Source organism: Spea bombifrons, chromosome 5 (assembly GCF_027358695.1).
Source record: "Spea bombifrons isolate aSpeBom1 chromosome 5, aSpeBom1.2.pri, whole genome shotgun sequence".
Classification (NCBI taxonomy): Eukaryota; Metazoa; Chordata; class Amphibia; order Anura; family Pelobatidae; genus Spea; species Spea bombifrons.
This window is the reverse complement of record NC_071091.1, coordinates 75,625,176-75,758,233: the sequence shown is the minus strand read 5'-3', so window position 1 is coordinate 75,758,233 and position 133,058 is coordinate 75,625,176. Positions and strand designations below refer to the sequence as shown.

The following is a 133,058-nucleotide window of genomic DNA, read 5'->3' as shown; positions in this document are numbered from 1 at the left end:
TTTTTTTTAAACTTTATTTAACATCATTGATGTTAAATAAAGTTTAAAAAAAAAAAACGATGCTTTAATCTAAGTCCCGGTCAGGGGCGCCGAGCGGTTGCTCGTGAAGTTCAAGGCAACCGCTCAGCGCCCCTTACTCTCCGTGACTCCGTCGCGGTGCCAGCATCTCATGTTGAGCGCCGGACTATACCGGCGCTCAACATGAAATGCCGGCAGAGCGAGAAGACGGATGCCTCCCGCTCTTACCGCAGGACTCCGGCAACAAGGTAAGTGGGGGGGGGGGGTAGTTTGAAGGGGCAGAGGGGGGGGTAGTTTGAAGGGGCAGAGGGGAGGGGTAGTTTGAGGGGGGGTAGTTTAAAGGGGCAGAGAGGGCGGGTAGTTTGAAGGGGCAGAGAGGGGGGGTAGTGAGGGGGGGCGCCAGAGGAGTAGTCCGCACAGGGCGCCACAACGCCTAAGGCCGGCTCTGGATGGGTTATATTTCTTCAGCCCATGCATACTGCAGTTCAGTTCTTTAAGCAAATATGCATTTCCATGCTATAAACCCAGTCATGTTAGAGATGACTGCTACTCTGCTTGACATAAATAAAAATAGTACATGCATCCAGATATGGTGCATTATACCCTGGGTAATATAGAAGTAACAAGATGTAATCACCTGCATGACCCAAGAAGATCAGATTTTAAAAAATGCTTGCAGAAGAGAGAAAATGAATATCAAGAGATCCCCCAAGCACCGAATGAGTAGATTTATTAAATGATAAAAAATTTGCTAGAATTTTGGGAAGGTCCAAGTTCACTATGAGGTCTGTTCACTTAAGGGGAAGTTGAGGTTTCTTTTTTTTTTCTTTTTTTTTTTCTTTATTGATTATATAAAGATAACAATACCGACATTTACATAGTACATAAAACCTTTCATTCTTACATCATACAAATAATATTGCTAAGATAACTTTATAGCATTCAAATACGGGACGGTAACATGACCAAGTTACTACATAGGCCATCGAGGGAGGAGAAAAGAGAGAGATAATGATAATATTTATAAACATATTGGAATAGTAATATAATATAGTAATTGCCAGGATTGTATAAAAATTTTGATATGTTTAGCCATTTGCAGAGAACCATCTATGCCATGGAGACCATATTGCATCGTAATATTTTATATTATTATGAATTCGATAAAAATGTTTCTCCATTGTGTATTGATAATTTATCTGGGATATAATCTGGGACCAGGATGGAGTTTGGTCCATTTTCCAATATCGTGCTATGCAAATTATGGTTGCTGCCAAAATATTAATTGCCAAATACAATTTTGTTTTGTTTTGGGAAGTTGAGGTTTCAACGTCCTTAACTCACTATGCACATTTCTCTGCAAGAAGGGCTGTGCTGGCCCTGTATAACATGTAATTGAATTAGTAAGGTGACCTACCACTGATTTAAATATGTTTATATAGTGCTGTCCAGGCTATATTTGTAGCTCAAGCTTTCTGGTGTTGGTACCTCATAAAGTTAAGCACAGTCTCAACAGCGATTAAACGCCATTATGTCAAGGTTGCAGTGGCTATTTATGCCATGGTGACCAAAATATGTCTAAAAAGACTGCAATAATTTATTGTTTAGACAATGGCTCCATTCCATCTCTCAATTTATCATTTCTGTAAACTACATTAATTATATTTGCAAAAGACCCTTTTGTAAGATGCAGTTGTGTCATGTTGAAATAAAAATGGGTGGTTAATATTGGTGCTTCTGGACATTTGCTATCTTGGAGGCAGTCACTGACTGCTATCTCCTCACTTCAAATAAATACCCACTTCTGAACATCTTACTTTATACTATATTTAAACCAGCCTCTTCCTGGCCAAAAGATCAAATAATTAGCACCAATATGCTCTCCATCTCTTGTCCAGAACTGCACCAGTAACTTGCTAGTAAAGAGGCAGCAAGTTTGAGGAATCAAATCATGCGCAATGTCCTCCTCTTATAGCCTGATTACAACATTCCTCTACTCCATCTGTTTTACTTTAAAAGAAAAGTGTATGGTTAAAATGCTGTGACGTATTGAGCTAATGACTTTAAGACAGAATGCGATTATCAAGTTCACTGGATTTGCAGTACGTCCGGAAATACAGATTCTAGGAACAGGCTGGCAATCCATGCTTCATTTAGAGCTAGTGGGTGTATAGGCACTAGTTAAATAATCTAGCAACATAGTCTCAGAAGAAGAACGTCGATATAATCACACACCATAGACACCACATTTTGGTATGAAAAAGAAATCTTTTGCCCATGCTTAAATCAAGGGGTTAACTCTTACACGTGGTAAACAGATGAAGACCCAATGGAAGGCTTAAGCAAGGGGGTTTCATCCATTAAAGCCAGATGTTGGTGGGAGAGTTGAACATTTCAGTGGGTGATATGCCTCAATCAATATTCCTGCATTTATTATATATTCTATAGGGACATATTGGCTGGTTCATAATACAGAAAAATGATGAAGAACTGAAAAGTTCTACTTACCAGCAAGCTCCTGCATTAGTGAATACACCCAAAACAGGTAAGAACATTGCAACACGTTTGAAGTCATCCACAAGTTATCTAAGAGAAAGGCTTTTGGGGTGTTTTTACCCAATCTACTAGACAAACAGCCTGATTCCTTATCATACTGTCTGTATTACCCCATAGACTAAAACGTTTCTATGGAGGAGCTCAGCCCGTCTCTGAGTTTGCCCTTCAAACTAAGTGTGGTGGAAAAAACCCAGAATAGGTAAGTATCCATTTGCCAACTATCGATGTTTGAATAGAAGCAACAGCGCTGGGTTATCCAGACTTTAACGTCTGTGGTTTTCTGCCAGACAGAGCTGCTGAATGTATCTTTCACCTTATCGAGCGCCACAGATTGCAGATGCTTCTGGAGCACAAATCACCGTGACACTTTCATGAAATATTGCTTTGTTTTTTAAAGATTTTATGCGTCTTAGGCAGAAAACAAGGTTTTATTTTAGGTTGGGAATGGGTGATGTATTTGCAAAATAGAACAAAACTATTAATTCAATCATGATTTTCAATACCTAAATGTTACACGTTCAGCTACATTCTGTTCCTATGCTGTCTAAATTGAGCATTTTGCTCTATTTATGCAGATACACAACGTGATTCAGCGGCTGATGTAAGAACACTGAATACACTTGAAATAGTGCTTTGTGTTCTGCAACATTTCTGTAAGTACTTATTACAAAATAACTCATTACCCTAAAAAATTATTGTTATAAATCTTCAATTAAAAAAGCATGGGGGAGAAAAAATTACAGCAAACAGAAACAGCAGAAGGTAAATACACATTGTCTCACCACAAATCACTGCCTTAATAATAATTTTCTTAAAGAATCTTTAATGACCATCAAATTGTTTTCAGACGATGTAAAGTGAGGAAGTTTTGGTTTACTGAGTGAGTAGTAGATAAACAGAACAGTCTCCCATCAGAAGTGGTATAGCTAGGTTTAGTATTTACAAATGGAGACTTGATTTCAGATGTTTGAGCTCCAGTGATCATCAATCAGTGTCGTTCAACGTAAGAACAGCGGTTGCATTGAACCACACTAAGGTTTTTGATTTTAGAACGGTAGATTTTTCTAAAATGGAAAGATTTTTAGGTGCGGCTTTGATGGTGTGGACCAGGTTGGAAGGGACCTTTCTAAACTATTTTGAACTGGCACAGGGAAACAGGAATGTCTTGGGGTCACGTTATGCCGCATGCCCCTGCAGTGAAACTGAGGCTGCAGGAGCAGTGAGGGGTAAGTGGGGGTGGGCAGATGGGTATGTATGTATGTATATATATATATATATATATATATATATATTTGTATTTATGTATGAATGTGAGCATGAAGATGGATGTATAATTGTGTGTGTGGGCATGGATTTGTAAGTGGGGTGAGATGGAGTGTGTGTTAGTGAGTAATTGTGGGTAATTTGTGTATGTGTGTTTACATATGTGTGCCAGAGTGTAGGTTGGGTGGGGGGCAAGGGGCAAAGATGGCACAGATAAGTTGGTTGGGGCACTGACAAGTTGGGTACAAAGATGGCACAAACAGGCTACTTGGGGCAAAGGCACTCACAAGCTGTTTGGGACAAAGATGGCACTCACAAGCTTTTTAGGGCAAATATGGTACTGTGGGACATGTTCCTTGGTGAAGTTGGGGGGTCCTGTGGTAATTAGAAACCACAGCACCCTGGTGTGGACATCTTTAGTCCAAATTGAACTATTTAAGAGACTATAAACATAATCAAAATGAGGAAGATGGGATAAAAGGCTAAGCTTAGGGAAGGAAAACACATTATTAGATGCGATAAAACAAACATAAAGGAGAAAAATACCAGGTTAACAAAAAAGGGGTGAAAAAATCTTTCTGAGATGTAAAAGTGAGAGAAGAAAACATAAACCAGGAATAATTAAACTAAAGACAAATCAAGGGAATGATACAAATGAGGATAAAGATCTAGCCGACTGCTTAAATAAATACTTCTGTTCTGTTTCTACAGCGGTAGCAGGAAAGACTCAGCCAACTACAGACAGTAAGTCTTACGTCAGTAGCTGGCAAATTAATGGAAAACAAATAGGATTGTTAAATATGTGGAAGTAAATGGTTTGCATGATCCGAAACAGCACAGGTTTTCTACAGGAAGATACTGTAACTAACATAATACATTTTTTGACCGTGTAGCTAAAATAATAGAGCAGGGGCGTCCAACATGCGGCCAGCGGGCCAAATGCGGCTAGGGCAACCGATCTTACGTGGGCCGCACCTCGAGCCCTGTACAACAAGAGCCCTGCTACTTACCTGTGGGAGGGTCTTTTGTACTGCACAGAGGAAGCGGAACCCAACAGAGTTCACGTGACATCACATCCTGCTTCCCCCAGTGGCACTCTGGAGTCTGGCAGCATCTGCGGACCGGCCGGCCTGTGTAAGCTCGCTGCCTGTGGAGGAAAAAGCCTTATGTCTCTACTCCTGCCTGCATACATAGGAGCTGTTTAAATGTTTGCATTTGCACTATTTGGTGATGTTGTCAGATGTATTTACCGTTCCCTTTAATTTATTAGTTTTTGGTTAATATATATAGTGTTATTTATAATAAATAATATTTATAATATTTTATTCTTTGAATAGTTCCTCCGCATATGTATCGTATCTCTTATATCACTTCCTGTGATGTCACACATATATAATTAATTATGCAACTTAGCATGGCCGGTATTTTTTTGCAAGAAAGGTGCAACCCGAGAGATAGAGCAGACAGAGAGAGACACAAACAAGGTCAGGCAAGCTGAAGTCAGGATTACAGGTTAAAAGGAAACACACAGGGTGGGAAAAAACAAAGAGTCAGTCTAGCAGAGATCAAGATAGCGGGTTATCAGGAGCAGCACAAGCTTGACACAGGCCAAGGACAATAACCAGAGATCAGGTACAGGATGGGGACAGCAGGGCACTAGAACCACAGGACACAGGAACACAGTAGCTGACATGTACAGGAAGTAAAGAACACTACAAGAGCACCCAAAATACCTTAATGATCAGGGAGTAGAGGAAGAGGGCAGGATCATATATGCTGATAATTGGCTAAACCCGGATTCATTTTTCATCATAGTGGGGCCTGGGCCAAGCCTCCTCAGACGCCCCCAAGCCCATCATACCTGCCCCAAAGCTGATTTCAGCAGTGTGCTTGGCCTAGACCACAAGGAATCACTAGTGGAGAGGCCTTTGTGAGCGACTTCAATCCATAGGACCTGGTCGGTCCAAGGGGTATCTGTAATTGGCCCTTAAGGTAAGCCCAGGCCTGGGGCAGCTTCCAGTTTTTCCCTAAACTAAAGATGTTCCTGACTGGATGATGGAACAATGTGGTTCCAGGTGTGCAGGCTAAGCAATGATCATGTGGCCTAATAACCCAAAGTTGTAGGAACCTGTATTGTGGCTGATGTCCACACCAAGACAGAATAAAAGCTAGAATCATAGGTGAATGTAAAATTGTATTCTGTATATGTCTTTTTTATGTAATTTTTAAACATACAAAAAATACAGCGAGTTTAGGGGGGGGAGTAATGGTACGTTTATACTAGGGCTGCAACAACTAATCGATAAAATCGATAATAATCGATAATGAAATTCGTTGCCAACGAATTTCATTATCGATTAGTTGAATCGATTATTATCGATTATAAAATGAGGGTTTTTTCAGAGCACACGCTCTGAAAATCCCCCTCATTATATAATAGTTTAGTCTGACTCACAGCAGCAGCTCCTACTTACTCCCCCTCCCTGTAATCACTGTGACAACTGGCCCCGCCCCCTTCCTTCTCCCAGAAGGCCAGAACCACATGGCTGTGACACTCATCTAACTGTAAGTATAAAATGAATATTTGGGCTACTGAAAGTTAGGGGAGGTGGGGGTTAATTTAGGGGCAGCTATGGTTAATGGGGTGTTTAGGGTTAATTTAGGAGTGTTTGGGGTTAATTTGAGGCAGTTGTGGTTAATGGTGTGTTTAGGGTTAATTTAGGGGCTGTTGTGGTTGACAGGGTCTTTAGGGTTAATTTAGGGGATGCTGTGGTTAATGGGGTGTTTAGGGTTAATTTAGGGGCAGTTATGGTTAATGGGGTGTTTAGGGTTAATTTAGGGTAGTTGTTTTGATGGGGTATTTAGAGTTAATTTAGGGGTAGTTATGGTTAATGGGGTGTTTAGGGTTAATTTAATGATGAGGACTGAGGTTTAATTTAATAAAGTTAACTTAAGGTGCAGTTAGAGATAAAGGGGGGCAGACTAAAGGGAATCTAAATCCTGGAGGCCGTGAAGATTAACCCAGTACTTATTTATAAAAGTATGGTGTCAGTGTGCTGTGAACGGGTCTGTGACTCTATGAGGGGACTATGAGATATCTGGGGGGGGTATAAGGCATATCTGGGGAGGACGGAGTGACATATCTGGGGGTATAAGGCATATACATTATATAAGGCATATGTGGGGAGGGCAGTGTGGCATGTCTGGGGAGGACGGAGTGGTGTATCAGGGTGTATAAGGCATATCTGGGGCCACAGTGGCATATCTGGGGTAGGGTGGAGTGGCATATGTGGGGAGGGCAGCGTGGCATGTCTGGGGAGGATGGAGTGGTGTATCAGGGGGTATAAGGCGTACCAGGCACAGTGGCATATGTGGGGGTGGAGTGGCATATGTGGGAGGCAGCGTGGAATGGTATATGTGGGAGGCAGCGTGGAGTGGCATATGTGGGAGGCAGCGTGGAGTGGTATATGTGGGAGGCAGCGTGGAATGGTATATGTGGCGTGGTATATGTGGGAGGCAGCGTGGAGTGGTAAATGTGGGAGGCAGCGTGGAGTGGTAAATGTGGGAGGCAGCGTGGAGTGGCATATGTGGGAGGCAGTGTGGAGTGGTATATGTGGGAGGCAGCGTGGCATGTCTGGGAGGCAGCGTGGCAAGCCTGGGCTCAAATGTGCATAAATTGGGGGGGCTGGTTGGGAAATAAAGACAAGAAATGCATTTTATCAAAGTTTTTTTTTATTCTGCTGTTTGTATTTAACATCATTTGTTTATTAAATTATTTTAAATAAATGAAAAATTTACATTCATTTTTTTTTATCCGATTAATCGATTAATCGACAAAATAATCGGCCAACTAATCGATTATGAAAATAATCGTTAGTTGCAGCCCTAGTTTATACATTATCACTGTTGTGCCTTGAATTACCTATCCATCTGGAAGGTTTCGTTACAAATGCATAACCTACTTTATAGATGATTGGTCATGCGAGGAACACCTACTGTTCTTCGCAGCTAAGGTGGTAGAACATCTGTATATTTTCTATTACTCATCATTACACCTACATTACTGAATCCTCATATGATCTGTGCACCTGAATTCATAATCTTGCTATAACAAGACACAATTATTACATTAATCATGTAACTGGGTGATTTTATGAAGAATTCAGCAAAAAAATGTTTAAGTGACAAACGATAATCGTGTTTGGCGATTTCATGAATTTTAATACTTTATACAAATATGGTTGTGGCTTTAATTGAAATTTAATGATGACTGAAAATCCGCTTTTCGCATTTATTGTATCATCTCTGTGATTTCTAGCGTACACATTCATTTTAAGTTGAGCTTAAGTTAAAATATATATATATATATCTTGTATAAATGAACATTTGTATGTATTAGCAAAAATATATGAAAATGTTTCAAAACCTAACTTGAGTTATTTGAAATTCTGTATGCTTATTTAGAACAATCATGACTTGCATGAAACTCTTGTTCCTTCTTTTTAATTTTAACTAATTTATAAATGGGATTCCAATCAATCAAGAGTTTATATAGGGAAATTTACTTATACATAGTAATTGTTAACACTGGAGATACCATATGAATAGGGAGCTACAGTGAAGGAAAGATTATTTGATCCCCTGCTGATTTTGTACGTTTGCCCACTGACAAAGACATGATCAGTCTATAATTTTACAGAATAACAACAAGAAAATCCAGTATAATGCATCTTTTACATAAATTATTAATTTATTTGCATTTACTGAAATAAGTATTTGATCCCCTATCAATCAGCAAGATGTCTGGCTCCCAGGTGTCTTTTATACAGGTAACAAGCTGAGATTAGGAGCACTCTCTTAAAGGGAGTGCTCTTAATCACAGCTTGTTACCTGTATAAAAGACACCTGTCTACAGAAGCAATCAATCAATCAGATTCCAAACTCTCCACCATGGCCAAGACCAAAGAGTTGTCCAAGGATGTCAGGGACAAGATTGTAGACCTACGCAAATGGAAGAAACACTAAATAACTGTCTCCCTCTCGGTCTGGGGCTCCATGCAAGATCTCACCTCGTGGAGCTTCAGTGATTATGAGAACGGTGTGGAATCAGCCCAGAACTACACGGGAGGATTTTGTAAATGATCTCAACACAGCTGGGACCTCACCAAGAAAACAATTGGTAACACACTATGCCGTGATGGACTGAAATCCTGCAGCACCCGCAATGTGCTCTTCTCAAGAAAGCACATGTACAGCCCGTCTGAAGTTTGCCAATGAACATCTGAATGATTCAGAGGAGAACTGGGTGAAAGTGTTGTGGTCAGATGAGACCAAAATTGAGCTATTTGGCATCAACTCAACTCGCCGTGTTTGGGGGAGGAGGAACGCTGCCTATGAGCCCAAGAACACCATCCCCTCCAAACATGGAGGTGGAAACATTATGCTTTGGGGTGTTTTTCTGCTAAGGGGACAGGACAACTTCACCACATCAAAGGGACTATGGATGGGGCCTTGTACCGTCAAATCTTGGGTGAGAACCTCCTTCCCTCAGCCAGAGCATTGAAAATGGGTCGTGGATGGGTATTCCAGCATGACAATGACCCAAAACACACGGCCAAGGCAACAAAGGAGTGGCTCTAGAAGAAGCACATTAAGGTCCTGGAGTCTCCAGACCTTAATCCCGTAGAAAATCTGTGGAGGGAGTTGAAGGTTCGAGTTGCCAAACATCAGCCTCAAAACCTTAATGACTTGGAGAGGATCTGCAAAGAGGAGTGGGACAAAATCCCTCCTGAGATGTATGCAAACCTGGTGGCCAACTACAAGAAACTTCTAACCTCTGTGATTGCCAGAAAGGGTTTTGCCACCAAGAACTAAGTCATGTTTTGCAAAGGGGTCAAATACTTATTTCACTGAGTAAAATGCAAATCAATGTATAACATATTTGAAATTCAATAATCTGGATTTTTTGTTGTTATTCTGTCTCTCACTATTCCTACCATTTAAATTATAAACTGGTCATGTCTTTGTCAGTGGGCAAATGTACAAAATTACCAAGGGATCAAATAATTTTTTTCCTTCACTGTAAATTGTAAACTTTTCCAGATTGATAATGTAGTACACTAGCAGAGTATTTGGATCAGTTTGGCAGTATTGGACACTTATTTTTAGGAGATTAATAAAAAAATATATTTTAATCACTTAAATTCTTTCTTGCCTTGGTATTTCATTACATGTACTCTCCTTAATGAGATAATGAGATTTTTTTCAAAAATAAATAAATAATATTCATCGTAAGGGAGTTAACATTGTATTATCCTGTAATACTAAAGTAGTTGGATGGTAGATGTACTGAAATAAGGAATCAAATTTTGGCTTGAAAATTTGTGCCTGAATTGACAAAATAATAATTCCAAAAGATTACAGGCCAATTGGTAATGGGAGAAAGGAAAGCATTTTGGTCAGGAAACAACCTTGATGAACACATATTGTAACAGGAACTGTTACAATATACCGTATTCTAGAGTCTGGGGAAACAGAGCCAATATGAGGAGAGGACAGAAACAGATAGAAAAGACACAAGTAAAGAAGACAAACATGATCTGAGGTGTGCCGAGATCATGGTAGTCGGTACACCAAAAAAAGAGCATACCCTAGTGTCTCTGTGACACTGCTCCCTCCTGATTCACTTCCTACCTCTCTGATCATGCCATCAGAATTTCTGTCTCCAGTAACAGTTCCCCTCCCCCTCTCAGTCGGTGCACCTTAAGTCTCAGTTGGCAAACTAATCTCACCCTTTTGCTTTCAATACCACCTGTATTCTGATGACAACCAGATCTATCTATTCTCTCCCGATTTCTTTACCTCTTAGATCGTGTAACTAACTGCCTCGTCTCTGGATGTCTGCACGTTTCCTAAAACTCAATCTCTCCTAAACCAAAGTTCTCATCTTCCTTCCCCTCGACGCTAACATTCCCTCATCAGTTTCCTATAATGTTAATTGTACAGTCATCTCCCAGTCTCCTCATGCCTGCTGCCTTGGTGTCACCCTTGACTCTGACCTCTAGTTCACCCCCCACATTCAGTCTGTCTCTAAAAACAGCCGTCTCCATCTTAAAAACTTTGCCCACATTTGTCTCCCCTCTTTCAGTCTCTTCACCTTCCCTAGTCCCTCTTCTGCAATACTTATACTAGTGTGGCCGCTCCATCCCTAACAACGGCACTTTTACCTTTTACCTATTGTGTAATACACCCCTCTAGATTGTAAGCTTTTTTGAGCAGGGCCCTCCTCACCTGTTGTCTCTGTAAGTCAAATTGTTATATGATATACTACTTATGTCCTGTCTACCCATAGTACAGGGCTATGAAATATGATGGCGCTATATAAAATAATAAATGATAAAAATAAATGTATCTGAGAAAATTATGTAAAAACATAAAGGAAATTTATCAGTAGCTTTATCACATATAAGTAGTTTTAACATGCGGGGGGGGGGGTTGTTATTTGATTTATATAACACGCTCATATTCTGCTAGGCTGAACAATGGACCACCCATGTTATTCCAGGCATCTGAACAAACCTGTCCATTACATTTTACATATCCAGACCTGTAGGAAACGTTGATATGTACTGTAGGGAGACAATTTTATGAACTTTATTAAACTATAGAAGGAATGGGAGATCTTTGTACTTTATGGAATGCAATAGTGCGGTTACAGTATTCAAGACAAAGAAGAACACAATCCCAGCCAGTTTAAAAACCTCATTACTGTGTCAGCTTGCAGAAGTGACCTCATTTATCTGTTTTGTGGCCATGCGCCAGGACGACTTGAAATAAAGGCAGAGCCTGCTCAGAAAAGCTTGCAAACTTGACCCAGGGGTTTCCAACAGCTGTTGTATTGTCAATCTCGGTTATTCGCCTGTGGCTGCCAAGAAGTGGATTACTCACAGGGCAAAATTGGTAGAACAAATGTTATCACCCAGCATAATGCAATTTCAACTTTGCTACAATCCCCACAAGGCCTGTTGCAGTTATGAGACATCAATAAATATTTCAATTTATATTTTTATAAAAATATATTATTTGTTACAATCAGGAAAGCATGAATGCAAGTTTCTTATGCTATTTTCTACTGGCAAGTGTCTGCTATTGCCACAAGAGGGTAAGAGAATACATTTACATTTTATTTAATATTTCCTCCAGAAATGAAAACATGAAATACGAAAAAAAAGATAAGCTAACCATTAGACATTGCTAGAGACTAAGTAAAGTTTTATTCTTATTGTAGTAAGAATAAAATGGTCTAGAGGTGTTTTATCTGCACTTAAATTATAGATAACAAAATCCTATGTTTCTATACATAGCTTTTTACACACTTGGAAAATGAACATTCAATGGTCAATTTATTGTGGTTGGGGACCGCTTGGAGCTCAAAGGTCAATTTCCTACCTCAAAACAATCTGTGATTAATAGTCCCAACAGTGCCAACAACCAGAATTCTGTCCTAGCAATTTACAAAAATCGCATTAATTAAGAATACTGGTAATTGTTTGTAGTTCTGGGGCCCGGGTCGGAACAAAGTGCAGTGTAATATGATGCCACTCTTCACATGAAATTTGTAGGATATGACACAACATCTCCTGGGCCCTGAGGTTTTAGTGTTGGGAAGTATAAAAATAATTATAGCTTCATTGTAATACAGGGCATTCAGACACTGCTCATTCTATCATAAGCATACATACATATACACACAAATATGTTTTTCAAGATACATGGCTTGTCTTCACCTAGTATCATACTGAAGGCCACCGTGCAGTGTCCTGAGGACCACTGGTGCTCCACAGACCACAGTTCATGCATCATCACTATTGACAATAGGGAATATAATAATCAGTCTGCTCATTTATGGTCTTGCAAGCATTGTCTTTAGAAGGCACACAGGTACTCGGGCATAGGGGTGCGAGTTAGGAGGTTGGTGGCTGTGTGATGCTCTCGTTTAGCAATTTAAAACACAACTACACACAGTAGAAGGTAGATTTTCTAGTTTTGTTTTTGGTTCCTTTACTGCTCGCTGTTACAAGGCAGGTCAAACCGAGATGGAGTTCCATGACTACTCTGATGCCAAGATTATGAAATGAACGATTGCAGTGACTCATAAGCTCCAAACTATTATACTGATTTATCCTTCCAGGTCTCTTATGATAAAAGTTCACACCCAGTCTTTAGAGTCAAACTTACAAAAATATGATATGCAAGGAAAAATGTGGAAAATCTTTTTGTTCTACCTATGCATACTTTGTAAGGAGCGAGGCACGAAATAAAACAATGGCTGAAAAAATAAAGGGAATTCTGTCAGACCAAAGAAAAATTAAAAAAAATAATGTGGCAGTAAACCTGAAAACATTTACAATGTGGATAACTTTCATTGTAAAGGTGGGCTTCTTTATTTATAAATTGAGATTTATTTATATGTGCTTCATATTGTACATGTACTATAGGGGATGTAGAAGTGTACTTTCTGACAATGATTATTATCATATTTGTTTTTAAAATAGCCACAGCCATTATATATATATATAGTAACAACACTGGATATATCACACAAAACAAAAAAGTACTTAGGTAGCATCCATTCCAATACTTAGCAAAAGAAACTGTATTATTCATATTTTTAAATTATACAGAAACAATAAACAATTTTTTAGAGCTATATTTACTATTCCATTACTATGCATTACAGATAAATATAGACAACCATGTTAGTAATATTATGGAGAAGGCTTTCTCAGATGTAACATAAGAACCCAGCCAAGTGGAAGGTCATTAGATGTGAATGACCTTTTTTGCTGCCCCAGTAGACATGAGATTTAAGGTGTTCTTCTACACAAATCTTAATTGCACTCAAGTATGTTAAACACATAAAGCTGCATTTTTATTCTTTTCTCTGAAGGGTCCATCTCATAAAAACACATCACAGAAATGTTTAAGAAGTTTTTCAGTTTCTACGACAACAACCAGTATCTGCTTTTGTGTCATAAGTCTTCCCGGTAGAAAAAAAAATGAATGAGGCAATATTTTACACGATTACTTATGTCTAAAGTTTGAGCATTCAGCAGTGCTTTTAATTCTGCACTTAGTTAAAAAAAAGTGTTATATTCAGCAGAGTAGGTGGAACAGTCTCTTTAATCTGAATACAAGCTTAGAACACAGATATACTATAGAAACAAAAGCATGTGGACGTCCTACCTACTTATCGAGTATAGGTGTTTCAGTCACACCCATTTCTAACAGGTGTATAAAATCAAGCGCATAGGCAGCCATCTCCATAGATAAACATTGGCAGGAGAATGGCTCGTACTAAAGAGTTCAGTGACTTCAAACATGGCACTGTCATAGGATGCTATTATTGTGAAGTGGAAGCGTCTAGAAACAGCTGAGTGCTGAAGCGCATAGCGCTGTCCTCTATAGCGCTCTCCTCCATAGCATCACTCACTACAGAGTTCCAAACTGCCTCTGGAAGTAACATCAGCACAAGCTCTGTGCGTCAGGAGCTTCATGCCAAGCATCAGCTGGAGTGGTGTAGAGCACACTGCCACTGGACTCTGGAGCAGTGGAAACATGTTATCTGGAGTGATCAATAAAGCATCTGGAAGTCTGCAAACACCGGGAGAACTCTACCTACAAGAATGAATAGTGACTTCTGTAGTATTTGGTAGACAAGGATGTGTGGACCCGGTTGGGTACTCAGAATAGAAGTCCAGGGAAGGAGTGGCTGAGCAGGGTAAAGGTAAGACCCGTCAAGTAGTGGCAAGAAAAGTCCACATACAGTCCAAGGGTCAACAGGCAGGCCACGGTCAAATGATAACAATCCAGAGGTTGAGGCCGGCAGTGGACAAAAAGCATAAATAGGTAACAATCCATGGGTCATGGCAGGTAGTGGTTTAATAGGTAACTATGGTGAAAAGTACAGCGGTAGGGCCACACTGTATCAGGGAGGCAGCACAAGAACATCTGACCATAGTTAACAGGGACACTTGGGGCTTTATAGGACATGTGGGTGTATAATTCCATTTGACACTAGCACCTCCCCTTAACCACTCCCCAAACAGAGGACACATAAGTGGCTGTGTTGAAGCTTTAAGACTTGACTCCGCCCCCTAGTTTTGGCACAGGGCAAGCCCTCTGGCTTGCCTACCAACATGGGAAGCAATGGATCAGATGAGGAGGGTCCCACTGGCTGCCACGTAGAGACACGGCAACCCGCCGGGGCTCTGTGTTGCCCACCGCAAGGTCCCCCTATTAACCAAGAGACGTAACACCCTTTTCAGTCTAGTTAATATTAAACGCAGCGGACAGAGGAGTAATTTTTTAAGGCTATTTTTTCAGGGATTGTGATAGGCCTATTAGAGCCAGTGAAGGGTAATGAACACATAGAAAGACATTTTAGAGAGTTGCATGCTTCCAACTTTTTGGCATCAGTTTAGCGAAGGTCCTTTTCCGTTGCAGTAGGGCACTGCCTCAAAGCACAAAGCAAGGTTCACAAAGATATGGTTTGACCAGTCTGGTGTGGAGGAACTCCTGTGGTCTGCACAGAGAACTGATCCTAACCCAACTGAATTAATGGAAGCACTGTTTGTAAGCCAGGCCCTATCATCAACATCAGTGCCTCACTTTTACAAATGATCTTTTGGCACAAGAGGAGGGGGCAATTCCTTATTAATGCCCATGGTTTTGGAATGGGATGTCCAACAAGCTCATATAGCTGTGATGGTCAGGTGTATTTGTGCTGTATCAGAAATACCACTGTAAATTTCCTCATCCATCTTATTGAAATAAAAAAGGATCATGTTTAGTGTCTAATCAAGGGCCCCTGGGGGCATGTGTTTACCTTCCAACATAGGCTACAAATTGCCTCTGAGGTATCGGAGTAATCCCTTACCAGTGTTTGTTCCACGGGGAAAATGGTAGGAGTCACCTACAAAAACACACTATAGACTATTTTCTAGTCTACTATATTAATTGTAGTATCTTCGCTGTTAGAATGTGCTTGTGAGGAAGGTAAACATTTATTTAGATGTATTCACAAATACTGAACATTTTTATTTTATTTTAGAATTTTAGATCATTTAAATGCTTGATCTCATAAAACCAATACAGAAAGGTCTATCTACTAAACAAAGAGTGGCGTAAAATACATTTGCAGCACTACAGCTTGTAAATTTACTGTTCCCAACTTGCAAATGCGCTTGGAAAAAATCTTGACTAGCATACACTCAACTGTGGAGAAAGCAAGCAACTTGCACGTTCATTAACCCACAAGTAGCTGGTTGCAAATGAGAGTTGGAATTTAGTACTAAAATAATTAATAAATATCAATAATAGGGGCAACAAAAAAAGTAAAAGGGGTGACCCTCTGGACCCTTTATCTTGTAACAGCTGTCATGAAGCTATGTCATCCTGCAGTTTTATAAACTGGGTACAGGGTGAAATCATTCAGGGAGTTTAGATTTGAAAAGTGACCTAATGAATGAGTTCATTTTCTTGTCCGCACCCATATTCTGATGTTTCGTTTGTATAATATTCTGGACATTTAAACATTCTGATTAACAGCTGAGTATCTTCAACGTAAGTTTTCTCAAAGAAGGATTGACCTACAAAAGGGGTGTCATACATTTGGCCCACAAGTTGGATCATGCCTCTAACCCCATTTTTAACGGTTCCCTAAGAAATGGGCTTACAGAATGAGGTTTAAAACTTTGGAACCTTTATCAGACATTGATTGGCTAGTGTGAGTAGAAGGCAATTGCTTTTATGTATCATAGACTGACCGTGGGATCCATCTGCACACAACTTAAGGTTTATGCCTCAACGGATGATAAAAGGACTCTTGGTACGTTATGTTAGGATGAACCTGCTCATTGAAGGGAGGAAAGGAGAAGGAGTGTAAGGGACCAGGAGCTCCTTTAAGTAGACAGGACCCAGATAGAGCAGGGCATGGAATAAAGGATTGGAGAAAACTGAAAAAAAAACATGCGAGCATCACATTAGGACAACGGACTCTTGATGGACACGTGAAGAAGGGGTTCTGAAAGGATTAAATGATCCATTTTAGTAATGGTTTTCAGATACAAGACTAACTGCAGTTGATAAGTGCAAGTGGCTTCAACAGACAACACATGAGCAGCCAAAGTAGTCTGGACCCTAATTTGGTTCATATGTTTTCCAAACATAATTCAAAATATAAAAGGCCTTAACCTGTCAGTCTGTAGGTATCTGCAACTAACAGATACAAATACCCTGTGGTGGAAGGGGTACGGAAAAGAATGGAAACCAGGCATAGGCAACATGTCCATGGCAAGGACTGTGAAGGTCCATGAAACATCATTAAATTGTCCACCATAGACCCCAGTAATTGTCCACCATGAGCAATGTTGGTACCTACCTTATCATCTGGAGAAAGAGATATATTAAGTTAAATCCAGAGGTAAAATGCTCTTAGAGATGTCAGGATGGGGTACAGGTGGCAGAATATTATCTCAGGGCTCCTGACTTAAAAGGTGTAGTAACTATCCCCACCCAAGAACAGAAGAATAGCACACTGGGTCCTCACATGAAAGCCTGGTTCTGATAGAATCTAGATTTTTTGGCGTTACAAGTCCAATTGTTATGAAATCATTGAAACTCTGATGTTTCCATAGCAATGTCATGCTACTGGGGATTCTATCTCCATCTATTCACCAAATACCTCTAGTTATTACTGAAACTGGAATTTGCAATGTTTTTGTGAAGCTGCACTATGGTTAGAATATAGAATGATTCGTATTGTACTGCTGTTTATGCAGCACATCAGCCATTGATTTGTTTCTATCCAACGTGAATATTTATTTTCTGGAGATGTTCCAAAACTGTCAGATCTCATTCATTCACTCACATCATTGTTATTATTATTAATGGTGCCATTAAAGAAAACAGAGCAGAGCCCTGGCCTCAACCCCATCAAGCACCTTTGGAATGAACTGGAACAGAGAATGCAAGTCAGTTCTTCTCATTCAACATCAGTGCCTGACCTCACAAATGCTCCCACAGAAACAATCCAAAATTTTGTGGAAATCCTTCCCAGAAGAGTGGAAGCTGTTTTAGCTGCAAGGGGGGTCAACTCAACTACATATTACTGTCTATGTATTTAGAATGCAATGTCATAAAAGTCCCTGTAGGTGTAATGGTCAGGTGTCCCAATACTTATATAATATATATATACACTGAATAAAAACACTATTATTGATATATTTATGAGTGGGCGTGTCTGCAGATCTCGTATAAATTAGTTTGTGTGCTGATGTTGTACACACTGCGTGGAGCGGCAATCCAGTGTTTATATTGTGTGATGACTAATATGTGCAGCGCATGTGTGCGCATCGCCGAACACACGGGGAGTGCTGGCCGGCGGTGTACGCACAGGGGCGCATGTGCAGCGAGCGGGGGGAGAGACAGCAGCGTTTGCAGATTTACAAGAGGAGGAAGAAAGGGCAGACGGGGAGAGAAGCCGGTGCTGGAGGATGGATGCCGGCCGTGTCGGCGGATCTGTGTACGTGATGAATAAGTAGGAAGATTCTGCTCCCGGGAAACAAGCGATCGCCTTGGACTGCAACAGCCGGCTAGGAAGCGACCGGGACTGGAGCGATCCGGGGCTCCGTTGCCTGTAATTACAATGAGTGGAAGCGGCAGGGAGCTGCACAAGAAGTGATGAGAAGGTGCGCCGGGATACTGCTTGGATGCTGTAGTGTTGTAGTAGTGACACAGCCCGGATAGCCGGCGGGCTGGGGTAGGGTCCGGTCCCTGCTGCAGCATCAGATGGAGACTTTAAATACCGAGCCCCGGCTGCAGAGCCTTGCCCAGGCTGAGAAGAAGAGGCTGAACCGAGCGCCTTCTCCTGCCAGACCCTTCTTGAGGGACAGTCACACCAGAGGACCTCCTGCTAAGCCCTCGGTTCTGCCCCCCAAGTCCCCCAGCAGTGGTGTCAGGCATCCGTCGGCCGGGGTCGGGAGCCCCCACAGCCGCTTGTCCAGGCGCAGTGCCCCCGGAGCCAAAGAGAAACCCAGCCCGGCAAAACCCAGCACTGCCAAAGCCTCCCTAACTAATAAGAGGGCGTCCAGGCCACCCCATGGACCCGGAGAGACCGGCTGGAAAGGGGGCAACAGCCGGAGGGAGCACCCCCTGCTTCATGCGCCCTCCTCCCCCCAGCCGGCAGCAGCAGGTGCCAGCCGCAGAAGGGTGCAGCGCTCCAACACCCCGGTTCAGGGTCTTTGCAGCAGCCTGGTGCGGGTCAGCCACACCGATAGCAGCTCCGACCTCTCCGATTGCCCCTCCGAGCCGCTGTCCGATGAGCACCGGCCGCTGCCGGCTCACAGCAGCGACAATGAGTCAGGGTCCAGCGAGCAGGTGGCGGCTGCAGTGCCGGTGATAGTGCTGAACGCGGGGCTCGAGAGGCAACACGGAGCGCCCCCCAGCGGTGGATCAAGGGAGGCTGGGAGCGCGTCCGGCAGGGGCCCCGCGGCAGACGGTGCGGGGCAAGATGAGGAGCTGCTCAGGGAGGTGGAGGAGCTGCGCTCGGAGAATGACTATCTCAAGGTGGGTGTAGAGCGAGGAGCCACAGCAAGGAGTTATCATTGTTATAATTATCAATATTAATATTATTATTAAGGAAGAGATGACTTTCCATATCCCAATGATAACAGCAGAGAACCGCACTACCTTCCCTATACACTCCAGCTGCCAAATATTATCTTTTATTTATACGTCATCATACATACAAATTATCTTTTACAATACATACATCAAAATAATCTATTATTATCTTTTATTTATATAGCACCAGCAGTTTATGCATCACTTTTTACAGTACACTCAGTCTATTACTAATTATTATTTATCACCTTTTATTTATGTGGTTATTTACACACTGCTTCTTACAATACATACATTCAAAGGTGATGATAAAACTAGAATTGACAGACTAAGACAAACCGATACATTAGCTAAAGACTCCATTTTTATAAACCCTAAATCCTGAAAGTATGATAAATTGTGTCTTTACTATGCTTCCTACTACAGAATCAGATTGCCACGATGACCATGTTGCTACTAATCCTTTAAAATCAGCAAATCACGCATTTTAAACACAAATGGTTATGGCAAGTCACTTTGACAGACCTACCTGATTCCGTGTAATTCTAATGGTATCTGAGTCATGTCTGCAGGTGGTATTGTGTGTTAACAATCACTTTACAACTCACTGCAGAGTCCATGTACAGCCGTGTTTTGCCCATGGGCCCCTAGGCATGGCATCTTTACCAGGGCTGCTCACCTCCTGCATTAGTTTTTTTTTCTAGTTTTTGTTAAAAACTGAACTTTGATTTATAGCTTTTGGGGATGTACTATAAGGAATGGCCATAAACCGTTTGCAAGTTCTTCCTGGGCATTCCTACTGCTGGCTCAGGGTCTCTCTCAGCCACCTAGAATGCCACCAGATACATCTAGGCCAGCATAATAGTGACAGCATGACAGATTATCCAGAGAAGTAAATGACGTGCATTGGAGATGGTACAAATAACGATTGTATTGAACCCCCACACAGTTAACAGGTGCCTATTGCTTAGAGTAATGACACTGAAACAGAAACATATAGAACAGAAATGATCAAATACAAAGTTGAGAATATAAGTAGATCGCACCCAGCAAACAATGACAAATGTGCTACGGTAAAAAATGGCAAATTTTGCAATCTAGACAATGAAGTATTTTTCAGAAAATAGATGGAGCCAAGTTTGCAAAGAAAGCAACATAGTTCAATCCTTCGGGCCAATAGAACTGGGTCCAGATAGTGTCCTACTTACACTGAATAAAGAGAATCTCTTCTTTATCATTTCTTAAGGTTGCTGTCAGAAGGTTAAGTTGCCAGCATTGGGAACAACTGCCGGGTCGCAGTGGAGACCCAAGTTTCAGACCGGTTTTTAACAGGCTTCATTATTTGGGTATATTCTTAAAATATTCTATAGACCAGAGTTTGGCAACAATGCTAATTGTTTGAACTACAAACTTAAAAAAAAAATGATTTGTGCACCGTTAGTGCAAAATGGATAGAGATCTCTGGTGACATTACTGGCATAAGATGTACAATGACAACACGAAGCTCACTATACTCTTACTTATATTTCCCATTGTGAGAAGAGGTAGAAAGGTTGTTTCTCAATCTCTTCTCTCTCGATCACCCCTGCACTGTGATTAGCTTCTGCTGACGAGGAGGTCAGGACATACATGTACCTCCGGGCAAAGCGCTGCTTTTCCGGGTCACTCCTCGCCCCCTTCTTCTCCTAGCACGTTACATTACATCAGCAGACCGCCCACTGACGTCGGTAGACCCGCTCACCTGCTACCTGCGAAGGTGGGCATCTTGACACATCTTTTGTGGACCTACCTGTATGTCTATAGGGTAGTTTTAAAGGGAATAGTCTAGTGATGCCAAGAGGACTTCCATCAAGAGAGCAAACCGTCTTCCCCTAAGAATGTCCTGTAGTCTTCATAAGCATTGTAATGGTCTTAAATAAGAAGATTAAATACTAATTATATAAGACAGAAGTAAATCTAGTTAATAAAAGTTTACTCAATAAACAACGTGAAAATACATTGCTTCGTATCACCAATCACTTTAATGTATATAATGAGTCTTTAACTGTAGATTAGAAATAAACAGTTATTCTAGTTATTTTATATATTTACAGTGTAGTAAAACACAGTGACATCCAATTACAGTTTATGGCCACAAAAGAAAAAGAACACCTTTGCATCTATCAGTTATTTTGCTAATTAGAGGATGCATTATCTGTAAAACTTAATTGTTTCAGGAAATCAAGATCTGACAGCACTTCAAAAATCTATAATAAATAAAATTATGTTGGTGATGCAACATCCATCTGTTGCCATAGCAGCAGCAACTAGTGAATTTTTAACCTTAACAGGTCTTTAGGTATAGAGAGAAATCAGAACCCCAGGGAACCTTTGATGTATTAATGTATTATTCCCTATGATGATGATGGAAGATGGAGGAGCAAAGGATCAGCTATGTCATTACTATGACAGATATCAATAGAACGTGGGTTTTTTCAAGTAGAAAACTGTGATTTCAGAAAAATCATTCAAGGTATCCACTGGAAACGATACCCGATATTTATTCTCCAACCTCATGCCATCAAGTGACACCTTTTTTTCTTATTTTTAGAAACATTTTCAACCCAGGGCTTGTTGAGTAGCCATTTTGTTTCACATAACGTTAGATGATATATGCTTTTTTTATATTGTATAAATAATGCTATATTTTATATAAATGGTCCAATCAGCAGGAAGCATCACCATGGATGCTATGGCGATAAGACCATTTCTAAGAGTTTAGGCTACCTCACCTGCGTTCTAGAAGAAAGATGGCAGCTCATAGCAACCCCGTTTTGTTGATTACTTCAGACATGCTACAGCTGTGCTCAGACCTGTAGCAGAAGAGGACTACATGGTGTCCAAAGGGAAACATACCTGTAATGAGTGCTTGATGTATTATTTCCCTTTAACCCATGGCTTTTGTCAGCATCTTTTGAAATGATCATTTTGAATACTGCTGTGTAAGTAATATGCCCGTGTTACTAGACTCCCTGAAATCTATTTGTGTTATATCCTTCACGACACTAGCAGAGACAATGAGCAGTGAGTCGCTATTACCCTGCCCCCGTCACACAGAACCACTTCCCCGTGAAATGAACAATGCCGTGGCTTATTGGTACCCAGTTAAAAAGCAGAGACCTTCACATGCTTTCCAGTTAAATCAATGATACTGAGCTGTATACCGGCACGCTCAGTCACTCCCAAGGACACCGTATGTAGTGTGTGTGTGTATACATATACTGTACGTGTGTGTATGACACCTACTGCCAATAAACATGCTTAATACAGGCTCAGGTTGGCTCTTGGGTATTTGTCCTTGGCTCATGAAAATAGAGTGTGTGTTAATACGTCAAGGGTTATTGATGTATGAGAATAAAACTGAAAACGCCAGAACCCAAAGATGTAAATAAGATGGGGATCGGGGGCTGGGATCCTCCATCCATATTTTTCTATATCCCAGAGTCCTCAGTTCAGATTCCTTATCGCCTCATTGTGCTGCTTGATTCACTTTAATTAAGACCCAAAATATCTTATTGATTCACATTACGCTGCTTGACTGATTCTTAGTCCTTGTACCTCCTAGAATTGGCGATTCAGCACTGGATTACCTCTCCTGGAGGACAGATAGATAGCAAATGGCTAGCTGGAAGTAGGAGTTCCATATACCGTAAATCTTGGGCTGTTCTTGTTGGATTCAAACATATTATGGCAAAAGATTTAATAACCTCATGCTAGTGAATGTTTGCAATATTATCCTCTTGACTTCGGTCCTTGACAGACATACAGCTGTACTCAACAACTTCACTGCACTGTTAAATTGATTTAAGAATAATTAACATTATATAAACTGTTTTCATTGTCTTCCTTACACGACAACTGCATGGAATGACACTGTCCTATATGAGTTACACGTCTACCGCTTTAGAAGTAAGTATAATGATCTAGAGACAGCCCTTAACAGCCCTTCATGTATCTGTATTTCAGTAAAGGCTATTTTAAAAGTAATGTGTATTTGCTCCGCGAATAGCTAAACATAGACTAGCAGTCATGCCTGTCACTTATACCAATAAACTGTTTTCTCTGTGACTCCACTGCAAAAACTCAGGGCTCAACTGCAACCAAATAGCTGCCTATACAGCCTGAAAATAATTATCTTGACCCTTAAAGGATCAGTCTAGCTCCATTTTCATGTTAAATGCATATTGGAGTCCTCATTGCATGGACTCCAGTGAGTTTCATTGCATGGAAATTGGAAAATGCTTTTTTGGTCATATTTGACTCCTCCCCCCGCTGCCTCTTCTGCACGCAGGGAGCATTCATCAGTACACTTTTTGCATACGCTCAGTAGAGTTCCCATTCTAGTTATTGGACGGTGAGCTTTCGTCAAAATCAAAGCACGGCCTGCCAAGCCATTGTTGTCCAACTGGTAGCTTCTAGGGTCAGTGCAGCTCCACAGGAGCTAAACCTACAGGATCCATAGCATTATGTAATGAAACAGGATAGTCATACCCATTTTCCCAAAGCATTTCACAGGCATCAGCACTCACATGCGTAGGGGTCTGGCATGATTCACGTGCGCTTCTCCTCCTCTGACAGCTGGGTTTATGATTGAATACAGAGCGATTGACAAGATAGCTTGCCAGACAGACTAATGTCCTGGATCAATAAAAGGGCATTAAAGACGATGCATGTATTTCCCATAAAAACACTCTGCAGGGAGATTGGGGGAAGGGAACATATTTTTTATCATTTCAAACTGTAATATAACCTAAGCCTCCAACTTTGTGTGTTGCTACTAGTATTCCCTTAATTCCGTTTCTCATTCAGCACTGTAGGATTGAGTGCTTGACCCTTACATTACATTAGTCTACTGCATCTCCATGCCGGTTTGATAGTGTTCTACTGTATAGGCAAGTGTGACAAATGAAAAGCGATTGCCATTCAAACTAGATTCAATTTAGAATTCAGCCCCAAATTCCAACGCTGCTTTATAGTACAGCAACCAGCCCGTCTTATTATAAATCCAAGAGTTTTATGTAACAATGCAGTATTCTTGTTCATTTTGCATGAAGTTGTTCGGTTCAGCTGTCCAGCAGCGTAGCTCTTCATATAAAAGATTGCGTATCCATTATTGAGCTGTAAGCGAGAAAACCGTCCCCACCGAAGTGATCTTTCCTTTCATGTTGTGCAGGCTTGCGTTTGGGTTGGACGGGCTTCGCTTCTCCATTAGCTCTAGCAGCCTTCTAGGATAATGAGCAGCGTGTCAGAGATAAATTGACTAACAGTGGGATAAATCCCCATAGTACCGGACCTTTCATTGAGCGTATTCATTTCTCATCAAGTGCGGGAGCAGCGGAGGGGGAGGTGTACTTATACTGTTTAGTAGGTCATACTGGATTTTCTGTGAACATGCAAATTAACCCTTTGTATGGAGGGGGAATCCAAGTATCCTATATACGCTTGGTTTAGAGGAGGTACATTTCTAGCTGTAACATAATTGCAAAACGGATTTCTAATGGTCTGTACGCCTGTGAAGATATTCCATTAAAAAAATTGTTTGCGGCTACAATAGTCATTTAGAACATTAATGTCTACACCATGTTTCTCATCCATTTCAGTTGCTTTTCTTTTGAAAAATAAGGGCATTTCTAAGTGGCCCCAAACTTTTGAATGGTAATGTACCTTCTAATTCATTATACCCAATACAGCAACTCGTGATCTGGTGGACTGTAAAAAGAGGCCGGAAAAACATCAATTTCCCTGTGTTATCTCATTTTGTGTCCTTTTGACTGCTAGAAGACTTACTGCCGTATCAGTTACCCAAAGTAACTGCCAGAAAGTTTTAATATCTTTAGGCAAGCACCACTTGTCACTCCATGGTACAGGATTAGTGCTTGATTTTCGACCTATGTGTTTGTAATTTGCACAGCTCTTTATATACAGCATATAATTATATAGGATGGAGTACGGCATGCTTAAATTGGCCAATGCATGAAGAAGGCCCTTCTTGCATCCCATTCTACAGCACAGAATATGATGGGCCTTTATAAATCAATAAATAATAACTAGAGAGAATGTCCTGTTCACACACGTTTATTGACTTCCTGCAGGCCCTATCATCTTATTGTGCCTCATACATTTCATCTCATTGTGCCTCCATTATCTCATACATTTCACTTTGCTAATCCAGACCGCTTCCTGTTTTCACACATGTTTAAAGGCCAATATTGTACATTACGTTTTAATAGAGGCTCGTGGAGGCAGTGAAATCTCATGTTGATGATGTCTTACCATCTGTTAAGGAAATAAAATACTTTTAAAATAAAATAAAGCAGAGTACAAATAAATGTAGCATGTTATCGTCCCGGTAGAACACTATTGCTTTTTTAAACACCGATGTTAGCCGTTTCTTAAGGGGTGTGTTTTTTCCAACTACAGTATTGGTGATTCGTTCTCTGCTGTTTTATCAAATGATATGCTGGCAGGTGATTGGCCTTATAGCGATGTTGCCACCTAAGCACAGATTACTAAGAATTGCATTTATAATATATTTCATTGGTACACATGATTTAGTCAAAAATATTTATATTTATCTATATAAAACGTGGAGAATATAATGATAGTTGTTTCATTTTCTTTTATGCTGAGATACAATATTTATAGGAGATACAGCACCTTTAGTGACATTATGGACCCGGCAGAATGGGTTATTTTTTAGTTCTACAGTATACATACTCCACTTCTAGGTAAAGTACTTGATTATTACCTTTTTTTCTTCTTATCCTATAATTGATCCTTGTCTCTGTGTAACCTATAGTCAGATGACTGGGACTGTGATGTGAATGAGAAGTTTGGGGGGGTATTCTAGGTATCAGGATGTTAAGCAGAGATTTCCTGCCAAATGCGTACAGGGAAAAATGCTACCAGTTACTCGTTACCCGGTCATCATATTGAAGTAGCGTTTGGGGCTTCCCTTCTTTGAGCTTTGCCCCAGATGTTTTAGTGGAGATCCAGCAGGAGCTGACTCATTCATGGTCTACATTGATCTGATGACATCTAAGAGTCCTAATTATTATCCCTGTTATCCCTGGTTGAATGCAATGTACCTTTAAATAATGACAAGTCAAGGTTTCCATGAGGGCTGGTGGTAGAGCCATTTGGGTAACACATCTGATCAGTCGCTACATAGAAACTGTAAAGGGGTAATATTTAAATAATCTCAGGATCAGCTCATTTAGAAAGTTTCTAGGTATGCTTATTAGGCAGATGCCAAGCTGTGATAATTGTGAGTCCTTTCTGGGCCATGAAAAAAATCTTCACCCACTGCATGCAAACCAAATGATCAAACCCTTGATACAAAGATGAGTTATTACAGCGATGCGCGCAGACAACCTCCACTGCTACCCGGGAATTCCGCCGGGGCTTCTATGAATGAGCACCGGAAGGTCATGTGACGCCAGCCGCTCAGTCATAATAGCCCCAGAGGAAGTGCCGGCAGCAGCGGAGGTTGTCTGCGCACATCGTTCAGACGTCCACCAGCTGCCAGAGAGGAGGATCCAGGTCCCCTGCAGTGTTGTGGGAGATCTGGATCTTAGTCTTGTAGTCTTGATTATAAGACTACCTCAAATATAAGATGATTTGCTCTGAAAAAACCTTGTCATATAATCGAGCAAAAACAGAACATAGGCATTAATATGTAGTTGGTCTCCCTCTTTAGAGCTATAACAGCTTTTACTCCCTTGGAAAGGCTTTCTGCTGGGATTTTTGCCCATCCATCCAGTAGAGCTTTTGTGAGGTCAGGCACTGATGTTGAACAAGAAGGCCTGGCTCACAATCTCTGTTCCAGTTCATCCCAAAGGTGTTCAATGGGCTTGAGGTCAGGGCTCTGTATGGGTCGGTCAAGTTCTTCCACACCAAACTCGTCCAGTTTTGCTGGAGTGGAAAAGGGTCTTCCCCAAACTGTTCCTACAAAGTTGGAAGGATAGCATTGTCCAAAATGTCTCGGTGTCCCCTTCATGGTATGTAACACTTAATACTGTCCATGACAGTCTTGTAAGCAGGAGGATAGGTCAGCAATGCAAGGGATACTATTGGACAAACTAGCTGCATATCAGACATGTTGTGAAATAATTACAAATCAATGTTTATTGTGGCATTGTTTTTTTAATATCTTACGTACAATTCAGATACTGTCCATTCTATATGTACAAGATTATTTGTATTATTTGGGTTTATTGAGAAAAAAAAGATAATAGTAAACATACACCTGCCAGGGGAGGCAAATATTTAACACCCAACTAATGGGTTTACTGTTGTCATAACTTGCAAATGTATCAGACTGGCTCTAGCATTGTAGGTATTTTATATATTGTAGCTGATACATAGCTCCATATGCATGCAATATTAATTGGTTGAATTACCATGGAAACACATGCATTTCCCAGCACAGCTGGTGACACAGTGTCTTTAGTAATGGTGTGAAACTAGACAGTCATCCATCCGTAACCTCAGTTTTTTTTTCTTTTTTTTTACACCTAATCTACATGCGCGACACCCTTATTGTATTTTACAGGCTTGCTAATAAAATCAAGTAGGACTGGGGGATATGTAAGCATTGGATCAGCTGTCAGATTAAAATGTCAACTTGCTTATCAGTGGCAAGTGGCTTTTGTGCCCTGCTGGTCACAGCTGGGTCTTTTGTATATATAGAATTGGCCTCTTGTAGAATACATCAACTTTATGCTTGCCACATGACCTCAGTTTCTTTATTATGCTATTTAATTGGCTTCCTATCCTATTTGATATGATACATTACAGAATCTTCTGTATCATCTGATAGAAAGTTTTTTTTTTTTCTTTCAGAAGACATCAATAAGTAGCAATGGTAAGCAATTCACGGTGTTACTTTCTGCGATCTGCGCACTATTCTTTTATTAAAGCTAACAAAGGCACAGAAGGGTCATCAACTGAGTTAAAGGGTCAATTTTCACGGTTATGGTAAAGGTTTGGCAGGGGGTATCAGTCATTGTCTTTGAGGGCAATAGTTGTGCTATAATTCTAGAAGAGCCTTATTATGTCTCTAAATAAGATATAATTAATTGATCACCATAGTATAAGGATGAGTAATATTCTAGGCTTTAACCTAAAACTCAGTTTGTGACCCCAGGGAAAAGACTGGGGTGACAAAAAATCCTGCTTTGCCTATGTTAAAGATACCACAGGACTTTTCATTAGTATATCTTCAGTTGATCACGGAAGTGAAGAAATGTTTGTGACAAAACCCTAAATGCCTCCATATGGTCCCAATCATTATTTTTTTCTAATTTGCCTCTGTGGCATATTAATTTGAATAAAGGATGCACAGTTTTGTTGGTTTAACGTATTATTGTTTTTTTAACAGATGTTTCATCATACCCAGTGTTTGTTTTCTTATTATTCTTCTTGTTATCCAGTAAAAATATAGTTAATTTCAACAAGTGAAATGTCACATTGTAGTGAAGATGCTGGTCCAGCGTGTGTTTCCAAGGCAACGCAAACACGTGAAGAGAGTCATTTGGGAACAACACGCATAAACCTATAAGAATGATAGCATCATTTTAAAATGTTGATCGTGTCCCAGTCATTCTTCCCTTGTCCTCGTGATAAAGGGGTCCTGACTCAAACAGACTAAAGGAACGGTATGACAAGGGGGGCATCCTCGTTTGTATTACATGCAGAAGCAAGTTGCGACTGTCTATCAAGTTGGCAATTAACTCCTCACATATCTGCCAATTTATTCATTCTTCTGAGGATTAATTGCATAAAATTAACACTAAACCTTTTATGAAGCTTTATCAGTTTCTGTGGCATCAACATATCAGCCCTTGCTTTTGTGACACCCAACGCGCATTACTTGCAAACTTTTGAGCAAAGCAAAATTGACCTGGTAAATAATTATTTCTGCAAAGGGTTTGGACATTCAACATTACCAACGATGAAAGAAAAAATGGTGTTTCTAATGCTGCTTTTAGTTAGCTTTAAATTCCGCAGAGCAGATGGAACAGCACCTTTTAATTATAGCGTCATCATATTCCAAAATAAAGAATGTTATTGGAACGCTCATCAATCCACTTGTACCTAATAAATCTGCCATCAGACCGAATGTTATCTGCTTTGGTGACTCTCTGTATTACGTGCTTCAGATCGGGAATAGTGAGGGTTTAAAATCAGGAGCATACATAATGTCACCACCCATGAAATAATTATCATGGCAGCCGTTCTTGAATTGATTTACATAGGCATACATAGCATGAGATAACTAGCTCAGTATACCAAAGATGTGCCCTGGTATACTGTCCACGTAGATACAGTACATCAGGGGCATTAAACGGCCCTCCCCGGGTATTTCACTGGGCTGTGTAGTGTTCAGTGTGAAAGGACATATATTGCATTGTGCTGGGTAGATTGCAAATGCATTGGAGGTAGTAGACTGTGCTCAGGGCTTATGATGTGCAGAAGGTGTTAAACTTTGCAGGGAGGCCGCACATCAGAGCTGCTACATTGGCCGTTTCCACATCCAGCTGGCGAGTCTTTTAGGTTTATTTTAGGGAGAGTTAACGGAAGAGTTTCTAAGAGAGGTTTTTGTCCCAACTCTTTGGCTTCGCTATACATGAGGAAAGGTCAAACCCAACAAGCTTGAATGGCCCTGCGGTAAGCATAGTTAAATCACACCTACTTGAGAGAGTACAAGTTTATATACTGGAATATGCGTTCTGCTGCATGGGACACCAGATTTTCCCTTTAAACTAAAATGTAATGTAGATAAAACTAACGAGTCTGATTCCAAAGGTGAAGGATCATTAGTGATTTAATGTCTGTCATTATCCCCCCATCATTTTTGTTTTTCATGACTTGATTCTCTTTAGGGATCATGCATTAACCTTTTACTAGCCACAAAACAAATCATAGATTTGTGATGCTTTCTGTACCCATTGTGCTTGAATGGCCACGTCTGTCACTTCTCCTTTATGCAGAGAATAAATCAATTCCAAAACCTCCCGTCTGAAGCAGCTCATTTAAGCTGTTAGCATTAAAACCGAAAGTGTCTGCCCCCTTACCTCTTTTTACTGGGATTCTTAAAGGTCCACGGCCCATCTGTGATCGACCATCTGTCCTCCACCTGCACCTGATTTATAATCTCCTGGCACATTTCCTCTCATTTGTTTACTTTTTGCTTACTTTAGACCAATTACTCCGCCTCTCAATACAGATTTTAATGAACGCTCCACATTTTTGGACTATGGCTTTTACTTTCCTAAATAAAATCCAAAGAGACACCATTTAATCTTCCATTCTTTCTTTATCGTTGTAATATAATTCTAACTAAAAAAAACAACACAGCTCTTTGGAATCAACTCTTTTAATCGCCGTAGGCTCTGAAGTTGGATTATTTGTTTAACGTATAAGCAATGTGGTTTGCAATTTAGTGTTTAGTCCAAGGAATGTATGTTTTCAACATTTCAAATGGCCAAAGAAGGACACACTTGTTTTGTTAATGTGCCTAGAGGGCTTTATCAAGTCTCTTTATGTGACTTTGTGACCTATTGATAGTTGTTTATAAATAATATGTTTTACTTACATAGTTTAACACATGTGTACAAATTGTGATAAGCTTATATCCAACAAACATGAGCATCATCAGCATACCTGGGAACTTTATGGCCCTTTGCGGGATGCGGCAGGAAGTCCCGCTGATGTTGATGTGCGATCCTGCTTCGGCCACGTGAAATGGGCAACAAGTCGGGAGAATCTGACTGCCTCTTCCGCGACCCAGAGCTATCTGGTGGCAACCCGGAGATCCAGACTCCCAAAGTCTCTGGGCAGAACGCAAAAGAGTTCCCAGGAAAGGGAAGATGGACAGATCCCACCGTGAGCAGTCAGACTGCGTTGTGCACAGCTCTTAGTGGGCTAGTTCCAAATTACTTATTGCAGTTCCAAAAAACTGTATGTTTTTATAAACCCACCAAGTCGAGTAAAATTTTCTGAGCTTCTTCCACATGTATTTATTGTTCCCCTTTTGTTAAGTTTCTGCACCTCTTTGGTAGAGAGAGTTGAACATAAAGTTAATTAATTTGCAAGTTCTGCCACCTTCCTACCATATCCACTGAAATGTTGCTACTGATCTGAAAATTACATAGGTTCTTCTGTTTTACCATAACGCAGTATGGTGTTAAAGTAATGTTACCCGCCAGGCTTAGGTCATTCTAAAACCTATTTTAAAGTTTGATTGAAAAAAGGTGCTCCTAGAGTGGCAGTGATACCAAGTTGTCCAGATCATGAAATAATATCCAGAATAAGGGATTACTTGACAGATGTTAAAATAAAATACTCATATATAGAACAGTTTACAGCCAAGTACTGACTTGATGGATAATTGAAATACAGTATGAAAGTCCTTGTTCAATTAAATATAGGTTCATGACATTTTTGAAGGCTGAGGCAATGTCTGCAGTTAACCCATATAAATTATGAGGTCATCAAATCAATGGGTTTCCTTTACGGTGTGGATGTCTTTGGAAAATCATTTTAAATTGTTAATTCATGGGGTTTTTTTTGTTTGACCTTAGAGTTTCTCAATAACTGGCACAAAATAATGTAATCTTTGGCAGGATTTGTAGAACCAGAGGACGTTCCAGCTGAGTAAAGGGGGGCAAGTAGATCCAAATAATTGGTAATCAATCGCATTTAATGGCAGACAATACCTATTATCCTGAGAGACCAGGAGATGTTTGATGTTGGCAAGAACTCGCCAAACCCAGCCTTATTTCCTCTGTGGGGTAATATTTGAACTGTGAGTAATATTAAAGAGAGGGGCTATAACAGACTGTACACGTGAAAGAATACTTCATTTACCATTATTCTACCAGACATATTGTCATAGATGGGAGCACTCCAGTTTTTAATTGTGGCCCTGGGTTTGATTACGGATTGCCTTTTGCACTCTTTCTTAGAGAGGGTGTGATGGTTCATCGCTCTGCCAAGTCATTCCACCAGTTTGCTATTCCCAAACCCGTTATGCGATTTAGGTTTATGTCTAATGTGGTGGGCACATTGAAAGGGGAGGGAGACTAGCCAAAGGGTGTGGAGATCTGTAATCCCGTTGTCATTTGCTCCTTGCATTGTTGCATAGTTCATAGAGGACACAATTCTCCTTATAGCAATAGTAGTGATCCCATAAAAAAGATCTGCTCCCAATAAGTACGATTCTTCTTGGTTATATTAGTTGGGCGGAAAGACCAGAAGGTATTTTTTATTTTTAGGCTAGGCTTATGGGAACATCTCCTTTTAAATAAATTACTCTTTTTTTGTGGCATTTCCACTCATTTATTCTATCCCTACTCGAGCTGCCGCCAAGCCCAAAAGTCAGCCAATTGGTAGGTATGGTAAACATGAATGTATGTAGGATCAACCAGAAGGGCACAGTGAGCCCCATGGCATGGGCTATACATCACCACATTTTGTTTAAAGACAGGACGTTCACTGACATTTAAATTAAATAACATTGCCAATGATGTAACACTGCCAAAATTAAAACAATGATAATAAATATGTTTTTATAACCAAGTGATTAATATTAGAAAAGAGCATGGGTTAACATGGCGTGTGCACTGTGTATAATTGTTGTTTTTTTGTTTGGTTTGGTTAATAGGATACTGTGTCTATATTAATAGTTGGAAGGCTGGCTGGCTGCCTTGGAAAGTATTCCTTCTCTGCATCTTTGCCCTGGCATACAGCACCTCCTTCCTGCCTTAAATTCAGTGCAAACCTAATAATAGCGTCTCCTATCCCAAGGCGGCAGGCTGCTAATGGAAGAAGTGCATCTCTGAATCGGAGTATTCTGCTCTAGACTAATCTGTAAAATATCGGTTTCCGGTTTATTCTTCCTGTACATCAGCGTAGCTTGCCGTAAATGCAATGTATATTTGCTATTAGTAATATGCCCTGGGGTAATAACAAACAGCAAGATGACCATGGATGTATTTAGAATTCACGTTAACACTTTGAGGATTTATATATAACTGTATAGATACATATAGATATATGTGTGTATGTCATATGACATGTTTGTATACAGTCACACTGCAGATTATTCCTCATGCTATTTGTTATACATATATACAACCTAGTAATCATTTTTTAATTGTATTATACAAATTACCCCTGATGTTCTGTATCTGGGAGCGGCCATCATGCAGGCATGTGTGGCCTTGCCCTTATGATGTTTGTTATAATAGCATTACAATGGAAACATATTAGAATTAGCTCTACCATGTTAAGGAACAAAGGCAGCTTGGTAGGGTGCCAACCTTGTGCAGGGTGCCATTACCCGATCCTCACCTATGTTAGCAAGTGAGCGCAGGGGTTATTTATGTGGCAGAACCCTAGCGCAAGCCCTGGTTTTAAGTGGTTTTCAGTGCTGGATTTAATGCGATTTTATTTTACCGGAGACATTATCTTTTTCCCCTTTGGCCTTCTTTTATGCAAGCACCATCAGGGAACCCAACACAAAATCCAAAAAGGAGGAAAGAAAATATATTATTTAGATAGATCACACATTTATACGCTTATCACGTAACTGATAACTGGATCCCTTAAAATGTCTCATTGTAGAACTGTAGTTGTGTCCATGCTCTTACATCGTATGTAAATGTGAGTGCGGGTGTACCGGATTCTTCTTTAATCCTGTCTTTTGTACGTTCTTTTGTATTAGGACGAGCTTGACGAATTGCGAGCTGAGATGGAGGAAATGCGTGACAGCTATCTGGAAGAAGATGTTTACCAGTTACAGGAGCTCCGCCGGGAGCTGGACCGAGCCAATAAGAACTGCCGTATTTTGCAGTATCGCCTCAGGAAAGCAGAGCAAAAAAGCCTAAAAGTTGCACAGACGGGCCAGGTAGATGGAGAACTCATCAGAACTCTGGAACAAGACTTAAAGGTACGTCCATTAAGAGACTTCATGCTCCCGTTTTTGTTGTTCCTTCTCTTTAATATTTATACCTACAATTATATTTTATGGATTACAATAATATACCATGATATTAAATATGTGAAAGTGGTTGTGTCACCAAAATAAACATGCCATTTATCCTTATCGTCTACTGCGAAGATGCTGTATCCCAACATGCAATTCCGTGCCACTCCAGAGTTGGACCAATCCAACATGATAAATCCATGTTAAAAACTGTGACCCAGAGTCACTTTTTATACATATCCCATTGCTATTATGTTTTAGAACTGGTGTAGAAAACAGTAGAGATATTAGGTCAGTGCCCCAAATTATTGTATCTTAGCTCATTTCAGGATATAAAAGTCTACTGGCACCTTTTTATGTTATTTTCACATTAGAATCAATAGAAATATTGTAAGGAGAGGTTTCATCACTGGATCCATGGTTGGATCTGTGGTTGCAACCTATTCTAGTTTTCTCTGTTGGCAAACAATGCAGCTTGGGGATTCTTAGTATATAATACAGCTGCCAAGAATATATCCGTGATATAATAACCTTTATTTATCAGCAAAGTATTTCTTTTCAGACATTGCTGATGGGGCGCAAGAAAAAGCTTACTTTCTACTTAATGAAAATGTTTTTGTAATGGGTGAATAATAACATGTGACGGATCTAAGGGGCCGTCAGGGAATCTTTATTTTTCATTTTCACCATTTATCCTTCAATGAATTAATAACTTTTACATGTAACTCCCACAGATACACAAAGGCCCTTTTTCTGCTCAATGGGCGGATACTATTTTTTTTAGTAAGACTTGAATATATCATTCATTTTATTCATATATAATATAATTTTGAATATATCATTAATTTTGTAAGACTCAGATAATGCGTGTTAGCTCAAAAATACTACCTACATTAAAAGCAAGGCCAAATCCTGATTAATTAAAGCTTCTTGAACTTTGACCATAGTATCGCTGACTTAGGAAGAGATTTTCAAAGGAATGCTAACGTTTATACACAGTTCATGCCTTTATAGGCAGAAGCTTTTAGAGCTTGTTTGTGACCCTTTTTCTAGCTTAATCGGCTACGTGTGCTATATTTGTGTCATTCAGGTAGCCAAAGATGTTTCTGTCCGACTGCACCACGAGCTGGAAAATGTGGAAGAGAAGCGAATCAAAGCAGAAGATGAAAATGAGCTCCTGCGACAGCAAATCATTGAGATGGAGGTGTCCAAGCAGGCGTTGCACAACGAGCTGGACAGGACTAAGGAGGTGAGGACCCCTATGCAATGATCTAGGAAAAGCCAATTTGTGGGTCCACAATAAGGAACCAAATATATATCGTGTGTATCTGTGTATATATATATATATATATATACAAATACCTGTAATGTTTGCTAGAACCCCAGCTTAACAGTGTCTTCTAGGCGGATGGCCAGATTTTAGGCGTCCTACTTGGGGGACCTGTATACAGAAAGCAGCTGCCATGCTCGCACAGCCTAAAAGGGATGTAATCGTACCAAGCACAGGCTGCTGTGCTCACGGTGGGGGAGGATTCATCACATTCTGATATTCCTGTGTGACTGTGGTGTATGTGAAGGCGTTCTGGTCTTAAAAAGAAATGAGGTTCTCCCACAAGACAGTCTCCTTGAATATAGAACATTGGTGTTCTACATTTTCTATTCCTGTGCTGCTCTGGCACTCACTACACCAAGAACTTTAATTTAATTAGGTTGGGTCATTACATCCGTCGACAAAAAAATGCATATTCTTAACCCCTTACCTACCATTTCCTATAGGTGTAAGATATAAAACAATGTTAGAGAGTGTGTTCTCATCAGCCATCTGTGGTTAAAGGAGAAAATGTTTTTCCTGTAGGGACGTTGGTAGGACACAAAACTGCATTCAAATTATTGCTGTCCTGGATCTTGCTTCCTGGGAACAACCTTAATATGCGATAAACTGAAAATTAAACGTTTATTTATATTTCTACACAAAAAAAGAAACATTAAGCCTCTTTGTAAATGCAAATCCAAAACCACTATTCAGCTGGCTGAGCGCAGTTTTGTTTTTTGTAGATATGGTAGCTGTCTCAAATCTGAGTCTGCAAAAGTCACTTTGGAATCACTTTCCTTGGAAAATAGGTTATTTAGTCCAAGATACCGTGACGTTTATAAAAAATGTAAAAAAACTAGGTATGAAAACAGTAATTACATAGTAAACCTCTTTTTCAGACTTGGAGCTGGGAGAATCATTTTGTGTGATCGGCAGCTGCTAAAAGATGTATTGTGTTTCATATGTATGTATGGGACCTGTGCTTTTGAAACTGCCAAGAAAACGTCCAGACGGTTGCTTGGCCTGGCTTCAGATAGCATCGGGGTAACCCAGCTGAATCGCACAAAGCGCAGGGAGGATTAAGTGCAGGACAGCAGCTGCAGCGGACTTTGTTGTGAATGGTTCAAATGATTTTGCTGAAAGAATGAATGGAGCCGGCCTGCTAGCGAGAGAAAAGGAGAGGGGGTTGTTTTGTATCAAGCTGTTGGATTCAACAGCTGACAACCCCTTCATTATTAATAATGAAAACAGACAATCCAATTAATTTAAGTATTAACGTTACGATACGCTGCTTTCACGTTCTCATACATTCCTTTTAGATTCCTCAACTTTGCTTGCCTATAGATTACGGGCTCACCAAACAAAGTTAAATGCTTCTCTTATATTTTTTGCTATTCTGGGAAAATTCGATATTAATGTTCCAACTGACATATGAGTTATTGTTGATTCAATTGCTAATAAGTGTTGATAATCCTCACATATCTGTTCAGAAGACATTTGCCCACACGATTGTATTATTCTTAAAGAGGAATTTTTTTTAATTAAAAAGCATTAAGTTATGTGTAATACATAATATTAATGTGTTTTCTAAAACCCCCATCATTAGCAATTTATCACTTACCTTTATGATTCATGAAAGTACTCATCTACCGATCCTCAGGTACTGTGAAGCTAGTCCTCCGACCAGGAAGCATCACTACACTGGTTACATCACACACAACATAGCTTGCAATGTAATCACATCAATGTGGATGCCATCAATGGTGCCCAATGATGTTTAGTGGGCAGAGGTGGCGCAGGCTGCCTGTTTAGTGGGCAGAGATGAAACACTTTTTTATGTATATACATGGGGAAAATTTTTTTTTATATAAATTCAGGGTTTGTAACAAAGAAATTGTTCTAGACAGGTGCTTCCCAGAGAATATCCTTGCATGTTTATATGCATACGATTAGCACAGGGGCTTAAGACGATAGCCTGATTTATCCTGGGAATTAAGATGGTCAAGAGTTTCTTGATGTGATAAAAAGGTCAGATTGCTCATCCGTCTCTTAAAATATGCCCGATATAGCACACATACAGATGGGAAGGGTTATTCCTGGATGTGTTTCAGCTGCGTTTTATACCTGAGAAAAGGCTGACGATAGAAACCTGTCGCGTGCATGGAAACTATGATCAGTATTTGTGCTGTTAAATCCATAAACAATATGAAATATGTTTTTTTCTATATCATCTTGTTAATGCTATACATGATTTTTTTCAGTAGCTGATTTGTCATTTGTGCGTCGGGTAATGCATTCATCAGTACTGAAATCGTGTTAGAAAAGGCAGCCTTCTCTAAATACGTATAATAATCCTTCTTGTGAACTGCATGTGTGCCGCAACACCACATGTATATCTAATATACAAAACTGGGAATGTCTGTTACTTATGGAACCACAAAGAGCTTGCAATCTTTAAGGATATCAGGGTGAAGTACATACATCGATCAAGACCGAAAAAAATACATGGGGTGCAGGTGAGGAAAGATACATGAGACTCCTTGGAGGAGATTGCTGTGTACCTGGGAATTAACCAGTAAATCATAGGGGCTCTGATACCTCCCAAGTCATTGTGTGTGTGTGTGTGTGTTAGTATGTGTGTGTGTGTTAGTATGTGTGTATGTGTAAGTATGTTACTGAGTATGTGTAGGAGGAGCTTTGGAGGCTTTGTTAGATAAGTGGAACGGGGTTTTTATACCTAGAAAATGACAATGTATGATATTAATGCATTCATTGCTTTTAACATTTTTGTCCGCTACAATGAAACCATTAGAAAATATTTTTTTACTAATATATTAGTTAAACAAAGCCCTTGTTTCAAGAACACGTTTGTGAGCCAAAAAATAATTTACAAACTGAGATTTCAAGCAAATGTATAGACCAAGGGAAATAGTAAATAGGTCTATACTTTATAAGATTTTTTTCCATTCAGTGTCTATTTTATTTTGATTCTTATAGTGCAGGGAATTAACGTTTTTCTATATTCTTCTCAGATAACATTGCACAGTGCCGGGCATACATAAATTATTCAATGCTGTGTAAAAGGGAACTTCCACCAACCCTTTTATATCCTTTTCTTATTGTCCTATGGATGTGAGGAACGTGCATGTAGTATTTTTTTCAAAGTTCTCATGCTTTGCCAAGGCTCTTGGAGATGAGAACACAGTGCTAATTGTGATGCAAACTGCAGCATAATCATGTAAATATTTATGCCACGAATTGTCTCCAACGTCCTTACCCAAGACACATATTGTTAGAAAGATAGCAGAATGCATCTGGACCATACAATGGTTTAACATTTGGTGTCCATCTAGGAGAGATGGCACACGACTGTAGTGAACACTGGATTTTAGTGCCTGTCAATCGCATCAGGAACACCCAGCAATACTTTATGTGAGTTCTCTTCTGCTCTGACACCTACAGAAAACCCAAAAATGGTGAGAGTATACCTCTCATCATACCAGAATTTGGTGACATTGGAAAAAGGTGAGGAAGGCCCATCTCCAAGAAGCCTATAATCTAAATAATTACGCAGAGACGCGCCTAGTAGGAGACATGAAGTGGAAGGCGTATAAATCATGTCTTTATAAATTAAAGAACAAGCAGACATGGTTTGGGGTACAACATATACAAGCCAACCAAGAAATTGTCGCAGACCACTTTTTCCGGACACCATACAAAATGTGTCCTATCCAACACGTGTTCACTGAAAGGAACCACGTAGAAAACACATACAAAGAACACAGACAGGACCCAGCCGCCTGAACTTATCTGGAATTGGTAAACATACAAACTGGTTTCGGGGTGGTATCCCATAATCTTCAAATCGGAGCGGCCCAAGAGGTAACTGGACCTCTCTCTCTTTCCAGCCTGCTCTCCCCGATGCCAGCTGTGACTGGCAATTTTCTTTCATAGACTGGATACATTTTATCTTGTTAAGAGTGCCCTTAGGACTGACATCCTCTGCATGGGATGTATGTATTACTGATCATATCTCCAAATTACAGTACGATATAAAATGTTTAGATAAAGAAACATGGTGATAACATTGTCACTGGTAACAGAACGTATCCTCTCAGCTGCAACTGAAGTATTAGTTGAGCTTGGTATAGAACCTCGTTGTTACCCTTTGCTTTTATCCATTTTAAAGGAAATGATATATTAGGTAAATAAAAATAAAAAAAAATTTTTTTACAGTTTTTATTTTGAATTTGTGTAACTCCTTGTCTTTTTGTTCATCCACCTTTTTATCCCTTGTCTTGTATTCTTGGCAGTTTGTTGAAATAAAAGGCGTATTGGGTAACTGTTGTCAATTAGCATGATGTGAGTGCATTATTTTATTTTTGTCTGGGGTGTTTAATTGCCTTGGGTTCTCTGGGACCTGTTCGTATGGAGTCAGACGGATATGCCGCACGTCACGTCAGTGCTTTTAAACTTACCGGAAAACTTGGGGGAGATTCTTTGACAGCAGTTGGGTGGGAGATCAGGTCTACTGATGCTTATGTGGCAAAGTTAATAGATTTACTCCAAGCCATTGACATCAGATAAGATCCTGATGCTTATGCCTGCCGGCATCACATAAAAGGCTTGAATAATACCTTTATTAAATGTTAACCAAGTGCCGCCTTACATATATTTGATTTTAAACTTGAGTGTTTTATTAAATAAAATATAATTCAAACTTTCCAAGACACTGCCCTATGCTGTAGCTTCAGCACAGAGGGTTGCATTTATCCCCCCAATTTAATGTACCTATTCAGTCTGGTACAAACACAACTGATGACGGTTTGCAAAGCCTGTCTTGCCTCTGTTGCCATAGCAGCACCTGAAATATGTTACTTTTTATCCAAGATGCAAGTCATTTTGGTTTAAGATTTATTTTTGTATAGCAAATATATAGTGTGTGTATGTATATATATATATATATATATATTGCACCTAGAAAGGAGAGAGGGAATACTATACATAAATGTAGTGTTTTTGTCAATAATAGTAACTGAAATGAAAGCGTAATATGATTTGGTTAAGTGTGCAATGAGTACGTTTACTCGGACTATTAGATTATAGAAATAAGAAAGCATGCTGCGTGATGCACTGGGGTTTGTTCCACCAGTCTGTAGCGTAAAAGCCTCAATGAAAGATTTATCGATACTCGGTCACTCAGTACCGGAAGGGGTAATTACCGGTCTGCGATTAATAATTCACTACATGTCTTCTCTTCCAGCTCAGTTTGAGCTAAATGGGGACTTTATTGCACAGGGTAGTTTTAGTTCATAGATATAATCATTAAAAAAAAGAGGTTGCCTTTAATGAACTCATGTTCAATAGCCATATATAAAGGAAGCGGGATTGCTGACCCTGGCAGAGATCCCATACAGCATAGCGTGTGTTTGTTTGATTCATCTAAGCCTGCGGGTCTTAACACATGTAAAATCTTGTTTGCCGCTTGCTTTCACATGGGTATATTTAAATAGCCTACATGTATGGCTGTCAATTTCCACACCGCATTATACATTAAAGGGTTAACACTATGAGTTAGTTTAAATATACAGTGTGTATATGTATATATATATATATATCACATACATACAGCGTATGTATGTGTGTGTGTATATATATATATGTATATATATGTGTATATATGTATATACATATATATATATATACATATGTATATATATGTATATATATATATATATACATATATATACATATATGTATATATATACATATACATATATATGTATATATATGTATATATATATATATATATATATATATATATATATATATATATAGCTAGGTATATAAACATAGTCGGACTGGTTATCTGGCAAACCAAGCAATTGCCTTCATACCTTTGGTGCCGTCTGTGAGTGTAAGAGTGTCTGTCATTTATTGGCAACTGGCCTTAAAGGGCCAGGGCTGTTTTTCATCATCAGTCTGGGGAAAAGCATTCACAAGACTTTTAAATTACAGCTACATGCTGGTAGCTATAGATATATCCATATTGGTCCAAGGTGTAGTCTTTAGATAAAGATGGGCAAACATAGGGGGAAAAAAAAAGACTTGGCCACATAAGCTCTTGGGACGCCTTTACTGAGTGATTTTCATTTGATTGAGAGACCTCTGAGATCCTGAAAGGTTTTGAGATTTTACTTCTTTTCCTTCTTTTACTTCTTTTTTTCATTGCAAAAAAACAGAAGATGTTTTTTTGCAATGGTTGGAACACAATGTGGCATGGTAGTTTTAATCTTGAAAGGCTTCTGGTTTGCCTGTCTTATCTTAATGGTGCCCTCCAGGATATACAATCACGGGTTTTAATACGGTTTGGAGTTTTATGTACCATAAGCAGCCGCAGATATGTTTTTACTGCACAGATTTATATGTCGTCGGTTGTAGTTACAAGCAAGTCTGCGATAGCTAATGCAGTCGCTTGCTCACAATTACTTGTTGCGGTAAATTTGGAGCAGGGAAACTGTTTAAGGAGTTCTCTGTGTGCCCGTTACACTTCATGCTCCTATTCTCTGATTTGCAGCTAAGTAAGATCATACCACATTCACTCGGGTAATTCAGGGTTTTTAACCCAAAACAAAATCTCGCTGATAATCCCTGAAAAATGTGTAGCATATAAACACTGTTTTACCTTTATTACTATACAGCGCCATGGAATTTGTCAGTGCTATAAATTAATAGTTACAATAATATCAGTCAGTTCTATAGGAGAAATGTCCATTAAAGTATTAATTTACTAAAGTAAAAAAAAAATAAACACAAAGCTCTTACCTGCCGCAGCAGAGCCTTCCCTGCTACAAAAGCTGCCCTTCTCCTCCATGGCTATGAACTTCCACAACTTAACACCCAGTTTGGCCTTGTCTTATATTCAGGATCGCCGTATGCCTATCCCATGAATGTTTATATTCCTTTAATATATCAGCATTTCCCACTTCTGCTGGAAGGCTGTTCCACTTATCAACCTCCTTCTCAGGGAAGTAATTATTTTTACATGACATCTAAGCCTCAGACTCTCTCGTTTTTAGACTATGACCTCTTGTCCTGATAATTCTCCTTTTTAACAATATATTTCCCTGTTTACCGTCCGTTCTGTATTTTAATTGTTTCCATCCTATCCACACCAAGCCATACAAGTTGAGATATATATCAGCTGATTCTCTCAAAACTAGAGCATTTATACCAGATGGACAGTCCATCATATTATGACAATGCTGGTGACAGGGCATATCATGTGTATTTACATATAGGCTTTGTACCATGCTAAAGCCTCAGAATACAAATGTCTAAATTATGGTTATTTTCCCCTTATTAGTGACATAACGGAGGACTGCACAAATTAAAAGGACTCATAAGGCATTTTAATAATGTTTTTCCTTAACCTTTTCCATTATTCATTCACTGGTTTAAGGATATGAATTACAAATGGCTAGAATCGACATCCAAGGCAGGAATCAGAGATCATTTTTTTAGACATAAAGATCCGCTATAATCCTGTAGAGGGTACCTGCATAATCTGTTTTAAAGAACGGGAGCAACAATATAGATGGAAAGCGAAAAATACATATAAAACGTGTAATTAAGAAACGCTGTTCTTACAGTACAGTCCAGCCGGTGGATGGGGGCCACTAGGCTAAACTTGCCACCTGGGCCACAAGGGTACAGGACATTCAGGCCCTTGGAACTTAGGGCCACGTTACAGTTTCACTGCAGCAAACCTTGTCAAAATCCAACGACCAGAGAACCCTGCCTTCTGCTTACTTCTTTCAAAAATGTTAGTGCTAGATTTACTTAGAATTTTAAATCTTTGGTTGGACGGCTCATTGTAAAACAGGTGAAGCTATTCTTTATGCCTGACCCATGCAAAGCGAGCGTTCATTTGGCTGTTACAATGATTAAGGCAGCGTACTTAATCTTCAGGAGGTCCTTTTAAGAAAAGATGTATACAGACCGTCTAAGCAGAGTCAGGCTGTCTGACAAAAGAGAAAGAGACTTCTGACGTCTCGAGTTGTGAAGTTGTCCATAAATGGAAACGGCTTAAAGTTATTCTTCATTTAAAAGAAACGCCTGAAGAAATCTGTAAAAAGGATTCACTGTGAGCTTGGCTGGAGACAGCATGCATTTGTTTACCCCCCGAGAGTGCTATATTGGAGGCAATTACCGTATTGCTTCGAGGACTTGACGTTAACATCATTTTTATTCTTTTGAATTCTTGAGAGCCAGTAGCCCATATGGCATTGAGAACGTTAAATTTGACCATTATCATTATATTAAATTATTCCACAACAAACGTACAACAAAAAAGAAGAGGAGTCAACTGCTTTTTGGCAGCAAATCTGGCTTTTATTTTTGTATAAAAACAGTTCAGTTGCAATGAAGCATCGCTGTTCAAATATCCTTAAATGGTAACGTAAAAACACCAAACTTTTTTTTCTTTTTTTAATTGCATTCTAGCCTTCCAACTAGTATAATTCCAAATCCCCTAATATATTGTCCAAATGGAGAACTTTTACTTTCTGAACGTTATTAAAGCTATTAAAACTTCTATTCTTCATTTTTGTTGCAAACAGAAGTAAAAGGAGGAGTTTGTATTATCTTGTATTTTTTTGTTAATAATGTTATTTTTTTTTTAAGTAAAGTATCCCTACAGGACTTTTCCTGCTGCCTAGAAAAGATGTAGTCTTGGCGCTGGTGCTTGCCCCTTCCAAGCGTACCGTTCACCATATTGTATGTGTCCATGAAGAACTTGGATAGAGTCGCCCCTTCACTCTTTAATGTTATGATGCCATGGTTTAAAATCCGGGTCACCGGCATTAAAAGATCTCCCGTTAATGTCAATGTCCACAAACCCATCTCATAACGGTTTAAAATAAAATTCCTGCTGGATATACAAAGACCTGAACCTGAGAACAGTGGGAGTACAAGCATTTTTTGTTAACTTAACAGAAGACAGACTGTGGATCCTTCTACCTGTGAAGCAAAATAACAGTTTGCGTTTTGCATGTGTGAATCGCACTCCTATTGCATGTGGCAAATCCAAGCAAAGGTGCAAATGAGTTGAACGGTGCATGTGGAACTGTAAAGGGGGCAGCTGGGTTTGCTCTTGTGGAACTCAGACTTTGTAGCTGAAAAGGCTTCCTGAATCGAGAACCCAGGGTTAGTAAGATATGATGGAAGCTTGTCTAAACACCTCGGGTTTGGTGCTGTCTTCAGGATGAAAGATGTGTCTGCTTCATTAAAGCCTCTGCAGGAGACCAACATCCATTGGTTAAATTAAACATTACAAGGGGAGCTCCCTCCATATTTTACCCTGTACTCGTGCCACTTGTGCCAGGCTTTCAAGGCTGACAGGGCTTCTTGAATCGAGAACCCGGGCTTAGCAAGATGGAAGAGCAGATATTCAATACCTTCTCTAAGACGTCAGGTTTGGTACTGTCTGGAGGTTGAAAGATTCATTTCTTTAAGCCTTAAGGGCCTTGTAATCCATCCAATAAAGGTATCTTTACCAAATTTCCATTTTTTTTTTATTTCAGAGGCTTTTCAAAGCAATTATATTTACACCAAATAGGTTTTGACAACTACATATTTGTTTTTTGATGTGCTTTAGCCATATTATTTTAAAGTATATACAAACACACTTAGCCATGACCACACTGCCTTTTAGTAAACAATAGAATATACTGAAAGTGTTCTGTATATCCAGGGTTAATTACCTTTTTGATTCAGTATATGATATATATATAAATATATAGTAAGTATTTTATACATTATTTGAAAATTCTGATTACAGGGGTTTGGAACGCATGAGTATGTGGCTTCCGACACTCCAGCTGGTGTGGAATACATTTCCTTTCAATGCAATGCATTATGGGAGCTGTAGTCTGCCGCAGCTGGAGTACCAAGGATTGTCTGTCTCTGGTAGTCTGACTTCTGATGGCATAGAGACAGAAAGAAATGTGCACTTACTGGCATAAAATCCAAGCAGAGGCATGAATGCCCCTTTAGCTACGTATTTATTGATTCTGTCTGCTGGTATGGTTGCGAGGTTTTCAGCTTGTGGACCAGTTGAATTTTGAGATGCCTGCAAATGCTTTAAGCACATGATACTGATAGCTTTCAGACTCCACGTCCATTAATAGCTTAGCGAAGTGGTCTGCAAATGCTGCTCTTTCGCATACGCCAGGGGATATTCGCCTGTAGCCTGGGTATTTCATATCCATTTCCGCATCTCAATCCATGGCCATAAATTATCCTGCAGAAAATAAATCTCAGCGTTTCACTGTATGCTGTACGGGTTATTATTATGGTAGAAGTTGAAGACTATAAAATGAGACATGATGTAATCATGACATATATATAGCAGTAGTTTATATAGTAATGGCAGGTAGTAGCTGTATGACCCTGTATAGTATATTGTGTGGGGTTATCTAGTGTTGTATGTACCCGAAGCTAGCATGGTCTTAAACTTGAATCTGGTATGAGCCTGCCAACTAGCCATATTGGGTATTTTTGTGAAGTATACTTTTCGCATGTTGTTGGCCAGCATGTTGGATGTGTGACTGAATAATTGCTGCCGTGCAATATGTACAATGTGTAACTGAGTAACCTATTCCCTGCCGTCATTGTATAGATGCCGGATTTACCTATACATTATGCTTCTTGCAGGAAAAGGTCACTGGCTATGTTGGCTATGAAATGTTAAACTCTTCTGCTAATTCCTGGCTTAGTGTATATTGAAAGCGGTTGTGTCAGCTTAAGGCAACATTGGATATGGGAGGCATATTGATCGCTAGTCCTTCCAGTGACCTGGAATTAACAGTGCAGCACAACAGAAAAAAGATAGATAGACATCTATTTTTAGGATGTTAGGATCAAATCGATGTATTGTTGGATATGGATATGGCGTTACATTTAATACAATAGCTCATCCTTTTAAAGCGGTGCCGTATGGACGGTACACCCTGTACACTACTTTTATTATATTGCAGCCAATAGAAACCTTTACTTTAGACTAAGCTCAAATTAGACTGGATCTAAGACTTGAGATGATGATCAAGCAACTGTTGATTTATATGAATTTATTCAATGAATTGTATGAGAAGGTAGAATTATTATTCCAGAAATGAATTTACTTGATAAATGATAAATTCATTATTTTGCAGGGTATAAATACCTCCTTAGCAACCTGGTAATGTAATATATACATGAGGTTGGTTGCTGCTTGAGGCTTGGGTCACACTCAGAATATGTTATAGTGGGGACAAGCCAGGCGATGAAAATCCCCTCCACTTAAAGTTAAGAAATAAGGAAGCATTGCCAAACACTAACGCACATTCACCAGGCAAAGACTTTATTTGGGTGCAAACGCTACTGACGGTTCCATTAAACATATGCTTTCAGAGCGAGCCAACAGACAGTATAAAGATGGTTGGTTGCCAAGGATAGTTGGCAACTATATGGAAGGCAACTCCATGTATATGCCTTGTATGCTGATTGTCATAGCCAAGTTAGGACTAGTCATTTTTCACTGTAACTATTTCAACTTAACTGGTATTTTACATGAAGGAACGGAGGTTATGCCCTTGAGGTCTCTCTCTTTTTTTTACCGAATCAGTGTTTCCAGGAAACTTGATTCTTTAATCCATTGTTGTCTCTGCCTTGTCCCATATGTAACATACCACCACTCCATGGCTGTTGAAGTGTACATTATTAAAAAGATACTCTGCTGGCGGTATCCTCTTTTACAAAATGCGTATTAATATAGTTAAAATATACCTGTTAATAAAATAGCTGATTATATAATCCAGATTCTAGAAAAATATCTAGATTCCCCTAAACTCCTGTTAACTGGGGTTGTGCAGGGTCTTTTATCAAGCAATACATGTGAAACTGTACTAATACACGTTTGTTGGTAGATCGCAAAAGCAATCAATAATATAATAAATGTTTATAATAGTGGAAGCCGATCAGGTTACCGAGTACCACTGGTCTAAATAAATTTACCCTCAGGGCCAATTTTGAGAGTTTTGCAAGAGCTACGCAACCATTCAAAAGTTTGGGGTCACTTAGCTTTCTACTCATTTTTGAAAGAAAAGCATTTTTTTCCCATTAAATGTATCAGAAATACGGTATCGAGGTTAATGTTATACTTGAGTATTGTAGCTGGAAACGCATGATTTTACTATAGAAGAGAAGCACATGTTTGTACCGTAGCGAATATGTAGGTTTTGTACTTTTCTGTGTTAATTAATAAGATTAGCATAAAAGATATAAAGAAAGGAAAATATTTTGTAACTGCTAAATATGAGTCATGTTATTGAAACTATAACTATTATTCACCTTTCAAAAGGGTTCTATGCAAAGAGAAATGAAGGCAATTATTGTAATGATCTGTCAAATGGAAATCGGCAGTGAGTATCATGACAGTAAATTATACAGTTGCCAAAATAAGTGCAGAAGCTGCCAAGAAGCCAGATGGCACCGGAAAATATTTTTCAGAATTTGGCAATCACAGCACTGCTAATCGAAAGCAGAATGGCACATGGGAATAGCATAAAGTGTCACTGGAAGTCATTTTTCCTTACGGTGTACGGAGTGTAGTGTGACAACATAGAGCAAAATATAGCATATTATGCGTAAAATATATAACCAAAGTTCCGCTCCCTTTGTGTTTATTACATTGGTAGATGTACATCTGCTTAAAGAGGCTTAACCATTTTCATTGTGAAACCTTAAATATTAATGGGTATGAGTTCATAAATTATATTTATAGAGGAGGGGGGGAGGACAAGAGGAATTATTCGTATTGGCAAGGGAGGATGGAGGTTTGCTTTCATTTTATTTAAGGAATTATTTCTTTAATCCAATTTGATTTTGTATGTCCTCGTGCCTTTAACAGTGGTGTAAAACCTAGTAAAAATAATGGCATGCGATAGGCTAGAGCTGTTAGATATGGTGAAAACCGAAATAGGTAAAGTGGGACAGTTATTAATTTAAATGCTTAACTCAGGAAGCAGAACTTACAAATAAGTGTATTTCGTGAAAATTGACATTCTTTTCCATCTCACTGAGTCTGGTTAGATGAAGGGAATAAGCAAACTGTCCTGGAATCAGTGAAAGAGAAGTTTTGCCGGTATTTCCCCTTTAAAAGAAACAGGGGAATTACCTTTTTAAGGTCATGTAACAGCATCCCAATAGGAAAAGTCAGGATTTTGACTAGGCTACTGCAAAACCTTCATTTTGTTTCTTTTGAGCCATTCAGAGGTAGAGGTGCTTGTGTCCTGCATAACCCAACTGTGTTTGATTGATGTTTAGGTCACAAATTGATGGGGAGAAAGTATTCAGTATTTTCTGAAGAGAGCAGAATTCATGGTTCCATCAATTATAGCAAATCACCCAGGTCCTGAGGCAGCAAGGCAGCCCCAGACCATCACACTACCACCACCATGTTAGATTGTTGGTGTGATGTTCTTATTGTGGAATGCTGTGTTAGCTTTATGCCAGATGTAACAGACCTATGTCTTCCTAAAGTCTTGAAAGCGCAAGCTGCCTAAGCGGCGCGCAAATTGTCCATTGCTGGACATTAGTTATATAACAGGGGTCACTAAAAGGTCAGGATAGTTAAGGCATAAAGTTTTGGTGGGCTAGGCTAGCTAAATCTAATTCTAGGTTACTGGGCAGGCAGTTTATTTAGCGCAGCTGATTGGTTAATCAGCTGTGCTCCAGCACGAGGTTTGAGTGGGCATTCTGTGCGGCGGGAAAAATAAGCACAGCTGATTGGTGCAGTCAGCTGTGCTTACAGCGTGTGGCAACAGTAAAATAAATAAATAGCTGCGCACAGGGAGATTAAATTCACCTCAGGAAAAATCTGCAAGGAGCTGTTGCTGAGCAAGCGTCCCACCCCCCCTCCCTTTTGTTTTAAATGTAAGGCATGTAATATGTTATATTGTCGTAGTTTTATAAGGGGTAAAGGTCGCCTCTGCGTTGAGGTAGACAGAGGCTTGGTGTTACACAATCTGGCTGAGAAAGGGGCGGATTGTATTTGATGTATTATATATAAGAAGTTATTTGGTTATTACGTTAAATGGTTTGTGTTGTTAATGCCTCTTATACCCTTTAACCCCTTCGCGACCTTTGCCGGTTCAGGACCGTCATGACAAGAAGGTCACTAAATGACCTTTGACGGTCCTGAACCGTCAAAAAGTTAAATAAGCTTAGAAAGTGATCAAGGATCACTTTCTTCGCTTAAACGGCCTTGCTGCAATGCCTCGATGTCGAGGCATTCAGCAAGGCCGAGATCGGCATCGGGGGCCATGTCTGGCCCCTCCCCGGGGCGTCAACAGCCGCCATACATTGTATGGCGGCGGACGCCCGTTTTAAAAGCGTTTAGGAGGCGATCAACGATCGCCTCCTAAACTTAAATGGTGTCGCTGGAATGCCTCGATCAGGAGGCATCCAGCGACACCAAATACTTACCTTTAGGTGGGCGGTCACAGCCGCAGCTGCCGGTGATCTTCGCCATCAAGTAAGATGGCGGCGGCCCGGGAAATAAAACAAGAGAGACGAAAAAGTTCGCTAGAGGGTCTCCAGACCCTCTAGAGAACTGGCTCCACTTGCTGGTTGAATACAGGTACTGCATTCAACCATGCAAGTCAATGGAGCCCAGCTTTCTAATCACTATGTGATTAGTAAAATATTCAAAAAAAAAAAAAAATGTGCTAACATTTAAAAATAATTATGCAGTGATGTCACTAGATGAACCATCCAGTACCAGCAAAATGTGTAAAAAAAAAATATAAAAAAAGTATTAAAAAAATAAAAAAAAATAAAAAAATAAAGTTTATTATTTTGAGCAAGTGCTAAAATTTCTCAAAAATCTCAAAGAGTTAAAATAAAAGCACTTCAAATACCCAAGGGATGTCTAATATATAAAAAAAATGGCTGATGGGGTAAATTGGAGTGGCCTAGCTCACAGATAGGGCATAGGTACAGACTGACCAAAATGGAGAAAAAAGCGCACTTCCCAAATGTGGCATTTTAAATCTGAAACAACCCGACAAACCCATGCATGTCGGATATTACTGCACTCAGGAGATGTTCCTGAACACATATTGGGGGGTTGTTTGACAGTGACATATACCAGAACCTGTATATCTATAACTAAAGTACAATTTGTGTGAAAAAAATTACTATTACAAAGTTTGACAAAGTGTAGTTCTATAATTGGTGCATGGAAAGGGTTAAAATAACAGCATTTGGAATACCCTGGGGTGTCTAGTTTTCAAATATATATGGTTTGAATGGGTTAAATTGAGTTAACCGGCTTCAAAGATATTCCAAAGAGGAGATGGAGGCAGAATGACCAAATGACCACCTGGATTACGCATGCCCCAAAAGTAGCCTTTTACCAGCCAAACAATCTGACAAACCCATGCATGTGGGGTATCGCTGTACTCAGGAGATGTTCCTGAACACATATTGGGGTGTTGTTTGACAGTGACATATACCAGGACCTGTATATCTATAACTAAAGTACAATTTGTGTGAAAAAAAAAATAAAAAAAATTACTATTACAAAGTTTGACAAAGTGTAGTTCTATAATTGGTGCATGGAAAGGGTTAAAATAACAGCATATGGAATACCCTGGGGTGTCTAGTTTTCAAAAATATATGGTTTGAATGGGTTAAATTGAGTTAACCGGCTTCAAAGATGTTCCAAAGAGGAGATGTAGGCAGACTGACCAGATTTGTTAAAAAAAGATTTGGAAATCATAAAACGCTGCTTGTACTTATTGCCCTATAACGTACAAAAAACAGCAAAAAAACATAAAAACATTGGGTATCTCTAAACTCAGGACAAGTAGTAGAATCTATTTAGCTAGTTTTTTTACTTGCTTTTTTAGGTGAGTAAAATATTTTTGAAATAAAAGTCATAAAATGTCTTTTTTTCAATTTTTCACCATGTTTTTTTTATTTTTTTTATAGTAAATAAGATGATACGATCAAAATAATGGTATCTGAAGAAAGCCCATCTTGTCCTGAAAAAAACAATATATAACTTATGTGGGTACACTAAATGGGTGAGGAGAAAATTACACCTGAACACAAGCACCACAAAAGTGTCAAAACAGCCTCGGTCCCACAGGGTAGAAAACGAAAAATGAGCCCGGTCCTTAAGGGGTTAAATAAAGCTACGGCCAATTTTATCCAATTTACAATTCTGTGTCTGTGGTTATTTTATTGATTTGTTAGAGGTTAATATGTACATGCAATGGACATTGGGTGTCCTCAAGATGCCTTTTTTTGGCAAATGTGAGACGAAAATGCCATTTTTGTACAGTCCCATTCTTATTGTGGAATTGTGAACACTGAGATAAGTAAGGCCTGCAGTTCTTTACGTTAATCTTTTGTGACCTGCTGGATAAGTCGTCAATGTGATCTTGGAGGAATATTGTTAGGCAGCCACTCCTGGGAAGGTTCACCACTATTCCAAGTTTTAGCTATTTGTAGGTATTATCTCTAACCGGGGTTCTCTGGAGTCCCAGGTTTCAACTATCTTTGAAACCTGACTGATCAATGTCAATGACTTCTGTTCTTGAAATTCTCTAGATCGCTGCATTATGAGCTGCTTTTTGAGACTTTTTAGCCTACTTCATTTTCCAAGACAATTTGATGTTTATATTCAACAGGGCTGGCAGTAATCATGCCTGGTGTGTCTAGTGAAATTTAACCCAATTATCCATTAAATTTGGTTAATTTGTTGATTTAGCATCTAAGGGGACAAAGTATGCAAAAATATAATAAATTGGTAAGGGGCAAATACTTTTTCACAGCACGTGTACTAAATATTCCTAAAACTGTAATGGCTTCAAAATGAAAGAGAAAAAAAATCCAGGTGTGGCATAGGTTCCTCATAAAGTTATATTATTGTAATTTACTTATGTTTAAATGCAATTGCCATTATACAGTAAATACTGCATTTCTTACTTTATGTGTAATCATTCATTTTTATGACTTGTGTTAAAAATGGAACCTCGATAAATCATTTCAACTTAGGGCCCCTAAAAACCTAGAAACGCCCCATATCCGTTTATGCAGAATTATTACATATAATCCATTAAATCAGACATGGCCGTTTTGTACAGGGGGGAGGTTTTGTTAAATCTCAGAGGTTGCTTACATTTCTCCATGGTTCCATAAGTCATTCCATATGACAAATACATGTTGAGAGCTCTACATGATTCTGTATGTCAACCCATCTTGTAAAGACTCAGAGCATGTTAAAATTCCCCCAGTAGCCTAGTTTGTGAGTGTAACGTCTTGTCTAATCTATGTTACCTCCTGTCTTACTGTGTAGAAGCAGTAAATATTTCCCATTTACTGTCAAATTGGCAAATCTCTGTTTTCCCTAGACAATACTTTGTCCATTACCAGCTCTGAACAGTGCACTTAAGTGCTGCATAGAGATGGTTTGTTGCGTCAGCAGCCACACATTCTCTTCTCAAGAACATTTTCCATGAACTGTGTGTTTAATGTCAGTATGATATACAGAGAGTGATACACTCACACTCAATTGATGAAAAATAAAGTATGTTGTACAATTCTTAGTAAATGCATTTGTTTTATACAAAAATGTATATAAAAAAAACCCAGCATTTGACATCATCACATATAAGCTTGTTAGAGTGATATGCAGTCATCAGGAAACGTCTCAGATTTAGACTGTTCCTGTCTGATGGATCAGTAGTGGCAAGATCTGGCTTCTATGTCATTGATGTCCTTAAATAATCCTACAGCTGCTTTTTAACAAGTGTACTGGATTAAAATGAGCTTCTGGCATTTGGTCTACAGCCTTAATGTGGATACGTGCTGGATCATCTCTTGGTACCGTTGCAGTTTCTTATTAAAGGATACTAGTTCAGGAGAAGACACCCTGTTCTCATTTAAAACAAATTATTATAATTTTCTGCAGTTATATCATTGTCATAAGGAACCAATATGTTGCTGTTTGTTTCTTGCAGCCTGGAGGGGAAGCAGTTTTTTTGTACCAGCTCTTTAGAGCACTTCCTGTGCATTTTATTGTGAATATTCCAAAATGCTTTCTTCCGAAACATGTTTAAATCTAATATTGATTCACTGTAAATATATATATATATATATTTATATATATGTATGACACCAGAAATCATGGTATATCTTAAAGATATGGTTTAGAAGAATTAGATCAATAAATTCTGTACAGCTAATAATTTAGAGCAAATGACATTAATTTGTTCTAAAAATGCCAGAGGCCATGCCCATTTCCAACAGGACCATCCCAGGCTAGCAGTCAGGTTTATGTTATGGGGAACCAAACAGGTCGCAGAAGAATGTCTTTCCTTATAACCCTACTATACGTGAAATATCAACCATTAGAGAGCTTTTGCCTTTGTAACACTAAGTGGCAACCTAACCTCAGGTGAATTGGTACCTGACATAGCCATGCGCTGCAGTTAGCTGTCCATGTTTCTGGCTCTCAGAAGGTTAATTAGTATGTGTCTGTGTGCCATGTGGCATAGGGACAGATTCTGTCTTAATGGTGATAACAGATTAAACATTGTATTCCTGTTCACTACATAATAGATTGCTGGGCTTTGCTTCGCCTACATTCATCAGTGAAGGATGTCTGTTTACAAAGGAGGACTGTGATGTTTTGCTTATTCCACACATTCTTTGCGTTATTCTACCCTTTATGAATTGTTAATGAAACATATGTACCCATTTTTATGCCAAATTACAAAACTAGAGTAGAATTTTTTTATTTTTCAAATGAATACATCATGACCCTATGTAATTGCTGATGGCTCTATACCTCCAAATGATTTAATGGTAGCTATTTATGTGACAAATAAATTTAGAAGAATACAAATAAAATAGTTGGGATGTTCCTAGACTGCAGTGGTCAGTAGCTATCAAACGTGGTCCAAGTAAGGAAAAGCAGTGAACCGGTGACAGAGCCATGGGCGGCCAGGCAAGGTACCCATGCTGACCCCTGCCGAGAGTGCCTACAGTGGGCACGTGAGACTAAGAACTGGACCACAGAGCAATGAAAGCAGTTGGACTGGTCTGATGAATCACGTTACTTATACATCACATGTATGGCCAGGTGCGTGTGCTTACCTGGAGAATTTATGGCACCAGGATGCACAATGGGAAGAAGCCAAGGCGGGGTAGGCAGTGATATGCTTTGGGCAATGTTCTGCTGGGTCCTGCCATTAATGTGGATGACACTTTGACACTAACCACCTACCTAAGCCATGTTGTAGACCATGTACACTATTTCCTAATGGCGTTGGCCTCTTTCAGCAGGATAATGCGTTCTGCCACAAAGCATTAATGGTTCAGAAATGGTTTCAGGAACACAACAATGAGTTCAAGGTGATGACTTGGCCTTTAAACTCCCCAGATCGCAATCCAATCGAGCATTTGTGGAATGTGCTGTACAAACAAGTCTGATCCATGGAGGTCCCACCTCGCAATTTACAGGACTTAAAGGATCTACGGCTAACCTCTCAGTGCTGGATACCACAGCACACCTTCAGAGGTCTAGTGGAGCCTATCCCTCGACGAGTCAGGGCTGTTTAGGCAGCAAAAGGGGGACCTACACAATAATAGGCAGGTTGTCATAACGTTATGGCTGATCAGTGTACATTCTGAACTCGTAAAAAAGAGGGGCATTTGGGGATGAGAGAGTGAACCAGTGATTAAGTCTTTAGGAGGGTTTACCTTTCCAAAACAGGGACACGTCAAAGTTATGCATCTAACACATAAAACAAGTCACAAAGATTTGAATAGCTGTGTGCACTCACAAATAAATCTTATCAAAAACAGTATTGACTTTAAGAAGAAAATATAATATTTACATATATTAATATCTGTCCTCTTATTTAGAAGGTTATATTTTACATATTGCTAAGTAAATATGCGTTAAGGAGATCTTTTTTTATATATATCAACAGATCACGCAGATCAGATTAGTGCATTTTATCTACTAATGCAGATATACAGTATTTGATATTTTTATGAACGATAGTTATACATATTAAATTTTTGGAATGATATGAATGCACATAATTAATTATTGATTTATGTATCAACATTCTTCTGAGATTGGATAGATTTCTCTAAATCTATTTCCCCCAGTGTTTGATCATTGTAGAACCTGCTTGCACCATCCTCTAAATGTACTTATTTACTGTTTCATTAATCCTTATGACAGTTATCCCGGGTAAAGTGTGAGCATAATACATAATCCCATAATCTTTTTAATTAGTGCTTCAAAAACATGGAATTAAGACGCAAAAACTGCTGACAAGAGTGTATATTTTATAACAAATATAAAACATTACAACCGTTGTTATTATGTATATTGGCTGATGTTGCCACCAACAGTAATCTGCCATGAAATGCCCTGTTTTATATCATTGTATCATTTTGGAACAAATCACAGGTTTCGGCAGACTTAAAAAGTCACAATAAAAGGTACAGAAACAGCAGAAAATGAACTGAATTTCACTTGGCACATGCATTCTTTTTTTTTCTTGCGGAATTGGAAAATGAGAGACGTAGGTACACTCACTGTGTATGCACGGTTCCACATGATCGCTCAACTCACATATAAGTGATTTCACCTCCCACTAAAGTTTGCATACTTGAGAATTGAGAAGAAACATCTTTACCGTACATTTGTGCAGTTCCTTTTGTAAAATAATTATCACAAATACTACATTCTTGCTATCTGATTATTCTTGGGGTTTTTTTCTTCTTCATTTTTTCGTTTTCGGTCTGTTGAGATCATTCTGGATTGTGCCAGTTCATCATTAATCGTTATAAAAAACTTCATTGTCTGTCATCCAACAGACATCTCTGTCTCTGTCTCCCAGCTTTAGAATATACAGTTTTTTAAACATATGTAACATCCATACAAGAGGTTTTACACTTTGATTTTATAGCCCTGCAGGTCTCCACTTGCTCAAGTTTGGGAGAACATAAAGCATGAGTCAGTTAGCGATTTAGTATAATTATTTTGTAATGCAGGACGGAAAATGGGGATTTTAAATTACAGAATGCATAATTGCACGTGGGAAACTGCTCACAGATGAATTACAAGGGTATTTAATATTATCTTTACCATGAATTATTTTACTAGTTTGTGTGTCTCTTAAGGTATTTAATTGTAATACAAATTGTAGTAGACCCTTAAGCAATATTTAGAACTCAAGAACAATCGGGATCCTTATAAAGACCACCTTAGAACCGTTAGATCGTAAAGTCTCTTTAGTAGTCATTGATAGTTCATCAGTGCCCTCTCTTCACTGCTCCATAACATTGTCAGAATTAGGTAATACCAATATAATACATTCTTCCCACAAGTAGAATCTTTTATCTGTATTGGAAACCTTTGGGCTTTGGTGGCCATCATGTATCACAGCAACAATATTGCTTCAGTATTATTTAGCTCGTTCCTTTATGACATGGATCATGAAGCGTAGTGTGGTTAAGGCAGCCGGGAAAGAAAGTGCCTTCTTTCCAATACAAAGGGATCTAAATTTTCAAAACATGAAAAGAAAATAGTTTATAGTGCTACACACTCATATAACCATATAAATAAATTGCTGCATTGGCTGTGTTAGTGCAGGAGAACCGTGCTAGTAAATCAGATTCACCAATATTCTTATGGTTACTCATTAGACCTCCAAGTTCTTGGTTATTATCCCGGTTATATGAAATTTAATGCGCAGATCAATCTATAATAAGTGGTTGTAGTGTATCTAAAATTATGCACTTGTGTCATTTCACTTTTGTTTGTGTTGTATTACATTTGTGTTGGAGTTTCTACTACTGCATAGCCTTAGTCAAGTATATATCGCAGGCTCCTCGGATTCTGTAAATCATTTCGTATATTGTATATTCTGAGACAATTATCATGCTTTTTTTTCACAGAGCTCACTTAAAAGAAGAGGTAGCAGAGAGATGCACAAAGAGAAAAGGACGTTTGGCCAGGTAACTTAATTTTGTATCCAACCTAACAGGTAGATAGGTAGATACATATTTATAGTTGAGAAATCAATTGACCCATCTTGATTAAGTTTTTGTCAGAATGTAACTTTTGCATTGATGTGTGCTGTAGGATGTCAATGATACTGTTTTTATCAACAGTTGATGTAGCTCTTTACAAACAGTGAGAGCAATGTACTTACTATTATTTTAGATTTGAGAGCATAGCATTCAAACTGCCACGGCTACAACATCTCTTTCATGTCCCCTTTTGTTTCCAGGAGGACAGTGCTGATTTAAAATGCCAGTTACAGTTTGCTAAAGAGGAAGCTGTGTTGATGCGTAAAAAAATGGCCAAGCTGGGAAAAGAGAAAGATGAGTTAGAACAGGAACTGGAGAAATACAAGTCGGTCTATGGAGATGTTGACTGTCCTCTCCCAACTGGAGAAACAGGTGGTCCACCCAGCACTAGAGAAGCAGAGCTGAAACTGCGTCTTAAGCTTGTCGAGGAGGAAGCTAACATCCTGGGCAGGAAGATAGTAGAACTGGAGGTAGAAAACAGGGGCATTAAAGCAGAAATGGAAGATCTCAGGTGTCAGTATGAAAAGGAATTTCTAAGCAGGGAGTATGTTTCAAGCATTCCTACCTCACCTTATGGTGATTCCATGGAATCTGCCGCAGAGCTGCGCCGGCATCTCCAATTTGTGGAGGAAGAGGCCGAGCTGCTGAGGAGATCCATTTCTGAGATAGAGGATCACAACAAGCAGCTCACTTCTGAGCTGAATAGATTCAAGTTTGGGCCAGACCAGGACCTTGTCTGGATTGATGGCAGCTCCTCTAAATGCAACGGTTCTGTGCAGGAGGAACTAAAGTCCGCTAGGGTCCAGATCAGTGAATTAAGCGGTAAAGTTATGAAACTTCAATACGAAAACAGAGTTTTATTATCCAACGTGCAACGTTATGATCTAGAATCTCACCTGGGCACGCGAGCAGCAAGCCCTCGGGATAGTGATGCAGAAAGTGATACAGGGAAAAAAGAAAGTGACAGCGAGGACGGACGCTCAACTCAACCAAAGAGAGAAGGACCTATAGGTGGAGAAAGTGACTCTGAAGAAGCCTATGAAAAGACGTCAGGTTTTGAGAGTCTAAAACCATCCGAAATTGGGAACCTGTGTACTGTTAAATCAAAAGAGGATACAGCTTATTTTCTAAACATAAAACATGAGGCTGAGAGATTAGAGAGAACCGTAGAAAGTCTAATTACGGATACAGATGGTTTCATTTATGATGGCAAATTGAAGATGAGAACCTATTCTAGTGAACAGGCAATAAAAAGCTGTTCACCAAAGCCAAACGACATTGATATAGAAGTTCTGGACGGCATCAATACTAAAATGAAAGCTTTCAGGAAAGAATTGCACAACTTCTTAGAAATGGTTGATCGTACAGGGGAGAACTTAAAAGAGCATGAAGAAGACCTCTCCCCAATGCCTCATCTCACTGAATCTTCTAGTTACTTATCCAACTTGACTTCAATGTCTCGGGACTCACCCATTGGGAATCTTGGTAAAGACCTTGCCACTGACTTCCAGGTACATAATTGTAATTTCAATGCATTCTTCGTTATTTTGACATTTGGCATTCGTGAACTTTAACTGTAATTTGCTCCCATCTTTATTATTGATTTGTTATCAGTATATTTATTGCAATGCTGTCCAGGAAATATATATAAATATGTATATTATTGAATGTTATACAATATAACAAAGAACATCTTTGTTCTTTGACAAACAGCAACATCGGCAATAAGTATTAAAGATTAATTCTTATTTCTAATGCATGAATGATGTGCCTCACAACATGGCTTACTTGGGTATAACAATGGGAAGGAAACTGATACAATCACAGTCTGCACGCTTACTGTCAGTATGACACACTGCATCTCCCATTGCATGCGCGTCTCATAACCAGTGTTTGCGTTCTTTTTTCCCCCCTCTTTTTTTCTCTTTTTTGCTTTTCAGATGTTTCAGCCCATTATTTTGCTCATTCTCTTTTTAGTTTTGTTCTCTTCGCTTTCTTTTGCCACCATATTTAAGTTAGTTTTCCTGTTCACGCTTTTCTTTGTCTTGTAGTATTTTCCACCATCTATTTTCTTTTAGTTTATTTTGTTTATTTTTACCCCCCTCCCCCCTTTTGTTGTTTGTTTTTTTTTTGTTTTATGTACTACTCATGCACCTAGCAGTCCAAACTAAGGGAACACATGGATTGGCAGCTCAACAATGACCTTGAAGAAGATAGTCAACGTGTCCTTGTAAATCATGACCGCAGAACTGATGGAGACATTAAGTGCTACAGGCCAGGAGACAAGGGCTGTATGAGTCTAGAGGTCAGCAATATTACATTACACATTAGCATCCAGACCTCCCCAAAGAACCCTTACTGTAGTTTTGTTCTCATATTTCCTGGATGATTTGAGCAGCATGGTAATGGGTTAAATGTATGTGAGCAATACCATAACTGAATAAACCCTTGTAAAATATTTACCGGCAACGCCTAGTGATACAAGGTACACTTTGAATAAAATTACAGTTTACTAGAGAATAGAAGACATCTCATCCAGACTAGGTACTCTGCGAGTTAGCAACATGTCATTAGATTCAAAAATAAATACATTACACTAAATGTTTCTGTTATGTCTATATAGTGACATAGTGGATTTTTAAAGAGTCACTCCCGTGTCCCATACAGCCACACCAATAAAGAATACATTTTTAAGTATTTTACTATGCTTTTTTTAATCTGTAGGGCAAAAAAGTGCATACTTTTAGGAGATGTTGCAACTTACCACCTTGTGTTGTCCCATCAGTGGCAGGAAAGCACTCCCATTGAGATCAGTGGGAACACTTTTTTGTGCATGGGTCCTGAGTGTCTCGTTAGATCTTGTGGAACTCTGGTCTAGTGATGAGTATAGCATGTTTGTGCTTTGACAAGAAGGATATATTGAGAGGACACTTATCTATATTATATATATAACACTATAAGAATTTGAGGCTAGTATTACTATACACATGTTAAAGGGACTGTATAGCATCCCTGATAGCATTAACAAAACAGGATGCATATCAAATGTACTTTGAGTACTTTTAATATGCATTCTTTCTTTTTAATTTTAAAAAAGGGTTACTTATCTTAGGGGAAAGCGGCAGCTCCTTTCCTCATCTGTGATATGTCAATTCTCCCCACGGAAGCAGCCAACCTGTCACAGGAAAGCACTCCTATTCAAATCCGTAGGAAAGCTTTCTGCGCATAAGCACGAGGGTCTTTTAGGCCCTTCTTTCAGGGACCTCTCACCTATCATATGAGTTAAACTGCATATCATGGCAGAAGTGTAACTTTAAACAAAAAAATAGTGCCTAGTTTTTAGCGCTTATTGGAATGACAGAAGCACATGGTGTACTTCGCAGTTTTAATAAGCACATCTCAAAATACTGCAAGATGTCACGTTTAATTGAAATGTTTTATAGAAATTAGATGGTACAATGACTTCTGATCCAAATCATTTAGCAGAATTTAGCATTTATTCAAAAGGGATATTATGGGAGAAAGTTTCATAATAAACCTGTAAATACAGAGTAGGTCCGTAAGGTTGGGATAATCACTTTTGCAAATCAGCTGACAATCTTTGGGAGCATTGTGGGAATTAGGTCACACTACATTTTGTAAAGCAGCGATTAGTACCAGATCAGTGGGCACGAGGGCTGAAGATATCTCACATGAGAAGCTTTAACCCCACATGGAACACATGGAATGCTCCTCTGGATCAGAGGTCCAGCATGGCGGAGAAGCAATGGGGGTGCGGCACATGCCCAAAATCTAGGTCACCTAATGGTGATCACAAATCCATAAAGAAGAACGTATAATTAACATGTTGTGTGACGCAGTAAGTTATAATTTTGTATTATATTTTAACAGAACGGATCTCTGCAGCTTGAAATTTGTGTCTCAGTCTGACCGGAATAAAACTTATAGTATGAGCTTGTAGCTGAGCTGACTATTTGAACCCAAGCTCTTTACTATGAAGGGCCAGCCCAGTGAACTTCTGCAGGAAGGGCAGAGTTCACACTATATAATCTATAGATAAGTCTTCTACTTGAATACTTTGAGGTCACTGGTTTAAGTATGAAGTATACTATGACCTCACTGAGTTGCCCTTCATATTTCAATAAACATACAGTTTTCTAAATTATACCCACTTCAATTTATAGTTACTAGACAAGCCATGACATTATTATCCACTCTTAATGCATGTTCAATTACATTAAAATATCAGTGTAACAATTACTAGAATTACTGATTATTCTGTTTAATATTGCCTTGATGTATTTTTTTTCTGTTTTCAAAGTTATTAAAAACAAGGCAATCGTTTGCTGCCATTATTTAGTGAGTCATTTGGCTTAAAGGAGACTTTTGCAAACAATAGTGGAACATTAAAGATATTTTGCTTTGGGATACAAGGATAAAAAGCTATTTTTATTTTACTGAATATGTACTGCTTTTCTGTACATATAACTGGTAATTAAAATGGCCTAATCCCTCATACCTTATAGGTGCCCCCAATATTCCACTAATCCCCTCCCCTCAATACAACCGTTAAAAAAAAATAATAATACAGAGGAAATTAGTTTTTAAAAATGCATTTACTTTTTAATATATATATATTTTTAAAATAAAACAGAAATGACCTATACAACTCCCATAACCCTTATCCAGAATGATGGCTTGGATGATTTGAGTTGTAGTTCTCAAAAGTGCATGCACCAGAGATGCAAAACGTGTTATACCTATATTTTGTTTCTTTATCTTGATTATAAAATGAATCTCCTTTAAAGGGTTAAAAACGGTGCCCAAGTGCAGAAGGAGGCGAGCCATGACATCATTACTGTAAATAAGAGCATCTGTAGTGGTCGCGCATCGTTACTGTTCGTGGCTGTGTCGTTCTGAAGCGGATATGTGACATTAATGTCTACTGGTTCTAGCAGATATATGCTTGTCATGTCACTTCGTGGTCAAAAGTAAACCTTACCATTCTTTCCACTAATCAGCTTAGCAACCATATGTCCACCGAAAAGAATTCAACTTTAAGGGAACTACAGGCTATTCTTGAACAAGAACGAAGACTTCATCAGGAGGAGTGTGAAAAGGTGACAGACAGAATCATTCAGGTATTTGATCACATTATCAGCCAACCTTTACAGCGCTGACCAATATTAGCTGCCATAATATATAAAGTATCCAGTGGTACCCAATCGAGAAGCCTCTGTCCTTCTTTCATCAGTATGAAAGTATTCAAATTACATTATGTGGTTAAAACACATTTCTTCTTCTAAATACCTTACTCAATTGCAAAATAGCTAACAATAGGTTGCAAGGTCAAATACAAATATTAAGAAAGATTCTTCCCCTCTCAGTTTCTAACCACAATTGGAATGTTGAGACAAATGCATCGTATCAGATATCCTAGTCATGTGTTGATAAATTGGTTCAACGCTGATTATCCCTTGCTCAATCATATCCTAAATTTAAGTGTCATTTATTTGTGATTATTTGAGTCAGTGAGTTGTGTCTATTGACCGAATCCCAGCTCATGTAATCCAATGGGATCCTAGGCTTCTGACGGCCTGGCTAATTTTCCAAAAACTGTTGGAGAACGGAATCAGACATGACTTTTTCCTCACAGCCTCCTAATGGTTTCGACCTGTAGACCCTGTTTAGTGTTTTTGTACTGCACAGTTGGCCTCAGGCACACCTATTTCTATAGTATCACCATCCATCTCATTGTTATAAGCTTTTATTCCATTGGCATTTTGGAGTAAGGGTTTTTGTTTTCCTTCTTATAGCTGGAAGAGGAACACTTGAAAGCAATAAGAAGAAAGGATTTGGAGGTCCAGAGTCTCACTCTTCAGAATAAACTGGAAGATAAAACCTGGAGTCAGGAGAAATGCCTTCTACAGCAGGAGCTGAGGAACTTCAAACAGAATGTCTTCGTCTTGTATATCAAGTTAAAGTGGCTACTGGCACAGTGGCGTCAGTGCAAGAGGGCAGAACAAGAGGAAGTGGGGGATGAACTTCTTCAGGTAACATCTCACACAACAGCTGGAGACTAAGTTCTCACATAATTGCTTGGCCCTCAAGAACTTTGTTTAAAAATGTTCAGAATTTCTTTAATTACAATGCAATTTAACCGGTTAACACATGAGGATTGATGAAAGTCAGCTGTGTTCAGTTCTGTTCTTACTGACTTTAAATTGTATCAGTGAATGTTGCATTGTGTCCAAAAAATGGTGTTACATTTCAGTGCAAGGGCCTTTATAGAGTGGAGTTCGGTAGCTGGTTTGCCTATCATGGAAGCCTTAGTCTGGCTATCCTGAATCTAAGACAACGCCAAGGACGGTTTATAGTAGTATTTGATTATTTACAGCAGAAAACAAAACAGGCAGGATAAATGGGCAGAATGGTTCTTATCTAATGTTCTTATTCTAAGTATAGTGGACTACAGACATAAAATAAGCATGATTACACTAGAAATGGAGCTCCCTCCCCTGTAGTCTCAGTGTGCTGTTCTTCCCAACTCGGACCTTGTCTCACATTTTTTATGTGTCTGTTTATACAATTTTTTATGCATTTGTGTACACTTAGTTTTCTCATGTATACAATCAGATTTACAGACACAATGGTAATAGAAGATTCTATTCTGCCTTTCTAGACCTCATACTATGTAGCTTATTGATAATATTGCTTTGAAAATTATCTGAAACCTCAAGAAACATTGTGATAGCACTAACACATCTTCAGAAATTTCTTTAGTACAGTTTAAAAGTAAGTGACTTTTATTTAATTCCCATTTGGCAGTGACGAAATCTGATGTGTATATATAGAGGGTGAAACATAAGCAGTACTCGTCACCGAAAGGCATAATTCATGATCTCTTCCTGTTTTTATCATGTTTATTCATATGTTGTGTTTGTCTTAATTCCTTTTAGTGTATTGGTGTGCAGGTTCATTTGTTGTGTCCTTTTTTCCTAGCTTACTTAAACCCTGGCATCAGTTATTATACTAACATAATGGCAGTATGACCATTTATTCGGTTTTATGTATTTGCAGTGATAATGCCAGGAAAGTGTCATTGAAGCTCTCTTTTCGTCCTTGGTTGGATGTTATCATTAATGTTACTGTTGCTTACTACGGATTGGAACATTATTTGTTTTCATATGTGTCATTTGGAGGGGAGTATTTGCTGAATTAGGCTCCTTCAAATTATCCACCAACATAACTTTTTTTGCTCCCAAATGAAATGTATTCCAACAACAAAAAAAAAATTATAGAAAACAAGACAAATTGTTCAATCAGATGGGGTTGACAGAGACAGAGATTTTAGTCTTGCATTGAATTCTTCATTTTGCTGTGAAATGTTTTTTAGTACACGTTACAGTCCAGAGAATGTAAAAAGTTCCCATTACCTTTTAATTACCGTTTAAATGTATTTTCTAATGTTATTACACACATTTCTTTCCAGATTGACCAGCTGAACACCTTTCCCGAATTTTCCATTAATTCTGACCGCAGAGGAAGTGACCCCAACTTGGATGAAGGTGATGAAGAGGACGATGATGCTGTGTTTGCATTACAGGATTATTCCCAACATTCCACTTCTGATAGCATCAACCCCCAGCTTCAGACAGCCGAGTTATTACAGCACAAGAAGCAGGTAACATTCCCAGCGATGCCATCTAATGGACTGCCAGTTAACCATTCTTTATTCAGGCGAGGTCCGGCAAACCAATACCGCCCAAGAAGCAATCCATGCCAAATGGTCCAGCGATATATCGGCCCAAAAAACACATGTGGCAGACATCTCTCTCAAAAAGTACTACTTCTCTTCGACACACATTCACCAGAGCAAACTGTGTGGAAAATCCACATGTATAACCCAGACTATATGATAACGTCTGAAAATCTTCAAATAAAAGCAGTCTGGGAGCCCCCTTCCTTCTCACAAGCCCTCCCTTGGCTGAATTTATAACGTATGTATATGTAACATGTAGCATTATTCACTCAGAGTCACAATGGACTGCAAACCTGTGCCAGTGTGTACAGAAGCCCTTGGTGTATCCCTCATCGCTCGTAGACGGCTGATGAAAGCGGGTTCCATGCTTGTGTACCATGGGCATCATAGATTTTTAAGCAGCAAAAATGCCAAATATCGCTCATTTCTGCATTTACCGCGCCTATTAATGTATAATATAACCATGCTGCCATGGTATTAGAGAACTTAGGTTTATACGAAATGCCAATGTGGGAAAACAATTATAATCCTTGTCTCTTGTTTCCTCACTATTCACAATTTAGAACCAATTCTCTATGCATTGCCACAGTTTGTGCTAAGCAATAGAGGGAAGTATTTGTGCTATTTAGATCAATGAAACTTTTAAAAGCTTTTCATTGATGCCAAGCCAGATACAAACACCCATTCAGTGTAGATTATCGGAATGACAGTGATTTTACCGCCGCTGGCTTGACTCAGCAGATGAAAGTGCTGATCCCTGCAAGACTAATCTATATAATGGCCTAGCTCAATAATATACACTTCTCTATGAGCCATTGTTATCTCCCATGATAAAGTAGCTTCGGGGGGGGGGGGAAATGGGTCTCTGTTTCATAGTATATCCAAGTGATCACAGGTTCATTCCGTGCGCAAGAAAAAATAAATCTTTTTTCAATGTTTTATTTTTGGTACATTTTAGTTGGTGTGACGGTGAAATGTTTTTCTTCGTATGTTGTTGTCCAAATATTAGTAAAAGTGGGATGATTAACCATTGTACTCATGCTGCCAGGTAAAGGGAATTCAAATACCTAAAGCATCGATGTAAAGTGGGATTACAACCAATAATTATTTTTCTCCAGCCTGTAATTGATTTTGACCTAAAGGACTTGGATGAAAAACTTGTAAAAATAAATTAGCTACTGATTGGTCTGTGCTTGGGACACATCATTTCTAATAGAAGAACAACATGAAAGCATAGCCTTGTGTCTTTATAAATGAGGATTCATTCATGGAGAATATGGGGGTTCATGAGGCCACTGACATATTGGTACTTTACTCTCCTGTCTAATCTGCCATATGCTTAAATAAGTACACAACATACCGTATATTCCGTATTATACGCCCAGTCGTCTTATACGCCGGAATATACGGTAGGTTTTTCCAGAAGTTATGCTGTAGAATTATCAAGAGACTGCTCAGATACATAATTCCACTTCATTGGGTATCACTTCCGGAGCACAGAGAGAGAATAATGGGTTTTGCTGGTTTGGATAGCAGCGAATGAAGGGCTATCGTCAACTGAACTGGAATGAGATTAATTTTGCTACAATGAATGAAACAGTAGCTGGAGTGTGCAATTAACTATCTATACTATATCTATATATCTATACTGTCATACACCATAAAGAGTGAAAAGGGAAGACGATTCTTCTCTATATTCTAGCTGCAATATGGTATATCTGTAATGATAAACCGCCAGATTTATTGTTCTGTTGTGTATTCACTAAAAATGAGAGTTTGTGACATCTTCAACAAAAATACTATGTGTAAATAATTCCTGTCTACCTGCCTGGCTTTTCTCATAGTAGTCGTATTACACAGGTATCGGCTTTCTTTTAGGAGAGTGTGTTGTTTTTGCTGATTATCGTTAATATCATATTTTCCAGGCAAGTGAAAACCGGCTGCTCCTGGCTGCATTTAAGGGCTTATTGGATGATTTCCGATCTGAGTTGCGGGATGAGGAGAGAGAGAAACATGAGATTCAGCAGCACTATGCAGATGACAGGGCGACCTGGGAAGTGGAGGAGACGACCCTCAGATGTCAACTGGAGCAGGTAGAGAGCAGAGAGCTGGGAGAGTTCTAGGAGTTACTTTAAAGGGACATATCTTTTAATTTAGGATTCCTTAAAGCCCCAGCATTAATTATTATAACAATGTTTCTTCATTACTATGGATGTTTTCGCATATAATTTCACAGTAAATCTGACCTAACACCCATTGTACAGTTCTGTATGATACGATGGAGTTATATGAGTCAGTAAATAATAACTAACACTGTCACAAACAAATGGAAGCAGTTATGTCTACACTTATTGACCTCCATTAAAACCTCTATATCATCACAACCGAAAAGTGTGCTGTGAATCTTCTATTTTAGCAGAAAATAAATTTTTAAGTTAGATGATTAGGCCATTTGGTAAGTATGAAAACAAAAAAGAATGGAAGAGACAAAACTGCTCGGGCAACGTATATCTTAATTGCTATTCAGCAGACAGAACTAAACCCTTAGTAAGATTGATTTTGGTGAAATATAACGTGGATTACAGAATACACCTTTTCACTGCACAGCTGGTTAGAAAATCTTGCATTTGTCGCCTGTACCCTTGAAGCACAGAAGGCTTTGAAGTTGAAGACACTTTGCATGCCCATCCTGACACACGCACACATTGGAAAGATTATCTATAGAGGACTAGATTAAACTGAGATTACACTGGCGATTAACCTCATTCTTCAGCATCAAACTTAAGTATGTTCTAATATATAAATCCTTTTCAGTAATCAGAAGCAAAGATACGTCCCATCATTTCTCTAAAATGTCCTGTTTTATTTTCAGGGCAAGTCTTGTCAGTTTACAAATATTTTTTTATACCCTGATTCAGGGAAGGGCTGACCACGTTCAGCCCAAAAGGCAAACCCGGACAAATAGTATGTTAATGGTGCAATTTAAAATACAGCAGTCTCACTGCATGCTATCCGGTCCTATTCAAAACACATTCACCCACAGGAGCTGGGTAGAAATCCCAGCGATGGTCAGCGGTGTATTATGGCTGAGCGATGCCCCAGGACAGAGCACCCGACAGCCCTAACCACTTACCCCTGCAGCCATTGCTTCCATAGTTTTGACTGGACCAGTTACAAGGGAGATCTCTGCTCTCCACAACTGGCCAATCAGCAGCACGTAACAAAAATGTGATCTACAAGCTAGTGACAAGCATGATCTTATTTACTGAACATAGATGCAGTACAAATGTTTATGCATATGATGTGACAATTACAAAGGAAATGTAATGTGCCCATGATTATAGACATTACAAGCTGTTATATTTTAGGTTATTTCCCATGTGCTTTCTGAACGCCACCCAATGGAAAGACTGATGTCTAGTCTAGTAAGCATGAGTCAGGCTGGGAAAAACATTGTGGGCAGGATGGGAACCAAGTGATGAACGGCCGTCTTTGAACATTCAGCCATGTGTTGCTGCCCCTTAACCCATAGGCGTATGTTTTCCCAGTGTCTCTATGCATGGCATGTACTCTACACCAGTGCCCCTCAACCCTCTCCTTAAGGCGCACCTAACGGTCCCGGATCTAGGTATTACTCAGGTGTGTCTAAGGTGTTTAAAGTATTTTTGTTTTTAATTTTTCAACACCTTAGACACACCTGAGTAAAACCTAAACCCTGGACTGTTAGGTGTGCCTTGAGGAGAGGGTTGAGGAGCACTGGTGTACACCCCGTCACACCTCACATCATGCATTTGGATCGCTCTTTGACCATGGTGTCCAGTGTGCAATGCTAGATTAATAGATCCTAAAGTTATATTTTCCGTATTAAAGTATTGTACCGTGTTTACCATACCCCTTGTAGGTCACTTACTATTCACACGTTCCACCTTAGAAGAAAGTGAACAGGAAGCGATTACGATTGCCATTAGTCACCATTTTATTGCACGCAGGAAAATTGACTAGTGAGATCATTGGGTAGTCTGGCGCGGTGCCATGTTTTTGCAGACAGAGGATACCAGCTGATAAGATGTTTGGTTTACAAATCAATTTCTATCTTTCCTTTAGCGTGAGCTCATATTTCCTTTGGCTCGCGGTGTGTAACATCAATATTCATTCTTTTTTCCATTTATAAGAGAGCTATTTATGTGCCAGGAGTTTTAGTGTCATATTTTCTATGCCTGTAAACGTTACCGTAATTGAAAACATTTTGGTTATTAAATGAGCAGTTCCATGGATTAAAAAAAGAATTGATTGCCCCTTGTTCGGTTTAGATGTTAAGAATGGTGGTAATAATCAGTATTTCAGAAGAAGGTTAATACAGGAGAAATATCACTTATGGTTTCTGGCAGAGGATTCCTTCTTTTTTACTAGAAACCTGTATACACTAAATTGCACAGATGCGCTATTAAAATACAATTATGGCTGTTTTAAAATACCCAATGACATTGTTAGCTGCCATTATTTGACTCATGATACTTAATGGGGCTGTTGTGTTATTAAAGGATTAAACTTAATGTGGCTATTTTCTGATATTACATGCGTGTTCATAATAGAATAATTGATACATCACTCTATTAACTCATCTTCCTTTGTGGAAGGGGGTTGAACAATTACACACTGTCCCAACCGCTAATGCTGGTAATGGTTACAGGGCGCCACATAGTTATGAACTTACTTTGCCCCTTTAAAGCCAATGAGCTAAAATAAGGTTGTTCAGGATAATGACAGGGGCCCAATTTAATGAACGGCATCCCCGTTTCAGGCTAGACACGAGCACAATGATGTTATTGAAAAGCCATCATTCTTATGTTTCTTGTGTTTTTCGAGACCATTTAAACTTAACAAAATGTCTTAAGCGCTGCGTAAATTGTTGGCGCTATATAAATAAAAAATAATAATTATAATAGATCAATGACCAGTGAAATCTGTGCTGATGATGATCAATGGAGTGAAACCCAGACCAAAGGTGGGGTTTTCCCCAATGCTTCTAACAAAGGAATTCCTTGTATGAATTATCAGAAAACACAAAAGCATTTTCTAAAGTATTTTAACGACACACTGTCTTTTGGGGTAATGATATCATTCTGTGGGCGGAAACAGAAAAAAGCATTGTTTGTATGTACAGTTTCATTTCAATTGCCCTTTATTGTGAGTAAAATGTGTATTCTGGAACAAAAAGATATTATGCGATTTATAACTGTATGTCTTACATATAATAACTCTGGTAGAGGGTAGCACTGTAGGAGGTCCAGGCTAGCTTAATGGTATAGCATGTATTGGTGATGGTTAAATTGGTCTGGGTATAGTTATTAACAGATCTAGATAGATGTGATGTGTATTAAAATCCTAACGAAGATGCTCCCTTTTTAAAATGGTTTCCGATTTAAAATACCTCCATGAAAGGCAAAGCTGGACACAGTATTGAAAACTTTATCCCATGTTTCATAATGTGTGTAAATAAATGTAACATATTAATAGTGATGATTTCCACAGCCATTGAAATATGGAAGCTAAATGATCCATTTACATGCATCCTAAGATTAGCTGATACCTATGTGTGTGTTTCACTCTTTTTTGAGACATAATGTTTCCGTAATATACAAAACTTGGTCGTATTGACATTGTTCCCTTTACATTTTTATTTAGTATGAAGCAAGGAAGCAAAAAGTCCCAGGAGAAACAGGCCTTGCAGATTTAAGATCATCATTCAAGCAGGAGCGGGATGAGCACAAGAAGCTGCTTGCCGAGAGTCACGGTCTGGTAATAGGTCTGCGGAGGCAGGTTCAGCAATCTGAGAAGAGCTGGTGCAGGGAGAGGGCAGAGCTAGTGGATCGCTATGACCGGGACCGCCGGGACTGGGAAAGGCAGAGTAGAGACTTCCAGAGGAACATAGAACAGGTAAGAACATTTCTACCATTCACTAAACATGAATAATTCTGTGATATTCATAATTAACAGTAGCATATTTTAAACTGAAATGTTTATGGGAGAGAATCCTCATCAGAAGAGTTGTGTGAAAACATTCCGCCATCTCCAATAACCGATTATGTTTCCATAGTTGACTTCCAGCCCACCTATACGTCACTTGACCCCCTGTGGCATCACGAGTATACAACATTAGGAAACATCATCTACTCCTGTCACGAACCGAGGACACAGGTTGATAAGGAGCCCAGGTGCAGGGGATACGAGGGGCTCTGTCTGTACCCCACGATGCATTATGGTCTGGGGTTGTTACAGACAGGCGCAGGAATAAACCACAGACAACAGATCAGGATTAAGAGTTGTATTGAATGCGATGATACAACAATATATATGCAATGGAAGTTACTTGGCAGGAAGCCCACTTGCGGGGCACACGGCAGATAAGCCCTCTTGCGGGGCACACGGCAGATAAGCCCTCTTGCGGGGCACACGGCAGATAAGCCCTCTTGCGGGGCACACGGCAGATAAGCCCTCTTGCGGGGCACACGGCAGATAAGCCCTCTTGCGGGGCACACACGGCAGGAAGCCCACTTGCGGGGCACACGGCACGACTAGAAGCCCTCTTTCGGGGCACACACGGCAGGATGCCCTCTTGCAGGGCACACGGCACGACTAGAAGCCCTCTTGCGGGACACATGACTAGAAGCCCTCTTCCAGGGCACACGGCACGGCTAGAAGCCCTCTTCCAGGGCACACGGCAGGTTGCCCACTTGCAGGGCACACGGCAGGTTGCCCACTTGCAGGGCACTCAACCAGGGTAGTCCGCTAGTGGGCAGTCATCCTGGGAGTCGCGATGCAGGGCACTCCTCTTGGGAGTCCACTAGTGGGGCGCTGGCCGCAACTCAGGAACACGGCAGGTTGCCCACTTGCAGGGCACACGGCAGGTTGCCCACTTGCAGGGTACTCTACTTGGGAGTCCACTTAGTGGGGCGCAGGCCGCAACTCAGGAACATGGCAGGTTGCCCACTTGCAGGGCACACGGCAGGTTGCCCACTTGCAGGGTACTCTACTTGGGAGTCCACTTAGTGGGGCGCAGGCCGCAACTCAGGAACATGGCAGGTTGCCCACTTGCAGGGCACACGGCAGGTTGCCCACTTACAGGGTACTCGACTTTGGAGTCCACTTACTGGGGTGCTGGCCGCAACTCAGGAACACGGCAGGTACTGGAGCAAGGCAGGTACTGGAGCAAGGCAGGTACTGGAGCAAGGCAGGTACTGGAGCAAGGCAGGTACTGGAGCAAGGCAGGAACTGGAGCAAGGCAGGAACTGGAGCAAGGCAGGAACTGGAGCAAGGCAGGAACTGGAGCAAGGCAGGTACTGGAACGCGGCAAGGTACTGGAACGCGGCAAGGTACTGGAACGCGGCAAGGTACTGGAACGCGGCAAGGTACTGGAACGCGGCAAGGTACTGGAACGCGGCAAGGTACTGGAACGCGGCAAGGTACTGGAACAAGGCAAGGTACTGGAACACGGCAAGGTACTGGAACACGGCAAGGTACTGGAACACGGCAAGGTACTGGAACACGGCAAGGTACTGGAACACGGCAAGGTACTGGAACACGGCAAGGTACTGGAACACGGCAAGGTACTGGAACACGGCAAGGTACTGGAACAAGGCAAGGTACTGGAACAAGGCAAGGTACTGGAACAAATCAGGAACCAAACAGGTAGTCCTCAAACATTACAATGTCAAGGCCCAGACTGCAGGGCTGGGCAGGTTATAAAGGCTGACTTGATTAGGTAAGCAACTGCAGCTGGACCTGGTAATTGGCCTGAGTGGCAAGGGCGGCCACTAGTGGCTGGAAACATGAAAATGAATGGCAAGGTTTTGGATAAGTCCAGCTAGCGCATGGTGAAACGTGACAACTCCATAAACTCGGAAGATAGCAAATGGCTATCCACACTTTTTCAGGCTCTTCAGTGCTTCAGCCGTTGCACAGGGTGGTTTACTAGCCTGAACCTGGATTATGGCATTGGGGTTTTACTTGAAGATCTAATCAATATGATTACTATCCAGTTACACAACAAAAAAGTTGAAATCCTTCAATAGAAAGAATCCCTAGTGTGAAAACTAAAATCTCAGTGGCTATGTCAGGGTACCTACCTGTGGCCATGTCAGGGTACCAGTCTTTCACAATAAATCTGTGGCTGGACCCTGCTAACCGTTCAATAGAAGGGTACCATTATACCAATTAAAAATAACAAATAGACTGTGCTCTATTTCCCTATGCGTTTCACCATGATGGCTAATCACTAATGTCCTGAAGAAAAAAGTTACATCAATGTTCAACTATTTACTAGTGAGGACTAATTGACCTTGAAAATAATAGGCAACAAGACTACCAATCCATGATACTAAAATGGTGAATGTTTTTTCACTTGCCTTCCTAGGCCTTGTCCATACTGATGTAATAAAAATGTCATTGAAAATGTATCAACAGTGAATAACTGTTGGTATAACACTTGGAAGAAACTAAACACAGAATCTGACTTCATCAAAGAATAGCAGATGCTACAAACCAGAAATATGGTGTCATTGCTTTACAAAACCTTATGTACAGTGTAAAACTCTGTGTGTTGTCAACCAATTTTAAGAAATAAAATCCATCCATTAAATGTCTGTATGAAGGAGTGAGGCAAGGTATTACACACAGTGGAAGCCATAGTAGTCTTGAATGAGAAAAAGCTATGAATGAGTAGAGGTAACAATAAGGACAAGCTTGGCAAACAAATGCAAATCATCATATCTCTAAATTTGGAATTTCTGGCTTGTTTAAAATTTGATATGGGTCATTATTTTATTAGCTATTTTTAACTGGCTCCATTAAAAAAAACTGTGTTTATGATGCCATTCGTTTTACCTCATTACAGCTCCAAAAAGAAGTAGGTACCCGAAGAGCAGAAAAGTTCACGGTAGAAGAAAAAGAGGGTGATATGAATCCGTTTTTAACCAAAGGCAACCTGGACGTTCCTCGTGTGCTTGGAGCCAGATCCTTTTCTGAGTCTGATGATATGCCGTTCGAGGAGGATTTATTGCCCAAACTGAGGGGATCTGACCGTTGTTCTGGATCTGAAAACCTGTTTCTTGATGCCCTGTCGCTGGACTCTGCAGATGAAGCAGAGATACCTCAACCACACAGACTGGAGCGGAACAAGTTCTCAGCAGAGGTGAGATCTGTTCATTTGCTGCAAAGTTCTAACATGGAATATAGATGTATCAGAACGTGTTGTGATTCGTAAAGACATGTTGCTGAGTGTAAGGTCACAGTTTAGGATGTAACCTTTTTATGAGGTCAGCTAGTCATGCCTGCAATTCATATGCTTTTTGACTAGACTCAAAACATGCATGTCATGTGGCATTCTTGTAGTGGTGGCCAATACAAAAGTTCTTGACCTCGCAGATGTCGTGGCCTATAGTAGGTACCACTTTCATTTTGAAGATGTTTGGACTTCAGACATTTCAGACAATAAATCATGAACATGCGAATTTCTATACGTGGAAAAATATATTTGTGAACTATGAGTGACATAGAAGAAAGACTTTATCTTACATTGTGATGTTGTTGGCAATATATCACATTATTGAACCCATCTGGTAAACATTTTTCACTGACACAATGTGTAAAAATTCAAGTGCTTTATCACATTTTATCCTTTATCATAGATGTTTCATTACATGAACCTTAACATCTACATAAAGCAAAAACTGTCTAGTAGTTTCTGTTGTCTCTTTTATATAATATATCTGTGTAACAATGTTTTGTATTATTATTGTAGGAAGAGGTGCAAAAGGGAGGCCTGCAGAGGTAAGTACTTTATAATGAAAAAACATGTGCAACTAATATTTAGTTCTGTACTAGAAAACATTTCTCTTTCCTGTAAGTCCTGCCCTGGCTACTTCTGCCAAAACCAGCAAATTTATTGGTATGTACACTTACTGCACATGCTCAGTAGCACTTCCATTGGAGTCAATTAAGCAGCAGCCAATCACATGTATGCTACAAAAGCATCATTGGTCAGATGGCATACATATGATTTGTTGATGCCACGCCCACTGATTTCAGTATGCAGGAAGAATACTGGGATATGTTCCCTGCTTCCAGTAAAGGCGACTTGGACAGAATACTCACTTTCTACTTCCAGTAACCTAAGAATGCCTGCAACACTTTGCATGCAGTAAGATGTATTGGAGTCTGTGCAACATAGACTCCAACATAACTTAACAAAAGAATAGGTCTAGGGTGCTCTTTTTGAACCCAAACTGCCCAACCCAAACCAGTAACTACTCCTTTTTCATTCTATAGGGTAATGTCTGTCTCTTCCATGTCTGAATTCCATCGTTTAATGGAGAGTTCTCCTTTTCTTCCGGAAAAGAACTCAGATTTTGCTAGTGACAAGGATGAGCTATCTCCACCTCTGTCACCTGATGACCTGAAATATATTGAAGAGTTTAACAAGAATTGGGATTACGGTAATGCAGGGCAAAGTGATAGGATAGCTGGCGTCTGCAGAGCAGCAAATGGCAAGTTGGAAGCGGGTTTGGCTACTGAGACATTCCAGTCACCGTCATGGTTCCTCACAACAAGTGTTACTATGACGACCAATACAATGACCAATCCAGAACATTGCCCAAAACAGTCTCCTAGAAACCACACAGTAGCAGAAAGAATGGGAGTCAGGGTCTTCCATAGCCCACCCATGGTCCGTAGGTTTGATAACTCAGCTATTAATGGCAATGAAGAGAATAAACCGTCGGATCAAGATGTACCGTTTTCTGTGACCAAACCCAAAGGGAATGTTTCAGAAGCAAAAGGTGGTTCTGGAGAGGCATTTGGGAAGTGGCCTTGTGATGTCAATAAACACCACAAAGACTTTATGGAAAGCGGTTTAAACCTCATAGACCGTCCGGTTTGCACTACAGTAGGATTTGCTTCTCCTCTGCACACGATAGCGTTGTCAAGAAATATGAGCGATGATATGAAAGAAGTTGCCAACTCTGTTAGAAATGCAATCCGAACAAACTCTGCAGACCCTCAGTTTAAAGACATTGCATGTCAAACAAACGGTTTGAGGAACACAGGAACGCAAACCACACAAACAATTAGTGTCGGCCTGCAGACAGAGGCTTTACGAGGCATCACCGGCAGCCCACACAAGTGTCTGACTCCTAAGGGAGGGTCTACTCCCATATGCTCACCTTCACGTAGCTTAAGGAGTAGGCAGCTGGCTCCAGCCATTGAAAAGGTCCAGGCTAAGTTTGAACGCAGCTGCTGTTCACCTAAATATGGTTCTCCAAAGCTGCCGAAGAAAACCCTGCCAAAAACAGATCAGCCAAGTAACCGTGCTGCATCGGGTACCCCTCAGAAAGGTTTTAATGAATCGGCATGGGCTAGGTCAACCACAACAAGAGAGAGTCCTGTCCACACCACTATTAATGATGGTCTTTCTAGCCTATTTAATATTATTGACCATAGCCCGGTAAATTGTGATCATCTGAACAAGCTTTCCAGGCCAAGTAGCAGATCTCGATCTGCAGAACCCAGGTCTGAATTTGGGAATGTGCCAGAAACGTACATGGATGTTAGAGGGAGATCACCTAGCCCTATCCGCATAACGATGGAGCTAGAAAGGGAACAAAATACTGATATCAGCACTAGCAGACAAGACCTCTCCACCCCACCAGGCTATTCCCTGTCAGAAAACGTTGCCAAAATTCTCAGCAAGAAACTGATAGAAGATCAAAAGCAATCTCCACACAGCCCTTCCAGGGTCTACAGAGACCACACAGCTGCAGAAATTCTTAAAGCAGAACTGGGATCCGTTGAGGTAAGATTCACTTGAGTTGCATTTTGGAGCACTATTTCTTTCAATGGTATTTTATTATAGAAATTAATTTTCATATATTTGCAGCTGTCTGAAAATGCTCTATATAAAAGCACATTCACACGATAGCAGTTGATCTTGTGGTTACCTTACTATTGTACAGCTGCTCTGGATAAGTACAGGATAAGTAGAAGAGTAAAACAAGTGAAATGAATACACAAAAACATAGCGAGTGTGAATGAGAGTGTGAAAGGGCATGAGACAGTGAATGAGGGTGAATGACGACACATTTTGTTTCTGAATGTAAAAAGCACCCCCACCCCGATTTTTCTCCGAAATGAATGGACAGGAAATGGAATTCGTTGTCTGAAAATGAATTGACCACTAACAAAGACATTTATCCGAATCATTTTTAGTCCATTTTTTAATGTGACAGTTTCCCGTTGCCCACAATTGAATTGCTGTGATTTAATGACAGGAAAAAGTTATCTTTCAAGATTTTTTACTAAAATATCTTTTACTTTCAAGTTTTGCTATTGTTGTCACTGTTACAATAGATGGTGGTAAGTTTCCTGTAACCTCTGAGATGTCCTGATAATATGCGGAAACGGCACGCTTCTGCAATGGTATCTAATAATGATTATTTTCTTTTTAATTTCCTTTCTATCTATTTGCTTTCTTTCTGTCTATCCTGTCTAGAACCAAACTGTCTTACTAACTGCCCCCTGGGGACTCTAACTCTGATTGCTTCACTGCTGTAAGTTTCTTTTATATCTTTTTTTCTGCTTAATGTCTGGCAACAATGCTTTTCTGTTTATCAGATTTACGGACGTATGAGCCGAACAAAAAAAGAAAAACAGATTTGGACAGATGGAGCCTGCTCCTGTCGCCCAGTGACTTCCTCACTGCATGCTCACCCCATTACTTTATAAGTCTTTGCTATAAATATAGATACCATCCATCCGTTGGCTAAATATAGGTGCAGCTTCAGACTAAAATAAGTCATTATATTGCCCCTGGAGTGAAAACAGAGCATTTATCTTAAAGGAACGGAATACCATAAATATTTATTTGCAACTTTTTATGTGCAACTTATTAATATTTTTGCAAACATGCCTCAATTTTGAATGTACAGAGCCGGGTCATGCCTAAGGCAACCTAGATGCCTGCTTACGGTCCAAGGTGATTAGGAGGCAGGGACGTTTTACCTTGAGTTCTACTATGAAACACATATGGCTATGAGAGCTGTTAATGCTTAGTGTATTAAATGGCCACAAACCAATCATATACTAATATATATTTCTAGATTCCATCTGTGTTAATAAATAAGTCTAAATAGAATTGATTTTTAGTCTTTGCTGTCCCGCATAGGTGTGTAGGGTTATGAAACCAATGCAATAATACAGTATAATCTATGGAAGTATGGAAGGGGAGGCCATCAGGATGATCTTAAGTTATCCAGCCACTTTGATTATTATCTGTCTGTTTTCCTTTTTCTATGCTTTTTGCTTTGTTTTCATTAACATGCTTTCTACGTGTTACACTCTTTTTCTCCAGGTCCCTCATTTTGTCTTTCTTTCTTAACTCATGTACCCTTTGTGGATGCCATTCTCCTGTAGCATGTTTGGTCCTACCATGTCTTCTATACTTCATATCTACGTGGGTTCCTGTAATGATGTGCCATTTTCTATGCATTTCTTTCCATACCTACACAAACACAAGAGAAAAAACTTTTTTCCAATAATGCTGGTGTATAAAACCACCTTCCTTGCTGGAAGACATTAATTCATTGGTTAAATAGTACATTTAGTGAGCTAACTCTTATCCATTCTCTCAGCATCGCCGCATTATTAAATCATAACCAACCATGAGTCACAATCTATTTACTTAGATTGTAATTGTCTAAATATGAAGATGGTGGGCCTGGTCTAATCATTAAATATCCCTGGCTTTATATGTGGCCTGTTTGAGAAAAACAGACATAAAGTAACACTGATAAACTTTCTATACATTTCTTATCATCTGTGTTTTTACTGCCGTTATTTCACATCCACAAAATCACTGGCTTGGTATTTATATATTTTTTTAGAAGCAAATTACAACCATTTGTGTTTCTCCGCTAAATTTCTGTCTTGCGGTGCTGATAAATTTATTGTGATTGCTTGTTATGTTTTGTGACAGGCTGTGTAGTTAGAAAATGTTTTATGTGTACTTCATTGCATTCTTTGTGAATCAAATCACAGTTAGCATTAGATTAGAGGAGGAAACAAAATACTTTTTGGCCAATTTTTCAAGCGCAGCTCATTGTGAATATGTATGTCTTTTAAAGAGTCATGACATGAGAAGAGCAGGAGGTCCTCTGTTGCTTTCATCTTCTAAACCATTCTTTGGCTGCTAGTTCTTGAGTGCCAGCCACATCATCCAAGCCATAAAAGTGCATGCCGCGTTTATTGTTTTCAATTCTGAACATTAATACATTTAATAACTGGATTTAACGTCAAACACATTCATGTTTCCAATACATTTGGTGTCCATATTCTCCCATTTATTTTCTTGTTTGATTTCTGGTGTGATTTGCATTTGGTTGGGTTAACCTCTTGTTTTTGTCACTCAACATTTTTTTTTTATCATAAATTGTTTAAGGTCAACTTGCTTTTTTTATTTTGTTTAATTAGATCATCATATTTAGGTTGTTAGTCTGAAATGAAGGGTAATTCTTAAAGTCTGGATTACATTTTGGGGTAATCACTTTTTTTTTTTTTTTTTTTACCGCAAAGGAACTGCCTTGTCCCGAGTTAGCTCCGTCCTTAGAATCCAGCTTCTCCAGACCAGAGAGACCAGCGAACCGACGCCTGCCTTCCAGATGGGCTTCTCATTCCCCCACTGCCTCCCGCGCTCCATCCAGTAGCAATCTGAATGTTGCTGACGAGCAGGGAAACAAGCAAACACAAGCGGACGATATAGAAGATTGACGCCACCTTGCATGAATAATCAAATGTGCGACTTAGTGTGCTTAACATCAGATTCAAAAGATGTCAGTCTCTGACCACTGAGACGTGTTGTATTTTCCAGTCTGCGGAATGCTCTGTGCAATTACTGAATGTTCAACCTGTGGAACATGTGGTTGTTTTTCAAGAATGGAACATCTTATGTGCCTGTATGAGATAACCATACGTTATGTCTCCATCATTTCAAGAAAAAGTTAATGTAAAGCGATCATTAAGACAACATATAAGAAAATGAATGCTTTATTACCCTCGGTGTTGACTGCCTTTTTTTATTTTTTATTATTGCTCCCCCAACTTTTTATTTTCATCATGTTTTTTTTTTAATTATCCATCCATTGTTTTTTTTTTTAATGATTTCTACTCTTAACGTTCGACTGTTCATAGAATGATTATTTTTGAAGGTGCTTCATCTCGTCTGAAGCTGTAATGAAAGAAGAAGCCATTCTATAAACAGAAAAGAGATGTATTTTATTGACTTAAAGTATCGACAAAATAAATAAATGTCTTATCAAGTTGGCTGTATGCAAAAAAAAAAAAAAATGATGATGTCACTTGATAGCAGATGCGGGCACTTTAGTGCATGTACATAGTTGTGCTGTAACGAACCATCGTTCATGAGAATGAATCTGTGTTTTACTGTAGTACTCTTGTGATTTATGTACTGTAAGTTTAGCGTTAGTTTACTTGCACTGATTACACAGGAAATAATTTTTTAAAAATTGACGTTCACCAGCTATGTATCTACAAGTCTCTGTGATGTTTCATGGAAAAGCCAAGGCATAATGAAATGTAACGGATTATGCTGGGAAGTACATACAAGGCTGTCCTTCACTATTAAAGCCCTGTTGAGATGTATGAGTCTTTCTTTGTTCTTGTTGGACCCCAAATGCCTCTGTCCCTCTGTTCTTATTTTATTCAGCACCTAGAAAATAAATCCAGACCAGCACAATGAGAACTTTTAATTGGTTGGTTCCTTAGCCAATCAAAGTATAGATCCCTGCAGAAATGGTTGGATCTTAAATGAAACTCCCGTTACTCTCAGGCAAATCGGGCTTGTAGTCTACGATTGTGTGTTACTGTATAAGCTACAGGTTATTTCATGGATAAATTGATTTTTTTTTACATAATTGTCCTTCTAAATGACATGTCTAAAGATAAGGTAATAATAGAAATCCGGAGTTGATTCATTTAAGTGAAGCTTTCTGCACAAGTCTGATTCTAATGAGATTTGCCAGCTCGCTAGAAGCCATAAGCTGGTTAGTGTAATAACATTACATGAACCCATTCAAATTTTTTTTTTTTTGCGAGATTTTAGGATTTTATTTGCCGCGTCTTATCCGATTAAACTGAGTTCCATGCAGAACTGATGAATGCAAATCCTACCAACGTCTCCCCAATCCCTGCATATACAATGAGCCTTGCCTTGTCCGAGAGTTAAGTGCTAAAACCCACCTAACCGCTGAGAATAATGCTCTGCATAAATACATGTGCACCCCAAAGATTTTACACTATGTGTACGAATTTTGTTTTTCTACAATCAGATCTTCCGATGCCAAGGGTATCGTGAGGACGGACTGTGTTGTAGACATGCCAAACACATCTTGTACTCACCTTCTCCACTGTAATAGCGCTACAAAACCTCCTAGCGCTCCATAAATAAAATGTAATGGAACATCCCACCCTTTTATACTTGTCCAAACGTATCAGAGGGTTTGTCGTGTTGTGCGTGTGTGTTGTTGAGTTTTGATGTGATATCACGTATTTTGCGCTGGAAATACAGCAGTTGAGGCAGGTCCCCTAAGACGTGGCTTTTTGCTGGGAAGACTGTGCCTTCTGTCCTCCACCCCTCCTTGAGGACTTAAGTGGGAGTCCAGCGTTCCCAGGAGAGAAGGGGCTACATACCCCCATGTTGGGGGTGGATTAGGAATCCAGTTTTCATTGTGGGCCTACCACGCTTGGAGCAGCTTTCACCTGGGGGGGGCATGAGATAACACAGGCTTCTGGGGGAGGGGGGAAATAAAAAGAAAAATGCAGAGGGTGACATATATTATACTGTATATTATATACCTATTGTATCATGAATTATTTCTGCTGATGTACCAAGGTGTCACCTGCTAATTTTCTGCCTAACAATAGAACGAGGTCAGTCGCCTGTAGCGTTAGACATGATCTAAGAGCCGGTTATGGTGGATTTCACCTAAATATCCAGCAAATATTTGCAGAGGAGTGGAGGTGAGTGGGGACGGAAGTGCGTTAGTCACACACACCATTACTTCATCTGATAAAACAATCCTTTCTGTGTTGTTTTACGCCACTTATGCAGAGATTTAAACATATGTGCAAGACTACAGTGGGTCTGGGTGACTCCTTCCTGCTGGTGACATTACCCAAAAATATATGCTTTGTATGCTCCTTATAATGGACTAGGGTGTATTATTAGGTCAGGTTTCATTGTCTGAGACTGGGAGTTAACAGAGAAAATACTCCCCCTTCAGGAAATTTTCAGTAGAATCAACGTTTAATTTTTATATTACCGTATTGGCTCGGATATAGGCCGCCCCCGTATATAGGCCGCACCCTAAAAGTTTGGTGCTTTTTTAAAGAAAAAGTTTTTTTTCTTTAAAAAAGCACCAAAAAAAACATGCTGCCACTCTGTCCTCCCTCCCCGAGATACGCTGCCGCTGTCCTCCCTCCCCGCGATACGCTGCCGCTGTCCTCCCTCCCCGCGATACGCTGCCGCTGTCCTCCCTCCCCGCGATACGCTGCCGCTGTCCTCCCTCCCCGCGATACGCTGCCGCTGTCCTCCTCTGCCCCCCCTCCTCGACTTACCGGAGCAGACTCCCGGGTGTCTTGCAGGGCCGGCGAGGGACATCTACGCAATACGCGTATGCAACTTCCGGTACCGGTACCGGAAGTTGCATACGCGTATTGCGTAGATGTCTCCCGCCGGCCCCGCAAGACACCCGGGAGTCTGCTCCGGTAAGTCGGGGGTGGGCAGAGGTAAAACGCTTAGATAACCTCCCGTGCCGGCACCCCCCCCCCCGTGGGAAGTGCTGGCAGGGGAGGCTGTCTGAGCGTATCGGGGAGAAGGATGCAGGTCCCCTGCACCGCTGCGGGGGATCTGTATCCTAACCCCCCTGCCTGCCCGGCGCCCGGGACTGCATGTCCCGGGCGTCGGGCGCTAGACCCCGAATATAGGCCGCACCCCCACTTTAAAAACTTAAAGTGGGGGAAAAAAGTGCGGCCTATATTCGAGCCAATACGGTATATCAGGGAGCAGAAGTAGTCGTGTTAATTACAGCTCCTGCTCCTACGTTTCAGGGCGGGATGCTCTCTTATGTAGACGCACAGAAGAACGTGGGGCATCTGCCACCTAGGCTGCTCGGAATTAAAGATTCTGGGTCACTTCCTCAAGGTTCGTGTATTTTACTTGCAATTCCACACACAGCCACCAGGCTGACCAGAGAGACAGGATGTTTCATTGTTCCCTATTTCAATGCATTCTCTTTCTGATTATGTGTTTTGACCACCATGGAATGATACGTATTTGGCATGGTTTTATTCCACACTTGTTGGTGGCTGCTTTATTTTTGAGCCACCTGGCTGGAATTGCCCCCCTGTGTTTATGAATATTCACATGACCCGCTAAACAGTTTTTCACATCTCTTGACCTATGTGTGGCAGACAATACTTTCTGCGGCCTATTATGTGACCCTTATTCATATTCGTTTATGTAGCTCTGCACAGTTGCTGGGGGTGAATATGCCAGCTGCTCAAGCTCACAGCCTGTTTGTACCCTACTCATTGCTGCGGGTCTTTAACCCAACGATTCACCAAGTTCCACCGGGCTGGTGATCCAAAAGAGAGAAGCAAAATGACAAAAAAATCCTTCTTGACCCCAATATGGCAATTTGATTTCTCAACAAGTTATAACTAGTTGCAACCTTATAACCAATCATTTTCCTGTATATTCTTCTTTATTAAAAACATTCAGCCCATATTTAAAGGCAACTGCGTTTGAACCTCTATAGGTAAATGCGAAACACTGGAAAGGCAAACTAAAATAGTTTAAGATTCTAAATGAGGACTGTGGATTTGTTTCAAAACACATTCAAGACACATTTTAACACAATCATGACGTGTAACTCAGTCTACCAACAAACCAATTTTTTGTCAGCCTTCACAATGAGAAGTATAGGAAACGTGGCAAAAGTGAAACAGAACTGTTTCAGTTCAAGAACTTTAAGAATATACAGTTAAGTTAATATGATTTTCACTGTTTTAGCAGTGTTTTTAACAATATTAACTTACACGGAGGCTAAACAAGCTAAATATTTTATAAAGCTGAACCAAGCATTGAGCCATAATATAAACCAAAATGCCAAGGACACGAAAGTTATAAATATAGATCATACAACATAATAAACATGGCAAAATAATGTGTCCTAGATTGCGGTTTTCCACCATAGCCCAGAGAGGTATTTTAATTTGTATAAATGCCGTCACAGTAGGTCAATGGTGGAGAATAAATGTGTTTTGAGTGGCCTGTTTTCTGCATCTGAAGAGGAGACTTTGGAGGTACCGAAAGCTTATGTAATGTTACGTCTTTCCCTGTGTTGGCTCATTGAAAGGTCACTCTATAGTGACACCTAGTGGCCACCATAAGGTAATACCCACCAAAAATGTGAAAAATAAGCTAAAATAAAATTGGTAAACAAGAAAAATAATATTCACAGACCTAAGAAATGAAATTAAACTGATTTATCTTCCTGTAAAATATAATAAAAACACACACAAAATTTTTTTTTAATTATCTGATTAACTGAAACCTGGCTCTAATTGCTCAAATTCACTAATAACTGGATTTTATACAAACCTCTAAAATGCAATCAGCACAAAAAAATGAACTTTTTTCAGTCATATCCAAGTGGAAATAACTACTACAGAACCAAACTTACTGTAGTTTTTGTTCATCTTACTGTGTTTAGCACATCTTATTAATATCACACCAAGATGGTGCAGAATATACCCCAAACATTTAAATCCCATCTGCAGGTAAATTCATTTATGTTTTAGGAAGGTCTATCCCTTAATTCTCCTTCACAAAGGGCTGAACTGGCCCTGTGCAATGCATGATACGTGACATGACTTTCAGAAAAACTCCCTGCATCAACTAGGTATTACTCATGCATTCCATTCGATATAAATGGGAAAACAGAAAAAAATATATAGTGTAGGTGTACAGATCAATGCAATCCTCCCAATGTATCCCGAATTTTCCACTCACAATATTGCTGTGTTGGTAAATGCGTAACAAAGGTCAACCTCAGGATCCACGTATGAAGTTTATGTAAGGAGACAAAAAAGAGAACCAAGGGGATCCAATAGTGTGGTTCATACAACCGGGACCACACTGTGACCAGGGATTACGGGCATATACAAACTACATACATTTCTATCTTTTGCGTTCCCTGCGTTTGAAACAGTACTACACTATCGGATCCCCTTGGTTGACCTTTGGATCCCCTTGGTTGACCTTTGTTACGCATTTACCAACACAGCAATATTGTGAGTGGAAAATTCGGGATAAATTGGGAGGATTACATTGATCTGTACACCTACACTATATATTTTTTTCTGTTTTTGTTTTTTCCCATTTATATCGAATGGAATACACGAGCGCCCCTTAGTGGACCTTGGCTTAGATACTTTGACACCCGGAGAGTGTTGTTTAAGGGTTGCAGCTGTGTTTCCAACACACGGAAAGAAAGGAAAGTTCCAACCTATTATTACTTTATCTTTGCTCCTTACACTGGTTTTCAACTCTTTTTCACCTTTAGATATCAACTAGGTATTATGCAGGACCATATCCGCCATTCTTGCAGGAGAAGCTTGATGGGATAAGAAAAAAATAATAATACGTGAAAATATCACAGAAAGTCACTGAGCTGTTTTTCTACGGAGGTGGCTGCCTATGAGCTTGATTTTATACAACTACTGGCAATGGGTGGGATGGCTGATTAGGAGGGTTGTCCACATACTTTTGGCCACATAGAGTATATATATATATATATATATATATATATATAGGCAGATGTGCATAAATAAGGCATACACAGTTTATATAGTACAGAAATAGCATGTTTATTAACTATTTTACATGATTTAGCTGGAAAGTGTTTCCAGAGAACATGTAACCAAATTCACCAAATCAACGACAACAAGAAAAAAATGAGTAGAACATGAAATAAATTATAAAGGATTAAAGCTTGTGCTTCGAGATATACATTCTTTCTTATCTATAGGAAGATATATATATATGTTTTCAAGTACATTGTGAGTATGAATGTTGTGTGGAATCCACTCAATTCTTAGTGGTCACCAAGTAAAATACACTAGGTTTTCTTTCAAGAATATGGATCCGTCAAGAGACCTATGAGACCCCCAGAGGCATATGTAACTTCACATCCTTTTCTATGTTGGCCAATAAAAGGTATGAAGAATATGGAGCATTTTACAAGCAACATATTTACGTAGAATGGGCCATGTAAGGGCCACTTCTGTATGTCTATAGGAGGAGAGACAGTTATGGCGGAAGAGTAAAAGAGCTGTACTAACAATTTTAGTAAAACGTGAATTTTTTTTTTAGCAGTCAGCATATCTGATCTATCTGCAGATGGATAAATGAACAATAACCTGGACGTAGTCTACTAGTAACATCATGTATAAAAACATATTATTTCTCAATGGCAGGAATCTGGATATTAAATCATGGTGAACAGTACTGGCCTCCAGCAGTATCTATCGCTGGGCTGTCTGGCATTTGTGAATATAAGGTGTGCGTTTTGCAGTTCAAGATAAAAATATATATTTGTATATGAAATGCCAGCATGTTCACAAACATTACCTTCTAGCATCTGTGATGCCAGGATACTTCACTCGCATGACCTTTCCTATAAACTACATGCAAGACTGGAGGGTTAATAAAATATAAACATGGCTAATAAAATAAACTCATAAAACAACTTTGGTATAAAGTGACACCTATTACATTTTATCCAGGTAGTCTTTCAACCATAGATTAGTAACAGTGTATATATATATATATATATATATATATATATATATATATATATATATATATCATAAAATAAAGGTGCATTCCGATACTACTGCCTGTGTTTCAGTAATATTTTTCTCTATTTTTTGCTTATGCTGCTTATAATAAATTTTGCCACCCTGTACGATTTGTTTTGGGAGAAGGAAGCAGTGGCAGTTGTCGATAAATGCGTTTTTCATATTAATTTGACCCTAATAATATAAATCACGCCACAGCTTGAATATGATGCCCTCAACATATAAAATCTGATACAAGCCAGCAAGAGTGTTTATCGTAAAATTATTACTTTTACAGTCACATTAATATAGTATACCATTCTCATATGAACCCTTGCACAATAGATAGGATGCTATGGCCATGATGCTATGCGACACACAGACTGTTTTAAAAAGTCCTATTGTTCATCCCGTTAACAACGTCGTCATTTGTGGTGATATAGTAACGGTGTAAAAATATGAACAATCAATGATAGGATACAATTGGTTTGAATGAAGAAGTATAAAAGTCAACCGTTGTGCTTTACAAAACACAGAATAGGAAAATTATAGGCAAATTAATTCCCTTGTATTCATATATTTGATACAACGAAGTCACGGATTTCCAGGAGATGGCAGATGCCTCCATGTGGACGGATTTCCAGAAATCTGTGGAATACCCACGAGTCTGTGAGCGAGTTAATGATTGTCTAAAGCAGTGACTGGAGAAAATCATTCACGCTGCTGCCTCACATCGTTGGTTGAACAGGACCTCAACAATCTGCGGGTCTGCAAGAGTCGATGTGTCTCCGAGATCCTTCTCGTTTCGTGCAATTTGCCTCAGCACGCGACGCATGATTTTACCTGGAAGGCAAACAAATGGCGAGATAATCCTCTGAGATAAACACCTTGCCATCTCGTACAGAAACACCAATGTTCTGAATAATCCCACAAAATAAACCTAGAAGGATTTTTTTACCTGATCGCGTTTTTGGTAATCCAGGAGCATTCTGGATAAAATCTGGGGTGGCAATTGGTCCAATTTTTTCACGAACTAGAAAGTTGATAGAAAAATATAAATCACTATCGAAAACCTAAAAATATTATATTTACAGTGATGTTTACATTATAAGCACTAGTCATTACAGCCCTCCGACCCCGTTACATTGGTTTTATCGTTTCAATATGTCCAAAATTTCACCGACTCCAAAAAAAGACGGACAATGGCACTTTCAGTCCTGGGAAAACGCCTTTGGCAAAAAATATAAGTTAAGTATGCCGTGTTATGTTAAGCATGGAGGAAAAAAGCAGGTTTTTTTGCCTAGCCCTACAGTATATAACACCACTTGTAAAAAACTACAGAACCTGATAGACAGCCGATATGGCGTTCAGTCATTTCTATGCTTATATTTTGGATCCAGATCATAAAGCGTTCTTAGGCATTTCGGGGACATGTACTGTACACACCACACTCAGCATTTAAACAAGACACATGATCATACATATACCAAACACTGTATTGAAATGTATTTATCAATGCGGCACTCAACACCGATATCTGGAATAGCTGTGCTGCTCGAACACGCAGAATACCTTGTTTCTTTAATTCTTCAGCGAGCAGCTCTGTGAATTTCTTGCCATCTTTTAGGATAACGAAGCAGTACAGACATTCTCCTTTGACCTGATGCGGCCGGCTCACTACTGCAGCCTCTGCTACCGCGGGATGCTCGGCAAGTGCGGACTCTACCTCCGCAGTACTCAGCAGGTGACCTGAACGAAACGCACATCTGCTTTAAAGGCAGGACACTTATCATTCCTTGTGCTAACGCTATTAGGTCTAAATCCTTCCAATGCACTTCACTGTTTTTTTTTTTTACGAAGATGACCAGAAACCGAAGCATCCTTTTAATCTTCAGATACAAATAACTGGAGTGGTATAGATACATTATACTTGGATCAAGAGGAAATAGTATACAACTTATGCTTCTTCATATAGCAATTCAACCAAAATTGTTATTATTTCTATATTTGCTATAGAGTGTTTGGTAAGGAGGCTAAAGACGTGAATATGTGATTTGATGCATCCAATATTAATACTGTACCGGAAACATTCAACATATCATCGATTCTTCCCGTAACCCAGATATAGCCATCTTTATCTCTCCTGCACCCTATGGGGAGAAAAACGCAGGGTTATTACACCCTCATCAACACATGGTAGGCTACGCAAACTTCCCAAAAGCAAAGGCCTGCTCATGCCCATTGTACAAACCCATTAAAAAACGTTGCAAAAATTCAGAAGTGTATCTACACAAACATCAAGTACAATGGCTGCAATCTCAAACGTGCATCTTCATTAAGGTTTCCACGTCTTTCAGAGAACTTACCATCACCCGCAACATAGTATCCAGGGAACTTTTTGAAATAAGTATTTTCATAGCGTTCGTGGTTGCCATACAAAGTTCTCATTATTGATGGCCACGGCTGCTTGAAGACCTGGAATACAAGTGGCAGGTAACAGATCAACCACAGCAGTCTTACAGCTATATGAAAAGGTTTGCTGGTAGCAGTGACCCATTATCCATTAGACACACTAGGCACGTGTCTAGGGGCTCCTGAGCCTTGGGGGCACATGAGCTAATGGACAATCTGCTGCTGTACCGCCACCGGCTTCATTGCAGTAGGTGCACTGCGCAAACTACTATAGCTGGCATGTGGACACTCAGTGGGAACCGTCGTTACAAGTGTGGAGAACCAGGACCTAAGCTCTTAATATAGGACCAACTGATGGAATAGGATAGCATTGGGCTACGCTGGTTTTACTAATATTTCTTTAGAGTGCCTTATTTATGTTTTATAATTCAATATAGAGTAGGGCCAGCAGGTTCTCCATTAGTTATTATTGTCTTAAGTCGTTGTGCGATATTGTACTTACAAATGAAATGATAGGCTACTATAGTATACTGACACATAACACTGACGAAAAGTGCGTCCTTAAAAGTATAATCACTTACCAAATAACCTTCGGCCTCTCCTTCCAGCTCCTCTCCGTGTTCATTCAGAACAGCTGGGACGACTCCAAAAAATGGAAATGTCTGTTAAAGGAACAAATGAAACCTCATATTTATGAAAACACTTGAGTTCAGAGAGGGGGCAAAAGAGGGGTTTTTTTGAATGACAACCCATGTACTTGTAAGAGGCAGCTATTTTTTTAATAATTTTATATTATTTCAGTGAGAAACACAATGGTGTTGATGCTGATTTAGCTGATCTCATTATAACAAATGGAATATACAGCATAGTTAGAATACGTATACGTATAATAGTATACGTATAATAGAGTTATATACGTATACTGGTACTTACAGCTGATCCTGGTTTCAAAGGAGTAGCGGCAGGAAGCGGCGTGATAACATGCCCTCCCTAAAGATAGAAGATACATGTTATACAGAGGCTTGATGACCTAATAACTGCTCCTCTTTGCTTTCAAATCCCTAAAAGTCTTCATTACATTTATTTAAACAGCATAAAATCTATACATATGGTATTGTATAAATAAAATTAAATTGCTTTTATTCTAAATGTCTGACTTTGCATGAATATGTATCAACAGCTCACAAAGTCACATAAAAACTCAGCTTATCGCACCCCCCAAAACCAAAGGTTCTCACTTCAAACCTTGAGCTTGGCTAATGGCTAATGTTTTTATACCCAGGAGAACTTTCTAAAACTTTCGTAAGCTAAAATGTAACATACTGAAATTTGGCCGGCTGGTTTTTGTTTCGGTAGAACTATCTCCTTGGCTGTTGCTCGCAGAAATAAGTACCATTTACGTACTTGTGTCTAATATACAAGACGGCGAGCCAGCCGTAAGAGTCTCGTTGGCAGATAACCAAGATTTCATGAATGTCTAATGTAAACGCAGAAAACTGAACAAGAGAAACTTGTTACTCCAACAGAACCCCTTTATTCACTGTCAGCCATGTGAATTGACCTGGAATATTTGCTTCATCTTTTGTTCCTTCTATGTGAACATCAAGAAACCATTCCCACGAAGCTGTATAATGTGATATTATATGCCTCCCGATGTCATGTTCTTATTAGATTAGTGACATTTGTGAATAAAACAGAAAGAGGCAATGAATTTGTTGAGTCTCTACTGTATTAAGAAATACATTGTCTCATGTTGGTGTTTTTGGAACACCCTTTATGGGGCATCTGGAAGACCTCCATCACACCAATTTGCTGCTAAACATGTCCTCTTCCTAAACATTTGCTTTTCTTAACCTCCCTACAAGGTAGTGTAATATATGAGTTGTGTATAGTAAATAAAACTGTGTCCTCTTCTCACCTACAGTACTTCTATCTCACTCCTGTACCTATGCATGACTACCCCGCTCCTTCATGAAGCCGTCACCAGGGAAGGGAGAGCTCCAGGAAGCCGACCCTAGAATAGGAGTCTGAGCCATTAGAGGCCAGACAACTTCAGACAAGCTTGCCACGTGAGTAGCTGGCAACCATCAGTGAGTCTGGCTTTACTAGCTAGCAATACAAGTAATTGAACAAATGTGTCTTTTTTAATTAATCAGCCAGTTCACTATTTAGTTAGTTATTAACAATCTTCTGGCCTCATAATTCAAGAATTACACTAAAAAAATAAATCATCATCATCTGTTTTCACAACTATGATTTTGTTACTTACGGTCTCTGTCTGCCAAAAGGTGTCAACAATGGGGCATCTCTGATTTCCGACTACATTGTAATACCACAGCCAGGCTTCAGAGTTTATCGGTTCTCCGACAGTGCCCAGAATCTTCAGAGAGTTTAAATCAAACCTGCGCGGAAACCATACGGTATTTCATGCAATGCAACATGTACGTTCTTTCACTTTACTATGCAGTGATTATATTTTGTTTTTACCATAATGGAGATACAATTATTATTATTATCATTTATTGATTTATATATTCTGCATATATGTACAATAGTTAAACAGTAACATGTAGTGCAATTTGACTTACAGAAACCAAAGGTTTCGCACTGACAAGCTTACAATCTACAATGTGGTTGAGTCCCTGAAATTTGTAACCTTGATCCAACTCCCCCAGAATTAAAGCCTCACCCTGGCTACTTACTAAGTGCTGAGGTGAGTCTGAATTGACAAAGGTTATGGTAAGTGAAAAATATGTGAGCTTACTCTTTTTCATATAATTCAGACACAGAAGTTTGCACATAAAAGGTTACATTCTGTTGACAGATGCACTACCTTTCCTATGGAAACTTCCCAGGGTAGGCTATCCGTTCTGGGGAATAGCTTTGTGTAGAGACAGAGCTGGCCAAGCACAGGGGTGAGGAGGCTAGTAGTCACGGCCAAATACTGCTCCCCTGCCCAGCGAAAGAAGAAACTGATCCAGGGACACAAGGATGCAGGGCTTCACCCAGAGACTTTCGGTGAAACCAGCAGAGCTCCCAGGTATGGGATTTCATATTCTTTGAGTATATGTGATAACATAACAGCAAGCAGACCTTAGCACTCACTTTTCAATGTTTTCATTCCCATATTTCATCAGCAAACGAATGGCAGTGGGTGCAGTGTAAAACTGGGTCACCTTATACTTCTGGATGATCTCCCAAAATCTTCCTACGTGTGGGTATGTAGGAATTCCTTCAAACTGAAAAACACAGGCAAAGTTGCAAATCATTAAATATTGCTTTTTTGCTTTAAACCAACTCCCTAACTTTCTGACAATAAGAACACAACTTGTGTTTGTGCTTTCAGTAGTGTATCATATTACATATTCTTGGTGTAGTACCGGTTTTTCCCACTGGGAGCACCCTAGTGCAGTGTAGCACAGTAACATGTTTTCATGGTACTGAACTTTTACTTATTGCTGGTGATCTATAACTCACTATTCTAACGAAAAGCTCTACTGCAAAAAAGGGATACAATATAAAATAGATTATTTGTTCTACCATGACATCAGCTTGCTTGTAAAAAGAGAAAGAAGAGAATTCTCAGGTCCAAAAAGTTGATGTAACTTTACATCTTTTTTATATTGGACCAACAGGTGGGATCATCTTTCACTAAAGACGCCATTTTTTCTTGGGCTTATATGGCTATAGTGTTTTTTTCTTTTCAAAGAGGAAACTTTTTATCTGGAATTTTTAAGTTTATCTTAATTCTATCACACGTTGTACTTATGACTTATCTAAAATGTATTTTAGAATGAATGATGTATGACTTTTTATATCCCACTGACATAAGAAGTCATAAATCATTCATTGTAAAACAAAGAAATTAAATGTACAGGCAATATTTGTTCTTCAGATGCTAAAGTGAGAAGAGATGATTATTTTGCACTTAAAATAAATCTGTACTCACTGTAATTATGATAGAAATTGTACACTGATATAGATATATATAAATATATATAAAGTCTTTTATAAGAAACCCACTTCTGACTATAAAATGCGAGAAATAAACAGAACCACTATGATTAAAAGCTGAAAGGAAGAAAGCATTTCTTGAAGGCGGTGGTACAACATACGTGATTAGATGAGGGCAGCTTACCATCACGCTGGTGGCACCATTGGCCAGAGGCCCATACGTTATATAGGAGTGGCCAGTTATCCAGCCGATGTCTGCGGTGCTCCAGTAGACATCATCCTCATGGTAGTCAAACACGTACTTGAATGTCAGAGCCGTGTAGAGGAGATAGCCAGCAACAGTGTGCAACACGCCCTGGGTGAAAGAGAACACATACAATAATGAAGACAAAACTGGCATGCCGCTATGCTAAACCCTGCTCCCTAAAATAAGCATACTGGTAAAAGCAATAGATCGCCTTAAAGAGTGGAACAAATAATAAATAGCCTCTAACAGTAGTGAAAATAATACAATAGCCTCTAACAATGATAAACACATTTAAATCGAGGTATGGTTTTATGAGTCAAGAAGAAAAATCTATTTTTATACAAATGCACAGCAATAAAAATGCTGTCATTTACTGATCCAACCTCTGTTTACTTTATGCAGGGAGAGGCACTGGTTTCACACAGAACAAAACACGGTAAAGGATGTGTTTATCGAAGTTCCTTCTTGCTACGTGGAGAGAACCGACATGGCATTTTTGCATATTATATTAGTTTTGCAAACATTTGGATCCAAGCCAGTTTCTAGGTAAAAGAGACGTGACACGTAGCCAAATCCATTGCATACACTATATATGTTTCATGAGTTCAAATCTAGTTATGCTATAAGATAATGTTTTTTCTACATTTTCTCAACCTTTTCAAAAAAAAAAAAAAAACCCTTTGTACTGGATTTTTGCAAGCAAAATACCCTTGGTAAATACCCTCTTACAAATATTTCCTATCTGATAAAAGATGAATAAGGTTTATGAAATACTCCTTGCACTTCCCGAAAGGAATACATGTATATGATATAGTGGCACACAAAGTCTGAAACTTTGTATAATCAAAGCGATGTACTGATATTACGAAAGGGAAATGTGGAGATGTCAGAGTTTCACCTGACTGTAGATAATCAACAGTTGGTAAAACTCAGTGCTGACCGTCTGGTTATTCTCCTGCAGCGAGATTACTGATTTCGCCACCATTGCTGATAATTCCACAATCTACCCAAAGCCAACTGCCTTGGCGTTACACTTTCACTCACTTTTTCACCCTTCACATAAAACTACTCACCAAATCCTGCCACCTTCACCTGCAAATTATCTCTTTAATCTGTCTTTTCCTCACCCAAGACACAGCTACTAGTCCATTCCCATGTGATATCACATTTAGTTTACTGCAGCTTCCTACTAACAATTCATCTATTCCCATTGCTGGTAGTGTATTCTGGTCTAGACTTCTCGTTGCGCCATTGGTCCATGGGCATGATGGGGAGATCAGATATATGCCTTTTAACTGTCTTATATACAGTATGTCCACAGGGGTAAGTGGTGAGGGGCCACTTGGGTACTGTGATAGATCATTGCCCAGGCAAAATATGCCACTGCCCATAGCTCTTCATCCGTTGTCTCACTGTGCCAGTGTAAACTCCTGACATTACATGCAGCGCGCCTAACAACTCCGTGTCCTCTGTATCTGTGCTCTTATCTAGAAATACACTAACAGCCCACCTCTCTCCTTAACCGTTATCACTTCTTTCCACTTGCTGGTGGGAAGGATTTTACCAGTGTATTTCTTCTTCTCTGGAACTGACTACCTCGTTTTGTCAGGCTCGCCACTACTTATTTTAACTTTAGATGTTCCCCAAAAACCCACCTGTTCTGAGAAGCGTGCAATCATCGCCATCATCACCACAATCATGCACTCCCTCACCATCCGTTTAAATTCCCCTTCAAATTCCTAATCAGTGCTGCAGAATATGACAGCACTATATAAATCAATACAAAAATAGTAGATTGTAAGATCACCGGCAACTCTAAAAAAATAATTTTCAGAAATTGACAGTCTTAATGTGTATTGTTAAGTTTGACTTTCCTTGATTATAATAGCCCTGTAAATAAAATGTAATGGATTTTGAGCGCAGAAACTGACAGAAGCTACATTAAGTAAACGATTAAGTAAGTATTCGCCCATCAACCGCAAAAGAAATGGTCCTTTTACCTTTGGCTTTCCGGTGGAGCCGCTAGTGTAAAGGATGAAAAGAGGATCTTCGGCATCCAACCATTCAGGTTCACACTCATCACCGGCGTCCTTCATCAGCTCATCCAACCACACGTCAACATCGGAGTTCCACGCGGTCTGCCAAAAAAACGAAAAACACCCGTCATTTTCTACTAATGATCTCCTACAGTTTAAAAAGACAGACACACCTCTCTGGCCCTCGTCGGAAGCTGCTGGCCATGTGCTTATTGCTGCGAAAATTAGTATCGCCAAGAAATGGAAGTCTGTATCTCCCCCCTCTATACATGATGTCCTTTATTCTCTTACTACGACTTGCCAATATGAGAGGGCGGCTCATTTTGCCGGTAACACACCGCATATTTTTGAGGAGACTTGGGAAGGCTGGCTTACGTTCTATCAAAATCAATTTGGTCATACCCCTTCGGGCTTCATATTGGGGTCACTCCGTACGCCTTGGTTTCTCAAGGCTACTGCGGCTTCATAGTTCAGGCGTATCAACGATTGGTTGCGGCCTAGTTCTTGGTATCCTATCCTTGCCCCCCCCTCCTTGTCTCTCCCTTGGTGTGCTTTTCCCTTTTGTGTGTTCCTTGTCTCTGTTTTATGTGGTGTTTTTTGTCTCTCTGTGCCTTCCATTATATGTTGTTTATTCTTTTTCTTTTCACATGTCATATGTCATTTTACGAGGATGTATTGAGAGTGTTTGGGAACCTCGGTTCCGTGTATTTTGGTTCTCATTGCCATTGTTATATTTCCGATCTATGTACCTTTGCTGATTTTGTCTTGGCATGGTCTATTGTAAAACCAATAAACTTTAAGTGTTAAAAAAAAAAAAAAAGACAGATACTAAATGAAAGGCACTTGCTGTGCAACTGTTATATCATCCCTCTCTATATAATATATATTATATATATAAATATTATATATATGTATAAATCAATATAATATATATTATATATATGTAAATATATATATATATGTATATATATATAGAGAGAGAGAGAGAGAGAGAGAGAGATTACAACAAGCAAAGGAGGGGATGTAGCTCCTGTGTGATTTTTTTGTCTTGAGAACAGGCACATGACTAATTAACTAATGTAGATTAACAGGTTTTAACAGCTGATATATACTGTATTTTGCTACTTGTATAGAGTCCATTATGTAGTCTTCTGCATTGTCCTGTAGATGCAAGTGATAAAATGCATACATTCTAACAGTCAGAAGTTGCAGTAGTAGGGAGTAGTAGTAGTAGTATTTAAAGTTAAAATGTATGAAAGTTACTTTATTGTATTAAACATGTATGTCCAGCCAAGTTGAAGACTATCTATCTTTCAAAGATAACAACTAATGGCCTGCTGATGGCAGAACAGCTGGTGATATTAATGAGCAATATGAATGTACACAATCTGTCACTCATCATCTGCTAATGACAAGCGGGACACTGATAACAGCACATTTAATGCTGACAAAGCAGATTCTCAGCCACTTTCAACAAACCATATACATCTGCCGGCTTATACCCTGTATACAATACAATATACTCTCTCTACTCTTTATCACCAGCCTGTGAGTAGTCATAAAGTCATAAAGATCCACAGGCTATGGGCATATAAGCCTTGAAAACATTTGGCCTGCGTAAATTTAACAAAGTAATACGGTGATGATATATAGGTTGTCTTAACCTTTTTTCATGTACAATTAGCTAGCACGTTTTGCTTACGTGTTATTTAACCAATGAGATAATTAATGGGCATGTTTTGGCAAGACACTAAACGTCAAATAGCCATGAAAGTATTGTCATTATATTGGCAGCAGTTAGTACTAAAAAACAGACATCGAATATACTGGATATATTGAAAAAAACATGTAAAGGTTGCATGTAGTTGCCCCAAATCATCAAATGTGAGCAGCCCAGGAGGGGATTGCACTTTTGCCCACCTTGGCAGCCCTCCTCTTCTGTGTATCAAGAGAAATTCTACAGCGTGCTTTTACCTAAATACCTAAACACATATAATTGTTTTCCAAATATTATTACATCACACAACCAATACTTTATTTTTGTAAGTAGTGCAAAAACATGTATGTAACATACTAAATCTTATAATTACCTGCAGCTTCGCTTGATTTTGGTTGTTCAGACGCCCGCTCAGGTGCTTCACCACAATACAGTTCTTCACAAGCTGATCCCTTTAATGTCACAGTAACAAAAACCACTCATTACATACAAAAGAATAGACTCCTTATATAAACCTAAACTGTTCATTAAACCATTTTCACGCTTCAGTTTAAGGCATGCCAGCCAAAGCATGGCCAACAGCAAGGAAAATCCCTGTCTATCTAGTGAGAGGCCTTCCTCTCGTATGGGTGGACACACCGAGGGCTTACTGGATGTGGAAGAAAGCACTTGTGGAATGTGGATTCAGTTTAATTAAGCATTTATATTTTCTTTATACCTGAACTAAATCTACAAATGGGTAAGACGGTAAGAAAAATGAAAACGTACTTTTCTTTGCACTTTCCTATAGCTTCATCTGCAATATGTTTCAAGTTGATCAGTTTTTCTCCTCGAAAGACACCGTCTGAAATAAATCAAGCGGATCGATGATTGGAGCAGCATGAGATGGAATGCAAATCCTGCGTATAATGATAAGTGACGGCTGTGGTGGGCATATGAAGGGTCCGGGCATTATAGTCACCTGCAGTGATGAGGACCGCACACTGAGAGTCCATGATCCTTTCACACAAAGAATCCGAAGAAAACCCTGCAAACTTAAAAGGCACAGTGTCATTAAAAATACTATTCAAGCACAGTCTAGACACGCCTGTTCTAGATCGATATTTAGAAGAGCATACACCAAAACTGGCCTTCTACTTTAACACCGTGAGGCTATAGGTTATACTTACTACTATAGAATGGACGGCACCTATTCGAGCACAAGCCAGCATGGAGTACACCAGCTCTGGGATCATTGGTAAATAAATGGCCACTCTGTCCCCTTTCTTCACTCCTATGCACACACAAAAAAAGAAAATTAGGATTAAATGGAGAAAAAAAGCCTTGGGTATTTTTATTAACAAATAGCTGTTGAGTAATTCAAGAAAGATTTTGCCCACAGGCAGTATTTACAAGCAGTGCCAGCTATATAAATAAAAGGCTCTGAGAACGATGCCCATAGATACTGCCGGCAGTATTTTTGGGGCCACAAAGGAACATCGTTTGTGTATTAAACGTCTCATATTTGTCTGTAATGAATTTTGTTATATTTACACTCATCTAAAATAAAAATGTATATATTTTTTTTCACTCCTGTTGTTTTTCAGATTGTTCTTACAGATAGCTATGGGGATTGCCTTACACGGGAAATGCATGGTTATAAACAATCCCTAGTGCTATTGAGAGGGGGCACCACGCGAAACTCATTATTATTTGCATGAAATGGATTGACTGCATTTAGTGGTGTCAGAGCCGAAAATATTGGCATGCATAATTTAAAACGTTATTAAAAATGGTTTTGAATGCTAGCTATAGAGTCTTCCAGAAAGGCGTTGGCCAGAACCAAAGCTGTCTAATTCTAGGCCCACGGATGGCATGTGACCCACGTGAGCTTCTGTAGTTTCCCAGAATGCATCCAAAAGGGCATATATTCTGCTAATTATGTGGTTATAAGCCCTATAACATACCATGCATCATCTCTGGGGAGTCCCCATGAAATGTCTGATTGACAAAAAGCTGACAGGCGTATCAGCATCTTAGCTTAAACTGTTAATAAAGGACCTTTTTTATTGTTACTTGTTGTTCATTATTAACTGTTGCAGTTGCCTTATTCGCTGTTATATTGAGCCTATCAACAAAGATATTGAACCTCGGGAAGAATTAAGTAGTGAATGAGTGACTAAAAGGTCCTTCAAAGCTATAACATAAGTTTATATTTGCAATGTCATCAAGGTCTATTGACATTCATCAGAAAAGACAAAAAAGCAAATATGTAACTACACTGTATGATATATAAGTGCATAACATGAGCAGTTGAGCATACCTAATTTTCGTAAGGCATTGGCAAACTTGCAGACCTGTTTAAGGAGATAACCATATGAGATGACGCACGAATCTGAGGGTGCATTGCCTTCCCTGAAACATAAGCAGAAACCAAATCAAAAAAATTAAGTTAAAACAAAATCATTCAAACATATATATTGTCACGAGCTTGTCAGAGACCGATTTCATGAAATACTATGTTCTGGGTAACAGGGACTTGACATTTTCATCCAATTGAACACAATGCTGTTTGGAGGAGAGGAGCTGACTTTGTATGGTGGTGCTGGGAAGTTCCTTACGGTGTGCTTGTCAAGAAGCTACACCCGCCCAAGCCCCCAACGCATTCTGCGACGCTCAATGTCCCTGCATAGCACTTTGGCATAAAGTTAACACGGAGAGAGAGCGACACAGAAAACTAAGAAAGATTGAACTTTGTGTTAAACTGAAATATTAGCTTCTATGCTAAGCTTCACTCCCTTTAAAAGCATGCACAGTAAATGTCTGTTTACATAACACGTGTGACATCATAAATTTTTCCCGAGATCACGTTGGGGTGTAAAGTCACCACTATATCTGTACATTATATAATTAATTATACCTGAAAGGTATAATATATAATAGTGTTTAGTTTGCACTTTATAGGTAATTAATTCAATGAGGTATATTGCACATCAGGAATAAATTGTTAGCCTCCTAATCTTATATAAATTGGAAAAAAAGTTGTATAGGTCAGTGCTAAAGAAAATACATTTCATTTGTAAATGTAACATGTATGATAACAGTACCACTAGCTTCCCCGGAATATCTGGGACCCTGCCATTAAATAGGATTGATGCTTTCTATTTTCTTAATTACTTTTTAATGATTTTTTCAGGAAAATCTCTATGGCTTTACTTAGAATATATATTAATTGTAACCCAACTGTATAAAATGCAACTGTATAAAATGCTTATATGATATGATATGAATATGTATGATGCTAGGTCACCTCCATCACTTTGCATTGTGAGAGTAAAATGTCAGGTTTTGAGGATAAAAAGTCTTTAAAGGAAAATCACTGTATATATTTATGCATATATATATATATATATATATATATATATATATCCCATGGCTTAAGAGAATTTAGCTTGGATCGTAAACACACAAATAGGTTAAACACATCAAGTGAAAATATGATTTGGAAAAATATTCTGTATACCAGCTCCTGTTAGATCAGACATTTTAAAAGGCCTCTTAGCAAATATCCCAGTGATAAGAAGCCCATTATATATCACTCTTGTGCTACTCCCTATACATACTACCTCCTATTTATATAACTTATGTACTGTATGGGGTTCCAAAAACACGCAAGATAGATATCGCATGCATGTTATATAAACTCAACATGTTACTATGCACAAAACTACTTGCTTGTTTACGTCTGTAAAACCTATGGTGGAATAGCTCTACAAATTAGGCTGGATGACTTTCTGGATACAGGGAGTATCCTCCTTCAGCCTTTGATGAGTTAAAGGGACCCGTATCATTGAGTACACATAGCATGTCCTGCTTCGATGACGTGAGCAGGATGCAGTTGCTGGTATAGGCAAGAACGGGGATGTATTGTATGATCATGTTATTGCTACTGTATATTTAATTCACCACAAAGCTGGTCGAGCTCAAGTGGGAGAAAGGAAAGTCTCGTTCATAGAATTTCAAGGTGCCCTTGAGAATCGGACCCGCTTGGGATCCTTTTCTTGCTCCTTTTACTGCTTTCAACCTGTCTTTACTGTGAAGGTGCGACTCGCACCTGCAACAAGGAAGCCCTTAAGCTATAAATACAGTAACATAAATACCTGAGAAGTAAAAACACAGAGAGCTGGGGTCAACATAGCTACAATGAACTCTACAATAATAACAGCGACGTAAACAAATGGAAAACAAGAAATGGAGAATAATATATATATATAAGTTAACGTGAAAATGCTGTGCTGGATGTAGAAAGAAAGAGAAAATCTGATACAACTAAAAGGATTTACTTTAAAAGTGATACCCTTATTGACGTATAATAGAGTTCGATACTATCTAGGTCTCTTCTTCTGGCACATACTAATACGCCTGACACAGATAGTCTCGAAAGCTTGCAATCTATTATACGTCAGTAATAAAGGTATCATGTTTAAAGAAGACATCATTAAGTTATCTGTGTTTATACTCAGAATGCACAGAAAGAGGAAGATGTAAGCCATGTAAGCATTGAGTCCACGGTGGGGATCACTCCGGTACCAAGGAAGAGAATCAGATGAGAGGGAAGTATAATTTGTGCAGTGTTTATCATCGCTCGCCAGTCCTAAGGTAATAAAGTTTGCAGTCTGTAATTAAAAGCCTCTCCCTCTGTATTGTTACTGCTGATTGTAGAATAGATTTATGTATCCGAGACAGAATGATGTAATAAGTAATCTAAAACAAGCAATGCCTTTCGGGGTCAAGTACAGCAGTCAAAAAGCCCGTAACATTTACTGACGTCTTTAAGATCATGGAAACAGAACCCTGCCAAGTGTTGTTTTAACCCAAACTAACACTGATCAAACTGACAAGCGTGTGTAAGATGGGATCTGATGAGAGTAGTCCTTGAGCTTTAGTGTTTTTGTGGAAAGCTAACACTGACATAATAATGATGATTACAATTGGATTTAACTTTAGCCTGAACAGAAGCAGCGTTATGTGAAATGGATGGAGTTAATCCCTTTGCAGGTCAGGTGGAACTAACTTAATGAACCTGAAGGGTTCTGATGGGAAAGAAAACAAGAAAGGGAGGCATCATACCATCAGCTGAACAATATAATGTATCTCATAAACGCAAGTAAAAATGCACATATTAAGCATTAAAGGGTTAAAACGAAATACCAGAAACAGCAATGGCTCTTGATAAGTGTATTTCTTTATTTAAACCCTCCTTTTTGGGTTTGTTGTTTGTGCTGAGTCTTGGAATCCATGCAGTAAGAGTAGTTTGGTACAGAGGATCAGAGGTATAATACATGGACATTATCACGCGCCAAACACTAATATTTAATACCATGCTTTACTCAGACCTCTTTACTAAGGAATCTTATATTATTCCACTTTTCCTTCTTATTCCACCCTTATAAACACTACCTGTGCCAATCAACAGCCATAAACAACTCAAGAACCGAGCAATTTTAGTGTCCCAAACAGCTCCACAAGCGAAGAATGCATATGAAATGGATGTGTTCAAACAATGAACATACTTGCATTTAGGGGAAGTTGCAGCACCAGAGCTAAAGCGCCACCACCGTGAAGCAGTCAATCTATGGCAGGAAAGCACTGCCTATATATATATATATATATACCGGTATATATATATATATATATTTTTTTTTTTTTATCGAGAAATATTCCAGTTATAATAAAAGCAAACAGAAAAGGCTTCTTCATGGTGTGGAGGAAGAATGCTCTGCTATTTTGGGTCATGGTAGGGTTTGTCTACTTGCTAGGGAGTATATTACCAGAAAAATGCTGTCTTGTCACCCAGGTTTTTCTCCATGACATTCCTGTCCAGGACGTTGTAACAAACGTTGGTTTTTGCCCCTTTCATGAACTCCACATAAATCTTTCCTTTGGTGAGATCGAAATTATAATCCAGCACCTTCCCTGACGGCGGGCTTTTCCAGTAAAACTCTGAAGCAACATCTGTCCAGAACTCTGCGTGGGACAAGAATACAGGGGGGGCAAACGCGAGATCAGCGCTCGGAACAACGTATATCACATACATTCAAGTGGCATTTAATACATCAGAAGCTATAGATAGAGAGAGAGAGAGAGAAATATATATATATAGTTAGGTATTAGATTATATATGTACAGAGAGAGAGAGAGCGAGAGAGCGATAATATATATATATATATATAGTTAGATATTAGATATATATATAGAGAGAGATAATAGATAACAGATAATAGATATAGAGAGAGACCAATAGATAGATAATGGACATATATATAGATAATAGATAGATAATAATAGATTATAGAGAGAGAGAGATAATAGATAATATATATAGATAGATGATAGATAATAGATATATATAGAGATACATATATAATAGATATAGAGACAGACAGACACGTATATTAACTGTTGTCATTTTAATACATTTATAAAGTTGATTTATTCGGAGATTTAGTGAATATCACATTTTATAAATTTCTTTCCCATTTCTATCCACTCCCTGAGCTATTCTGTGAGGGGTGATGAAAGGCGGAGAAATACCTTGCGGGCGGTGGATGGATTTGTTGTACAGCTCTCTGTATGTACTGAGGTCTGGAACGTATGCATTTTCCTGCAGTGGCGGAGGGGGTGGATAGATTGTCAGCTCTTCTGCATCGACCACATCTGCCGCGGCTTTTACCTGGCTTGGCATGTTTGCTGCAGGCTGGTAATTTGAATTGAGTTGTTGTGAAGGAGGGAGGGGTGAGCCGGGCCCGGTCCCGTGTGAGTGTGAGCGGGTGAGGAAGTGTCAGGGGAATGAATAACGCTGAGGATTTACAGGCTGCTAATCCCCTCCTCGCGAGCGGCTCGCTCCGACTCCCAGGCTGGGGGACCGAACTTGTGCAGCTCTCCTGGCTTGGTATTGCCATGGGCCGACAGCCAATGCAAGGGAGGCTTGCGCTCACTCCTTCTTTTTGATTGGCTGGCGGGGCTCGGCTCATCTCTTTCCATTGGTGGCGGGGGTGATGGCGAGCGCGGCGCGCGGTGGAGTCACCAGGCGGGTGATGCAGTGAGGGAGAGGGAGGGGTGCGAGCATGGCTTTGCGGTGACAGCTACGGGTCAATGGCCCTGACCCGGCCAATAAAGAGCTGCGGGCTCCGTCAGACCCTCGTTTTTGTGGCCGTGAATAAGCAGTTATTTTGTCTCTAGTAAACACAAGCAGTGCGCCTCGAGTCTGGCCTGTAGCGAACGACAGTGTCCTGTAACTGCATGCACCTGGCGACTTCGCCTAAATACTGATAAATAGTTACTTGAAAGGCTTGGGGTGATAGGACGGCCCTGAGTGGGGTACTGGGCCCTGGCGACCTGACTTTTGACATCGGCGACAAAACCAGGTAACTGTCGCTATAGGGAGCACTTGGTGTTTTCCCACAGTGACTTCGCACCGGCCAGGGGCTCGCTCCTTCTCACAGGATGCGCGGTAATAATAGAAGTGGTCGGCAGCACCAAAAATCAACAGGTGCGCTAGCCAGTTCCCACGAGGGCCCTTATTAACAAATAAACAGAAGACGGTTCAGCACTTGTTGTGAGGTGTTTTGTTTGTCATTAAAGGACCTGAGGTAAAGCACAGGAGTAATTGTGAAATGTGGCGCCCTTTACATTTCTTGCACAAATTTGTACCTACCTGTTCTGCGACTCCTTTTTTTTAGTGCCTGTAATTTGCATTTTCTCCTGTAAAGATGAAGCTAGCTAAAATAAAAGCAGAATAAATATTACCCGGCTTCTTATAAGCTGTGGGGTCCCTGTCTCTGCGGTGTCCCGTGTAGGGAAATTTGTCCCCTTCACAACTCCCTACGCAGTCGAGTATATAGGCCTGGGGCAGCAGGTCCTGAGGGCAGGGGGGGGGTAGCAACCCCCTAGTACAAAATCAAGGGCAGATCGCCCTCTCGGACGGTCAAGCTACCAATGTCCTGCTGCACAACCAACCTTTTTACACAATGACTTCAGTCTAGACTTTTTTTTAAAGTTCCGGGATACGAATCCGACCACCACCCCAAAGGCATATACTGCGTTGTGTGCCCACTATGTAGGAGGTGAGGTAAGGTCCTCACCCTATTGAGAGTGTGCCTTGACGTGGCAGGTGAGCTTAATTATGCTTTGGCCAATTCATATAACCAAAACCTCCCATTTATATTATGTTTATATATTTGTTGCCAACTTTATTAGGGTAAGAAGCGCAGACAGTTTTTTTTTTATATATATATACATCACTGCCCCAAAGTTCAGGTATATAGATTTATTCATTATATGTAATAATACCGTTTAGATTTTATTAGAAAAAAATATGTTTTTGCTCTTATCACTTGTTTTACATGTGCCATTGTATCTACCTGTTTCTTATTCTACCTAGGACCATCAGTTAACCCGAAAGTTTAAAAAAAATGAAAAAGTGGACCAGCAACCTGTGTAGGTTTATTCTATACAATAGGTACATAGCTCAAAAAAAATAGTTAAATCTATAACCAAAAGTATTGTGATACCTGACCATCACACCAACAGGGACTTTATGACATTGCATTCTAAATACATAGACATTAATATGAAGTTACCCCCCCCCCCCCCCCCTTTGCAGCTGTAACAGCTTTCACTCCTGGGAAGGATTTCCACAAGATTTTCGAGGATTTCTGTGGGAATTTTTGCACATTCACCCAGTAGAGCATTTGTGAGGTCAGGCACTGATGTTGGATGAGAAAGCCTGGCTCGCAATCTCTGTTCCAGTTCATCCCAAAGGTGATGGATGGGGTTGAGGTCAGGACTCTGTGCAGCCGGTCAAGCTCTTCCACACCAAACTTATCCAACCATGTTTTTATGGGCCTTGCTTTGTGCACTGGGGCTCAGTCATGCTGGTGGAAGCATAGGATTGGCTAAAATGCCTTGGTAGGTCCACTTCAGCATGAATGTAATGGTCAGGTGTCCCAATACTTTTGCTTTCCACACATGTGCGCAAAGTACTTAACAGATCCCCGCTTGCAACGTTCCCAGAGCTGGAGCTGACTGTAAGTCTAAACAAAGTCTTTGGGACATTTATAAATCCAAAATCTACCTTGTAAATCACATTGATCATGACATGCAGAATCTCTGAGCCCATGCAGTATCTCTGCTCAGATGTGAAGGTCAAGTGTTTTTACAGATCTTTGAACTGACAACCAAATAGACGTATTAAATGCTTGCCAGATGTAATGGGTACATATGACCATACCTGGAAACTTTCTGGCTCAGGCTACCCAGAGCCCCCCTTGCAGGATGCGGGTAGGAGATCACGCTGGTGGTGGGTGGTGGTCTTGCCAATGTCGTGGGACGCGCGCTATTTTTAATAGAGGAGTGGGGCGTGGCGCTCCCGCGTCCCAGGGTTTCCCCTTAGTTACCTGAAGAAGTGGCTCTTCATTGGAGTGTGTGGGTGAAATCCGGAGAACTTCCAGGTATGCATATGACAAATTAAAAACACTTGTGAGAAATTTGATTCAGCACAGAAAGCTGCAGATTTTTTTTCTAAACTGGGCAAGTATGAAAATCAGATCCATTGGGCTGCATGCCAAGTATTGATCCTTCAACCGTGTCTCCACTCGCATTCACTGCAGCAGATAGGAGCCGGTGCCGACAGTCTGCAAAGTCCCCAGTGCTAGTGTACAGGGAGACTTGTAAGCTTATCGCCCTTTGTGCTCAAATGGCGCTTACTCATAAGTTTGACATCTAATATCAGCTTTGTCTGGTATCAACCATTAATGTCTGAAGTCCGGCAGGAAAGGCTACTGTCATTTACAGTAAACACCTGGAAAACAGGAACTAAGGGACACCCATGCAAAACTTTATATAGGATCTCCTGCTTTTAAGCTCCAAGCCACAAAAACCTACTAGCACATGTTGCTAGGTACCCTACTGAAAAAAACGGTGAGGGATTCCCTTTGAATATCACTGGCTCAAATTGTGAGCAAAATTGCACATTTGCACACGATTTCATGTACACTGCTGGCAACCCTGTCTGCAGAGTCACAGCATGTGGGCATGAGTGCATGACACTAGCAACAGAGGTAATATAACTGTTTATACATACATGTACTAGCACTGTGCATATATATATACAGTGAAGTGCAGTGGGTTCATCTGCATGTTTGTGGTTAACAGGTCCCTTCATAAATCAGATTTGTGCAGATTTGACAGCTGGTCCAAAGGGGAAGCTGCCCAAGGCACCCTAAGCAAGAAGAAAGACTTCGTTGCATCCAGTAGAAAAAGGAGACTACCAGACTGCCATCAGGGACCTGCTATTATTTATTGATTTTATAGTGTCATCATATTCTGCATTGCTGTACAACGCCTGCACAAGTATCTTGTTTGTAAAGATTGCAACAACGATGAGACCAGTAACGTGTGTCAAGCAGCAGCCTTTAAACTATATTTAGTGACCATGGGGTACGTAAACATTGCTGAGTTAATAGAGAAAGGCACCTTCCTATAATATGGTAAAAAAGTTTAGGTTATAGCTGAATTTGTTTTTAGTCATTACTGGAAAATAAAACTTAAAATTCTATGACATGATTTTTGTTTTATTGCCATGGGATATTTTACAGTTTCTTATAACAGGATGGTTAAAGGGGCGCATGGGAACCGAACAGAATCCTGCCTCAGTAGGCACTTGATTCAGGCCACCTAGGCAGCTTGGTACTAAGACTGGCCCTAGCAGGTTGTATAAGTAAAGTCTGTCCCACTTTCAAGCTCCTCCTCATAATTTCATCCAACCCTCCTGCGGTACGACAATTCTTGCAGCTGACCCAGCGCTGGGTATATCACATGAAGAGAGACGTATTAATATGATGGCTGGAGTGTCCACTTAAAACATATCCTACTCATGTGATTAAAAAAAAAAAATCATTTATAACCCAGTGTTAAAGATCCGTACATCCGGAACTCACCTTCCTCTCTCAAAGTGACTATTCTTCTGTTCCAGCTCCACAGTAGTTTATACCTCCCAACATTTCAAAATGTGAAAGAGGGACACTTGCAAGCAATTGCACTTTACAATGGCGCGCTTGCATCGCCACTTAAAACACGCTTAATTTTTGTCAGCACAGTCATGCATATTAAAAATAAACACATTGAATTGATTTCTCATGAGGCTCATCCAGGCATACTACTTCCATGATGCTGGCTGAGCATCATGGGAAGTGCAGTTAACAGTAAATTAAGCTGCAGATGTTAGCTGTGAACTACATGATGCTCAGCAAGCCAGGTGTCCACGATGACTATGCATCATGGGAGTTGTAATCCACAACATCATCTGCTGTTTACTGTCAACAGTAAAGCTACGGATGCTAGCTGTGAACTACAATTCCCATGATTCTCAGCCAGCCAGGTGTCCACCATAATGCTGGCTGAGTATCACTGTAAGAGTAGTCCACAGAAGCAGAGATTTTTTTTAGCCTCCCTCCCAGGACCCTTACACTCTTTTATACACCTGCCCATAAACACACATATACGCATACACTGCCCTTACACACGGCTGCTCATACACATGACTGCCCATACACACTGTCTTTACACACATCTGCCCATGCACACATATACACATACATTGCCTTTACACACACCTGCCCGTAAACACACATATACACATACATTGCCCTTACACACCAGCTTACAAATACCTACACTGCTCTTACACACACCTGCCCATGCACATGCACACAAGCTTACACACACACATATACATATAAACTGCCCTTACACCCCTTTCTCCACATCTGTTACCTCTTCCTCCATATCCCCGCGTTCGGCATCATTTGCCAACACATTGTGATTAGGGAATAGTAAAGAAGAGCTCTGAAGTGACAGACCTTGCGCTCCTTAACCCCTTAAGGACAATGGGTGGTCCCTAAACCCATTGAAAACCATGCATTTTGAGCCCTTACATGTACGGGCTTTGTCATTAAGGGGTTAATGTTGAGCTGACTAGAGGGAGACTGTGATCTCCCAACGAGTCATGCAAGCTGCAGCTGCTGATCGGGCAGCTGTGCAACCTCTTGCAGCTGCATCCAAGGTGAGTACCGCTCTCACCTCTGCAAATCGGGACAGAGTCCCAAAATGTGTGCATTATTGTTCATATTAACTGGGTTTATCAGAATCTTATGTGCAGATGTGCAGAAAACTAGAAAATACCTAAGCATTTCAATTCTATTTGTTTCATACTCATATTATGCAATTATCATCTATTCATGCAACACTGGACATCAGGGTTAAAAGTGACTGGCATACATTGATCACTCCACAAAGCAAGGTCGTTTTAGTGCTATCACCGAAGGCTTAACATTCAAAAGGAACTGTGTTCCTGGGCAGGTACACTAGAACTTATCAAAGCTTTGTAGTTTTGATCCTCATTAAAGGGGAAAAGAGTACGTCAGAGGTCATAAGTATGTATTTGGAAAAAGAGGGAAAATTTAGAAATGTGGGGAGATGGAAAGTGAGAACAAGGATGCAGAAGATATGAAGGTTTCTGCACTGGGGTCAAGTAATGTGGATCAGTAGACATGAGTAAGTCTGACAGTAACCTTTGTGGTTATATTTAATGCTAATTAGTGGTTAGAATAACATGTATTTATGAATTGTCGTGTATGTGTAGTTTGCAATATAAACTGTGGCAATGTGGGCCTTTAGCAGATATGTACCATGATAGAAGTGAGGATCATATATTTACAATAGAAATCTGTCAATGCAATAGTTACAACAAGGCAAATGGGAGGTGGTTTATGTTGTAGATCATGTGGATGTAATATTATGGAGGAATTGGGGTGTCCCAACCACTTTTTACTGCTCAGTAATACAACCGTCTGTGAAACCCAGACTTTAAATATTTATATATTGAGAAGTTGGATGAGTGACAACTTCCTTCTCATCAAATGTGGATGGAACATGTCTTATGATTTTTCTCCATATTTTCTTTTCTCATCTCCACTTTTCTCCATACATTCTCTCGAACGTCTTCTCCGTATTCCACCTTTCAGTTTGAACCCTTTTCACCACACACTTTCTACACATAATGAAAATGTTCTCTATCTGCTAGTAAGCATTACGTATCTCTGTGGGGGCAGCCAAAGTGCTACAACCCTACTGAAAGACAGCAGTTGCTCATGATCTGCCTCTTGGGTTCCAGCCCATATTACTCACTATAGGGCACATGCTGTTATCATGGTGTGCTTTTTGACTTCCTAAGCATTGGAAGGCTTGAACAAAAAGAGCCCCATATTGCAGGTACTACCATGCATTCATAAAGACATATTCGGCAAATCCAGATAACATATTTAGTACCGTATTTCTTTGTACTGGAATGAACCTGACATCATGACATAAGACTTGAGTGTGCTCATTGTGTCCACCACCCTGGTTTATTTCACAAATTAGATTTCTACATATTATCTTGTTCAAGGTTTGTAATTAGAAGAACAAACAAGCAGAAGCCATCCTTTTTAAAAGTATTTTATGTTTAAAGTTTTAGCCAACAGTTTACAAAAGTTCAAACTTACCCAATCATTTCTAATATCTGCAGCATCTCCATTGCAAATAGGTAGATAGAGGATTACCTAACATGCTCTGTTTAATATCTATGGTAAGCAGAAAGCAACCCAGACATGAAAGAAACTGATTAGTCATACATGAAAAAAGTTGAGTTTTTTTCTAAAATAAAACACTTTCTTTTCCTTTGGGGAATCTGTTGACATTATGGAATTCTACAGTGAAATAATACAACAAAGAAAACCCTGCACATCTGTTGGAGAAAAAAGAACGCATATGCCACTTGTAAGAAATCCCCAATCACTTCCTTGAGTATACAGACGCACCCTTTAATATTTCAAAGTTCAAAACACCTTTTGAAAAATCAGGTCAGGAAGTAAATAAGGTGTCTAAAAAGAACAAGTAGAGAGTTTATTTTCACAAAGGGTTCTGCTGATTTCTTTCTTGTACTTGCTATCCTAGACACATCAGTTCTCTTTAAAAACTGCAGTCATATTTCCAATGTACTTGGTTTAAAATATGCCTCAGCATTGATTGCTCAGTGTTATCTTTCTTAAACTGTGTTAACAATACACTATAGGATTCTCTAGACAGACATATCGTTGATTAGTTTCTTATTTAAATAAATTGAAATGCTACCCAAGACTGTAATAAGAAGTCCTTTCTGGATGCTTACACCAGAAAGAACACTTTTATAGTTTTTTTATTACTGTTATTTTGTTAATAATAATTAATCATTATTATTTTGTTAATGTTTTTTTTTTTTAGATGTGTTACGCAGTCTTTCTTCTGTAACATGCCTCATGAGAATGGATATTTCAAGCTTGCACTCTCAATGGATTAAAATTCTACATGTGAAACCCAACATAAGAATTTATTTGTTAGTTACAATATGTTAAATAACCTAGTGTGAAATATAACATTGATTTTATTTTAATCACGTGACAGAACTACTAGAGGATCTCTCTAGAATTCTTATATGAAGTAGGTACATGAGAGCTATAGATACAGTATCTCACAAAAGTGAGTACACCCCTCACATTTTTGTAAATATTTTATTAGATCAAGCATGGTGGTGGGAGTGTCATGGTCCGGGTCTGCATGAGTGCTGCCTGCACTGGGGAGCTACAGTTCATTGAGGGAACCATGAATGCCAATGTACTGTGACGTACTGAAGCAAAGCATGACCCCCTCCCTTCAGAGACTGGGCCGCAGGGCAGTATTCCAACATGATAACGACCGCAAACACACCTCCAAGAGGACGACTGCCTTGCTAAAGAAGCTGAGGGTAAAGGCGATGGACTGGTAAAGCATGTCTCCAGACCTAAACCCTATTGAGCATCTGTGGGGCATCCTCAAACCGAAGGTGGGGGAGAGCAAGGTCTCTAATATCCACCAGCTCCATGATGTTGTAATGGAGGAGTGGAAGAGGACTCCAGTGGCAACCTGTGAAGCTCTGGTGAACTCCATGACCAAGAGGGTTAAGGCACTGCTGGAAAATGGTGGCCACACAAAATATTGACACTTTGGGCCCAATTTGGACATTTCCACTCAGGGGTGTACTCAGTTTTGTTGCCAAGGTTTAGACATTAATGGCTGTATGTTGAGTTATTGAGGGGACAGCACACTTACACTGTTATACAGGCTGTACACTCACTACTTGAAGCAGAGTGTAATTTCTTCAATGTTGTCACGTGAAAAGATCTAATAAAATATTTACAAAAAGGTGAGGGGTGTACTCACTTTTGTGAGATACTGTATATCCTTTTGGAGATTTCCATAGGAGGTAATCACTTCATATTGATATTGTAAAAGGGGATACCGACTCATGGTTAAAAACGGCACTGGCACCTCTACCTCCGCCATTCTATCCTCTACTCTCTCCTCCACCTTTTCAAGAAGAAGAGCCTACAGCACCCAAATTCCATCATCTTGTTACTATCATCTGCCCATTTGAAACTGCTTAGGCTGTAGGAATGTATTGCATTTATAGCTTGATGTGGTCAGTGCATTGTGGTAGGAAAAATGGTTCTTGGTTTTGACTGTAAAGTCACAGGTCAAAATGACTGGCCACATAAGGAACACATACATTGACATTGAGGTCTATTCACTAAAAGACTTGTCAGGAGAGTTTACAGAAGGGTTATCGTTTCATCTAAGCATTGCTCCCATAATGCAGATAGGTGACTATTCACTATTGTCAAATACTGTATGTGTTTTTTTAATGTTAGCTTCTATGTTGTGTGTTACATGCAATTACTGGTACATTGCTGGTATGCCGAAATATAAGTATGCTTAGTGAGACTGACTGCATCTAATCTCATGTACTACTGCCACCTTCAGTATTAAAATGTGTTTTGCAAAAGGAACAATATACTCAAGACTTGAAAAAATAAAGACCACATATGTGGTCAAGAATGAAAGAGTCTACAATTGCTAAACTGATAAAGGCCCACAACTCCAGCAGATTTGCCTACCTCTTGGTGCTCACCTGTGACCCTGAATTTGCCAGTGTTCTCTTGTATAGTGCATGCCCTTGCACCTACATAATTGCATTACCCATGGTACCAAAATCAGCAGTGCTTTCATTGTTGACAACTTGTACAGGACAGGACATGGTCTATCAGTATCTCACTTGAGTGGTAAAACCCCCACCTTATGGACATTATTCCTCCCTCTTCTATGGGGTCTTGGAATTGTTGTTCAGTAGGGTCTTTTTTCACTGCATGCTAAAGGTTAGCAGAGGGTAATGATGAGCATCGATGCGTCCGTTGCGTTTATTCATCTTAGTACATGTATTGCTTTTTTTTCTTTCTTATGTATAACCTGTGGATAAAAAATGCAAATTCAAGAATAATTGATAAATACTTCTAGGTATATGAATAAACTATCCACATCTGTATAGTTACTGAATATGTTCCTAGTTTTAACCCATTCTTTACTGAGGGTACTCAGTCCTCCAAAGCCTAGAGCTTTTAGCATGTTTTTATGATATGTTTGTTTAGCTGTGATTCCTCCATTTTTATTGTTACTGTACCCATACAGATAATACATAATTTTTCAAGGACAGATAGGGTTTTCTCTAGATACCACTTTTAGATGTATACAGGGCTGGTCCTAGACCAAGTGGCACCACAGGCATGACTTTCTTATGCCCCCATTCTTTTACATGGCAATATTTTTTTAAGGCTGAGCAGTGTAGAAGCTTGTAGCGTGCACAGCAATTATTTATTATGCAGGGGTAGCTGAGCCAAGTACACACCAAGGCACAGAAAATCATTGCTCTGCCCCCTACACTGTACAGGTTCTTCACTGATCAGTGCTCTGCTCCTACACTGTATAGGCTATTCACTGATCAGTGCTCTGCCCCTACACTGTATAGGCTATTCACTGATCAGTGCTCTGCCCCTACACTGTATAGGCTATTCACTGATCAGTGCTCTGCTCCTGCATGTCACTCTGCGTACCACCTTCCCGGTTCATTCACTCTAGCTCTATATACAAACACATGCACACTCAGCCTTTAACACCTTATACTACCACACATTCTAACACCATACACTGACACTCAAACAATGTACACTCACATACACTAACACTGTACATGAACATTCTGCCCAGCCGAACACTGTATACAGACATCCTCACTCATTCTCTCTGGCACCATACACTAACATTCAACACTAACACTTTGCACCACCAAAACACATGCATTCAAAAACTGTACACTCACACATGCTCATTTTAACACGTAAATTCATACCCAAGGTCTAGCATTGCGCACACACATTGTAGCAATATGCAATGACACTCCCCCATGCACACAATCACTGGCACACAGTCTAGCACCGTACACTGTCACACTTACTATAGCCCTGTATACTGACACGCACTTATTTCAACCCTTGCTCTTACACACAAATCTGGCTTACACTTGTCATTGCAGCCACATGCTTACTTCCCTATAGACAAACTTTCCCTAACACTTTCAAAACACACTCTTTGTAATCTCTCTCATTTTTGTTTATCGCTCTTTTCTCCTTATCTCTACTCCTTATTATCTCCCTCTTTTCCGTTATTGCTCCCATTTCTCATTACCCTTTGTCATTATCATCTCTCCACTTTTCCCCCTCTCCCTTTCTGTCTTATTGACTCTCTTGGTCAACAGCGACGTCTGTCCCTACAGACCTCTGTTTCAGCACTCCCTTGCTCCTGGTGCTTCTCATCAATTGCTAGCACAATTTTATTTGTGATTTGCAGGGGGGTACTTGTGGCATAATGTTGGATCCTCTGCATTACAATAACAGACAGTTTTTCTAGCTATAGATCAGCTGGTGACCTGTTGGTATTTAACAATCTTTTTAAAAAAAACTTTTGATGGATTGGTAGGCAGGCAGCCGCAGTCCCTGCCCCATGCAATGATTGATATCTTTATGATTGCTTCTTTAACCCCTTAAGGACCGGGCTCATTTTTCGTTTTCTACCCTGTGGGACCGAGGCTGTTTTGACACTTTTGTGGTGCTTGTGTTCAGGTGTAATTTTCTCCTCACCCATTTAGTGTACCCACATAAGTTATATATTGTTTTTTTCAGGACAAGATGGGCTTTCTTCAGATACCATTATTTTGATCGTATCATCTTATTTACTATAAAAAAAATAAAAAAAACATGGTGAAAAATTGAAAAAAAAGACATTTTATGACTTTTATTTGAAAAATATTTTACTCACCTAAAAAAGCAAGTAAAAAAACTAGCTAAATAGATTCTACTACTTGTCCTGAGTTTAGAGATACCCAATGTTTTTATGTTTTTTTGCTGTTTTTTGTACGTTATAGGGCAATAAGTACAAGCAGCGTTTTATGATTTCCAAATCTTTTTTAACAAATCTGGTCAGTCTGCCTCCATCTCCTCTTTGGAACATCTTTGAAGCTGGTTAACTCAATTTAACCCATTCAAACCATATATTTTTGAAAACTAGACACCCCAGGGTATTCCAAATGCTGTAATTTTAACCCTTTCCATGCACCAATTATACAACTACACTTTGTCAAACTTTGTAATAGTAATTTTTTTTATTTTTTTTTCCACACAAATTGTACTTTAGTTATAGATATACAGGTTCTGGTATATGCCACTGTCTAACAACACCCCAATGTGTGTTCAGGAACATCTCCTGAGTACAGCGATACCCCACATGCATGGGTTTGTCAGATTGTTTGGCTGGTAAAAGGCTACTTTTGGGGCATGCGTAATTCAGGTGGTCATTTGGTCATTCTGCCTCCATCTCCTCTTTGGAATATCTTTGAAGCCGGTTAACTAAATTTAACCCATTCAAACCATATATTTTGGAAAACTAGACACCCCAGGGTATTCCGAATGCTGTTATTTTAACCCTTTCCATGCACCAATTATAGAACTACACTTTGTCAAACTTTGTAATAGTAATTTTTTTCACACAAATTGTACTTTAGTTATAGATATACAGGTTCTGGTATATGTCACTGTCAAACAACCCCCCAATATGTGTTCAGGAACATCTCCTGAGTGCAGTGATACCCGACATGCATGGGTTTGTCGGGTTGTTTCAGATTTAAAATGCCACATTTGGGAAGTGCGCTTTTTTTCTCCATTTTGGTCAGTCTGTACCTATGCCCTATCTGTGAGCTAGGCCACTCCAATTTACCCCATCAGCAATTTTTTTATATATTAGACACCCCTTGGGTATTTGAAGTGCTTTTATTTTAACTCTTTGAGATTTTTGAGAAATTTTAGCACTTGCTCAAAATAATAAACTTTATTTTTTATTTTTTTTTATTTTTTTAATACTTTTTTTATATTTTTTTTTACACATTTTGCTGGTACTGGATGGTTCATCTAGTGACATCACTGCATAATTATTTTTAAATGTTAGCACATTTTTTTTTTTTTTTTTTAATTTTTTTTTTTTTTTTTTGAATATTTTACTAATCACATAGTGATTAGAAAGCTGGGCTCCATTGACTTGTATGGTTGAATGCAGTACCTGTATTCAACCAGCAAGTGGAGCCAGTTCTCTAGAGGGTCTGGAGACCCTCTAGCGAACTTTTTAGTCTCTCTTGTTTTATTTCCCGGGCCGCCGCCATCTTACTTGATGGCGAAGATCACCGGCAGCTGCGGCTGTGACCGCTCTCCGGAGCGGTCACAGCCCACCTAAAGGTAAGTGTTTGGTGTCGCTGGATGCCTCCTGATCGAGGCATTCCAGCGACACCATTTAAGTTTAGGAGGCGATCGTTGATCGCCTCCTAAACGCTTTTAAAACGGGCGTCCGCCGCCATACAATGTATGGCGGCTGTTGACGCCCCGGGGAGGGGCCAGACATGGCCCCCGATGCCGATCTCGGCCTTGCTGAATGCCTCGACATCGAGGCATTGCAGCAAGGCCGTTTAAGCGAAGAAAGTGATCCTTGATCACTTTCTAAGCTTATTTAACTTTTTGACGGTTCAGGACCGTCAAAGGTCATTTAGTGACCTTCTTGTCATGACGGTCCTGAACCGGCAAAGGTCGCGAAGGGGTTAATCATGGTATTTCAGGTCACTTTCTGGCACATGTTTTCATGATGTCATTGGAACTTCACGAAGGATATAAGGATTTAAAAAAAAAAATCTTTCAGAATATAAAAATCATTACAAAATTAATGCTTCCATATGTCCTCAAGATGTCCAGGGACCAAAACTAAGAGAATGGACACTAGGTAGAAAAAGAGAACCACTTTTAGTAAGTTAATTTATAAATGACATGCAATCATAATAGCAGGGATCGACAAATTTGCAAAACACACTAAATGTACACTATATTATACATACACTGACTCTAGAACTATACCTATACACACAAACACACCGACTGACTGAGTAGCAGGTACTGCATGTTTCTAGGAACCTGAGGAAAGATCCAGCCCACCCCTCCCTCTCTATAGAAGGACAAAGAGGGAGCTCGAGTGCAGATAAAAAGTAATAATAAAGATGTTTTATATTCTTGTCTCTGTGTGCCCTTACCTGGCTGGTAGTCCGCACAGTCCTGCAGAGGTGCTATGTGTGCTGTGAGTGCGTACTGGGAAGTGTTTTGCGTGTCTCCTGCATGATACACATAACATCCCCACACAATGGCAGTCAAAAATAGGAAGAAATGATTATGTTTTCAATTGCACTAATGTGTCTATAAACACTATAACAAATTAAAAATAAAATCTTATTGACGATTATTGCAACCACCTGGGATCCCACTAGAAACAGCCTCAAGCGGCAAGCCATCATAGCCAATCACAGCATGAGTAGTAGACACACTCACCGGGCACATCAATCATATATATGATCATATATATTTTATATAGCAATCACACTCCTATCATGCAGAAGCAGCCAATACATTCTTAAGCCTGGCTAGCTGTCCCCCTTTTGTATTGATGCTGCCAGCAGTATGGAGTCTGCACATCACTTACAGTCTCCCTGTGCCATGCCCCCCCCCCCTTACACATCCATGGTATCACACACTCATTCATTCGGTCATTCACGCATACGCGTTCATATTCCCTCCCCCACCCACTTACCTGAAGTGCAGATCTCGGTTTTGCTCGTATACTTATGCAGGGGCCACTGCTTTCCTTTGCGTTGCTCGCACTCTGTGTGAACAACTTCTCTTGCCCCTCCCAGGGGAAGCGGGAACTGAGCAGTCATGTGAGGGGACGTACATTCACGTGACTCTGCTGGGTTCCTGCTTCCTCTGGCCGGAACAAGAGATGGCGCTCGCACAGTGTGTCCGAGCCACCCACAGGTAAGTCCGCCCCTGCAGACGATTATTTTCTGCCATTTTTTTCTCTGCATTTTGCCAATAATGACATTTTTGGCCACCAATATATCGGTGCATCCCTAATCGCCATTCACAGTTACCCGAAACGGCAGATCTCTGGAGACTTCAGGTTCCTCCTCAGTCACACACGTCGATGACATGATGGTTTTTGCTCAGACGCGCAACCAGGCAGAAAAACAACACAATTAGTGCAATTACAAGTCCGGTTATTTGCAATGAGCAAGTTTCACACACTTTGGCAGTTGTGTCTGTTAGGTATTGGCTTGTATTCTGGTAGCAAAACTTGTGGGACACAAATAAATGCCATTACCTTTAAAACCACTTGACAGCCTGTGGATGTCTCAGATTGTGCAGTAGCAGTACCGGTCCATTACAGGGTGTGAAACTGCACTTCATTTGTTGAAAAGAAAAAACAGGCAGAGATTAAAAGGCATTCATTTGTGTGCACCCAATATCCTGCACACGTAGACACATTATTGCAAATAAAAACATAATTTCTTCCCAATTTTGACTGGCATTGTGTGTTATGTGTATCATGCAGCAGCCACGCAAAAGTCTTTCAGGACTTTGCATGACTGTGCGGACTACCAGCCAGGTGATGGCACACAAAGACAAGAATATAAGGGACATACTAAAACGAATGACAAAATGGAATGCCCATAGACTATAATGGGGAGGAATGCCCATAGACTATAATGGGGAGGAATGCCCATAGACTATAATGGGGAGGAATGCCCATAGACTATAATGGAAGGTAAAAGAATAATTGATTTTGAATTTAAAACATATCATTTAGATCTTTGGCACACATTCTCCCCTAGCACAGACACAGGATCTAAAACTCAGATTATGTGGGATTATAGTTGTTTTCTATGGAATGACAGGTGAATGACAGTTTTGAGTGAATGCCCATAGGATATAATGGGAGAAAAATTAAACTTGTTTTTAGAGAAGACCCTCTGACATATCTTATAGATCTTTGTCATGTATACTCCCCTAGTACAGTTATAGGTTCTAAACCTCATATTATGTGGCATTATAGCTGTTTTCTATGGAATGACAGGTGAATGACAGTTTTGAGTGAATGCCCATAGGATATAATGGGAGAAAAATTAAACTTGTTTTTTAGAGAAAACCCTCTGAAATATCATATAGAACGTTGGCACATATACTCCCCTAGTACACACACGGGATCTAGAACTCATACTATGTGGCATTATAGCTGTTCTCTATGGAATGACAGGTGAATGACAGTTTTGAGTGAATGCCCATAGGATATAATGGGAGAAAAATTAAACTTGTTTTTTAGAGAAAACCCTCTGAAATATCATATAGAACGTTGGCACATATACTCCCCTAGTACACACACGGGATCTAGAACTCATACTATGTGGCATTATAGCTGTTGTCTATGGAATGACAGGTTAATGACAGTTTTGAGTGAATGCCCATAGGATCTAATGGGAGACAAATTAAACTTGTTTTTTAGAGCAAACCATCTGACATATCCTATAGATCTTTGGCACACATGCTCCCCTAGTACACACACAGGATCCCAAACTCAGATTTTGAGGGATTGTAGCTGTTTTCTATGGAATGACAGGTGAATGACAGTATTGAGTGAATGCCCGTAGGATAGAATGGGAGAAAAATGTAACTTGTTTTGCAGAGAAAACCATCAGACATATGATGTAGATCTTTGGAACACATACTCCCCTGTTACAGACACATGATCTAAGTGTCAGATTAGGTGGAATTATGGCTGTGAATTATGACAGTTGAATGACAGTGTTGAGGGAATGCCCATAGGATATAATGGGAGAAAAAACAAACCTGTTTTTCAGAGAAATAGATAGATTTTTGTCATGTATACTCCCCTAGTACAGTTATAGGTTCTAAAACTCAGATTATGTGGGATTATAGCGGTTTTCTAGGGAATGGCAGGTGAATTACAGAATTGACTGAATGCCCATAGGATATAATGGGAGAAAAATCAAACAGTTTTTTCTGCAATAAAACCATCTGACATATCATATAGATCTTTGTCATTTTGAACACTGGTGACACTTGTATTATGTTGGCAGTTTTAAGGTGCTTTGTAAAAGGCATGCTGCATGATACCATTGGCAACAGAGGCAGCATAAAACCATGCAATCAGAGGGAGAAAATGTTCCTGGGCATGCATCCTCTGTACATGTGGACCATCTGCTACTCTCGTTTTGGAGAAGAGATGACAGATATGTAACCAATGGTCTTTCAAAGACAGCGACATGCATGTTCATTTTCAGAAGTGCTTTGTGCTTCTTACTATATGAACCACTGCTCCATTTTTTCCTGTTCTGCATTTTCCATTTGCACTCTTTGTGTTGTGCTATGTTAACAGTAGGGCTGAAACAACTAATCGATAAAATCGATAATAATCGATAATGAAAATCGTCGATTTTTATCGATTATAAAAAGAGGTTTTAGTCAGAGCAAATGCTCTGAAAAACTCCTCTCCTTATATAATCCGACCTCAAATAGAGATCGGATTATAACACTAGAATCCAGATCCCCGCAACGCTGCAGGGGACCTGGATTCCCCTCACTGTCGGACGGTGGGTGTCCGTGCGATACGCACAGACAACTTCCGCATCTCCCCTCCACTTCCATACACCCCTCTGACTCCTCTCCCCTCCCATACACCGCTCTGCCTCTCTACCGACTCCCTGGTGTTTTGTGAACCTCCGTTGCTGACAGGCACTTTCACTGCAGCTTCACAGAAGCCTCAGCGTAAGTGAATGGCAGTAACAGAGGCTGTCTGTGCACATCGTGCAGACCCCCACGGCTGACAGAGAATCGAGGTCTCCTGCAGAGAATCTGTTATTTTGTTGAATTGAGTCCTCGCACAAGTATCCATATTGAATGCGAGTTGCCACAGATCTGACCATTTTTCCAGTTTACCTAAATCATTTGCCATTTGGCTTTTTCCTCCGGGAACATCAACCCTGTTGCAAATGTTTGTGTCGTCAGCAAATAGACATACCTTTTCATCAAGACCATCTGCAATATCACTAATAAAGATATTAAGAGATTCAAGTGTCACTATAGGAATATAATTATATTATAACTTATAATAACCCAAAACCCAAACAAATCAGAAAAAAAACATTTCTAGAAGCATGCTTCCGATCTTTTCAGAAAGAAATCTTTCACTTTGTGTATGCAATGCATTCTCCAATCTCTTAGGGCATCTGGTACAAGGGCGTATACACCGATCAGCCATAACATTATGACCACTGACAGGTGAAGTGAATCACACTGATAATCTTGTTATCATGGCACCTGTCAGTGGGTGGGATATAGTAGGTAGGAAGTGAACTCAGTGGGTGGGATATAGTAGGTAGGAAGTGAACATTTCGTTCTCAAAGTTGATGTGATAGAAGCAGGAAAAATGGGCAAGCGTAGGGATCTGAGCGACTTTGACAAGGGCAAAATTGTGATGGCTAGTCAGAGCATCCCCAAAACTGCATTTCTTGCAGGGTGTTCCCGGTCTGCAGTGGTCAGTACCTATCAAAAGTGGTCCATGGAAGGAAAGTGGTCAACAGGCAGCAGGGTCATGAGCAGCCAAGGCTCATTGATGCATGTGGGCGTGAAGGCTGGCCCATGTGGTGAAATCCAACAGATGAGCTACTGTAGCTCAAATGGATGAAAAAGTTAATGCTGGTTCTGATAGGTGTCAGAACACAGAACACACAGTGCATGTGCGTTGCTTACTAGGAGACAGGACTTAAAGGATGTGCTGCTAACATCTTGATGCCAGATACCACAGCACACCTTCAGAGGTCTAGTGGAACCCATGCCTTGACGGGTCAAGGTTGTTTTGGTAACAAAAGAGGGACCTACACAATATTAGGCAGGTGGTCATAATGGTATGGCTGACTGGTGTATATAGTTTTAAAATTTTGAGTCAGACTACTTTTTTCCTTTAAGTGCTTAGGTGATTTTTTTAGAGTGTAGGGAAGGAATGCAATGGGATCCATGTCTCCCAGAGGCTATCTTTATAAACTTTAACTCCCCATTCCAGCACTGGGTGGTATATTTGGGGTTCATAATTTGGTTGATTTTATAACCCCCCATCCAACTGTTTACAGGTAAGAGAAACAGGGAGAGCTTTTAGGCAACTCATATGACCCCCCTCATTTGCTAATGCTGATACACTGAATATTCATAGTAGAAGGGCCATTTATCTTTAAACCTAAACATTTATGTATGCTGCAAAATGTGCACTCCCAAACACATTAATAAACTGTGATTTACGTTCATTACATACAAGATTTACTAATCACATATGTTGTTCAGGACCTGCCATTTTAGTCGTATACATGGGGAAAAAAAGTATAGGGGTCATAGCTTTCTTATTAGAGTAACGTTTTTATTTTAGGATATTCTCTAATCCACCACCCATTCCCATGGTATGGGTATTGCTTTGAGGTTGATATTCTAGAACGCTCGTCTTATCTTATTTTTATTTTTTTTAACAAACACACATTTGCCTCTAATTCAATTAGCAATACAAATAAAAATGCTATTTTTTATATATTTTAAGGAAATATCGTTTAATAAAATAATGTCACTTATTTTGTTTGGTTACGGCAAAAAAAATAGTGTAAAGGTGACTAAACTATCCTTCTTACATCCTTGCTAAACTATCCTCCCTAAACTATCCTTGCACAATATTTTGTCTTATAAATATCTTAAGAAAGTAATTATATATCGATAATACACAATTATTGAATTTCATTTTTAATAATAATAATATTTATTATAATTATCTTATATGGCACCATCATATTCCACAGTGATGTACTATGGCATATATATATATATATATATATATATATATATACCTTTTCTACTATGTTTTATATTATGTTTTAGTTGCTGTTTTACAGAATGGCTCTGGATAACTCTGGAAGCGAGATGGTTGCAGACACAAACTCTGAAAAAGGAGTTTTTTCTTTGTGGGCTGAAATATGAAATGCTTAAGAGAGAGAGAGAACCACAATTTGGGCAACATTCTAGAAAGCTGTTACAAAACATGACACAACAAAAGTTTTACTGAGAGGGTGGTTGATGCATGGCACAGCCTTCCAGATGAAGTAGTAGAGGCTTAACCAAGGATTGATTAATTTTAATATTAAGTTATACATATACTTGGGAACTAGCTTGGCACTCAAATACAACACTTCTGAATTAAGTCACCCGTACTCAAGCAGGGGTATGTTTCCATAATGTTCGTGAGCTCAGCTGTTCTGAGAAAAGTTAAAAGGAGCGCTAATTCACATACAATAACACTTTCTATAAATGTGTAAAATAATGGACTTTAATGGTTTCTGACTATGCTTGGCCTGCTGTGTGATTCTTTTTTTTTTTTTATAACTTCTTTATTACAAGGAGAAGACAAAGCATACAATATAACAAAACAATGGTACACAGAGACAAGGTGACAGAGTCAATGCATACAGGTACAAGTAATGCACAATTCCAAAACACATACAGTGCAGGGTAGAAAAAAGAAAAACCCTTCCTCAATCACAGAACACCTAGCCATAACACAAATATGTCGTAACCCTTAACTAGATCAAAACCCCGGTATGGGGCGAATACCTTTGAGAACCTGAAGACAATACCACTCCGTGGTATTGAACGTGTGGAAGAGGGACAACCTGGTGGCGTTATCTAACGTTGCGATGTATGGGGACCAGCGACCAAAAAGATATTTAACTTTGCTCTCCTTATGAAGGACAGCCTCAAGCCAGTCCATATGGAACAAAAATTGCAGTCGCGACAGAACCAGGGGCAGCAATGGAGGTTGAGGAGCAATCCATTGGGACAGTATTGCCCGTTTTGCCACTGCAGAAAGTATAAGCAAGAGAAATTTAGCCCTCGCTACAGGTGGGGGAGCGTGGTCAAGGAATATACCAAAAATAGCCCATTCAGCAGAGATGGTAAAGCGAATGCCCAGAGTGTCGTTGATATATGTTTGTAGGGCATCCCAAAATAGGGTAATAGAACTGCAAGACCACAAGCCATGCAGGAGATCGGCCTCAGGCAATTGACATTTTAGACAGCGGGAGTGATCCGCCAAACCCGTTAGAAACCGAAGTTTAGGGGTGACATACGCCCTATGCACAATCTTAAGGAACATTTCACTATAATCCCTAGAAACCAGGACCCTAGAATTGTACACATAAGCCCGGAGAATCTGGCTTGGAGGAAGGTTTGGAAAGTCAGCCCTCCAGGAGGGAAGACCTGCGCCATGAGACTCCCAATCGAGGACAGGCCGGAGCAGACTATAGATAGTAGACGTCTTGAGCAGTATGGCAGGGGACAGCACCGTTACCTGGTCCAAGGGACTGCTAGAATTAGCCCCCGAGAGATGAGGGAGCAGGGAAGTAATATAATGACGAAGTTGAAAGTAGTGAATAGGGTGAACACGGACAGTAGGGAATTTAGATTGGAGCTGCAAAAAGGACAACAGTTTATCCCCACGTGGATCCAGAAAATCGGCAATGGTGCGACCCCCCACCCGGGCCAGGCGTCGAAAGACAATATCCTCCCTCCCATGCTGAAATTGCGGGTTACGAATCAAAGGCAGGAACTTAGAATAGTGGACCTCCAGGCCCAAGCGCCGCCTAACACGCCCCCAAGCCTTAACAGTGTGATACAGCAACGGGTTGGATATGACCTCCGCGGGCAGGTCAACTGTAGACAGGTGCAGGAGAGAGGCCAAAGAAATGGTAGGAGACAAGCCTTGTTCCAGGGACACGTTGGTAAATTTAGAACCTTCACGCAACCAATCAGCCGCAAAACGATAATTAGAAGCCAAATTATAATCTAACAGATTAGGTAAATTCACCCCCCCATTGCGAGCAGGCTGTTGGAGTTTAAACAGGGAAATTCGAGCTTTTTTATTGCACCACAGGAATTTACGCAGCAGTGCATTATGATGTTGGATATCTTTCTTCCTTAAAGTAAGAGGTAACATATGGAGTGGATATAAAAGTTTGGGGAAAAAGGCCATTTTGTACAAGTGACAGCGTCCCAAGAAGGAGAGGTTAAATTTGGACCACGTTTTGAAAGAATCCTCCATTTGACGTAGCAAAGGAGAAAAGTTGAGTTTATAAAGGTGCGCCAAATTAGTAGGAATAGTGAGACCCAGATATTTTAAAGAGGGAAGTTGGGTCCAATTGAAGGGGAACGTCTCTCCCCAGCCACGTTTAGCCTGAGGAAAAATAGGCAGCGCCTCTGTTTTGAGCTTATTAATGAGAAATCCGGAGGCTTTATGAAAACAGTCAAACAGATTAAGAAAGAACGGGATGGCCGCTTTGGGGTTGGAAAGGTATAACAGAAGATCGTCAGCAAAGGCAGCGATCTTAAGCTCAACCTCACCGACTCGGATACCCTCAAGCTCAACGGAACGCTCAACAATTCGTACGAGGGGCTCAAGTGCTAGATTGAACAGAAGTGGGGACAGAGGACAGCCCTGACGAGTACCCCTACCTAGAGAGAACCAGCGGGAATTCACATTATTCACTGTGACTTGGGCCATAGGCAAATGATACAGTGCACGAAACATCTGTATAAAGGGCAAACCAAAATGATGGAATTTAAAGAAACTAACAAGATAAGGCCAGGAAATTCTGTCAAAAGCCTTATCAGCGTCACAACTAATCACAATGGAGGCTTTACTATTTGTAAGTTTAGCAGTAAAAATTGCGGAAATAAGACCTCTAATATTCCGCGTAGAGTGGCGGCCCTTAACAAAACCCGTTTGAGAGGGGGAGGTTAGTTTCATTAACACCGATTGGAGTCGAGAAGCCATGATTTTAGCATAAATTTTAAGATCCTGGTTCAGCAGGGAGATGGGGCGATAAGAGGACAACAAAGCAGGGTCCCTGTTGGGTTTCGGAATAACTATAATGCGGGAAGCCGTAAACTCCTTCGGGGGTATCTTTCCCTGTAGAAATCCATTAAAAACATCAGTAAGATGTGTCGGTAAGTAAGTAAAAAGCAATTTATAATATTCGGCACCCAGGCCATCTGGTCCCGGGGATTTGCCGTTAGGGAGGGACTTTATGGCAGCCGCAATTTCAGAGGGGGTGAAAGGCGTAACCAAACGTTCTCGGTCTCCAGGCGTCAATTTAGGAATACCAGCCTGGCGAAACAGGTGAAGCATCATATCAGAATCATTGGACTCCGGGGAATAAAAATCCTCAAAATAGTCAGCAAAAAGTTGCGTAATTTTGTCTGGTTCAGTCACGACCGATTGAGAACCATCACGGAGCTGAGTGACACTATGATATTTAAATTTAGAGTGGCGGATAAGGTTGCCCAAGAGCTTACCGGGCCTGTTACCCCAGCGAAAAAAGGCGTTGCGAGTGTAATTATGGGAAAGCTGTGCCTTCTCAGTAACCCAGGCATCGTAGAGAGATTTGATTTCCTTATACGTTTTCAGGGTATCAGGACTAGGATGGGTTTTGTGAGCAGCATACGCCGCAGAGAGATCGTCCGTAAGGCGGACAAGCTTAGCTTCGGCCTCTCTCCTGCGCCCCACCACATAAGCAATAATATGGCCCCTGAGAACAGGTTTAGAGGCAGCCCAGAATAGATCCGGGTCATCAAGATGGACATGGTTATCATCAGCATAGTCATTCCATTTGGCAATCAGGAATTGCTTAAACGCGTCTGAAGTATAAAGGTAGCTAGGAAACCGCCAATTACGGGACACCCGATATGGGGAGGTTAGAGAGATCTCTATCCAGATGGGGGCATGATCAGAGATTACTATCTGGCCCACGTGGGAAGCCTCCAACCTATGCAGCAATAATTCAGGCAGGAACAGGTAGTCCAGCCGGGAAAACGAATTATGGGGATGGGAGTAGAACGTGTATTGTTTGTCTGTTGGATTAAGAAACCTCCAGGCATCCCGCAAACGGAGGTGATCCAGCAAGGGTAGGGAGGAGAGCCCGAGAGGGCGGGAGGAAGGGCCAGAGACATCCAAAGCGACATTAGCCACTAAGTTAAAATCACCCCCCAAAATCACATTAGGAGCCACAATCCCCAGTAACAGCGAGTAAACTTTGGCCAGAAAAGCGGACTGGTCAGAATTTGGGGCGTATAAATTGACAAAGGTAAAGGATTCATTAAACAATTTGACCCTAAGAATAATGTATCGCCCTTCCGGGTCAGCAATCTCTGATTCGACAACGAAAGGCAACTTACTGGAGAGGAGGATAGTGGCACCCCTAGATTTCTTGGTGTACATAGCGGAATAACAAGCGCGCAACCATGGCGCCTTTAGCGTATTTCTGACAGGGTCACACCAGTGGGTTTCTTGGAGGTAAATAACATCCGGACGCATACGCTTGAGATGGGTGAGAACTTTTTTACGCTTAACAGGGGTGTTCAAACCTTCTACATTCCACGACACAATACGCAAGGAGGACGGCGCATCACACCTAGTATCGGCTTGCATCATGACTAACATGGCAACGGAGCCAGGTTTTCACCCGATGCCCCGCGGAGGAAGAGACCGAACAAAAAATAAGCCGGAACAGGTCGGTCCAGGGGGGTCCCAGCCAGCCCTCCCAGACACCGTACAGACAGAACATAAAATGGAATCGTACATCACCATTTGAAAAGAGCTATGCTTCTCCCAATTTTTTCGTTTTTGTATAAACCAGAACTCGGCACATGTAATTTTGTGCCTAGAAACACAATAAATTAACCAAAAACAATAACAATAACTAAAAGCAAACAAAACAGTGCATGGTAGAAAACGATGACTCGTAGGATACAAAGCCAGGCACCAACGCCCGACTGAATTCTCAAGCCCTAGGGGAGACAGGTGGAGAGGAACCAGGCAAAGAAGCAGGGCGAGAGCGAGAAGGAGGGGGAGAGGCCTCAGGCACCACCGAACTGTCATCTGGAGCTGGAGGAGACCTGGAATCAGCACGTAGAAATTCCTTGGCCGCCGCAGGGGTGTCAAAGAAATAGACTTGCCCCCCATGGGTAATCCTGAGCTTAGCCGGATAGAGAAGAGCGAACTTCACTCGCTTGTTAAAGAGTTCAGTACAAATTTCGGAGAACTGACGTCGTTTGACCGCTACTGCAGCAGAAAAATCTTGGAAAAGTAACAGCTTGTGCTTGTGATAAAAAAGAGCTGTGACCTTTCTATAAGCGTCCAGGAGCTTGACCTTGTCAGTATAGTTGAGGACCCTAAAAATCACCGCCCTAGGACGAGACGAAGCAGCAGCAGGGAGTTGACCAATACGATGTACTCTCTCGATGACCAATTCTCCCTGAGGAAGCACTAGGTCTAAAGACTTGGGAAGCCAAGTCGTTACAAGATCATGTAGCGCTGTGCCCTTAACCTCCTCAGGCAGGCCAACCAAACGTATGTTGTTACGTCTACTACGGTTTTCAAGATCGTCAATACGGTCTTGTAAGGACGTGATCAGACGATCTTGGGAGCGGAGAGAGGCAGACATGGAAGCGGTCCCGTCCTCTATATCAGAGACCCTGGATTCCAGAGAAGTGATCCTCTGTCCCTGAGAGACCAACTCAGCAAGAACGCCATTGATGGAGTCAGACAGTTTCTCAAGCTTTGAATCCAGGAGTGGAGATATAACACCAACCAGATCTTGAGCTGTCAGTGGATCTTTGGAGGAGGCAATAGACACGGAGGGCCCCTCCGCTACAGTAGAGCCGGACCCAGGAGGAGGCACCTGCTTGAAGGTCGCTGTAGACTTATCTCTTGCCTTGCTTTGCCTGGTGGATGACTTAGATGGAGGATCCATATATTTTTCCATGTGTAGACAAGGGGCCGTGAGGAACTCACCCCCCAGAGTAAAAGAGAATAGGGCAGCACAAGGAAGAGAGAAAAGAGAAGAAAAGAAGAGTATGGGGGCAGACACAGAAAGTAAAACCTGGCCACAGATCCTTTGATAACATAAAGTAGCAGAACAGGTATGTACACAGCACAGTATACCACAGAAGCAGTGGTCTCAACACGGCGACCGCAGATAAAAGGAAATAAACACAACCCCCAAAAGGAATAAAGAAAAAACCCGTACCCTACCACCCCACCTAACTAGAGCCCAACCTTCCCCCAAATCTAACTAAGTGCCAGAAATGTCAGGAAAGCAGAGCAGGAACAGTCAACCAAAATGAGATCCTAGACACTGGAAGCTCGTCGCAGTCCCACTGCCCTTGTGATGCACACCCTCCCCAAACCGAACCCCAACCACCCAACCTAACTATAACCCACCCTAAACCCCTACCTAACTAATGACGGACCCAAAACCCTTCCCTACCCTCCCAACCTAACTATAACCCACCCGAACCCACCACTAACTAATAGCCGGCGAAAGAACAAAACCCCATAACGAAAAAAATAAAAGAACAAAATGAGTCCAGCCTTGCAGGTCTGCTGTGTGATTTTTAACTCAGGCGTGCAGGGACTTCGATATTCTCTTTCTTTGTAAAAGGTCATGTTATTACTCTTGAGTGGCAGTACGGGAAGAGGAAAATGACTACATTTTTATGCCCTTTCTATAGCAGATTATACAAACAGGACCTATGAGATCATCATGGTGTCTATTGCAGGAAGTATAATGCTGGTATTTGCCGTTATCTTATTGCTGGCAATCATAAAAAAGGTACGTCATGTGGCATTGATAAAGATTCTGCAGAAGACCCAGACAGATAAGGGTGATTTTAAGGATGGGGGATTATATACTTGTAATTTACTTGTAATTATATGTATGCCCTCAAGCGGTATTTATGCTTAAATGTAGCTATGTCTTTAGTTTTGCCCTGGTCTTATACATATTTGGGAGGCAAAGCAAGCCTTAGGTGTTCTGGCGCCCTGTGCGGACTACTCCTCTGGCGCCCCCCATCCCAAAAAAAGAAAGGATAAAAAATCTTGTCACAAAACTCCCCTTTCTCACTATCTATCCCCTCTCCCCCTTTATCACTATCACATCTGCCCCTTCTCACTGCCTTCCCCCCTCTGACCCTTCTCACTATCTACCACCTCTGCCCCTTCTCACTGCCTTCCCCCCCTCTGCTCCATCTTACTGCCTTCGCCCCCACCCCTCTCCCTACTTCTCATTATCCTTACTTACCTTGTTGAGTCCTGCGGTGAGAGCGGGAGGCGTCCGTCTTCCCGCTCTGCCGCGGTGCACGCTTCACAGCTGAGCGCCGGAATATGACATCATATTTCGGTGCTCAGCATGAAACGCCGGCACCGCCACGGAGAGTGAGGGGCGCCGAGCGGTTGCTGAAAACTTCACGAGCGACTGCTCTGCGCCCCTGCCTGGGACTTAAATTAAACCATTGGTTTTTTTTGTTGTTTTAACTTTATTTAACATCCTCCATGTAAAATAAAGTAAAAAAAACAAAAAACTTTATTTAACATGGAGGATGTTAAATAAAGTTAAAACAAAACAAAAAAAACCCTGATGTTTTAATTTAAGTCCCGGGCAGGCGCCCCTGTTGCCATGGCGCCCAGTGCGGCCGCACAGGTCGCACACCCCTTAGGCCAGCCCTGTTGGGAGGGACACATAACCTACCTCCTCATCCTTGTACTGAGCATAATCTTGGAGTACCAGGACATGACTTCACATAATAACGTCTCCAGAGGTCACACAGGTTGGCCAAAGGGGTATTAGGGAGGTCTGTGCCTGCTGTGATGTCAAATACACAGGAAAGCCTAGATCTAGATTTTACTTTGCAGTCTTATTTAGTGAGTGCTGATGTTGGTGTGATAAGGCTGTCAAGCGACCATCGACATTGTTCTTAATGTGTTTTTACTCAGCTCAACAGTTGAAAAGGTGATAGTAGGATATTACGTCAAAGTTGATACTTTATTGGACCAAGATACAAAACGATGTAAAGTTACAAAGGTTTTCAGAAAGTCACGGGTCTCTCCTTCAGATGGAACATTTTCTGTGAATATCACTTGTCTAAATGGTTCTTTGTCCTTCGCACAGGCGTTGGGGTGGCTGTGACTCCTCTTACAAAGAGTACGCAGAAGAAACAGGAGTCTCAAGTGTCAACATGAATCGGAACACACATGGCAACATCTCCACAACTGACTTCAAAGGCCCAGTGCATGTAACTTATGTTACAGAGAAGGAGAAACCACGCTCGGAGATTCCCATCAGTAAGGTGAAGCTATCCAGAGATGCTCTTCTCTATATTTCTCTGATAACCTGTATGAACCTTCCCGATGACATTGATTCAGAAGAAACTCTTTAAAGATGACAATGCATCAACATGATTCTAAGAATCATTCCTAGAGTCCTGACTTGGTATGGCCACTTTCACGTTCCCATGAAACCACCAAACTGTTTAAACATAATGAATTATATCATTAATTAGAGAGAGAAAAAACAATTGAAAAAAGTGAAATAAGTGCATTGATATTCAATAAATGAATAAGAAAGAGTTGAATTAAGAGTTCA

General features: G+C 40.0%; 2 protein-coding genes and 1 long non-coding RNA gene across 6 annotated transcripts; 1 reads left to right on the top strand and 2 right to left on the bottom strand.

Moving 5' to 3' along the window:
- The first annotated feature begins 18,386 nt into the window (after positions 1-18,386).
- On the top strand, positions 18,387-81,501 carry MTCL1 (microtubule crosslinking factor 1). 4 transcript variants are annotated; one of them, XM_053466471.1, is made up of 16 exons: positions 18,387-19,464; positions 34,292-34,516; positions 35,643-35,801; positions 57,897-57,956; positions 58,232-59,542; positions 60,190-60,336; positions 63,053-63,172; positions 63,848-64,084; positions 65,524-65,715; positions 67,719-67,886; positions 71,479-71,730; positions 74,687-74,983; positions 75,593-75,621; positions 76,120-77,641; positions 78,338-78,395; positions 80,416-80,552. In XM_053466471.1, the coding sequence occupies exons 1-15, from the start codon at positions 18,688-18,690 to the stop codon at positions 78,374-78,376; spliced, it is 5,535 nt and encodes a 1,844-aa protein (XP_053322446.1). In that variant the 5' UTR covers positions 18,387-18,687; the 3' UTR covers positions 78,377-78,395; positions 80,416-80,552. The 4 variants fall into 4 exon arrangements, with proteins under 4 accessions (XP_053322446.1, XP_053322443.1, XP_053322442.1 ...); XM_053466468.1 differs by lacking the exon at positions 78,338-78,395 and having other exon boundaries at positions 60,193-60,336; positions 80,416-81,501; XM_053466467.1 differs by lacking the exon at positions 78,338-78,395 and having other exon boundaries at positions 80,416-81,501.
- Positions 81,502-88,015: 6,514 nt separating this feature from the next.
- Positions 88,016-105,052, bottom strand: LOC128496711 (acetyl-coenzyme A synthetase, cytoplasmic-like). The gene is made up of 18 exons (XM_053466472.1): positions 104,702-105,052; positions 103,939-104,134; positions 100,431-100,522; positions 99,298-99,401; positions 99,090-99,162; positions 98,897-98,972; positions 98,502-98,580; positions 96,376-96,513; positions 94,313-94,483; positions 93,280-93,413; positions 92,444-92,576; positions 91,108-91,164; positions 90,756-90,836; positions 90,129-90,237; positions 89,844-89,912; positions 89,335-89,511; positions 88,721-88,795; positions 88,016-88,605 (listed from the first exon to the last, which is right to left on the bottom strand). The coding sequence occupies exons 1-18, from the start codon at positions 104,850-104,852 to the stop codon at positions 88,478-88,480; spliced, it is 2,043 nt and encodes a 680-aa protein (XP_053322447.1). The 5' UTR covers positions 104,853-105,052; the 3' UTR covers positions 88,016-88,477.
- Positions 105,053-118,377: 13,325 nt separating this feature from the next.
- LOC128496715 (uncharacterized) lies at positions 118,378-119,378 on the bottom strand. The gene is made up of 3 exons (XR_008354253.1): positions 119,285-119,378; positions 118,734-118,811; positions 118,378-118,425 (listed from the first exon to the last, which is right to left on the bottom strand). It is a non-coding gene; the product is annotated as an uncharacterized LOC128496715 (long non-coding RNA).
- Between the last annotated feature and the right edge of the window lie 13,680 nt (positions 119,379-133,058).

Excerpts from the sequence above, each read along its gene's own strand:
- MTCL1 (XM_053466467.1), top strand. The coding sequence starts at position 18,688 with ATGGAGACTTTAAATACCGAGCCCCGGCTGCAGAGCCTTGCCCAGGCT. Across the intron at positions 35,802-57,896 it reads AGCTGGACAGGACTAAGGAG|AGCTCACTTAAAAGAAGAGG; the intron begins GTGAGGACCCCT and ends TTTTTTTCACAG. Across the intron at positions 67,887-71,478 it reads TCAGATGTCAACTGGAGCAG|TATGAAGCAAGGAAGCAAAA; the intron begins GTAGAGAGCAGA and ends ATTTTTATTTAG.
- LOC128496711 (XM_053466472.1), bottom strand. The coding sequence starts at position 104,852 with ATGCCAAGCCAGGTAAAAGCCGCGGCAGATGTGGTCGATGCAGAAGAG. Across the intron at positions 104,135-104,701 it reads ATCCATCCACCGCCCGCAAG|AGTTCTGGACAGATGTTGCT; the intron begins GTATTTCTCCGC and ends TGTCCCACGCAG. Across the intron at positions 88,796-89,334 it reads TGAAGAATTAAAGAAACAAG|TTCGTGAAAAAATTGGACCA; the intron begins GTATTCTGCGTG and ends TCAACTTTCTAG.